Below are 142,522 nucleotides of genomic sequence, written 5' to 3' on the forward strand. Positions count from 1 at the left end.
CCAGTTCTTCCGAAACTGCCAGGGTTCCTCTCCATTCCTGGGAGCGTCCGAGGCACCCCTGAGCCCACTTCGAGCTACAGGTTTCCTGTGGGGCACATGGTTGAGAAGTTGTGTCAAACGGGGGAAAAAAAAAAACCCAAAACAACATAACAAAAACACAGCCCAGATAGAGGATTCAAGCTTGGGGGCCTGGATGTGCGTTTAGTGTGTCTGTTTCCCATTCACTCCTGGGACCCGCCTTACCTGGAAGGATCATCTTGCGAGTCCCCCCAATGAAATCACTCAGACGAGGAACTCCGCTGTTGTTAAAGAGGCGGTGATGTGGAAACTTGCCTTCATTTTTACAGTGAGCAGAGCAGCACGCCCATACGACTTACGAATACAGTGTGCTTAAGGTCCTGAGAGTCGAGGAGCTCTGAGGTGGAGACTGACACTCTTAACCTGACGCAGTGCCAAAGCCCAAGCCACGGGACGTTAAGGATAGTAGTTAACGGTAACTGTTTTCAAAAGGCGTTTTGTGCTCAAATATGTTTAGAAACTTCATGGTTAAAGTTTTCTCTACTGTAGAATGTTTCAGTCTTCAGTATGCTAATGATATTTACCTTGAACTTCCCACTGGAAGTAAACAGTATGGAGAGTTTCCCAGGTTTGAATGGAAAATACTGTTTTTCTTGGGCACTGCTTCTGTTTAACATATGAAACGGTTTGGGAAATGGAGTTCCAGCATCGGCAACTCAAGGTTTGGAAGGGTGTAGTGTAGGTCAGTGCTTTTTGAACTTTAGTGGCGCATGCATATGCCTGAGCTAGCCTGCTGGAAAATGAGAAAGCCTGGACACCCTGTCACTTAGCCAACCGGACAACATGTGGAAAGGCTGAGACCAAAGGGTCTGCCCAGCCCAGCTCAGCGTAAGCTGCTGACCCACAGACTCATGAGCTAAAAAGAGTTTATTATTAATTTTTGGTTGTTTTTTATGCAACATTCTCGTGGCACTAGATAAATGAAACAGTAGCAACCCCGAAAAAGACTGAATAGAGCAGAGCCATTACATCCACCAACGCCGTCGGGTTCCCAAAGCGATTAGGTTTTTCTGTGCTGTCACCGTGAGACTTCCAGGTTTGCACGTTACTGCAGCGGAGCCAGTCCTTCCTGACTGATCCACAGGAAGCAGATCACAGGCCCCCTGCCCGCCCCAGTGCCTCAGAGACCTGAGCAGAGGGGAGGCGGTAGGTAAACTGGATGCAAGGGAGAGCGACTAGCCTGTAGATCATGGAGAAGAAGAACTGGCCCGTCTTCTGGAAGCCCACGCGCTGGTAGAGGGCCAGGGCGGAGTACTGCAGCGCACTGGTGCTGAGGACCACTTCACGGTAGCCCTGGTCCCGTGCGAACTGCAGGACCGCCCTGACCAGTGCTTTCGCGATCCCCTGACCGCGGTGCTCCGAGGCCCCACAGGTGAAACAGCTCCAACTGCTCCTTTCGCACGGCGTGCTTCTTGACAGGCAGTGCTCCCACCATGCCCACCACCTGCCCCTCGGACTCCGCCACCCAGAAGCAGGAGCCACTCTCACTGAAGTAGGATTTGCTGATGTCAGACATGTCTGTGTGCAAAGACATGACTTTACACTGGATCCAAGGGTATTTGGCAAGGAACCTCAGGGCAGCTAGGAGGCCGAGGCTGGCCACGAGGGCCAGGACCCAGGCGCCAGAGACCAGGAATAGGGCGAAGGGCCCTCCAAGCAAGAGCACAAGGGTTCGGGGCAGCTTCAGGATGTGGCGGAAGGCAGTGGGGGTGTGCTCAGTCATCCCTTCGGAGAACAAGGCCACGACCCGTTTGCGGTCACTTTCCCTGTATTTGCGGATGTGGTAAGGAGCCATGGGAGGCTTCTGTGTCTGAATCTCGAAGTTCAGGAGGAGAGCCAGGCTTCCCTGTACACCTTCCCAGCAGCCTTGGGGGAGAGAGAGGAAGCCAGGTGAGTTGCCCCATCCTCCCACCTCCCAGGAGCGGGCAGCTCTGCTCAAGGATGTGTCTTTCTGCTTCTACCCAAGAGAATGTGGCCACAGCCACTGGCAGAAGGCGTCCGGTCAGAGAGACCTGCGTTTGATGCCGGCTCTGCGCGCAACCTTGGGTGTGTTACATAATCCCTCTGAGACCCACCTTCTGAAGTTGTGAGGATTTAATAAAATAACATGTATAAGCTCAAGGCCTCCTCCCCTCCCCTCTGTCCCTTTTTGCTCACTCTCCTCTCAGCTTCTCCACACATGGGGGTGCAGCATGCTGCAGCCAAGCCTGTCCCCCACCCTTTGGTCCCTCTCCCACGGACTGCACACTGCAAGACTCCTGTGTTTCCAAACACAAGTTTCAGCAAAGGCTCCTTCCCCCTCGATGGCAAATTTTTAGGCTGTTGAGGTGGCATAAGAGCCAAACACCAAACATGGCCCAGGCCGCACTCAGAGCACTGTCCTTCCACCCGCGTCCTCTCACCTGCACAAGAGCCTTGAGTGTCCAGGGCAGCCTCAGCCTCACCTCTGTCCTCAGCCTCTGACTGGCATCCAAGAGAGAGTGTGCAGAGCCCGCTCCACTTCTGGGGATCAGGGCCTGGAGGGCCACCCCACTGGCTGACTCTGCACGTTCGTTAATCATAAACCCCAGGATGAAGGAGCCAGGCTGTGATAGCCCAGGCAGCCAGTTCTCCATTCTCTGATCACTGGGGGATTAGCCTGGAGTGAGGGCCGCAGGGTCTGGGACCGCTCATGGGTCCTCACGCTTGTGGACGGCCGACACTCCCCCGCCATGGCAGCTCACCTGGCACCTTGGTGCGCTCTGCTGTCCACCTCGGCCCCTCCAAACCGCTGCTGTGGACCTAGGGAATGCTCCTCTCCCCCTGTGCTCTATCATCACAGGCCGGAGTCCAAGTCCGCTGGCTCAGCACACAAGGTCCTTCACAGCAGGGCGAGGATGGCAGGGGCCTGGCCATGCAGGGCCTATCATCAGGTTAAGGAGTTTGGAGTCTTTTCCAGGAGCAGCTGGAGGCCACTGCTGTGCTTTTAGCTGAGGAGAACCGTAACCAGAGACGGGGGTGCGTGTATGTGGTTCATGTGTGTTACTCTCCCTGCACGTGCAGACTGGTTTGGAGGAGGTGGAAATGGAAGCATATAGCCCCCGCCCCCCAGAGGCTAGTGCAGCAATCCAGGCAGAAGAAGGGCCTCTAGGTACAGGTATGCAGGTTGCTCACTGCGCAAGAACACCTTGGCAAGGAGGGCAAGTGGGGACTAGAATCAAGCCTGCTCTGCTCACCAGACCACGAGCTCTGGCACAGAGCTGAGTCTGGCCAAAGAAAAAGTCACCTTTTTCTTACTTGCTCAAAGGCATTGCTGCCCCCTGAACTGTGCGTCCGATAGGTTGTGTCTGTGTGAAGGAGGGTTGCCTTGTTCTGTGTTCACAAAGAGCCATGTAGGCCGGCAGGAGTTAGGAGAGAAGTCAGTGGCTTGGGTGTGACCTGGCCTGCTTGGAGGTACATTTTAGGGGCGGAAATGGCAGGAGTTAGTGACTCTCCAAGGATGGAGGACGGGTCAGCAATGGCAGCCAGGTTTCTGGCAGGAGCGTCTAGGAGGACACTGGGGAGAGACCAGGCTAGGAGAGAAAGATCATGACAGCCCCAGAGGTGTCATCCTGGCAGCTGGAATCCAGGGCTGGTGGCTGAAGGCTGCCGAAGCTCCAGATCTTTGGCACCCGGCAAGGCCACAAAGGTTTACCAGCCCGGGTGCTAAGCCATGGGTGCGTTACATCCTTTTCAGTACACTTTTAACATTTTCTTTAAATATTTCAATGATAAGCAAAATTTGAACTAGGACTCCAAAATGCAGTCGAGTATCCTTAATGAGTCTCTAATATTAACCAGTCAGAAACCAAATGGTCAAGCTGAGGGACCAGAGGTCTGTGATCTGTCCCTGCCCTCTCTTTCCTGTATTCTCACCTGGCTTCTGTGGCTCCCTCAACACCCATGGCCTGGGTTTACCTTCAGGCCTTTCAGCTTTGCTCATAGCTTTGAACAATGATGACCAGGATTTACTGACATGGAAAAACAATTGTCAAAAGAGAGCATCAAGCTGTGAAATGTTATGAAATAGTATGTTTTCATTCATTTTTTGGAAAAACATAACAAAAGTAATTTATACCCAGCAGTATGCAGAGAGAAGGTCTGAATGGTTAGACCAGACGTCAGCAGCGGTCTCTCCGGATGGAGGATCTGTGGGCGATTCTGTGTAAGAGGTGAAGTCTGGGAGTCTCAGCCCAGGCTCGTGGCGCTGCTTTCAGATGATGAACCTGAGGCTTGGGGGTCTACCTGCCTCTGCCTCTGCCAGCTCTTGAGTCTAAAGAGACCCCAGTAAGATTGGGCGCTCCTACAGCTAAGGCAGGTGTGTCATTTTATTCTATTATTTTATTTTTAATTAACTATTTGCATGTGTACAATTCAGTGGCATTTAGCACATTCACAATGTTGTGTAACCACCACTTCTATCTATATAAAGCATTTTCATCGCCCCTTAGGCAGCAGGCAGGCAGTCCCTATTTCCCCCTCCCCTGAGCCCCGGGCAACCTGCCTTCTGTCTCTGTGCACTGCCTGTTCTGGTTGTTTCGTTTAAATGGAGCCATGCAGCATGGGAGCTTTTACTTTCAGCTTCGTTCACTCCATTTTCAAGGTTCACCCATGTTCTGCCATGTGTCAGTACTGCGTTGCTGTTTCTTTGTAACACCTTTATTGTGGTATGATTCCTGCACAGTAAACCACACATATTTCAGAGGTACAGTTTGATGAAGTTTGATAGATGTGTACACCCATGAAGCCACCACCACAATCAAGACAGCTAACATTTTCATCACTCCTCAAGAGGTGCAGTTTTCAAACTCCTGATTTATCCCTTCCCACCCCCTTTATCCCCTGGTAGTCATAAGTTTGTTCTCTATGCTTCTAAGTCTGTTTCTGTTTTGCAGATAATTTCAGTAGTGTCCTTTTTTTTTTAGATTCCACATATAGGTGATATCATACGGTATTTTCCCTTCTGTTTCTGGCTTACTTCACTTAGAATGACAATCTCCAGGTCCACCCATGTTGCTGCAAATGGCATTATTTTATTCTTTTTTATGACTGAGTAGTATTCCAGTCTCTCTCTCCCTCTCTCTCTCTCTCTCTCTACATATATATATATATATATATATATATATATATACATACACCACATCTTCTTTATCCAGTTATCTGTCGATGGACATTTGGGTTGTTTCCCTGTCTTAGCTATTGTAAATAGTGCTGCTGTGAACACTGGGGTACATATGTCTTTTCACATTATATTTTTCTCCTGATATATGCCCAGGAGTGAGAATGATGGATCATATGGTAAGTTTATTTTTAGTTTTTTAGGGAGCCTCCATACTGTCCTCCATTGTGGCTGAACCAATTTTCATTCCCACCAGCAGTGTAGGAGGGTTCCCTTTTCTCCACACCGTCTCCAGCATTTATCTGTGAACTTTTGAATGATGGCCATTCTGACTGTTGTGAGGTGATACCTCAGTGTAGTTTTGATTTGCATTTCTATGATAATTAGTGATGTTGAGCATCTTTTCGTGTGCTTGTTGGCCAAGTATTTCATTGCTTTTTATGGCTGCATAATATTCTATTGTATGGATAGACCACATTTGTTTATCCGTTCATTCACTGGACGTTTGAGTTGTTTCCACCTTTCGGCTGTTGTGAATAGTGCTGCTATGAACATTCTGTACAAGTGTTTCAACACCTGTTTTCAGTTCTTTCAGCATAGACCTAGGAGTGGAATTGCTGGATCACGTGGTCACTCTAACAGTCTGAGGAACTGCCAAACTGTACTTTCGCACCAGCAGTGAGTCTTGTTTTATTATCTGCCTCAGCAGATACGGGTGTGACCTGAGCGCTATGCCTGGTGCACATGGAAGAAGAGACAGCTGTTAGTCACCGAGAAGTTAGGTGCCTGACACTGTGAGAAAGGGCTTTTCCTATGCTGTGCTATTTGATGTTCATAACAAGCTAAGCACTAAGGTTGATACTGATGTTTCTGTTTTACTGAGGCCCACAGACCTGAGCTAGCCCACCCAAGGCCCTATAGCACATGGCAGGGTGACCGAAGCCTTGGCAGCTCTGACTCCAAGGCTTCAACATTTTGCTTTTTCCGTGCCACACGCTGACCCCGACAAGCAGGTGTCTGAGAAGTGTGTGAGTTATGGATCCGTGTAAAGCACTGGATGCCAGGAGAACCAGCTTTCCCTGGTGGGAGGCAAGATTCACCTCCAAGCCTCATCACGCCCCTGTCGTTGGTGGTCAGTGATCAGAAGTTGGCCAAATTCCAATATGTGCCTAAGGCTCTGTTCTTTCTTCAAGATCCAACTGAATGCTACCTTCTCCATCAAGATCTCTGACCCCTCCCAACCAGATGGATCTTGTATCTGCTCCCTCTTTTGAAGCCTTTGCACTTCTCATTAAGCACTTATATTGCTATTAGTTACTTGCTTACCAACATATCATAGTTAATTATTAGCTAACTTATTAAAAAGTTAATTAGATTAGACATCAACAGTTACAAGCACCCTGGTAGATTTATTTTTCTGTTGCCCATAGGAACCTGTTGTAATAGGTAATTATACCATTGGCATCACTGTTATTCCCACAGTTGTGGACTTGAGAGCAGCATGTCAGTGAAACCCCAGGCTTCGGTTTATGAAGAACTTGTCTGGTGGACCAGCCCAGCCCAGAGAGGGGCCAGTGAGATGGAACGCAGTCAGGTGGCACTGTGGTTTGGAAATCTCAGAAAGAGGAGGAAAATGTCCTGGACAGAACATCTCCCCTGACCTCTCATCAGGGCTCCCTATAGCCAGCCTCAGGTCAGCGCCCTGGGCTTCCACGGAGAACTCATAACAAAGGAGATGAGTGAGGGGAAATAAGAAAATTATTTCAAGGGGAAGGAAAGCGGACTGACAGGTCATCCTTGGCAAGATGTTCAGAAATCCTAGGACAATGATTCCAGCTCTACAGAAATCTTTCTAGTCCAACTGAACCTTTTGACACATTCTCTGAGAAAGGGAGACGGTATCGGGTCCCAACTCTCAAATTAGGGTAACTCGAGCTGATTTTATAGATATAGCTCATTAAAGGGACTAATTAAGAAGGTGTGGGTGGATAGAGGGGAACCAGGCACGTTATTGCTCAGAGGGCTGAAGCGAGATGGGAGAGGTGACAGGAACCTGACCCAGGTGTTGAGCAGCGCAGACTGTCCTGGCAGGTCCAGGGCCAAAGCCAGCCTAGGGGACCTATCTTTTCAAGTTGGAGTTCCCTCAGGATATATGCCCAGGTGTGGGATTGCGGGATCATATGGTAAGTCTATTTTTAGTCTTTTGAGGAATCTCATACTTTTTATTTTTAATTGAAGTACCATCAGTTACAGTGTATCAATGTCTGGTGTACAGCACAATGTACCAGTCATGCACATACACACATATATTTGTTTTCATTTTTTTCACTAAAGTTTATTACAATATATTGAACGTAGTTCCCTGTGCTATACAGCAGAAAACATTTTTTAAAACCTATTTTTATATATAGCGGCTAACATTTGTAAACCTGAAACTCCCAAATTTATCCCTTCCCACCCTCCTTCCCTGGGAACCATAAGATTGTTTACTGTTTTCCATAACAGCTGCACCACCTACCTTCCCAGCAGTGCAGGAAGGCTCCCTTTTCTCCACATCCTCTCCAGCATTTATCGTTTGTGGACTTTTTTACTGATGGCCATTCTGACTGGTGTGAGGTGATACCTCATCGTAGTTTTGATCTGCATTTCTCTGTTAATTACTGATACTGAACGTTTTTTCATGTGCCCATTGGCCTTTTATATGTCTTCATTGGAGAACTGCTTGTTTAGGTCTCCTGCCCATTTTTTGATTGGGTTGTTTGTTTTTTTAAGTTGTATGAACTGTTTGTGTATTCTGGAAATTAAGCCCTTGTCGGTTGCATCATTTGTAAATGTTTTTTCCATTCCATAGGTTGTCTGTCTGTTTTTATGGTTTCCTTTGCTGTGCAAATCTTAAGTTTAATTAGGTCCCATTTATTTTTACTTTTTCTTTTGCCTTGGGTTTGGGAGACTGATCTATGAAAATATGAGTACAATTTATGTCTGAGAATGTTTTGCTTCTGTTCTCAAGATTCATGGTGTCCTGTACTGTTTAAGTCTTTAAGCCGTTTTGAGTTTATTTTTGTGTATGGAGTGAGGGACTGTTGTAACTTCATTGATGTACATGTGGCTGTCCAGTTCTCCCAACACCACTTGAAGAGACTGTCTTTCCTCCATTGCATGTTCTTGCTTCCTTTGTTGAAGACTAACCATAAGCCTGTGGTTTATTTGTGGGCTCTCTGTTCTGTTCCACTGATCCATGTCTGTTTTTGTGCCAGTATCACACTGTTCTGATTACTGTAGTTCTGTAGTTTGTCTGAAGTCTGGGAGGGTTCTACCTCCAGCTTTGTTCTTTTCCTCAGTATTGCTTTGGCAATTCTGGGTCTTCATGATTCCATATAAATTTTGGGATTATTTGTCCTAGTTCTGTGAAAAAATTCCTGGGTAATTCGACAGGAATCACATTAAATCTGTGAACTGTTTTGGGTAGTATGGCCATTTTAACAGTATTAATTCTTCTAATCCAAGAGCATGGGATCTTTCCATTTCTTTAAATAAATCATCTTTAATTCCCTTAATCAGTGTTTTGTAGGTGTCTGTATAATTCATCTCCTTGGTCAGGTTTATTCCTAAGCTTATTTTTTCTTAATATGATTTTAACAGGGATTTGTTTTTACTTTTCTGATATTTCACTGTTAGTGTAAAGAAATGCAACTGATTTCTGTATGTTACTCTCGTATCCTGCTACCTTGCTGAATTCTTTTATCAGCTCTAGTAGTTTTTGTGTGGAGCCTCTGTGGTTTTCTATATATAGTATCATGTCATCCCCATGTAGTGGCAATTTTACCTCTTCGTCTTAGTGACAGTTTGGATCCCTTTTCTTTCTTTTTCTTGTCTGATAGCTATGGCTAGGATTTCCAATACTATGTTGAACAGAAGTGGTGAGAGTGGGCATCCTTGTCTTGTTCCAGATTTTAGTGGGAAGGCTTTCAACTTTTCACCATTGAGTATTATGTTGGCTGTTAAGTTTGCCATAAATAGTTTTTATTATGTTGAGATATGTTCGAGTTTTTATCATAAATGGGTTGGGTGCTGAATTCTATCAAATGCCTTTTCTACACCTATTGAGATGATCATGTGATTTCTGTCCTATCTTTTGTCAGTGCGGTGTATCGCAACTTTGGGTTTAATCTAGTTAATAACAGTATCTGCTTCATATGATGCTGTGAGAATTAAATGAATTCCTGCACATAAAAACTTGGAACCAGGAGACTTGGTAGGGCAATGCTGGAGTAGCCAGAAATGCAGGAATATGAACAGGTGGATATAAAGTTATTAAGACAGGAACCTAGAATATTGTAGATACCCAATAGATCTTTATCTTTTTAAGTTGAATTTTATCTTTTTAGTTGAGTGTAGTGTAGTTTCTGGTGTGCAGCAGAGTGATTCAGCTATACATTTACATACATAGTCTTTTCCACTGTGGTTTATTACAGGATATTGAATATAGTTCCCTGTGTGATACAGTAGGACCTTGTTGTTTATTTGTTTTGTATATAGTAGTTTGTATTTGCTAATCCCAAACTTCTAATTTATCCACCTACTCCCTTAGTAATCGTAAATTTATTTTCTATGTCTATGAGTCTACTTCTGTTTTGTAAATAGTTCATTTGTGTCATATTTTAGATTCCACATATAAGAGATGTCATATGGTATCTATCTTTTTCTTTCTGACTTACTTCACTTAGTATGATAATCTCTTGGTCCACCCATGTTGCTGCAAATGGCATTATCTCATTCTTTTTTATGGCTGAGTAGTACTCCATCATGTACACACATACCACAAATTCTTTATCCAGTCATCTGGCGATGAATATTTAGGTTGCTTTCATGTCTTGGCTATTGTAAATAGTGCTGCTGTGAACACTAGGGTACATGGTGTCTTTCTGAATTGGAGTTTTCTCCAGATACGCACCCAGGAGTGGGATTGCTGGATCATATGGTAACTCTATTTTTAGTTTTTTAAGAAACCTCTGTACTATTCTCAATACTGGCTGCACCAATTTATATTTACACTAACACTGTCAAAGGGTTCCCTTTTTTTTCCCCACCCTCTCCAGCATTTGTTTTTTGTAGACTTTTAAATGATGGCCCTTCTGACTGGTATGAGGTGATACTTCACTGTAGTTTTGATTTCCATTTTGCTAGTAATTAGAGATGCTGAGCATATTTTGTGTCTGTTGCCCTTATGTGACATCCAGTAAATGTTTGCAGCCATTCCAATTAGATAAAAATAAAATATATTTGAACAGAAATTGAAGACTAGAAGACAGTGACAAATAATAGTAACAGTGGTTATCTTTAGAATATTAAGAGGCAGGAGTGGGAGTGGTTTTTTTCCTTTGTTACCATTCTATGATTTAAAATTTTCTACAACGTGGACTGCAGCATGTAAATCAATGAAATGAGAACACTCCCTCACACCATACACAAAAATAAACTCAAAATAGCTTAAAGATGTAAACATAAGACACTATAAACCTCTTAGAAAAAAACATAGGCAAAACAATATCTGATATCAATCTTAGCAGTGTTCTCCTAGGGCAGCCTACCCGGGCAACAGAAAATAAAAGCAAAAATAAACAAATGGGACCTAAGTAAACTTAAAAGCTTTTGGACAGCAAAGGAAACCATAAGGAAAACAAACAGACAGTCTACAGAATGGGAGAAACCATTTGCAGACAATGAGACTGACAAGGGCTTAATTTCCAGAATATACAAAGTTGTATTTCCAGCTCATACAACTCAGTAACAACAACAAAAAAGCAAGCAACCCAGTCTAAAAATGGGCAGAAGACCTAAACAACCACTTCTCCAGTGAAGACATACAAATGGCCAATAGGCACATGAAAAAATGCTCAGTATCGCTAATTATCAGAGAAACGCAAATCAAAACTACAGTGAGGTATCACCTCACACCAGTCAGAATGGCCATCATTCAAAAGTCCACAAATGATAAATGCTGGAGAGGCTGTGGAGAACAGGGAACCTTCCTACACTGTTGAGAATATAGTTTGGTGCAGCTGTTCTAGAAAACAGTATGGAGATTCCTTAAAAGACTAAACATAGACTTACCGTATGATCCAGCAATCCCAATCCTGGGCATATATCTAGAAGGAACTTTAATTTGAAAAGATACATGCACCCCAATGTTTCTGGCAGCATTATTGAAAATGGCCATACATGGAAACAACATAAATGTCCATTGACAGATGAGTGGATAAAGAAGTTGTGGTATATTTATACAGTGGAATACTACTCAGCCATAAAAAAGAATGCCATTTGCAACAACATGGATGGGCCTGGAGATTGTCATTCTAAGTGAAGTAAGCCAGAGAGAGAAGGAAAAATACCACATGATATAACTTACATGTGGAATCTTAAAAAAAGACAAATGAACTTATTTACAAAACAGAAACAGACCCACAAACATTGAAAATAAACTTATGATTATGGGGGGGGAGGGATAAATTGGGAGTTTGAGATTTGCAGATACTAACTACTATATATAAAATAGATCAACAGCAAGGTCCTACTGTATAGCACAGGGAACTATATTCAACATCTTGTAATAACCTGTAATAAAAATGAATATATATTTATATGTAACTGAATCACTATGCTGTACACCAGATATTAATACAATGTTGTAAACTGAATATACTTAAGTTAAAAAAAGATACATATAATAAATAAATAAAAATTTCTTCAACAAACATAATAAATGTAATAATCTGGAAAAAATAACCAATGTTTTTAATAAATGCTGAAAACTATTAATATTTTTCATTTCATAAAACGTCTTTTGTTGACATTCTACAAATGATACCATCCAGTAATGTCCCAATACTTTCTTCTTGTGAAGATAGTTTATATATCTGTAAAAATAAAAGACAGATAATGACACGCTGAAATATTCATGTACTACTAATTTTCATTATACAAACATGTATATGTGGAATATTTCTCAATTATTGGGATAATCATGTGAAATCACAATGTGATTAAAGTATGCAAAGTAGATGGCAATTGGTCACTTATGTCAAATGTTCCCTTTTAACTGCAGTTGCGGTGATAACTATAAACACAGAGGCAAATCTGTACCAATTTTAAAAGCATACGTTTAGTCATAAATTTCATACTGTATTTATTTTACATGTCAAACATAATGTAAGCTTGATATTTAACGTTATCTATTCTTTTTAAAAGAATGTGTTTATCAGCTAAGTTTCTAATTTATCTTACATAAAACCTGCATCTTCCAATTCTTTGCATCTATATTTTTCAAGTAATTTCAATTAATATTTCTTAAAAGCTAAGAAAAAAATAGAAGCATTGATGATCAATAAGCAAACAGTATTATTCCACATTAATCACGCTCTTTCTAAAAATGTGGATTCACAAACCTTTTTCACTTCTGTAATATTTGTTATTTCAGGGAGATTTTCCAGAGAAACTTGATGACCTTCCACCTGAGACACTAGGTCTTCTTGATTTATTTGTTTTTCTCCCTCTTCAATGTAAGTAATTAGAATTGAAGTGTCATTTGCCGAGATACCAAATGTCTTCAGAGCCTCTGAAATCTAACAGAAAAAGAAAAGAAGAAAATTAAACACCAATAGTTTCAACATGTGAAACATCTCTCCATTTGCACTCTTCCTGGTCAGATTCTTGTTTTTCATATCTTAACGGCCCTCTCCACCTGTAGTTTTTCTCAACTGTTCCTTCCCAACATCCGCCAGCTCTGCCTCCAGAGCGCCCCCTACTCACGGCAGCACCTCACTCCCGCGGGCCCTGCCGGGCTTCTCGCCGTGGAGCGCTAATACCGCCTCCCTTGGACCCAGGTGACCCCTGAGCTGCGTACTCCTGCCCTGCAGCCAGCCTGGGCTGTCTGGGGTCCTGTCATTTCATGCTTTTTGGCCTGTGCTCACACTTTGTCCTCTGCCTGGAGTGCCCTCATCTTTCAAGGTCCAGTTCAAATGTCACTCCCTTCCGCCTTCCTCCTTACAGAATGGACTGCTGCTTTGTCGCCACCATAGATCTGCATTATCATTCCCATTACGTCAGTTATCTCAGGGCATTTAAACTTCTGCCTTGTTCATCTGCCTTCCTCAGGAACATACTTGTTTCTTCTGCCCCTAAAACTGGGACAGGGACGAGCTCAGCAGATGCTTATGAATCACACGTTCTCTTGGATTACTTCCATGATCTCAAAGAAACAGTATATTATCTAGAAATTTTCCCCCAGGCACTGGGGTATTCTAGGACCATGCCTTTTACAAACATTTCAAACGTCTGTATTTTACACCATGCTACGGGTTTCCTAATTTTTCTCTTGATGATTTAGCAGTTGGTTATATTAATAGTAGTAGTAATATTAACACTTCATCAGCAAAATTACAGGTTTTGGTGTTTTATTTACATGCCCCAGGTGGAATGTTTTTAGCTCAGTAACTCTGATTACTAACAGTATCTCAGACCACAAACTCTTCCTACACACTGGCTGTGTGAGTGAGCCTGTGTTCAGGGGTGTTCCAGGCATGAGGCCTCTGGTATTTGGAAAAGACATGGATTCTACCTTTAAAGACTTTATCAGGAGAATGAAACATATACATGATAACAGGCAAATATCCATGCCTGACTTTTATCATTCAGATTTACATGCCACTTAGAGTGAGCTTCCTGACTATATGCTAAGAAGGACAAACAAAACTACCTACACCAAATTTAGCTCAACTTTTGTTTACTCATATGTGAAGTGACTCCAAAGCTTATTTGTCTAGTAAGAGGCAGTGCTAAGCCTCAACTCTCCATCCAGAGCTCTCTTCACTATTATTTTGGTTTGTTACTAAGAACAGGCTCCAACCCAATGCTGAGCAACACACAGGCGATCATGCCAAGGTCAACAGATAGGAAGTAAATTCCATATTAATTACATTGTTAGTTGGGGAAAGATTGAAAATAATTTCAGTAGACAGAGTTCTTGTCTTCATTTTTCCCAGTTTGTAGAGGTGAACTGCTTTGTTTGCTGCCACAAGTATCTGAAATGGATCCACAATCTACCAAAGAGAACAAAAAGAATTACACACAGACAGTCTGGAGTCCTCAAAAGACTTATGCCCTATCAAGGTAACTCCAGTGCCAGTCTGTTTCACTTCATTACAATTCCTGTGATATTTTCAAAATCTCAAGGGCCTGGGTGTTCAGAAAATCATAGAATTTTAAAGCTGCAAGCAACTTAGATAAATAGTAAAAACATTTTCAAAGTACACTTACTGAGAGCTATTATTATGGGAAAGGTCACATTCTAAACATTTTGCCTCCATTTTCTGTAGTTCTCAAAACCACCTAGGATATCCGTGTCATTACTCACGTGCCACAGGTGAGGGAACCAAGGCAAAGAAAGGGGCTGGATCCCAGCTCTGTCACTTACCACCCAGGGAACTTGGGCAAATTCCTTAGTGCTCTATCTGGTGGATGCAGATAATCACAGCACTTCCTTCATAGGGTTGTTGTGAAGATTAAGTGAATTAGCAGAGTCTGTACGGAACTTAGAACAATACTAGGAACCAAAGCAGCACTGGATAAAGGTTGGCTACCACTCGCTCAAAGTCCTAGTAAGTGGCATGTCTGGGACAAGTCCTGGTAAGTGGTTGTACAGCGTGTGCTCGTAACCATTATGCGATGCCTACTTTACATCCTAGCTCAGATGAGAAGACAGAGACCCAGCATCTGCCATCACACCAGCGCCAGACCGCCTCTCACATCTCCTAGGGCAGGGCCTCGCCCTTGAATCTCAGGCTATCAAGACAACCACCTTAGGCTAACCTGTAACATCATCACCCATAACAAAGTTATCATAGTCCTAATCTCTCCGTAGAGCTCACGCATCCCCACGAGTACTTACCACTGTAGGGTTTATTAATGAGCCATCAATGGCACCTTCCATGGCCTTTTTTCTCAAGTCTCCAGCATTTTTTACATCTTTAAATAACAGAAGGGTCACTCTGTGTTCAGGAAATAGGTCCAGCTGATGTGTTAGCTGCATTTCCTAGGTAAGCAGGATGCAACTGCACGAGACCAAAAGACAACATTGTAAATCATAATAAACAAATATCCTTACTAACGAGTAAGTTAAAATAACTTTAATAATAAGACGGAGAGCTCTTAAACTAGAAGAATCCATCCAACAGCACATTTGGCATCCTCATGAGATACTGTCTTCCTAACCCTGCTGAGCAGTTCCTAGCTTCCTTCCCATTCCTGGGAAAGGCTCAAGATTGCCGCCTGGCCCCCTGGTTGTGCAGACAAGGCAGGCTCTGGTGCAAGGATGAGGGGCTCCAAGAGACAGCGAGGAGCAGAACACTGACAGGTTTTTAGACCACGGGTTACTTACGGCAGTGATGAAACCTCACTCCAACTTAGCCTTTCCAGCTTCCTGATCTCACCATTCTGTTTAGACACTAGCAGCACCCAGACACAAATATAAAGGGAAAAAACAATCTTAATAGAATAAAGTACAACTTGACTCAAAGCTATTCATTTCACACATGGGAATTTAAGCAGAGAGGGTACAATTCTTAAACAATAATACTGGCCCTTTACAAACATAAATTTAACAAGAAAAGGACAGGGTGTATACAAAGACACAAAAGAAGCATAAAAGACAACTTAAATAACCAGAAAGACATAATCACATCCTCAAATGGAAAAATGAAGCACTGCAAAAATTTGATCTTAAAAACAATTTCAATCAAAGCCTTAATGAGAGACTTGGGTAAGACAATTTGATAGGTTCATTTTAATCTTTTTACCTAGCAGTTTCCATTTCTAGCATTTTTCTCAAGGAATAAATCGGCAACCTGGAGATTTATGTAATAAGATGTCCTCGTCATCCTAACAGTAAAAAGCTGAAAACAACTCACCTAACTAGTAGGTTTGGTTATTACTGAACAACCACTAAAAACTGGAGTCTTGAGGAGCAGTTAACGATGTGTAAAAATAGCAATTAATAACATTATTAAGGTAGAACATTTGATTGGAAAACAAAACACAAAATGTGGCATAAATTGTGGATTTTTAAAAAGGTACACAAAAAGAAAAAATATTGAAAGGAAATACAACAAAAAATTATCTTTGACTTGCTGGAATTACATCGGACCTTTTCTGTTACAATCAGGGGGAAAAAAAAAGAATATTTGTGAATAATGTCCTGGCTCACAGCAATTCAGTCTTTATTGTCACAATAATGCCCAATGGAAAAAAGATAACATACCCAATCACACAAAAAAGTATACATAATTTATTAAAAATTATACAGATATGTAAATAGATATTACATAAAATACATAAAAATTACAAAGATAGAATGTATACCCAATTATACAAACAGATGCACACACACACAAAAAAAATGAAGGAAGCACACCAAAATGTGGCCGTTTTGGGCAGTAAAATTGTAGGTAACTTTTATTGTCCTCTATAAAAAATATTGTTGTGTGTATGTTCTAAATTTTCTACAGTAAGCATATGGTGCCAACTGATGTCTGCCAAGGCCCTGAGACCCCCACTCTTGGGCTCTCAGATGTCCACCTGCAATCCCTCAGGAAAAAAAAAAACCAAAGTGCACCCTTTTCTGACATGTGTTTCCCGTAGCAGAATCAATAGTCCTGGGAAATGGCTAGCCTCATAATAGCGCAGGCTGACTTGTCTCTGCCCATGGTTCCTCCTTATTGGCTCTTCATGGACCCTCACCCATAACCAGTCAAAAACCTGTGCATGAGCTGATCCCGCAGCCCAGCCCTCTCTGTTCACCAACCCCATCCCATAAAAGACCTCAGCAGCCCACCCTGGGTGTTCACACAGGCACCTCTAGTCTGTGTGGCCCGCTGCTGCCTGTAGCAGTGTATCTATTAAACCTTTTCTTTCCTTCTTTCCTTCCTTCTTTCCTTCCACAATGTTTATTCCAGGAGAGCAACTCACTGAGATAAAACCATTTTAAAATCTACATATATGTACTGTTCATTCACATATAGGTACTAAGAACAGTTTAGAGCTTCAGCTTTTAAAACTTACATACTTTTAAACTTTTCCTATGTTTCTTAAACTTTCCTTTGTCTTTGGTAAATTCTTTTACCACTCACAATATCGGCCTGCTGCTCTCCCCAGCAGAGCACACACAAAAAAATGCATACATATAATCAGGGAGGAAAAAAATGTTTGTGGGTTTTACACTAAGGGAAAAAGGACCCCTAGCAAACGTCAAAATAGTTTGGTTTTGGTCTCTATTATCCACTCACTTAGGCCTGGAACTTAGTATCATCATTTGATACCTTTGACTGAAATCCCATATCTACTCCAAAAGTCTTGTCAATTTTTAAATATCTTTTTGACCAGTGCACTTCTCTCCCATACCCACTGCCACCACTGTAGGCCACCACCTCTCATCTACAGCTGTGACCTCTTAGAAGTGGTTGCCTCAAAAGGAAACAGAGGACTCTGGGGGTCCTCCCTGGTACAAATATTTTCTGTGCCCCCCTTTCCTTGTTTGTAGGAAATACGCTTCATTCAGCCTCCCTGACCTTCCCTGTGTTCCAAACGGCAGATTCAAACAGTTGCTAATCAGGGAAAGGAGAGAATGTACGGGCAGAAACCCTCGAGAAACAACAGTGCAGCCTTGGGGCAGGGTCCTGGTTTTTCCTCAAGGGATATACACAACAATGCCCATGAGTTCTTCTGCAGGAACTAAGACCCTGACCCAGGTGGAGGAAGGCAACTGAAGGCTGAACACCTGATTCCCGGAACGCTGCCACATTACCTCATCACCTGCCAATCAGAAGAAAGTCACACACCCTGCAGCCCTCATCCCAAATTTTGCCTTTAAAAACTTCTAAACTTCTTTACAAAAGCCACCAGGAAGTTCAGGTTTTTCAGGCATGAGCCACCCCTTCTTGCTTGGCCCTGCAATAAATCACTCTCTGCTCCAAACTCCTTTCCATTTATTTGGCCTCACTGTGCCTGGGGCACAGAACTTTTGTTCCGTAACAATTCCTGCCCTTCTATCATCCAGCCTCCACCTGGGGGTCACAGTAATCCCTTCAAAATGTAAACCAAAATTTCCCTTCTGCTGCTCTTACGATAAAGCCCCTTTAAGTCAAGGCGTTCCAAAGTAGGACCCGGGCCCTGCCTCCCTCTCCTGCTGCCTAGCGCACCCGCCCCCAGACCGCGCTCCTCCCGCCACCGCCGCAAAGGCCTGTTCAGCTTCCAGCCTCCCAACTTCCCCCTCGTCTCCACTCCGGGGGACAGCCAGTTCTCCCGACTCAATCTCCCCTCCCTCCGCTCGCCCCTAAGAGTCCATTTAGCAGCGCGCCCAGAGCCGCAGGACTAGCTCCCTGTTCTCCGAGCGCCTTCTCAGCCCTTGTCACCACTTTGGTGAGCGCGGGCTGATCGGGATGAGGAACCGCCGCTGGACTGTACACCCCCCCCCCCAAGAAGGGAGAGTCGGCCCCTGTCCGGCTGCGCTCCCGGGGCCGGGCCGAGGGCGCGCGGGAGAAACAAGGGCGCGGGGAGCCACAGGCAGGACTGGGAAATCAGGGCCACGGACGCCAGGCCCGGGGCTCCCGGCCCGGCCCGCCAGCGCGCCGGCGGGACTCACCGCCGCGTCCCCGGTCCGTCCCACGAAGCCGTCCCCTCGGAAGCAAGGGCTTCGACTTCCGGGGGTTCGGCCGGAGCCGCCGCGTCTTTCCGCGTCCCCTGCGGAGGAAGGGTCTCCGCCGCCGCCCTGCCCACCCTGCTCCCCCCGCGTGAGTCCCGTCAGCGGCTGGAAGGAGAGCCCGGCTCCGCCCGCCACTTCCGCCGGGGAGGCGGCCCGGCCCGAAGCTGCGAGTGCCCGCCCCGTCCTCAAGCCAGGCAGCCGTGGACGAGACGCCCCGTTTCTCCCCGGGAAGGTACTGGCCCGGGAGAGCTCTACGTACGTCTCCGCTGCCCGAGATTCGGCGTCATCCCGGAGCGTATCAGCCTCCAGAGGAGGAGGCAAGCCTCTGAACAGGATGAGAGGATTACGTAGAGAATTGTTTCCCACGTTCTTTATGGTCGGGGCTCGTCTTGGTCAGTACTTTTTCTCTTTACACAAAAACAGGTAAATAACAAACAGCTGTAGGATAGATATGTGCTACGGAGAAAAAAACAGAGGAAAGAAGGAATGCCAGGCCATGGGTATTACTGTTTTAAATAGGATGGTTAAGAAAGATCTCACCAAAAAGGGCCATTTGAACAGTGACTGGAGGTCTGGAAGCAAGTTCTGTGTATTTGGGAGAGCAGCAAAGAGTTCAAAGGCTCTGAGACAGATACGGCCCTAGCCTATTTAAGGAAGAGCAAAGAGAACCGTGTGGCTTGAGCACAGTGGGAATACATATATACAAAATAAATCGACTGTTGGATTTTCAGCTTTGACTGCCTTAATCTTAAGTACAAAAAGACAGGCAAAGGCCACCAGATATTTCAAGATCACATCTAACAGAAGAGAGGCATCAACAAACAGGAAAAGATAAAAATTAAAAACAAAAACAGCTGATAGAACAGAAGAAACTTAAAAACCGGTAACCTTAGAGAAGGAAAAGATAATACATTAACTAAAAAATACGTACAAGAATGCTGGAAAAAATGCCATTCAGGAAATAAGAGCTAACTCTTAGAAATTAAAAAATATATAGCAGAAAAACATGTATATAATATACAGCAGAAAACCTAAATAATTAACAGAGAGTAGAAAATAAAGCTGAGGCAATTCTGATTTAAAAAAAAAAAAAGGGAAAGAGATTAAAAGTGGAAAATAAAAAACACAATTAACTTGGAGGTACACTTCAGAAAATCCAATAGTCAACTTACTAGTTCCCCAAAAAGAAAACAGGGTAAGATGAAAAGAAAGTTTTCCAAAACCGATGCACATTCAGGCCAGACTGAAAGGCCTCACTTAGTATCTAGCACTATGAATTTTAAAAATACCCACACTAAAGTATATTATGAAATTTCAGGACACCTGAGATAAAATCCTAAAGCTTTCAGAAAGAAAAAATTACAGGTCACAAGTCAAAGTTCTGGAATCAGAATAGCTCAAGGTTTCAAACAGCAACTATGAGCAATGGAAAACAATGTATAAATGCATTTAAAAGTGTATAGCCTGTCAAACTATCAGTGCAGGAAAAGAATAAAATAAACCCCTTTCAGACATGCCAAAGCCTCAAAAGATTTACATCCCATTAATCCTTCTTGGAAAACTATGGGAGGATGTTCTCCACCAAACAGGGCAGTAAACTGGGAAAGCAGCAGCTATGGATCCAGGAAACAGCAGAGGGACGTAGTAATGCCCAGGGCGAGGGCAAGGAGAAGTCCCAGGGGAGAGCTATGCCGCAGGTGTGGAGAACCACCAGGGTGACTGCCATGGGTTGAGTTGTGTCCAGACAGAAGTCGTATGTTGAAGTCGTCCTAAGCACCAGGGCTTCAAAATGTGGCTGTGTTTGCAGATAGGGTCTTGAAAGAGGTTAAGTTTGAATGAGGTCATTAGGGTGGGCACTAGTGCAATATGACTGGTGAGCTTATAAGAGGAAACCTGGACACAGACACAGAGGGAAGACCATGTGGAGACCACGGGAGAAGGCAACCATCTAAACAGGTCAAGGAGAGAGGCCTCCAAAGAAACTAGCCCTGCCAGCACCTTAATCTCGGACTTCCGGCTTCCAGAACCGTGAGAAAATACTACCTGTCGTTTAGGCCGCCCAGCCTGTGGTCCTTTTTTAAGCAGCCCTGGCAAACTAATACAGTGCCCAGCCCGGAGTAGGTCAAGAGGCTTCCGGGAAAGATTTCAAGCAAAAAAGAATCTGATGTGTTTATCCTATCCATGTTAGGAGAAATGTTACAGAGGTGTTGGAGATTTGGAGGATGAATTAGTGATGGGTCCATAGGAAAAGATGCAAAAAAAAAAAAAAAAAAGGCAAAAACGAAGGGGACGAAAGTGGTTAAGAGAGGAAACATCATCATGGTACGCCATGGCTCAGAGGTGAATGACATTTACCTAGCAGATAACGTGAACTTAGAATACTGATTTAACTGAAAGTTGGGAAACAGCTATACTGAAAAGATGATGGGGGAAAGAGGATGTGAATGAGCTAAGTCCTCATCCTCCACAGCAGGAAGTCAACAGATAACATTAAAACCGGAAACATCAAGCAGTGGCAATATAAGCACAGTACTTAAATATGGAGGCAAATATTAGAAGCTAATGCAAAAAATACTTCAAGTGCTTGCATCTGGGGAGTGACAGTCAGGGGAGGGCAGGGTGCTGATGGGAAGACTACTCTCACAGCAATCTCAGTAGAAGTATTTGAATGTTAAGCTACCTGTATATGTTTTTTTTTTAATAAAAATAAACATTTTAAAAGATAAATAAACCACTGAAGACCTTTACAAAAGAGTGTTCCTGGTCCCTTTAGCCAGAGGACTTTCTATGGTGCGATGTGAGAAGCCAGAACCATAGTGTGTTGAAGAATAAATGAGACACGAAGTAGCGAAAGCAGACTGGTTTTCAACAAGCCATGCTGATAACTGACATGAGAAGGGACAGAGAGGACAAAAGGATCAAAGAAGGTTCTTGAAGGTGGCAGTGCTTTTGTGATGATGCTTCTACTGGCAGTGTCCTCCTCAGGGACTGCTTGCCAAGAAACTCCTTAAAACTATCAGATTAGCTAGATTCCCGTACTTGCCCCTGATTGTTCTTTTTTTGGCCTCACCCGTTGTCGGCTCCAACTTCTTTCCAAGTGAGCATTCATGATGTATCCTAGGGAACAATTCCACAAGAGCAGCCCTTTTAGCAAGAAGAACTCTTGTATCTCTGTTAAATGTGGCGGGCAGAAAAGAACTTTCTGAGCCATCTCTTAGGAGAAGGGTAACAAGTTGAGCTCATCAGATACAGAGCAGGGAGTGGCTGAGTTAGGGCACCTCCTTAGGGTCAGGTTCCACATGATGTTCACATACAAAAGAAAGCAGAGAAAATAACACATGTAGCATCTGACTTTCTACAATACAAACCTTCAAAATCAAGAGGCTTAAAAGAAAATGAAGCCAATTTGCCCAAGTACTCATCAAATACCTACCAAGGCTTATGATGTCATGATGGTCAGACACTTCCTTGAGCAAACAAAGGTTTCTGGCTTCCTCTGCAACTAAAACTAATGAACACCTCCCAAGTGATCCATCTGTGTGTTCCAGAGGTAAACCAGAAGAGACAACTTAGTGAAAGTCAAGGTCAAGGTGCCACTCCACCGTGACAGGCAAGTGGAGACAGATTTCAGCAGGTTGTGTTTGACACAGAAGGAGTAACACAAGGAGCCCTGCGAGTCTTCCCAGATATTCCAAGCTTTAAATGTTGCACCCTATTCTGTTCATCAAGCAACCTTTATAGCCTGTAAAAGTTTTCAGGTTGTCTGAATACTTCTACCAGCTGATAACAATTACCCTGTCCAGTAAATTACCCAGCATTTAGCATTTAGGTTTATCAATCAGTCTCTCTTGCTCAGTTGACAATCAATCCCTAAAAGTTGATCCATTCCTGTCTTAGATGGCATATCTGATAATTCAGTGAAAAGAAGTTGGTCAAATCCCACAACAGAAAGAAAGAAATTATCTAATCACAAAAACACTACAACTAATTACAAATAGTGATTAGGTTCTAAAGAGACTGTCTCCTAGGTAGATTTTAATAGAAATCTTGAACAGTTACAGGGAGAAAAAGGACACCCTTAATCACTGGATCAATAGAACATGACAAAAACCCCAAACATTTCTGCACACACACACCAATAGCACAACTCTAGTCAGAAGGAAATACATGGGAAAAAAAAGAAGGAAATACAAAGTAAAGGAAAACAGAATTTTAAAAAATAATTTATGAGGGAAGTTCTTTATTACTTTTATTAATTCTAAAATGTCATCTTCCTTTAAAAAAATTTAAAATTGGAACGACAGATTATTTTCTTCACTGTTGTAAATACTGCAAAGTTACCAGCAAAGAGGTGCGTATCACAATTTTCCCTTAAGCATGAATGCCTAAGGGAGCAATAAAATAGATTATAAACCTCGTTTGACCTGATCTTATAAAAAGTCCCTCCAGCTGTCTTCAGTCCTGTGTCTCCAGACAGATCTCCAGGGTAGGTCTGTGTCACTCCGTCCATCCACAGTAGGCCGGGTAGGGTAGTCTGCAGTAACTGCCAGGATACCGTAACCTTCTGTTCTGGGCTGCTGGACTGGCATTTGGCTTTACGTTCCAAGAGTACCGCCTTTGAAAATACTTCTCTCCAGGGGGACCAGGAGGAGGAATATGGCCTCTCTGGTAAATGTTCTGATTCTGTGAAAATCTGCTTAAACAAAACAAAAGTAATGGACTATTCTTAGCTTTAATAAAATATATAAGCTTTATAAAATAATACATAGACACTCTGGTTCTACTGTTTTCTACCTGTGTGATTTTAGCAGGCAAAATTGCTTAATCTTTGGATTTCTTAGTTCTTTATAAAATGGAGCTCATAACAATTCCCATCTTCCTGCGTTGTTCTGAAGGTAAATTTAAGATGATGTATTTAAATTACCCACCACAACACCCTGACACACTGTAGTTTCCCAGAAGTCTTTCCACCTTTCCCTATAGAGATAAATGCCTGCACTATTCTCATCAGATACTTTCCAAGTCTGGAAGGGATGATATGAAACAGAAGCTATTTATTTCTGAAAACAGAAATTTGCTTTCACTTTACAAATAAATACACAGATAAATCAATTATAAAATGTAGAGATTCTAGCCATGGCATGTACAACAAATTTGGAAAATTAAAATTTAATTGTTTCAAAAGCAAGATCAGGAAAATCTAATATGATCATACAAAAGCAAATCTGGAAATCTGACAAGTAAACACGCCCCCCTCCTCCATCCTACTTAATCTAATTAAACTGGTTCATGCCTCCTTTTGGTGTATTTCTCCCTAGTATCTTTTCTGACTGTTGAATCATAACCTGTTATTTTCACTTATCTTAAGTGAGCTATCAATTTCAATGGATTTATAAAATTATCACAGTATAGATATAATAATTTACTTGGCTATTTTTCACTGTTAGAAATACAAGCTGCTACCAATTTTTCCACTACTGTAAATCATGCTGGGATTAATGTCTCAGAACATATACCACTGTATCCTGAGCGCCTAGTCCAGTGTCTGATACATAGTAGGGAGTTTGAGAAATGTGCTGAATGATTTAAATGTAGCTTTTCCCATATTTTGAAGGATTTGCTTAGTCTCAACATAGTGTGAGCATGTGAGCTCATACCGTGTATGAGCATGTTTATGGCTCTGACAGTTATGTTTCAAAGGAGCTATATCAATTTCCAGTGCCACTGGCAACACAAGCACCATCTTTTTAAAATGTTTACAACTTCTAAAAATGCCAGGGGGAGGGTAGAGCTCAGCGGTAGAGCGCGTGATTAGCACGCTCAAGGTCCTGGGTTCAATCCCAGTAACTCTGTTAAAATGAATGAATGAATGAACAAACCTAATTACCTACCCTCCCCCCAAAACAATAAAAATGCCAACATCTTTTTGAAAGTTAAAAGTTTACAATGCAATTTACAACAACAATCCCAAGCTATATATTGATAAAATTTTTACATATAATGTTATTAAAGTTTCCATCTGACTGATGAGAAAATAGAAATTTAGAGATCTTACCCAGGATCACACAGAGGGTGAAGAGCAGAGCCAGGACGCAAATGCAGGTCCAACCTGACAGCCACTACCCTGGGCTGTCTTATCAGAAACAGTTGCTAAATTAACAGGCAAAGAATAGTACCTTGCTAGTTTAACTGTACTGAGCTTTATGTGATTTATGTGTTCAACTCCTTTACACATTTCTCTACTGAAATTTTACTGCTTTCCCTACAATTTGTGTTTACCCTTAAATAACAACCTTCCTTATTCTGAAAACTATACCATTACTATCGTAGCCTAAGAATACGAGCTCACTTCCGGTGAGCGCGTCAGATTGCTGGCTTAGACCAAGCTCAATAATCCATACAAATTTCTAAGTCCTTTTCCCAGTTGCCTCTGAAAAGTCCATATTCTCTGTCCTATACTTGATTTTCCAGCCCTAAATGCAAAATATGTAGCAAATGGTACCTCTTGGTTGACACTGATCAGCAAGGAAACACTAATTCTTCACTATTATCATAATGTATTTGTTTAGTTTATAATATTAATTTCTATTTCAATTCTAGAAACAAGGAAAGCAGAGATACCTTACTGACTGCTGAAAATCCTGGGTCTTGGTGTAGAAATGCCGAGAAGGTGGTGGGTAACCTTGGGTCCAGTGGAGGTTATTCGTAGGTCCTTGGTTAACAGACCTGTAAGTGGTGTGGACTGGTCCCATCATATGTGCTGAGTCTTCAAAACCACTTGATCTGGATATACTGGAATCTTGATTCCTCAAAGAGAGTGTTTCCACACAATATTACTGGTTTCCAAATTTAGCAGTCAATTTAGTGACTACATTTTGGCCCATGAAAGTAACAATCCTGTCCTCCCCCCATTCCTATTTGTTCAGGTTTCCCAGAGCAAGTGAACAAACTACAAGAAGAATGGTTACATGCAACTTAAATGATACAAAGCTACATCTCCCTGACCACAGCTACCATGCATAAAATGCAACTTACTTTCTCATGGGACCATTTCGAAGGTCTTCAATGTAGTTTTGTCTTTCTAAGCAATGTCCTCGGCACCTATTGAATACTGAGGAGTGGATGAACTGTTAGAAATAACTGTACAAAAAGCAAACCTCTCCCAGCGAAAGCAGATCAAAGCTGAAATCCACCAACTGATTAGTCAGGCTGTTATATCTCGCTATTTCCAGATACAGAGACTTTTGGTAAAAGGTCAGAACAAATGAATTACAAACTTTCTTTTTTTCCAAAATTTGAGAAATCCATCTACATTTCTACCTTCAAGTTTTATAAAAAGGGAATAATAGTGACACCCTCATACTTACATTCAATTGCATCATCTGGCCTCATGCCTTCTACATCAATCAAGTATCTAACAAAACAACATAATTTGAGTCATTTGTAAATAAAAAGAAAAAAATCAAATTTTTGCAAAAAAGGTCCAATTTTACTTTATATAGATATAAAAATTTTAAGAAAATATCAGCACATCTAATCAATGATTATTAAGGACTGATACACCATGACAACAAAAAGGCTTTATGCCAAGGATGCAAGAACGACTCAACTCTAGAAAGTCTATTAATATAACTATTTATATTCACACAACTTAATTAATAAATGAAAGAGAATAAAATACAGAACCAAACTGACAGATGTTAAAAAGGTATCTGATAACTGACAGCAGTCAGCTTTGATCAAAATGCTTTGTAAACTAAACACAAACAGACTCGCAGACTTAGTAAACAATCTTGTGGTTACAGGGGAAAGGGGGGGAACAGATAAATTAAGGAGTTTGAGATTTACAAATGTTAGCCACTATATATAAAAATAGATTTTTAAAAAAGTTTCTTCTGTATAGCATAGGGAACTATGTTCAATATCTTGTAATAACCTTTAATAAAAAAATGAAAACGAATATATGTGCATATATGCATGACTGGGACACTGTGCTGTACCCCAGAAATTGACACATTATAACTGACTCTACTTCAGTTAAAAAAAATGCTTTGTAAACTAAAAAAAAGGAGACAGTATGACAGAGTATGCACTGAGAACCAACAAATAAAAGACAAATTGGGAAAAATATCAACATCATATCTAAAAAACACCATCTAACCAACCACAGGAGAAGCTAGCGATCGCCATGACCAAGAGCTTCTTCCTCCTCACCCATCGCCAAGCCCTGACAATGTTGCCTAACTCTCTCTAGAATACATCCACATCCTTCCACCCAAGTGGCTGCCACACCCTGGTCCAAGCCACCTTACACCCGATTTCTACAAAAGTCTCCTAATTCGCTTCCTTGCTCTCCCATTTTTTTTTTTCTCCCTGCAGTGTATTCTCCACTCAGTAGCAAAATGATAGGTTGAAAATGCAAATTTGATTATGTTCCACAAGCTCATCCTCCACAATAAAAAGGTCAATGGTTTTCTTTAACTCTTAAGATACAGTCTAAAACCTGAAACATAAGCCTGCATGATCCAGCTCCTATCCTCACTTCCCGCTGCATTTTTAATGACACCCTCAATCCCCCAGAGCCCCGCCTTCCTGGCCAGTTCCATTTGCAGCGTGTGCTTCCTCTTACAGGGCCCCGTGCTGTTCCTTATGCCCAGAGATCTCTCTCCAATGTCCGTATCTGGTAAATACCGACTCCTCCTCCAGATGTCAGATGTCAAACATCCCCCCAAATACCTCTGACCTCTAGGATGAGGTCAAACCGTCCTGCTAATATGCATTTCTGACAGGTACCGCGTCCCTCTCCTGGGTTCTTGTCAGAGTCGTAATTCTGTGTGCATTTGTGTGATTCTTGAATATCTATTCCCGCTCTAGACTGTCAGAACTCACAAAGGGCAGGTCAAGTCTTTGCTCACAAAATTTCACAAGTCTTCTTGCCAGCACCCAGCACTGTGCTTAAACGTAACAGATGCTCAATACATATTTTCTGAATGAACAAACATAAATTGATACGGTGTACCAACAGCCACAAAAAGCATAAGGGTGTAAATTCTTTGATTCAAAAGTTCTATTCTGAGTGAAGTTATCTGAGACAATAGCATATATATTCAAAGATGCTCACATAGGAATGTTCATTACTTCAATGTTTTAAAATATTAAAAACTTTCAAACGTTATATTCATTGGTAAGCAAAGGAAACATGCAGCCTTTAAAAGAGAACAAGGCCTCCAAATATTTTTATAGAAAGATGTCCACCATGTATTAAATTATGAACCAGAATGTCTAAGTATTACACCATCAAATCACCGACTAGACTATACAATTTTACAGAAGGGATCTGAATGTCTGAGGACTTTAGCATCCATGAGGGGGAAGCAGGCATCCTGGAACCAATACCCTGCAGATTATATTTGTATTTTTTAAGTCTGAAAAAAGTATGTGCTAAATTGTTACTGGTGGTAATATATGAGTGGGGGCAGGATGACTTTTTTCTTCATATATTTCTATATTGATTGCATTTTTTGTATTCAGCTTACATTAGCTTACATTACTACTGTAAACAAGGCAATTTAAACATGATCTGCCTCTTGGGGTTGGCAACTCACCTGCAGATGAGGTAGCCAGTCCTGTTCAAACCATGGGTACAGTGGACACCAATAAGTCTGTCTACAAAACAGGCAATATGGAATTAAATGAGTGAAGTGCATACACTAAAAACAAGTTATATAATTTCCTGAAGAATAGCATTTATTAGTTACCACAACAATACCACTATCTTGAAAAGGACAAACTGAAAAAAAAATGTATTTCTGCAGGAACACACTATAAAGAATTAACGTAAAGCCAAAATTCATTGTCTCTGGGAAATTTTGCATAGCCTCCAATTAGATGCAATGGCATAAACTGGAGAAGGTCTGGTCAGGCACTAACTGAAACAAACCCATTTGTCTTAATATGGAATGCCCCACAGGAACTGACTTGGCCATAGAAATAAGGAAGTGGGGGGAAAAACAGGCTGCAAGAAGAATGACATTTGTTTTTGAGTGAAACAAATGGATTGCCTTCACTTAAAAATTTTTTCTTTCTTTTTTTTTTAAATTTTATTCCTTTATTGCTAAATTTTTTTTTGGAGGGGAGGAGAATTAATTAGGTTTATTTATTTATTTCTTAATGGAGGTGCTGGGGATTGAACCCAGGACTTCATGCATGCTACGCACACACTCTACCACTGAGCTCTACTCTCCCCTGCCTTCACTTTTAATACTTGATATTAAAAAAGAACAAACGGTTTCTGAAATATTCTTAAGTCCCCAAAGCGCTTCCACCCTTTCTCTCGTTTGCTGCCCCTCACACACCACAGGTCTACGTGCCTGTCCAGTTCTCGGGTGAACAGCCCTGTTCTTACTTGGCAATGGAAAGTAAGACATGGAGACTAAGCCCAAACTGCACCGCAGGCAAACAGAACAAAGACCAGAATCGAGTCTCAACTTTTCCCAACTACGTCATAGTATTCCTCAGTCCCTCATTTAAAAAAAAAATGAGGAAGTAAATAAAAAAGAACATGTAGTTGATTTCTGCAAAATTTATGTCTAGGACTAGATGGTGCCTGGCAGGAAGGCACTACTCATTACTACCTCCCTACTTCTAATCTCTTCTATTTCGACTGCTCCTCCATATGGAAGATGTCATCTTTCTAAAATATAAACTTGACTGGGCTGCTCCCTTCCTTAAGAATCTTCATTTAGCACAGAATGAAGCCCAAAGTTTTAGCACAGCATTTAGACCTCTTTATCAATCTGTCTCTCCAACTGAACTGTAAGTCCAAACTATGACTTAACAAGGACCTACATGAGCCACCTGCCTCCTGTCCCCTGCCAACCTCCCAGATCCCATTTTCTACTGCTCTGACCTCGCTCACTCTCCTGTCCAGCCATACTGGTCTCCTCACTATTCCTGAAACGTGCCAAGCACAGTCGTGCCTCAGGGACTTTGCACCTACTGTTCTCGCTGCTTTAGAACACTCCCTCCCACCTGCAGACCCTCGCAATCCCCTTCCCCCCAGATGCCCAATAGCTTGGTTTCTAACTTTCTTTAAGGCTCTGCTCAAATGACATCTTAATAGAGAAGCCTTCCCTGATCACCTACCACATTCCCTCACCTTTTCAAATTTCACTTATTATCCAAAGCACGTATCACCACTTGACACTCCGTGTATTTACTTATTAATTTCTCTCTCTCCCCAGCTAGAATGTAAAGTACGCAAGGGCAGAACTTTGTCCTGTTCCTACTTCCTAGCACAGTGCCTTCAACTCAGAAGGTGTCATATAAAAACGTGCTGAAAATGAACGTACGAATTCTTCGCCCTTTCCCACTCCCCTCTAGGCAGACCGGAGCTGCCCCTCCGCAGCACAAGCTCAAGCCCTGTGCCTTCTTCCCAAGACCTGGGATGTCCTGTCCTCATTCTGGCAAAATCCTCTTCCCCCAAGCCCAGCTCAACTGCTACCTCCTCGGTCAGGCCTTCCTCGGTCTCGCCTCCAATTTCCTGCTGCACTTAATCCTTTTATTATAATCAACCCACAGATAAACATGTAGTAACACACAGTGACACACAGTTACTACATGTTTATCTTCCTAGATAACTAAGCTTCTAATGAACAGACTACCATTCACCTCTGTCTCCCCGTGTCCTAGCAGCAAACCTCAGAGGCTCACGAGGTTTACTAACTCAGTTTATTTCCTGAGTCACTACCAGTGCTGGGGAGTGGACAGCGTAGCGTCCTCCTCTTCCTTCATCGGTGAGCCTGGCATCTGTGGGAGGGGCTCCAGCAGCGGTAGCCAAAATGGATCATAAGCCAGGTCCCGAGACTGCTATGGCAGGGAGCACAGTGAAGTCAGCCCAGCGCAGGCACAAGACCAACAGGGGGCCAGCCTCGGTACAACGTGGGAACAATCAAGACTTACAGGCGTGTTCTCACGCACTCATAAGGATCTCCTGGCCCTCCCGGAGCAGAGAGAACACTGAGTAACGGTTCCACACAAAGGAGCCTGGAAGAAGCGAGCAGCCTGCAGCTACACCCTAACATCTAAGAGGTAATGTTTCTGTGACTACAGTTAATACAAATCAGATCATCTACCTCCTCTGTAGACACCCTGCTATCCCAGGCCAGGCCAAGCCTCCCAAGTTTTAAAAGTACAGGGAAGACCTGTGAATAGGGCTTAAGATATTTAAGAGCTAGTGCCTGCATTAGGCCACCAGGTTACAGTTTGAAAATTTATCTTAAAATTCTAGTCCCTCTCTCACCTCCTATCCCGTATCTTCCCACCTCCACCTCTATCTGCCTCCCCTACTCGCTGTTTTGTGTATATGTATACCATTTTATGGACACACAGAATATGCACTATCTATCAGGTTTATTTAATAAAGTGTACACTCCTCAGGCTAAATTTAAAAAGAGGGCAAAATGACTACTTTGTCCTGTGGATCAGTGGCTTTCCAAAGACAAGATTCCTCCATCTTAAAATATGGCAAATATCACCTTCTTTCTGATAGTTAGATGCCAGAAAAAGGCAAGGGGATCTTTAAAATTCAGAAGCTATTCAGATCTACTTTCAACAGAGTAAGGTAGATCTTGAAGCAGAACAAGAAAACACCAGCCTTTTTAAGTTCTTCCTGCCTGAAGAATAAGAGTTTGTAGTGTCCTTCCTCACGGGCACCCAAAGTGGGGGAAAAAAAAAAAAAACCCAGCAGAACTATCTTAAACACATATGATGAAGATTACACTCCCCTGGTCCACTCTGTTTTGTTTTGCTTCTAGGGGTCTGTCTCACTCCACAATTTTGCTTTCTGTTTTCTCTTTTATATATGCTAAAAAGCAGAGATTCTTAAATTTTTTCTTCTACCTCTCAACTCTTAACCAATAAATAGGACAAAAGAACATTTTTATTTTATTATAAATTTCTCATTCCAATGTTTTAAAAAGAGGTAAGTAAACCAGTTCAGTACCTATTTCTCTTTCCAAACCAAATGGTTTGAAATCAAAAAAGGAAAAACACCTATTTCCATTAGCATCATATGACATTTCCACCTTAACGTTATCAAACACAACAGGCCTAATGTCAGAAATATCAAAAATATTAAAAATCCACAACCCCATTCAAAATGCACACCAAAGGTCAGATAAGGGAGAAAAAAAAACCTCACCATTATCTTTATTCTCTTTCAAAAACCCATTAACAGCACATTTGAATTTAAAAATAGTGCCATCATCAGGTATCTGATGCCCAACTGTATAAATTTTTAAATAAGGAACAGTTTCTGGTAAGTCCTAGAAGGCAAACCATGAAAATGTATATTATTTCATTTGTAGGGAAAGAATAAAAAATTAATTAGAGGAGGCAGAATAACAAACCAAGAGATTATATTAAACTTAATATGTCAGTCATTCTGATAAAAGAGTCATTTTTTTCAAAGCAGCTTTGCCCAGGAAGTATCACTTGATTTCCATTAAAATTACAGAATGGGAGGTGACTAGGCGCACAGAAGGAAAAGCCGAGTCCGTGTAAGTGAATGCATGTAAACAGTCCTGCCTAATATCTTACATGCCAAGGGCCATAAAGCAGCTGTGATCTAAGCAGAACACAGTCAGAAGAACTTAGATTTGAACTGGGAAACAGAGCTGGTTGAGAACTGGTATTCCTGGGGTGGGAGAACATAGATACCAGTAAAACACAGATGAGGTGAAGTGGAAAATCTGCAGTATCATTATGAACCTATGATGTATTTTACATTAAAAACAAACATATAAACACATTTCCTAGCTCTGACCACTGAAAAAGCCTAGAAGCAGCTGTCATGTCATGTCATGTCAAAAGGACTCAGGAGCCAAACTGAGAAGCTCCAACTGGCCAAAGACAGGGGACTCAGTTAGAAAACTGGCTGTAGTGGAGTTCACAGTGAAATGCAGAAAATTACTTAAGTAAATAGACAGACAAACATGTAAATAAACAAACAGGTCACCCCTGGAGGACATTTAAGAATCAACACATTATTCTGAAAGCCAACTCATCATTTTTATTCTAAGAAAAGGGGAGAATCATGCCTCCATATAACCGGGCAGCCAAACGGCTGATGAGGGGAACCTTCTCTTGATAGAAACACATTCTGCTAATAAGGGAAAAAGGAACAACAGGATTCACCAGTTTTTGAAGCCCCAAATGAGTTAGTGGATGCAGGTGTCAATCATCAGTGACTGCTGGTATCACAGAAAGAGACAATCAAGTCTCCATGGAAGAACACGTCCTCTCCTATGAAACTGTGTCCCTCCCCCCCAAAAAATTAAAAATAAAAATTCAAGCTTCATTCTGATCAAGTCTCCAGGTCCAACTACCCATCTACAGGAAATAAAAGCATTGAAGAATATGTTAACAATACATGCAATGCGATCATCGAAATCTAGATGAGGCAAATTACCTGGTTTCTTTTAAAAACATAATTCAAAGAGGGAAAAAAAGTGAGAGAGGCATGGAGGGCGAACATACCGATTAAGTAAGAGTTCAGAGACCTAGGCCCCGGGCCCTTCAGCACCCTCTACGGGCGGGTCCTGGCCCCGCTGCCCGGGCGGGCCGCGGGTGCGGCCTCCGGCGGAGGCGGGAGCAGCTGGGGCGTCCCGGGTTCCCGCGTGCGGCCGCTGGGACGCGCGCAGTTCGGGACTCGCGGCGGTGCTGGCAGCACCAGTACAAGCGGCGGGGACGCTAACAGCGTCTGCCCGACCCCCTCCACGATGTCCAAGGCAGAAGTGGCCAAGAAGCTGGAGGGGCGTGCGGCCGGGGAGAACCACGTGAGGAATAACCAAGTGCTGGGAACTGGAAGCGGTTCTACAATTGTCCACGCTGTGCAGCGAATAGCTGAAAGAGTGAAACAGGAGAATCTGAACCCCGTGTGTATTCCCCCTTCCTTCCAGGCCCGTCAGCTCGTCCTGCAGTACGGCTTAACTCAGTGACCTGGACGACACCCAGAGACTGTCCTCGCCGTCGACGGCGCTGATGAAGTAGATGCTGATCTCAGTCTCGTCAAGGGCGGTGGAGGCTGCCTGACCCAGGAGAAAATTGTGGCTGGCAATGCCAGTCGCTGCATTGTGATCGCCGATTTCAGGAAGGATTCAGAGAACCTCGGGGATCAGTGGCACAACGGAATCCCCATCGAGGTCATCCCCATGGCCCATGGCCCCGTGAGCCGAGCCGAACCGAGACCCAGAAGTTTGGGGGCGTGATTGAATTTCGAATGGCTGTGAACAAGGCAGGCCCCCTGGTGACGGATAATGGGAATTTTATCCTGGACTGGAACTTTGACCGGGTACACAAACTGAGTGAACACAGCTATCAAAATGATCCCAGGCGTGGTGGACACGGGCCTGTTCATCGACACGGCCGAGAGAGTCTACTTCGGGATGCAGGATGGCTCAGTGAATATGAGGCAGAAGCCTTTCTGACCCGACCCTTCGGGAGCGGCTTGTGTTCATCTCGAGTCCCCAGCCTGCAGCCGAGGCGGATACGCCTCTCCAGGAGCCTTTGCCTCAACGTATCTGTGCCAGGTGGACAGCTTGGCAGGGTGGGGGGTGAGAGGCTTAAATCCAGTCTTCTGAAGTATTGTTATTAAATGTCTTTTAAAAAAGAGAAATATAAACATATATTTTTACTATTAAAAATACTCAGTTTTTTATGAAATAGAACTTGATTTCATGTTTTATATGAAATATTTACCAAAAATAAAAAGAGAAGAGGACTGACTTTTAAACTTTTAACTGAGCCTGTGGTTAAGCTTCTGAATATTGGGTTTGCTGAGAAATGTAAGTCACAACTTTTCTTTAAACTAGTGAAATGAAGGGCCCAGCCAGCAGTAAGTCCCACATGCCTTACTGGAAAATTTGACGTTTGTTTACTTTTCTAACACACTGTTTTGGTTTAGTTTTTATTGTGATCACGCACAATATATATTTATGTGTTTTAAGATGTGATTTATAAGTCTGATGAGTGTAGCGACGTGGTATGTAGTGACTCCGAACGTGTAAATTATCAGGGGGGAAATGTGGGGGTTCTTTTACTGAGATAAGGGGTTCATTCAGACCCCTGTGGTTGGAAGCAATTGGCCAGAAATCCTTGCCAGTACTGCCAAAGCACTGCTGTGAAACACCTATAAATGATTGTCTTGTTTGTATTTTTGTTGTTGTTGTTCCTTTATTATTACCTGCATTGTTTGGCATCAGAAGTTGTTACCTCTTTATATTGTTTGAGGGTTGAAATAAAACAGTATGGTGCCATTTTGGGGAAAAAAAAAAAAGATTACAGACACCTAAGATCAGAAGCAAAGTTCTGCTGCCACAGGGGGACGTCGTGCATGGAGGGTTCACCGAGGCGGAGGCGGCGAAGCTGAGGGCTCGCGAGGAGGGTGAGGAGGTGGTGGGCGACATCCTGGAGGAGCTGGTGGACCCAGTGATGGATGCCGTCTGCAAATCCTACCTGGAACGGCAGGTGGGGCTGGATCCGCGTCCTCCAGACCCATCTCCTCTCTCCCTGACCCCTGCCTGCTGGACTGAGACCCTCTCTCCCCTCCGTAGTGCATTCCGTACGCAGTGAACGGGGCACGGGAGACCATACTCCATGTGGTCCAGATGAGATTTGTGCCCCAGGATGAGGGAGAACCCCACCTGGCAGAGGACCCCACGTGGGCGGAGGACGAGGAACCCTCACCTTGCCCAATTGACACCTGGGCTCTGGGGAGCCGTGTCCTCGCGGTGCGCGCCCTCCTCAGTGGAAAGGAAGAGGAGCCAAGGCAAAGTAAGCCCCGCCCCCAGCTCCTTCCCACCTCCCGCCCCCGCCGCGTCTCTGTTCTCTTCAGGGCTTCTCTGGGCTGCTCCTGCCTTAGTTCCTCTGTCTCCTGTGTCCGCATCTCGCCGTCAGTTTTCTTCCCTCTCCCGCCTGGGGTTCCCATCTGAGAGCTGGGTCCCAGCCCCAGCCTCCAATTCCCTACTTTAAACCTAGGCCTACCGTCGCCAGGCTTCTGTTCGAAGCCGCCCTTCCCCAGTCCCGGCCTCTGCTTTCTCGCCACGCACCTGTGCCCCACCCCCACCCCACCCCCCATCCCCCCGTGGCCCGCAGCCCCAGATCCAAACTATGGCCAGGTGCCAAGTGGCCCAGCGGCTGGGAGGGGGAGGCCGAGGTGCTGGGTGAGCTGTGGGCGGGCCGCACCCGCGTACTCCCGCAGGGCCTGGACCCCAAGGATCAGGAGAGCCAGGATCTTCAGAAGGGGCCTCACCATGCGCCTGGAGTCCTCAAGGCCAAGTCCCAGGTGGTGAGGAAGCCCACGTTGCTGCCGAAAGCGCCGAAGATGGCTCCTGGTGTGAGCACGTGGAACCCACCACCCAGGAGCTGCTTAGCTGTGCTGAAGCTCAACAGGAGGACAAAGAGGGCAGCACCTCTCGTCCCATCCACACAGGTGCCCCAGATCCCCAGGTGATGGTGGCACAGCTAACAGAAAAGTCAGGTCCTCAATATCATCACTCCCCTCCAAGCACCCGCCCCATCCTGGGCCCTGAACCTCAGGCAGTGGGAATCCGCCTGCCTTCTGTCTGCCTGCCAGAAATAAACACCTGAGTTGCTTTAAGAATTGGCCCCATGTCTGTCAGTTTCTTCCAAGTGTGTGTACTCATGGAACTGGAGAGGGGCAGTTGTCCTGCAGGCCTAGAAGAAGACAGAACACTGACTCCTGGGAATAATTGCATTACCACCCTTAGGAGACCCCGCTTTAGGCCCAAGGTGACTCCCCAGCAGAGGCAGTCTGGAGAGCCATCTGTGTGTCCACAAAGGAGCAGATGTAAGAGTTGCGAGTCGGGGTCTGCCTCAGTTTGGAGAATTCATCGAGACTCATTCCAGTAGGGGAGGAAGGGATGGCCCTGCTTAAGCACAGAGTGATTCAAGACATGAGGAATTTGATTTCCAGTCCCTGGGTCTCTGTCAGTTCACCTTAGAGCACAAATCCAAGTTTTATGTGGAGACAAATCTGAGCCTATGCAGGGCTCAGGGCAGTCCCAGCTCTCTTGATCTTTGACATGGGCCAGCATTGGAGTGAGGCAATCAGGTCACTAGGAAAAACAATTTAAGGAGGAACTCACTCTCAGGTTCAAACGGGGAGCTCCAACACATCCAAGAGGGAATGCCTCCTTAAATTCCGTGTCTGCTCCACACCAACCTCTTGGTTAGTCCCTATTTAGCTTTGGCTAGTCCGTCCCCACCTTCTTTGTGGGCAAAGCTTCCACTGACAGGCCACCATTCTCTGCTATGTCACTGTGGTTTCTACTCAGCACCCTAGTCTGGGGTCCCGGCTCCGTCCTCCTCACGGTGGTCCTCCTGCTTAGACTAAGTGTGTGTATCTGGCATAAGTGTTATCTCTGGGACCTCCAGCACTGCTCCACAGACCTGACCGGGAAGACGGCAGTGGTGACTGGGGCCAACAGCGGTGAGTGCTCATCCTGCCCTGTCACCTCACATGGGCCACAGCCTCCAACAGCCCCAACAGGGAGGGCAGAGAGGAGGATGAGCACCCATTCTCAGACCCTTGTCTCTCCCCTTCCTTCGTTGCCCTCTCCGCACTCCCCAGACCAGCCTTCTCTGAAGCTGCCCTCCCACAGGCATTGGGAAGAGCGTGTCCCAGGAGCTGGCCCGCCGCGGGGCGCGTGTGATCCTGGCCTGCCGCAGCCGTGAGCGTGGGCAGCAAGCCCTGGCCGAGATACGAGCAGCCTCAAAGAGCAACCAGCTCCTGCTTGGTGAGGTGGACGTGAGCTCGATGGCCTCCATCCGGAGCTTTGCTCAGTGGCTTCTGCGCGAGCATCCAGAGATACACCTACTGGTTAACAATGCTGCAGTCTGCGGTGTGTGTCTTGACTTACTTCCCCTAAACACATTTCAGGAGCCTCCTTTCTGGCTCAGGGACCCCAAAACAAGCAGCCCCAAGCCTAACCTGTATATCCTGTGGAAACACTCTTAATTCGGACACTGTCCTATTGGACACTTAAGCTACCTTAAGTTGTAGCTTCACACTTCACTGCCCCGATGTTGACACATACATGCTCCTGTGGCTTTTCTACTGAACCCTCATATATCCTCCCCAGACATCATCTCCCTCAGGACTATCATTTCATCACCCACCACCTATGTTTTCATCTCCTCCCAGGATTGCCCACAACACGTACCCCAGAGGGCCTTGATGTCACCTTTGCCACCAACTACACTGGACCCTTTCTGCTCACAAATCTGCTCCAAGGTAAGGAAGGATGGGTGCTTATTGTCTGTGCTGCCCCTGTGTCTTCATTCCTCTGGCATTTTCATGTCTTACTGCCTCCCATGGTCCCCAGATGCTTGCTGAATGATGCCCCAGTACACTTTTGCTGGACACAGCAGGGGAACCCACTTGGCAGAAGCCTGGATTAGGAGGCTGGTAATGGAATCAGTCAGCCCCAAATACAAGCAGCAAGAAGGTGTGGCAGAAGCCTGGATTAGGAGGCTGGTAATGGAATCAGTCAGCCCCAAATACAAGCAGCAAGAAGGTGTAAGATCTATACAGGCCACCTCCCCGTCCCGCAGGTCTGAGTACTAGCCTGACCAGGAGTCACTCATCTCAACAAAAGCTTTCTGAAGTCACTAGGCTGCTAGGATTAAGGACGTTCTTCCTGGGGAGGTGGGGCTGGGTGGCAGGCATATCCTCCCTAACAGTGTTTTCTAGATGGTCTAATGACCTCTTAAAAAGCAAATTAATTTTTGGCCAGGTAATACACTTCCAAAGTACAAAATCGAAAGTGTTGAAGTATACAGAAGGATATACAGAAAAAAAAGAAAAAAAGGAAGAAAAGGAAGTCTCCTCTCCTTGAAAAGCAGCTCCCCATCCCCCTCCTGGGGGGCAGCTGCCATTGCCAGGGTCTCATGTTCCCTTTAGCGGGCAATTAAAGTAACCCAACGGGAAAGTGCAGAAAGGTCAAACTCAATGCATCTGCAAGTATAAAAGTTTTTTCCCCCTTTCCAAAAAGAGTAATATGCTACAACAACCTATGTGTACTTTGCTTAATAATAGTTCCTTAAACTGTCTTCTCTCCTGTCTTCCCTCCTGCCACTAAATCACCGTTCATCATACCACTGTCTTGCTTCAGGTCCTTTGAAGGTAGTCTATGCTTTATAAATATAAAACCTAAGCTGCTTCTCTCCACTTACGAGTCCCTCTGCAGACTGAGAGCCTCACCGTTGCCTTTCCCAGACTTACACTCTTGTCACCAGCCAGCCAATCTGTATCTCTTGGACCACACTCTTTTTTAAATTCTGGCTGCGCTTTTGCACATCTGTTTCCCTGTATCTGGAATATCCCTTCCCATCCCTTTAAGGCAGAGTAGCTTTAGCTCAGCTGCCAGCACTCAGCACAGATCCCCCTTGTGCTGTGGACTCTGCCCTGACCCCTCTGCCTCCCCAGCTGCCCCCATTTCCAGGGCTCCCTTCGCCCCTGTGCCCGTCTCTGTTCCTGCACTGACGCTGCTGCATGAAGATCAGCCTCCAACTCGGCCGTGAGCCCCTGTCACTGTGTCTGCAAGTTTGGGGTTCATTGTCCTCTTTAAGAATAATTTTCTCTCCAACAACTTTTGGCTAGATACCTCCTGCTCAACTTTTCATTTGTGATTCTTCCTTTAAATGTAGGCTCAAGATCGTTTTAGCATTTTGAAAGAATAAGTAAACTCATACGTGACAGCTAGTATTTTTCATACTTTATATATTCCAGAGTTCTTTTTTTTTTATTAGAGTTAGATACTCTTTTTTTCTTTTCCTTTTTTTAAAATTTAACTTGTTCTCTTGAGAGTAATTATACTTTCCTTTTTTTTTAAGGTAGTTCAAAAAAAATTTTTAAAGCCCCACTTTTCCAAGTATCTCTGCATATATTTCTTTTCCCCTAAACTTAGCACCCATGTGTCCTTAGCAGGTAGCTTGTGTCTGCCATAGTCCAGGGGCCTAATGGATAGTTGTGCGATGAGTAAGTAAGTGACTGAATCTATGAATGTGTGAAAGACAGCTTTCACAGAGTTTCCTGTCTCTCCTTCCCCCTCTTAGCCCTCAGTGAGATAAAAATATGAAACAGGGTTAATTACATTACCTCCAGCTGGCAAGTGGAAGAAAAGCAAGGCAAAACCCCACTTTTATTTTAGGCAAAGAAACAACAAAAAACCAAAAACAAACAAAAAAACACAAAAAACAAAAAGCAAAACCCCCAAACAAAGCAAAAGACACACTGAACTACAACAAGAGGAAAAGCGTGAGGGAAGCAGCTGGAACGGAAACGCAGCCTCGGTCACACCCAGCTCCCCCGCGCCTCACCTGGGCGCCTGCGTGGGGGGCCGCGCTCCCCCGGGGGCTCATGGAGAAGCAGGCCGGGGGGCGGGCGTGGGCGCGAACTCCCGGCCTTGCCCTGAGAGTGTGTGGCCCTCTCTCCTCCCAGGGGCCCTACAACGGGCGGGGGCAGCCCGAGTGGTCAACGTGTCTTCCTTCAGGCAAGAGAAAGGGTACATTGACGAGGAGCACCTGACAGGGGCTGGTAGACCTTTGACCTTCAACCAGAACTATGACTGCAGCAAACTGCTTTTGGCCTCATTCACTGGGAAGCTTGCCCAGAGACTTCAAGGGACAGGTAATTGCCTCTGGCAGCCCCTGCTCCTCCACTCCCAGGGCTTCCTCCCAGTACTTCACATCTCATCGCATGTTCTGACCATGAAATATTCCCAGTGTCCCCCGAGCCAGCTGTTAACCTCCACCCTTTGTCATCTGTGCGCCCTCTATTTCAACCCCATCTTCATGTCTCCCCTTCAACCCTTTTTCCGACGCTCATCACCCACAACTCCCTCTCTCCCAGTATTTTCCAGTACCAACACCATCCATCGTGTTCCCCCTAAAGTTCACCCCGCACTTTCAAATACTTAAGTCCGCTTCCTGGCTTGGATATCGCCTTCATTTGAGTTACAGATCCCTGACTTCAGGCACCACCTCGAGTCTCTGGTCACTTCCACCGGGCAGGGATGGTAGGGCCCTCCCCTCTTTGCACATCCTAGAGCCATGTTTAACCCTTTCCTCCTCTCACTGTGCTTTCCACTACGGTTGTCTCTCCCTCTCTCAGGTGTGACTGTGAACTCCGTGGACCCTGGCGTTGTGTACACGGAGATCATGAAGAATTTCTCTTGGTTATATCGTTTCATCTTCTGGCTCCTCAGCTTCTTCTTCAAGGTGGGTGGGGAGGAGCTGGCTCTGCCTGAAGGGATTGGGGCAGGGGGTCTGCTGCTCAGTGTGTCCCTTCAGGCAACAACCTGCCTGGCTTTTTTTCCTCCTCCTCCTCCCCCACCCCCGTGTCTCCGCAGAACAGCAAACAGGGTGCAGTCCCAGTGCTCTACCTGAGCTTGGCAAAGGAGCTAGATGGCATTTCTGGAAAACATTTTAGCAGTTCCGGTATGATAACTCTTGCCCCTAAAGCTGCCCGAGATCCTCATGTGGCCCAAAGCCTCTGGGATACTTCAGCCCGACTAACAAATCTAGACAAGATGGACTGACCTCTGTGACCCCTGCCCTGACTCGCCGCCTTCCCCCTGACTCCCAGCCCTCACTCGGATTTTGCGTTCTGCTTGTCACTTCCAAGGAACAATCAGTCACCTTGTTGGGTGTAATGACCACTTCCTCTTCCTGTTGGCTCCACGCATGAGAGCTCAGCTTAGCCTGGGGACAGCTCCAGCTTCTACTTTATAGCCATTTCTCAGATGGAAGTGTTCATCTCTTGGGCACTAGGATCTCCAAACCTACCGAGCCCCGTGTTGTGGTGACGGGGGAGTAAAGGTCCTTCCGGTGGTCTATTAGGGTTCCTGGCTTTGGGGGAGGCAGCACCACATAGTGTCCTCTGGCCCAAGGCATATACCACACGGCTGCAGGACAGCACCCCAGCTGCACAGGGTGTTGTCTCCCAGCTGGTACAGTAACTGCCCAGGTAATGTATCAGACCAGCTGCTCCTGGATGCTGAGTCATGTGATAAGGCAGGTGAATTCTCAGAGTGAGAGCCCACTGCTTCTTTTCTGGGGTCTTTGTTCATCAACAGGTTTTCGTTTTGTTTTGTTTTGTTTTTTATGGTGGTGCTGGGGATTGAACCTAGGACCTCGTGCATGCTAAGCATGCTCTCTGCCACTGAGCTGTACCCTCCCCCTCATCAACATAAATTTTGGAATCAGTTTTTCAAATTTCACAGAAACAAATCCTTTAGGGATTTTGCTACATCTACTTGGCAGGATTGACGTTTTTATGATAATGTGTTGTCCTAAAAATGAACAAGGTGTACTTATATCTATTGAAATCTTATTAATACCTTCATAAAATTTCAAATAATTTTATCCATAAAGATCGTGCATACGTCTTACTATAATTCCTTGCTTTTTATGCTACTGCACATGGTATTTTAAAATTCATATATTAATCATATATCAAACAACTTTATTAAGGTTTCTAATTCTAATAAGTTATCTGTAGATTCTTTTGGTTTTTCCACATAGAACATCACACCATCTAGGGATAATAACAGATTTCTTTCTTCCCTTTCAACTATTATAAATCTTGTTTCTTTTCCCAGACCTTAATTGATTTTCTAGTATTAAACCAAACTTGCTTTTAAACCAACTTGGTCAGAGTATTACTTTCATATACATTGCTAAATTTAGTATGCTCGTGTTTTGGTTTGGAACTTTTTACTGTGTTCGTAAATGAGACCGGCCTATACTGCCCTTTCCCTTACTTGTATTGCCATTGTCTGGTTTTGCTGTCATGGATATGTTCATTTTATAAAATGAATTTGGGATTTGTGTTCATCCAGGGACATCATATGAGAAGCAAATGTCAATAAATTGATAGGGGACATAGCTATGAGGGAAAATGGGGAAGAAGCTGGGAGAAGCTGGGAAAAGCTGGGAGAAGCTGGGAGACCCAGCAGACTGTGAGACAAGTCTGACCCTGAGTGAAGGAGAGGAGGCTGGGAAGGAGCTTCTTAGGGTGTGGTGTGGTAATTTTTCCATTTTAAACCTCCCTCTCTTGTTTTGAAAGTAAACCATCTATTTCTGCTCTTTATTGGTTAGTCTAAAAATTTTAACCTGCATGTTTAGTTTAACAGTGTCTTGAATCAATATCTTTATTTTTCTTTTAAACAATACATAGATCTTAGAATTCTTCAACATTAATCATTCCCTTTGAAGCTGTATACTTTTGTAACCCGATAATTTAATTATATTATTTCATTAATTTCACAAATCAGGTATTTTGTTATTCTCAATAGCTGATATTTGCGTCGACTTACCCATGTGTTTCATATTTCCTCTGCTCGCTCTTCTTTTTTATGTCTCAGATCTTCTGTCTGGGATTATTTTCCTTCCATCTTGAAGTATATGTTTTAGAGGTTCCTTTGATGGGGATTCGTGGTAGACAGACTTCTAGGTGGCTCCCAAGGTCCCCGCCCCCTTGTGTGCACATTCTCCACAGTCTCCTCCTCCTGAGTGTGCGGAGACTCCTGAAAACGATGGCAGTGCACTCCTGCGATTATGTTATGTATCTGGTAAAGGGGTTTGCTGATGTAGTGAGAGCCAGAACCATTTGGCTGTGTGTGTGTGTGTGTGTGTGTGTGTGTGTGTGTGTGTGTGTGTGTGTGTGAATGAACAATATTTTTTCATGTCTACCATAATTATCTTCAACTCTTTCTGTTACATGTTTCTGTGTTTGAGTTCCTCAAAGCTTTCCAAGGTTTGTGTCATTCATTAATTTATTCATTAAATAAATAAGCCATTTGCAGCAACATGGATGGACCTGGAGATCATCATTCTAAGTGAAGTAAGCTAGAAAGAGAAAGAAAAATACTATATGATATCACTCGTATGTGGAATCTAAAAAAAGAAAAAAGGGTACACTAATGAACTCATCTACATAACAGAAACAGACTCTAAGAGATAGTAAACAATCTTAGGGTTACGGAAGTGGATGGAAGGGGGTTAGAAGCGATAAATTTGGGAGTCTGAGATTTGCAAATGATAGCCACTATATATAAAAATGGGTAAGAAACAGATTTCTTCTATATAGCACAGGGAACTATATTCAATATCTTGTAATAACCTTTAGTGAAAAAGAATATGAAAACAAATATATGTATATATATGCATGACTGGGACATTATGCTGTACGCCAGAAATTGATACAGTATAATTGACTATACTTCAATAATTTAAAAAAAGTATCAGCTGTAACAAAATGAAGATGAATCTGTGCTCTTGACCCACAATAAAATGCCCATCAATTCTTTTAATAAATAAATAAATAAATAAATAAATAAATAAATAAATAAATAAATAAATGTATGTGTTTGTGGCGTGTCAGCTGATCAAGACATCGTTCTATATGTTAGTGTCCTACAGTGATGGATAAAATAGACAAGCATCCACGAAGTCAAGTGGTCTGTATTCTAGCGGAGTGAGAGGCATAATAAACACAAATATGTTGTAAGATTCCATAGGCGTGAGTGCTGTGGACACAAAAGAAGCAAGAAAGGAAAGAGGGAGTGCCGTGATGAGGGGCTGGGGTTGAAATTTTAAATAGGTTGGCCAGGTAAAGACTCAAGAAACCAGTTGACTTTGAGTTAATAAAAAGAAAGGCGATTTTGGGTGGACCAGACCTAATCAGGTGAGCCCTTTAAAAGGGTTCAGGCTTCCTCAGAAGTCAGAGAGTCTCCTGTTCACCTTGAAGAAGCACACTGCCCCGTTGTGGAGCAGCCACGGGGCCTCTGGTAGTCGAGGCTTCAGTTCTGCGGTTGCAAGGAGCAGAATTTTGTCAATAACCGGTGAGCTTGGAAGAGGACTAGGAGCCCAGGTGAGACTGCAGCCCTGAACGACGCCTGGATTTCAGCCTGGTGAGATCCTGAGCAGAGGACCCAGCTAACCTACCCAGACTGCCAACCCATAGAAACCGTGAGACAGTGCATGTTTTCTTTTAAGCCACTGAGGTTGTAATCATTTCTTATCCAGAGACAGGTCACAAATACAGCATCTAGTAACAGTAAACTCCTTCAGTTTTATTTGTGTGAAAATGTCTTTATTTCACCCTCATTTTTTAAGAATCATTTTGCTGGAAAAGGTTGACAGTTATTGTCTCTTATTCTGTTGAAGATAGTATTTTTCACCTCTGGCTTTCATCATTGCTGTTGAGAAATCGGATACTAATCTAACAGTTACTTTGTGGGGAATCTGCTCTCTTGTTCCTTCTCTATACTTTAAATTCCCTTTTCTGTTGTTAAAAATAAATGAAACATATTCATTTTATATACTGTAACATTCCAATATCAGTAATCTTTGCAGGTTTGAATAGTTTATGGCAGCTTCTTTCTTTGTGTGTTTAGTGACTTTGTGCCCTCATGGTGCTTGGAGGTGTAGCTCTAGAAATGATTAGATTCCTAGGATTAAGCTACTTTCCCCAGAGGAGTTTATGTTTAGTTTGGCCAGGTTTCCAGGAGTGCTGTACTGACTTGGATCACCTTAACTTACATTTTTGTCTTGGAATTTTTGGGCCACTCACATGGTATACATTCTGCCCCCAAATCTGTGTGAGTACAGACTTATTATTTAGAATTATAAGTGAGGATTTTCCCCCCACTACACCCAGAAATAAGGATGAGGTGGGCTTATATCCTCACCGTTTCCCTCTGCAGGGCCCTTTTTCTGTCTGAAGTTCACTCTCTGGGGGGAGTTACTCTTTGAGTATCCAGGCTTTACTTTATGTGTATGGGGAATAGTTTTTCATGTCAACCTTCTCTGCTCAACCCCAGATTTTGTCTCCTGCCCCTGTTTATGGCCTTGTAAGCCCTGGTTTCAGGCCCCCAGGGGCTGGCTTCACAAATGCTGGTCTAGTTGTCACCTGTGTCTTGGGAATCATAATTTCATATCTTCTCTCGCTTCTGAGGATTTCCCTTCCTTTCCCACCAGTTCATCCAGACAACACAAATAAACAGGTGTGTGTGTGTGTGTGTGTGTGTGTGTGTGTGTGTGTGTGTGTGAGAAGCGTTGCATCCAGCGTTTATGGTTGCGCTGCATCAGGGGTGGTCTCTGTGATACTTAGTCCTCTGTGGTGCCAGGAATGGGAGCGTCCAATGTTTGCCTTACTTTCTCCTTCCTTCTCTCTTTCTTTCTTTTGCATTTGGATAATCAATTGTCCTGGCACTATTTGTTGAATAGTGTGTCCTTTCCACACTGATTAATAATGTAAATTTTGTCACACCAAAATTTAACGTGTATTCAATTGGAAACATAAAGAGGGAACCACAGCAGGACGGCAGGAGGGGCGTGCTCGCGGTATAATTGGGCCCCATTCCCCTGGGTGGGCGACCCACAAGCTGAAGAATAATTAAGTCGCAGAGGCCCTCCCACTCTCCCTTAGAGTGAGACCTCTAAGTCCCATGTCAGGCTCCCCAGCCTGGGGGTCTGGCACTGGGAGGAGTAGGAGACCCCGGGACATCTGGCTTTGAAGGCCAGTGGGGCTTAACCCCAGGAGCCCACAGAACTGGGGGAAAGAGTTCGTTCTCTTGGGAAGCATACACAGAATCTTGCATCCACTAGGTCCAAGGGCAGAGTCAGTGATTTTGAAGTGGGAGGAAAGGGGACAGGGCACAGCCATTGGAGGAATTACATAGCAATTGAGGACAGGACAAGATGGCAGAAGATTTGACTTCCAGTTGTCCTTGAGCCTCATGGTGCACCCACATGTGCTGTGACAGTTCCCAGGCTGACCATATAAGGTCAAAAAGTGGGTGGGGGCATTTCCTGAAAATCCTCGACCGTCCCCCAGAGTAGTTGGAATAATCCTCCTGCTCATTAGTATACGAAATAACCAAGCCCACAAAACCTAACAACTCCGCACCTCGTGGATGCTCACTCTCTCTCTCTCTCTTTCTCTCTTGCCTTCTGATGTGGCCCACACTCTGCCTATGGAGTGTGTATCTCCTAAGCTGTTTTCCCTTCTGAGTGAGATAGTCCACACCCAGCCTATGGAGTGTGTGTGTCTCTAAATAAACCTGCCTTCACTTTGCCATGCTTTGCTCTTGAATTCTGTCCTGCACGAGGCAAGAACCTATTCTCGCCCAACAATTTCATAGGAACCTGGGTCAGAACTGTTTGCTTGTTTTAGAAGTTCTCCTGAGGATGTAGGGGGTGGCTGTGGCTTATGCTGAGGACATAAAAGCTGGTGATGGACATTCCTGGAGTGTTCATCCACATGAGCTCTCCTGGTGGCTGACATCTTGATTGCATCATTGGCACCAAGACCTACCCCCACCCAACAGCCTGTAGGCTTAAGGGCTGGGAAGCCTCAGGCCAAACAACTTACTGGGTGGGAACACAGCCCCACCCATCAGCAGACCTCCCGTTCCACAAACACCTCTAGACAGCGCCCTACCCACCAGAGGTCCAGGACCAAGCTTCACCCAGCAGTGGGCAGGCACTGGCTCCTCCCGCCAGGAACCCTGCATAAGCCTCTAGTCCAGCCTCATCCACCAGGGGGAAGATATCAAAAGTAAGAAAATAACAACCCCAAAGCCTGTGGAAGGAATCCACAAACAGGCCAGACTACACTGGGACCAGCTGGACCCTGACCCTTGGGTGACAAGAGGGGAGTGTGCTGCTGGGACACATAGGACGTCTCCCAGAGGGCCACTTCTCCAAGGTCAAGAAATGTAACTAACCTACCTAAAAATACAAATAGAAAGACAGACAATATGAGGCAGCAGAGGAATATCTCCCAGGCAAAGGCACAAGATAAATTCCCAGAAGAAATAACTGATGAGGAGACAGGCAATTTATGCGAGAAAGAGTTTAAAGTAATGATGGCCAAGATGCTCAGAGAACTCAAGAGTACAGATGCACAGAGGGAAGTTCTTAGCAGAGTTGGAAAATATAAAGAACACCCAAACAGAGTTGAAGAATAAAATCACTGAATGTATAACACTCTAGAAGGAACCAAGAATAGACTAAATAAGGCAGAAGAATGGATCAGCGGGCTAGAAGACAGATTAGTGGAAATCACTACTGCAGAACAGAAAAAAGAATGAAAAGAAATGAGGCTAGTTTAAGAGAACTCTGGGACAGCATGAAGCACTCTAATATTTGCATTATAGGGGTCCCAGAAAGAGAAGAGAGAGAGAAAGGACCAGAGAAAAATTTTGGAGAGATAATAACCAAAAACTTCCCCAACCTTGGAAAGTAAACAGTCACCCAAGTCCAGGATGTGCAGAGAGTTCACACAGGATCAACCCAAAGAAGAACGCACCAAGGCACATAGTCATCAAACTGACAGAAATTCAAGATAAGGAGAAAATATCAAAATTATCATGAGAAAATCAACAAAGAACATACAAGGGAACTCTCATAAGGTTATCAGCTGAGTTTTTAGCAGACACTGTACTGGCCAGAAGGGAGTGGCACAATATATTTAAACTGATCAAAGGCAAAAACTTAACAACCAAGAATATTCTATCCAGCAAGGCTCTCATTCGAATTTGATGGAGAAATCACAGCATCACAGACAAACAAAAGCTAAAAGAATTCAGCACCACCAAAGCAGCTTGACAACAAATGTTAAAGGAACTTCTCTAGTCATCAAACCCTAAGAAAAGAGAACAAAAAGAAGAAAGAGAAAAAAATAGACCTATAAAAAAATTTCTTTGGCAGTTCATGGTTTTCTATGGTTCCATATAAATTTTGGAATTTTTTTTCTAGTTCTATGGAACATGTGAGTATTTTGACAAGGGTTGCATTGGATCTGTAGATTGCTTTGGGTAGTATGGCCATTTTGATTATGTTGATTCTTCCAATCCAAGAGCACAGGATATCTTTCCATTTCTTTGTATCATCTTCAATTTCCTTCACCAAAGTTTTACAGTTTTCAGAGTATAGGTTATGTTTATTTCTAGATATTTTGTTGTTTTTGATGCAATGGAAATGTTTATTTATGCAAGTTATAAAATTCTGGGTTTTAAAAAATTTTTATTTATTTTTTTGTAGGGGTAATTAGGTTTATTTATTTATTTTTGGAGGAGGTACTGGGGATTGAACCCAGGACCTCATGTATGCTAAGCATGCACTCTTCCACTTGAGCTATATCCTCCCCCCTAAAATTCTGGTTTTTGAAGTTAAAAAAAAAATGAATGAAGGGCTGCAAATGACAAAACACCCTTTTTTAATGGGTGAGCTGTATTCCATTACATATATACGCTACATCTTATTTATCCACTCATGTATTTATGTGCACTTAGGATGCTTCCATATCTTGGCGATTATAAATAATGTTGCTGTTAATAGTAGGGTGTATGTATCTTTTGAATTAATGTTTTTGTTTTTCTCGGACACATGCCCAGGAATGAAGTTGCTGGGCCATATGGTGGTTCTATTGTTACGTTTTTGAGAAACCTCCATATTGTTCTCCATGGTGGCTGCACCAATTTACATTCCCCCCAACAGTGTACAAAGGTTCCCTTGTCTCCACGTCCTTGCCGACATTTGTTATTGGTGCTCTTTTTGGTGATGGCCATTCTGACAGGTGTGAGATGATGTCTCACTGTGATTTTGATTTGCATTTCCCTGATATTAGTGATGCTGAACAATTTTTCATGTTCCTGTGGGCCATCTGCATTTCTTCTTTTGGAGAAATGTCTGTTCAGTTCTTCTGCTCATATTTTAAATGATTCGGTTGGTTCATTACTTACTTTTTAATTGAAGTGCAGTTGATTAAATATTTTGTATTAGTGTCTGGTGTGCAGCACGGATGGACTTGGAGGGCATTATGCTAAGTGAAATAAGTCAGACAGACAAAGACAAATACTGTAAAATATCACTTATATGTGGAATCTAAAAAATATACAACAAACTAGGGAATGTAACAGAAAAGAAAACAGACTCACAGATGTAGAGAAGGAACTAGTTCGTGGTTACCAGCGGGGAGAGGGGAGGGGGAGGGCCAGGATGGAGGTGGAGGATTAGGAGGTACAAAGTATCACGTACACAATGAGCCGCAAGGCCGTGTTGTACAGTGTAGGGAAAAGAGCCCATATTTTATAATCACTGTAAGTGGACTATAACCTTTAAAACATTGTGAATCTCTATATTGCATACCTGTAACATATCATACTGTACATCAACTATACTTCAATTAAAAATATATGACAAAATAAATACATAAACAAATTTTAAAAATGGTTAAAAATTTCACGTGTATGCATGTTTGTTTTAGGTTTAGATTTGTTCCTGTTCTAATGTCTGTTTCTCTGTCCCAACATCAACACCACATTGCCTTAATTACTGCAACTTTAGAATAAGCACAGCCACCCCTTCAACTATGTTTTTTTTTCTTCAGGAGTTCTTGAAACGTGGCTCATGTGACTGAGGAAATGAATTTTAAATTTTGTTTAATTTAAATTTAATTAAATTTAAGTAAAAGACATATACAATCCAGTTATTGGAAAACTTCTAAATATGTTTGAAATAAGTTGCACACATGAATCTAGTTTTTCAATTGTGAATTTTATGAAATCTAAATGAGACTGAATATTACCAATGAAAATTTACCATATGAATAGAAATAATGTGCCAAATACACACAGGATTTCAAATGACTTGGTACAAAAATGTAAAATAGTTAATTAATATATTTGTATTTATTATATTTTGAAATAACAATATTTTGAATATCTTGTTAAAATTAATTTTACTTGTTTCTTTTTACTTTTTAAAATTATGGCTGCCAGAAGATTTAAGATGATATTGTGCCTGGCTTATATGAAATTTAATGTTAATAATTATCTTCAAAAAATTTCTGAACAATTTAATAGCATATTTCTCAAAGACAATTTAAAAATTTACATTTCATTTCTTGGTCAGTCCTGGTATAGCTAATATAGATGCTTCCCTCCCTGAATCTGTCCTTCCCCACTCCTGGCTTTGTCACCTTTGATTTGCTTTCTGCCTTTATCCAATCCCCTCTGCAAGCCTCTCAGCCTGAAAACCATCTCCTTTCTCTGAGAAACAGTTTCCTTTCTTTACGGGGAGGTTTGCACCTCTTGGTTCCTGCCCATGTTCTAGAATGCCTAGCAGGTCCACTCAGATGAGCACAGACGTTCTCTTCTGCTCAGTATCACAGGTTGGGAGGATGGGCTCTCGTCATGCAAACTGGAGGTTTTGGGTCCTTGGGGTCTTGTTGCAGTTCCCCATCATAAAGGGCCTCAGGCTGGCACCTATGGAAAAACACATAAGACAAAGACGATATTAGTTTTCTTCGAAGACCATTCAGCCTAAACCATTTGTCTTCTATTTGCATGTCTAGTCCTTTAGACTCAGTGGGTCCATTTTCATGGTGCTGAAAAGGATTTGGGTCTTCCCTGTATCACTACCAAATTCTACTTGAGGCCTGGCATCTTCATATGAAAACTCAGCACATCTGTTAAAGGTTGTTAAAGCACTCAAGGATGCCCATTCTCAACATTTCTATTCAACATAGTACTGGAAGCCCCAGCCACAGCAATCGGAAAAGAAAAAGAAATAGAAGGGATCCAGACTGGAAGGGCAGAGGTAACACTGTCACTGTATGCAGATAACAGGATACCCTGTGTAGAAAACCCTAAAGACTCCACACAAAAACTGTTGGAACTAATAAACGAATTCAGCAAGGTAGCAGCATACAGGAGCAATACACAGAAGTCTGTTGCCTTTCTTTACACTAACAATGACATATCAGAAATAAAAAAAAATCCCATTTAAAATTGCATCTAAAAAAAAATACACAAAAAAACCCTAGGAATAAATCTAACCAAGGATGTGAAAGACCCATATGCTGAGAACTATAAAACACTGATAAAGGAAACTGAAGATGATACAAAGAATTGGAAAGATATCCCCTGCTTTTGGATTGGAAGAATTAATATTATTAAAATGATCATATTACACAAAGCTATCTACCGATTTAATGCAATCTTTATCAAGTTACCCATGACATTTTTCACAGAGCTAGAACAAATAATCCTAAAACTTATATGGAACCACAAAAGACCCAGAATTGCTAAAGCTGTACAAACATTGCTAAAAGAACAGAGCTGGAGACATAAACTTTCCTGACTTTAGACAATACTACAAAGCTACAGTAATCAAAACAGTATGTTTTGGCGTGCACACACACACACACACACACACACACACACACACACACACACAAAGACATATAGATGAATGGAACAGAATAGAGAGCCCAGAAATAAACCCACACACCTATGGTCACTTAATCTTCAACAAAGGGCGTGAGAATACACAATGGAGAAAAGACAGTCTCTTCAGCAAGTGGTGCTGGGAAAGCTGAACAGCCCCATGTAAACCAATGAAGTTAGAACACTCCCTCACACTATACAGAAAAATAAACTCAAAATGGCTTATAGACTTAAATATAAGACATGGCACTAAAAAAGCTCCTAGAAGAGAACATAGGCAAAGCATTCTTAGACACAAATTGTAGTGATAGTTTCACAGATCAGCCTCCCAAGGCAAAAGAAATCAAAGCCAAAATAAACAAATGGCACCTAATCAAACTTAAAAGCTTTTGCACTCAGAAGACAGCTCCAGCTCAAATTAAAAATATATACTTGAAAAAATTTCAAGGCAGATCAATAGGTACTGATATGGACAACCTCCAAGATGTATTGTCCATTGGAGATAAAAACAAGGTTCAGGACAATGTACACAGGAAGCTGTTTTTTGTATCTGGAATGCTTACATTTTCAGAGACTGACTCTGGAACCACAAACAAAAATACTGGCATCAGATTTCTTTGGGTAAGGGCCTTGGGGACGGGGTGAATGAGAAACGTACCTCTGTTTTTAAAAATGTGCTTATTCACAGTAATCAAAAGCTAGAAACCACCCAAAAGTCCATGAATGGTTGAATGGATAAACGAAATGTGGTCTATCCATACAATGGAATGTTGTTCAGCTTTGAACAGGAAATGATGACACCTGCTACAACGTGAATGAAGTTTTGAAGACATAAGCCAGACACAAAAGGACAAATAATGTATGATTCTATTCATATGAAGTACTTAGAATAAATAGTCAAATTCATACAGAAAGAAAGTGGAATGCTCGTTACCAGGGACTAGCATGGAGGAAGAAAAGGGAGTTAGCGTTTAGAGGTTGCAGAGTTTCAGGATGGACGGATGAGAACGTTCTGGAGATGGACAGTGATGATGGTTGTGCAATAATGTAAATGTACTAGGTGCCAATGAACTGTACACTTAAAAATGGTTCAAATGGTAAGTTTTATGTTCTGTATGTTTAATCACAATAAAAATATGTGTACACAGTGCCTTTAAATTTATTTTTTAAACCCTTTCTCTTTAATTGAAAGAGATGGAGGCCATTTCTACTTAAATTATAGATGCCTTTGATATGTGGCCCAGGTGAATCCTACAGATACACCTGCTCATACATGGAATGTCACATGTACATTGCAGCATTGTTTGCAATAGCAAAAGAGTAGAAATAAAGTATCCCACTTGAAAAGGCTGGTTAATTGTGTGTATCCATGCAGCAGAGTACCCCGCAGCTGAAAAACTGAATGAGGAAGATCTCTGTTTACTGATTTAGAAAGAGCTCCAGGATATATAGTTAAGTGAACGAATGTAAGATACAGCTGTACACAGTATGCTGCCTTTGGCATAAAAAATGGGAGGAGTCATAGGAAGAACACTCTTGGACATAAATCACAGCAATGTATTTTCTGAACTAGCTCCTAGAGTAATGGAAATAAAAGCCAAAATAAACAAATGGGATCTAATTGAAATTAAAAGCTTTTACACAGCTAAGGATACCATCAGCAAAACGAAAAGACAACCTACAGTATGGGAGAACATATTCGCAAATATTGTGCAAATGATGTGACCGACAAGGGCTAATTTCCAAAATATACAAACAGCTCATACACCTTAATATAAAAAAAAACCAAGTAACCCAATTAAAAAATGGTCAGATGACCTAAATAGACATTTCTCCAAAGAAAACACAGAGATGGCCAACAAGCACATGAAAAGATGCTGAACATCACTAATTGTTAGAGAAATGCAAATCAAAACTACAATGACATATCACCTCACACCAATCAGAATGGCCATAAGTCCACGAACGATAAATGCTGGAGAGGGTGTAGAGAAAAAGGAATCCTCCTACGCTGTTGGTGGGAATGTAAATTGGTGCAGCCACTATGGAGGACAGTATGGAGGTTCCTTAAAAACCTAAAAATAGACTTACCATATGATCCAGCAATCTCACTCCTGGGCATTTATCCAGAGTAAAATATAATTCAGAAAGACACATGCACCCCAGTGTTCACAACAGCACTATGTACAATAGCCAAGACATGGAACAGCCTAAATATCCATCAACAGATGACTAGATAAAGAAGATGTGGTGTATTTCTACAATGGAATACTACTCAGCCATAAAAACTGACAACATAATGCCATTTGCAGCAACATGGAAGTTCCTGGTTTCTGGAGAATGTCATTCTAAGTGAAGTAAGCCAGAAAGAGAAAGAAAAATACCATATGAGATCGCTCATATGTGGAATCTAAAAATAAAAAGCAAAGAAATTTTTTTTAAAAGAAAAAGAACAAAGAAGAAGAGATCTCAAACAACCCTACTTTAAAAAGAAAAAAGATTTTAAAAAAAGTAATCAGCTCAGTCTTTTGCTAGATTAGGAATTTGGAATTAACAGACACTATTATCTATTAAATATATAACCATACACTCCCAGGTCCTTGATAACCTAGTTCAACCTGAATCCTTTCTCTTTTTTCCTCTAAGCAACCCATGGAAGCCTCTGTAATTCTCATCTTATAAAATAATTCGTTTAAAGGCGGTTTGAAAGTTACTGGTTAAACCTGTCATTAGCCACCATGCCAGTTCTCTCTTCTTCTTTAATTTAAAAAGAAAATGATTATATGATTTGAAATCAAAGTTACATAAAATAACCACAATGCAAACAGTAACAAAATTTGAAAGCCAGTGCTTTACTCTAACATGAAAAGATCAAGAAATGTGCTTTCTAGATTACTTTCATCGCTCTCATTCACCAATAACCCTGTAAGACTAGAGAATGTAGCTGTGAGAGAGCTTCCAAAAGTCTCCCCAGCACCTCGGCAACTACCAGGGAATAACTCAGGCCTTCATGAGCCTTATTTGAAGTATCTAGACGCCATCTGTGCATCTTCCTTGCTCAGAAATTCTCCCATTTCTTGAACTCCAAGGTAAGATGTCTGATTCATGTGAGATCCCTGTCATTTTAACATCACCAGTCATTTCCCCTTAATGTTCAAAATTAACAATCAAATAGTACTTGTACTCATCGTTTCATCTACATTTTGAGACAAAAATCTTCAAAAGGCAGGTCATCAAAGGGCAATAATTGAAACTTGTCAAAACTACACTTTCCCTTAGAGCAAGTTTCGTCACTAGGGTCCCCTGCGTCCCCCACCTGGACAGGCAGAGTGTGGGAGTGGCCCACGACCGCAGGGCTCCCGTGCCTTCCTGCTTTGACGCGTACCCAGAGGGCTCTCTGCTAGGCTTCCACATTCAGGCGACACGTTTTCACACAGGCTAGATTTTCTTAACACACCAAACTACTGTGCCTTCTGCTGACCCACTTATTTTTCCAACAGAAATGATCATAATACAAAATACTGTAATCACTGTATTCTAAGTGTGAATCCTATTAAATTTCCAATCATCAGATCACATTAATCTTCATGTACTTCTAAGGTCATATTCTCTTCTCCCCCAAACTGAGTGACATAGAGACACCCAAGGACAAAGTATTAGGCAAACTCAAAAAAAAAGTGTATTTCTTAACACCCAGTAAGGGATCCTTGCTTTTATTTAGAGAATACATGGTTTCATGTATGTTCAAAACATCTAGTCCTAACACACAGTCCCCAGAGAGACTGTCGTCAGATCAAGACCAGCGTAATGAATAGTAACTGCCCCACTGGCTACTATCAGACAGCTTCAAGGGTCAGTTCTGCCTGGCAGGGGGCGTGGAGCAGCGCCCTTGGCCAGGCCTAGTAGCCGGTTCTTGGCAGGACCTGAGAAATGAGACAACTAGGGTACAGTGACATCGAATGTGAACACAATAATCGAATTCATGATCCTAGCCAAGTGAGTTTTAGACAGTAATGTCACTACTAGCACAAATACTGAGGAAGGGTACGTGCTGCACTTCACAGGACTAAGACCTACCGAAGAAAGTGTAACTTAATACACCTGCTCAGAAATCAGATTCGAGATCTTCATAAAGTTTTCAAGTTCGAAAGCTTCAGGAAACTTGTCGAAAGAAAACCTTTGCAAAATCACCAACTGCCATGTATTTCATTAAGATTTACACTGACGTCCTGAGTTAAGAACAAGTCTAATCGAGTGTGACGAGACCTGCAACGTCACAGCAATGAGCAGACTATGAAGAACTCTGCAGTAGGGTTCTTCATGCAGCAACGGCCAGCTAAGGCGATGAAAGAAGTTTCCAGACTGTCAGACGTATGACTGATACACACCTGTTTGGGTACAATTTATCTTTTCTGATTTGGAATTTTCTTTGCAATTAGTCTCTTCTTTAGGAGTCAAAGGTGCATTAATTTCTTCCTCATCTTCAAAATCAGAAAATGTAATTTTCTGAAGAAAATAGTTTTAAAAAATACAAGGACTGTCAAATAGTGTCAAGTCAAATTCCAGGAAAAGATTGTTGACATCCAAAATAAGTCTGCAGAAAAGTGATTTAGTTAAACATAAAGATACTTCTAAGAACATACTTTTGGGGGCAAAGATTTAATGAGAATACAATTCATAAGATTTAGGTTTATTTTGTGTCTGGTACTTTCAAATAGTTATGAGCTTTATATCTTTTAATATTTTGCATTAACCAACTACAAATTCCTAGTGTTATTTAAAAGATTTCATATCTTTAAAAGACACTTTAATTACTTGATTTTTAAAGACAAAAATCTCATACTGCTTACTTACAAAAGGCAGCACTTTGTGAAATCCAGACACTCAAACAAAAGGTTGGATTTTGCTTATTTTTTTAAGTTGATTTTTTGGGGTCTTTATAGGTGTCTCTACTGTAACCCGTGAGCAGTGCTCATGAAAAGTTGGTCTCTGACCCCTCTCTCAGGTGAATACGAGCCTTAAATGACCTCTACTGTTCCCCATTCCCAGGCACTTCTCAGCTCAAGTCCCAGCTTGCATCTCGATGGCTTTGCAGCAGAAGGAAAAGCTGTGTCTGTGTCAACATGATGCCATCAGACTACTTGTGGTGAGAGTGGGCAGGGACTATCCGGCCAGGACCTCTTCGTCCATTTTTAATTTGTTGTTTATAGCCCTTCAATCAAAGGATTGACTGAGACTGAAGTGGGCTGTGGGCTGTAGATGAGGAACGGCCTTTTCAGAGTGAAACTGATCATGCTAGAAATAAACATAATCTTACTTGTATCTCAAAAAGTAGATCACATTCAGAGACAGGATGGCCTGATGGGAGAAAGACTGCAGGAGGTACTAGAGAGTCTGCATCTGGAATGACTGTCCTTCAGTCTTCTCTTAGAATGGAGGGGACAACTTGAGTGTAATTAGCAAAGAAAGTCTGCAAATGAGTAAGTTAAATACAGATGCTTTCTGTGAGACCTACTTAACAGAACATCCCCACTTTAGTTCACAGGGAATACAAGGGCGGAACAGCACGGGCACTGTGACTTAGGCGGGTAAGCTAGGGTAGCTGGTTAAGTATGTCAATGTCTATATTCTGAGGCTGAGAAGCTCACCTCCTTTCTCTTCCATATGTGGAAGAACCCTGCCTGGGGTTTTCTGAGTATCAACAGACATAATTAAATTCAAAACAGTTACTGAGAAATTACTTTGCATTAGACAAATTCTAGGCTCTAGGACCAATGTCAAATGATTAAGATTCTAATAGTCCAGGTGAGACTCATTGAATTTTAAGAACCTCAGCGATTAGTTTTGCTTAAGTAAAGATGATAAACAAGGAGAGAGGAGACATGGGAGGGTATGACCATAAACTCAGACAACTACTTAGGGTTTGGGAACTAACTGAAGTCAATGGAAGGGGAGGTAGTGTTTGTGTCACTACAAAGAAGCAGTGTAAGAACAGCTCTGGTGGGACAGCAAAATGCTTAGGAGCCTAACCAGGGGCCAGAAGGCTTGGATTCAATTCCTGGTTCTATCACTGTCAGCTATAGAACCGTCAGCAGGTCACAAACCCTCTTTGCCTCGTTTTTCCCATCTGTAAAGTGGGGATGATTGTAGTATATGTTTCAGAGGGTTGCTGATTATGTTTAGTAATAATAATTATCTTTGTTAGTATTATTATTGCATGTGTTACACTTATTCTGAACCAAAAGTTAATAAAGCCAAATACTACTTCTGATTAAGAAAAGTGAAGTGTTAATCTAATATACACTTTTTAAAACTATATTTTGCTAGTTGCACTTAGTAACTGAACAGTCTACAGGCAAACACTGTATGTCCACTGTATGAACCCCCTCTGCAGGAATCTGTCATAAATAAGCTAGGTTTGAAGCAAGAAAATGTCATTGGTCGCCACACAGAGAAATGAGATAGACAAGAAACAGAAGGAAGGAAAGCAGCGGGTCAGAGAGTCAGAAAGGGATATGAAGGCAAGCTGTGTTCACATGAAAAGTGAAACAAAAAAATCCAGTTAAGAAACTGGTTCTCGTATGAGAAACAGAGATAATAATACCCAGCTCTTAACACTGGAAAATAGTAAGAGTGTTAATTTTTATTGTTCTGATCTTTTTGACAGGAAGCTGTCACCCATTCAAGGTACTATGTCTACTATTATATTCTATACCCTTGCAACTTTGAAAATGTTACTTGCATAAATAGTAAATAACTAAATAATACTCAATGTAAAAGATCTAAAAGATACACTTGGAAACATTTTCATTCTCTGTTGGAAAATCTGGCTGAAAGTTTTAACTATGATGTAATCCAGAGGACTTTCTCCTCTGCCATCTTGAATTTCAAGGACTTTGTAAATGATGAGTCGACGGGACAAAATATATGAAACAACTGTTCTCAGACACTGGACAACCAGCAGCACAAAAATGTGATTCCTAAGCAAAGATAAACCAGTGAGCTGAGTACCTGAAGGTATGCATACTCTGGAGCGCTGAGCAGGGAGGGGGAGATTAGGACAGCCTCACGTGTTAAGGAGACAGAGATAAGAGTACAGAAAAGATAAGGTGATGAGAATCCACAGGGCAGCAATAAAGAGAGGAGGCACCTATGTAGAAACAGAGCACTAGAAATCCGCTTGGGGTCCCCTTGAGTCTTTCCTGAAAACTAAGTCATTTATACGCAGGTTGAGCAAAGAACGTCTGAAAAGCTGCTGGCTGGACAATTCCCAGAGTTCACACGGGTAAGGAGACTCTGAAGCTCTAACCAACTTCAGTGGAAAAAAAATTCTTGTTGTTCAGCAGAGGCATTCAGTAGAAACCTCTGAGAAGCTATGCGTTGGAAGCAGTGTCAAGTTCTACTAGAATAAAAACTACTCTAGACTTCCCATAACAAAGCATAAGAAGAGCCTTGAAAGGATCAAGCCACCTGCCAGCACAAAGCTCAACACTCTTTAAAAGAAGGAAATAAAATCTAGACACTCAACAATGTAAAAATCTACAATACATACAACACACAATTTAAAAAATCACCAGAATTACAAGGAGGAAAAAGTGACCACAATTAGGAGAAGAAGCAGTCAATAGAAAGAGACCCAGAAATGAACGAATACTGGGATCAGCAGAATGTGCACAACGTTGAAGACCTGAAAAAAAAACAAACAAAAAAGAACATGAGCAAACATACTAAAGAGATGGGAAAAAACATCCAAAAGAACTTCCATAGAGAAAGAAAAAATAATCATTCAATGAATTAACAAAAAATTAAAGAAAAAAAATCAGTGAACTTGAAGACATAGCAATAAAAACTGAAGCAAAGAGGAAAAAATGCTTTAAAAAAATGAAAGTCTTAGTGACCTGAGGGACAAAATGTAACTTTCTAATATACTTGTAGTTAGGATCAGAAAGCAAATGATACTTGAAGAATTAATGGCAAAAACATTTTTCATTCTGATGGAAACTATAAATTCACAGATCAATTGATGCTCAACCACCTCCAAACAGGATAAATGCAAGAAAAGCACACCAAGATACATCATAATCAAACTGTCACAAAATTGGCATAAGGAGAAAATTTTCAAAACAGTGGGGTAAAAAGACGCAATATGTACAAAACCACAATAATAGGAATTACCACTGACTTCTCATGAGAAATAATGTTAGGGGACAAGAGAAGGAGATAATTAAGTTGCTCAAAGAAAAAAAAACTACCTAATATTTTAAATCAAGCAAAAATGTTCTTCAAAAACAGAGCCAAAATATGTTTTCAGACAAATGAACACTGAGAAAATTTATTCCTAGTAGACCCGCACTATAAGAAATCTTGTTAAAGGAGGTTCTTCATGCTGAAGAAAAATACTAGATAGAAACTTAAAGTAATACTAGATAGCCACTATTTTAAAGATGCTAAGAGAATAGATCTTAAAAGTTCTCATAACAAGAAAAAATAATTTTCTTGTAATTACGTAAGGTGACAGATGTTAACTAGACTTATTGGGGTGATCATTTCACAATGTATAGAGATATTAAATCACTATATTGTACACCTGAAACTAATACAATGCTATATAAACCAACTATATCTTATTTTAAAAAGTAAAACAAGAAAGAAATTCAAATCTACATGAAGGAATGCAAGTCATTGGGAATGGTAAATATGTGGATAAATATAAATTTTTATATAAGCATAAACTTTTAATCTTCCTTAAAAGTAAAAAAAAAAATGGTAACAGACTGTTAAAAACAACAACAACAACAACAACAATAATAATACATCATGGGGTTTCTAAGATATATAGAAAAATGTATGCCAAAAATAGCAAAAAGATTGGAGGTAGTTGATGGTTGTTAAGACTCATATAAAGTGGTATAGTGTTATTTGAAATTAGACTCTAACAAGATAAAGATGCATATTGTGAATCAAAGGACAACTAAGAGAAAACACAGCAGAGAAGTGCAACTGACAGGCCAAGACGAGGGCTAAGACGGAATGCTATAAATACAAATCCAAAAAAATACAGGACAAAAGGAATAACAAAAAAAGATGGAAAGATAAAAATTAATGGCAAAACAGGAAATAACCATACCAGTGAGTATATTTTTGCAAAGGGTACAAACATCTCAATGGAAAGTCAGAGATTGTCAGATTGGATATAAAAGCAAAACTCAGCTATATGCTATCTACAAGAAAACCAATTTAAATATAAAAACAGACACATTAAAAGTTGGAAGATGGAAAAAGATACCCCTCCCTAACCATGCTTTGGAGATAGTTGTCCTGGCTTTACAGATTCCCCTGGTCCAAGCATAAAAATCCCTTTTCTGTCTTCTCCATGGGTCTATTACCCACTCCCAATAAATGAGGCAGCAGTGCACTTACAATTCCTTAGTAGTTCAGCCTGTAACATAGGCAACTCACCCTACCTGTTCAAGCTCTTTCCAAAGTAATACAATTTTCCTTTTAAGTATTTTTCTCTTATCAATGTCCTTACTGAAAGCTATATTATCTTTTCAAATACTTTAAATTTTAAACCCAGTGAAATTACCTGCCAGTTCTTAGTGTTTTAATTCATTCTCTTGTTTATCTTCAGTTAGTTCCATGTTAGCTTGATTACTAAAACAAATTTACTTAACTGAGCATTGCATGTTAACAGTACATTTCCGTGCAATCCTTTGTGGAAATTTAAAAAACGTCTCTAACAATACAAATGTCCTCCCAAGCACTCCTGTCAAAAGCTAAATATTTGGAAGCTATGAGGAAACTGTTTTGAAAATAAAGCAGTAGATGCCCAGACTCAGTGACGCTCTCCTGTCAAGCAGCCCACCACACAGATGGACAGCCACCACGGACCTCGTGAACCTTGCGGGGGCATGGGAAACCCAGGCAAAAAACCGTGACATTCTGGTACTTCTTTTGTGGTAAGAAATAAAATCCTTTTGCTTCTGCCCCAGAAATCTTGCATCTACTGTCAGCAGCCACAAAACTGGCAGGCTGACTTGTTGGCTTGGAAGAAGAGTAAAAACCTCAGACCCCACACAGTTCATGACAGTCATTGCTTTGTCCACCGTGTAAAAAATCTACGCGTCGTGAGAACAGGCACTCTCATAACCGGAGGCTGTGAGTCTCCTGCCACTTTGTCTAATTATAGTTTGGTGTTCTTAAAGGTGTTCTTAAAATCTTAAACTGTAATCTGACTTCCATTTATATTTTAAAAAATTAAATGAAAAACTGAAACTGAGGAAATTAAAGAGATCAGGTTTCACCAAAGTCTTGAGAATGCCAAAGGTCTACGGCACTTTCAGAGCACCAGCTCAGTCAACCAGCAGGATTCCCAAGACAGATGAGGTCTCTTGATCAGCGTCAGGGCCGACCACACACAAAGGCAGGACACAAGCCCAGTCAGTCTTCACTGCCTGGTTCCTCCTTCCCTTTCTGGTCCGATCTCCCCTGAGTTTACAAGAGCTACCTGGGTTCTCTTATCTACCTTATATGTGGAAAATCACTTAATAAATTACTTTCCTAGTTAGGTCTTTTTGGCAAAGTGCTATTAGATTAAATAGTATCTCAGGCATGAAATTTCAGATATTTGGAGGCTCTCAAATACAAATACAAATCAACATGTTCCATATGTATATATGTATACGTATATATGTGTATGTATACACACACACACACACACGAAACTCCAACCAAAATAATGAACAGAGAGAGTTAAAAATAAGATTTAATTTTTGCCTGTTAAAATATCAACACATTTAAGTCCATGCACAGACCAGCCTTTGAAAAATACAGAAAGACACAAAAATCATTTAATGATTAGTGTATATTATACTTATATTACGCACGTATTCCTTATTTAATCTTGAATAATCCGTGGAAGATATTAAGCCTTTCTCAAAAAATTGCTCCTTTTCCTCTTGTTCTTCTACTGCATCCAATCCTAATCCAAGAACACCGTGATTGAGCTCAGAAACTACTATATCTAAACGAAAAGCACAAATATATTTTATTAACATACAGAATTTTGATAAAATTAATTTAACGATACATCTATTGACATTATATAAAAAAACTTGAAAAAATTTAAAACATATTTTACTCTTACCCACCAAGTATAGTTTTACATTCACAACATGTAAAGATATAAGGCTTCTCCAGAGGTGTAATTTTAAACCTTCTAGGAAGATATTAATTCTGTCTACATACCTCAGTAAAGGAGGCTCCACAATAGTTATAAATTAATTTTTCTAAAAATTCTAATTATAAGCATAGTAACCTGTCAACTCATGGCCCTCACATTTCTTACCAGTGGGTTCTAAGCTGTCAATCCTTAAGACAGAAGTTCCACTGCCCTTAAGAAACTGAATCCCTTCAGACTCCTCTTCTATTTCCATAATAGTCTTCTTTGTTTTCAAATAGCTCACATTTGTTCCAAGCAGTCCTAGGGATGGGATTTAATATAGTTGGATATTTATATTAAGAAAACTGTTTTGACTATTATGCATGGGCGGGGGCGGCGACACCGACAGTGGGAAATGGGAGCAAATCCCCGCTCTAGCATGGGGCAGCCCCAATCCTGCCGTCGCCTGAGCACACCCCGACTGCCTCCCAGGAGCAGGCTGACAGAGAGAAATTCTTTCCAGGAAGCTGGGGCAGCAGAGGCTGCCCCCAAGCCAGGCAGCGGGGGAGATGGGAGCAAGTCAACTGGCTCTCCCAGGGCAGCCCGCCGCCTGCTGTCCATCCCGGGGCGGGGCTGCCCCCTCCCTCCCGGCAGCACCATCAAGCACCCAAGGCCCACTGGCGAGAGGTTTGCAGCCCGGGACCACCCTGACCCATGGGCTCAGAAGAGGCACTGGGCACGGGGAGAGGGGTGGGGGCGTGGGGGTGGGGCCGGACACCCAGGCAGGAATTGGAACGGCCTGCAGCCCCCGCCCGCCCGGGCCGGGAACCTGGGACACAGGGCTGTGTGCCCCCACTCTGCCCAGTATCCCTGTCTGGCGGCTGTCGCCGAGGTGATCGGAACCCGGACCGCCCCGCTCCCGCGAGGTGAGGGGTGAGGGGGTCCGCTGGGGTATGGGTGCACTCCGGGTGTGGGGGATGCCGCGGTGAGGGGTCGCTGGGAATGGAAGTGACTGGGCTGAGGGTTGGGGGCTAATTCCTGGGTGAAGGGTGAGGGGACTACTTCTGGATGGTGGGGGGACCTGGGGTGACGCAGGAGAGGTCCGCTTGGTTTGTGGGGGCTGTAGCTTAGGACGTAGCAGGGCGCAGACGGGGGCGAGGACTTAGGGGTGAGGAGAAGGAGCCTTGTCTTGAGGGTCCGATCAGTCCGGGACCGGGCCTGGCAGGGGGTGGGGAGGCAGTGACTGCGTTAGGGTGGGCGAGCAGGGGGAGTGGGGCTGGGGAATGTGGCCTGGCCCGGGGCGGTGGTGGTTCTAGTTGGGTGCTGGGACCCTGTGGGGTGCGGGGTGGGGGCGTTGGGGTTGGGGACCTGGCCAGCCCTGGCCGCGGAGTGGGCCCGCCCCGCCGCCCCGCCGCCCCGCCGCCCCGCCGCCCCGCCGCCCCACTCGCAGGGACCCTGCCGCAGGAGCCGCAGCCTAGCGTCCGTGCTGAGGGTAGGAGGGGGAGGGGCGCGCACCGACACGCACGCCGGCGCGCGCGGACGCGGGAGCGCGCCCAGAGCGTGTGGAAGCTGGGCGGGAGCCGGGTGCCCCCGGACCAGCTTCCTGAGGAGGAAGGCGGCTCGGGTTCTGGGCCGCCCGCCGCCTGCTGTCGCCTGTGCTGCCGTCGCCGGGCAGGTAAGGGGGCGCTGGTGCGGGCGCGCAGGTCGGGAGTCGGCGGGTGAGGCCTGGGCTGTGCAGCTGGGGAGGCGCACAGGGAGGGCTGCGGAGGTGAGGCCCAGGCCTCGCGGCCCGTTAGGACCCTGAGGCGGGTCCCAGGCCCGCCGCCCTGGTTGGGGTCCCCCCCCCTCAACATTAGTATTCACTGAACCCCGCGTCTTTCTTGGCAGCCTCTCATATGCGGGTTTGGGAGAGTGGGAGCAGCCCCGGGAGGTGGGAGGGCGCTGGACGGCCCCGGAGCACCTCAGACTGGCCCTCAGGCCACGGCCTTCCCGCGCAGGTGGGCCCGCCTTGGGAGCGGAGGCCGCCCCGGACCCTGTGGGGCACCAGCGAGCTGCGGCAGAAGAAGGAGCGAGGCCCGGCCTTTGGGAGCTTGTTAGCCTGCCCCCGAGATCCAAAGCTTTTGACAAGTGTGTTTTTCGTCTTCTGAGGAATCTCCCTCCTGTTCTCTACAGTGGCTGCACAAAACTACATTCCCACCAACAGTGTGGGAGGGTTCCCTTTTCTCCACAGCCTCTCCAGCATTTATCCTTTGTGGACTTGAATGATGACCTTTCTGACTGGTGTGAGGTGATACCTCATAGTAGTTTTGATCTGCATTTCTCTATTAATTAGCGATGTTGAGCATCTTTTCCTGGGTCTGTTAGTCATTTACCTCCTCTCTTTTACAGCCTCGGATTTGATTCTTTCTTTCCCAGCCCACGTTCACTTCCCTGGCTCTCACGATAGTTCACTGCTGCTTGATCATTGCCTTCTAGCTCCCGTCTATCCTCCTTGTACCTGTGTCTCCCAGCAGGGCACTTTTGATCTTTGGACTGGGATAGTTCTTTTTTCTCCAGGATTCTTGCAAATAGCAGGATGCCTGCCATCTGTGACCTCCCCCTAGAACTGCAGCCATGTTCCCACAGTCCTGGTGACAGACACAAACGTCTGGGGAATGGTCGTGCTCCCAGTCTGCTCATACCTCCACACTGGGTTTTGCCAAGTACAGCTTCCGTTGTCCCTTTGCTTCCTCGTTTAAACATCTTCAGCGGATTTCCACTGACAGTGAAGAAGACAGAGCTGTCTGTTTATCCCCCAGTTTTACTTCCCATTTCTGCCTGCCTTGGAGGTTGTGCTCAGTACTTTCTGTGCTTCTCAGCCGCCTGTTTGCTTTTGCCACACCCTGCTCTTAGATGGCCTCTGTCTGTTTCTCTGACTCAAAGTCTCCTATGCCCTCCTAGATGTAGTTGAAATGTTAATTCTGCAGTGTAACCATCCCTGATCACACCCTGTCTCCCAGATAAGAAGGGATCTCTCCTTATTCGGAATCTCCCTTTTTGCCTTGTGGTGTGGAAACTGAAGGGAGACAGGGACAGTCTGATCCACGTTTGTGTTCCCTGCATCTCTGTTCTCGGTCCTGCCGTAAGGTCATGCTCAAGAAATACTCCTCGAAATAAACTGAATGGGAGGTCCAGTGAATCCTGCTATGCTGCCTCTGTTCATGATAATTGACTTCTCACCCACCTACTATAAAATTTTCAGAGAAGTGTCATGAGAGGTTTTATATATATAGTTCCAGAGTGAAGTTTTAATGCCAAATCTACTCCGTTCTGAAAGATACATTTGTTCTTTCGTTTTACATCATTAAACTCCTTTTAGTAGTAAGCTCACACATTTTCAACTCTTCATCACGAGTTTGATCTGTTTTTCCTGCAATCTCAATTTGAGAAGCTGAGTAGAAGGAATGAAACCTGCTTCTAAGGTGTCCTACTAAATGGCCAAGGGTAACTGAAGCACGTCTTTGAAATTAAGTGTGACACCCCCCCCAACCATTAATCCATCAAATTTTGCCAATGACACAGCAAAACATACTGGCGTTTTGGGCATCTCTAGTGATTACCTGTGAACACGTATCTTTACCATTTGGACTGTGCTTCTGGTTTTCCTCATCACGCTCCATGGGGTTTACACCTGGGTCTGGGTGGCTCCTGGTTTAGAGCTGGCAGGTGGCTGGAGCCTCTGATTTGGTCCTACCGTGGAACGGCTCCTGGCCCGTTTTCCTCTTCCGGGCTTCTCAGAACTTGCCAGGGCTTTTGCTGTATGGGTTCTGCTTGCTCTGCCCTTGTGATTTGACTGAGATGAGTGCCATGCTGATCGACCCGCGGTTTTCTGAAGGTTATACCCCCCCGGGGTCTGGGACATCCGGGAGTTCTCGTTTCTCTTGAAGCCCCCCATCCCGAACCCGTCACCAGCAGCTTCAACTCAGAGGCCCCACCTGGCGTGCCGCTGCTGGCCTGAGCTGGCTCCCTGCCCCGCCAGGCCCTGGAGTGCTCCCCGGTCAGCGGCCTGTGATGCAGCTGTGATGGTTATGGTGCGAACAGACTGTGGTCTGCCTCAGTGTGAGAGGGAGTATTTAACCCTACACCAGAGGGAAATACAAATGACACAGTGCTGTAACATTGGATCGCTTTTTAAAATATCTTCGTGGCAAACTTAAAAAGTATCCTTGTAGTAGGACTAATATGATCTTCCAGTGTTAATATGAAAATGGCTTTGTAGAAGCAACAGTCTATAGAAATCATAACTGACCTTCTGGGTTGAACATCCTTTTTGCCAGAAAGAGGCATTCAGTGTATAATACAGACTAAGTACAGTGATTTATAATTAACCACTTCTAAAGTTGGCGAGGTGCTAAGTAAGGATAACGTTCATTCTTCAGCTGGTTAGTATGTTTGGTAATCAGGCAAATGCAATGACAATCAGACGTCACAGTCTAGAGCCCAGTGAAATCAAATTCACTTCTCTTGGTGAAATAATTATGACAACACAAGTATAATGAAGTTTATGCTTTCTGTGATATTTTAGAAGTTCCGTTAATTTTTTTAATTTTATTTTTTATTGAAGTGTAGTTGATTTACCATGTTAGTTTCAGGTGTACAGCAAAGCTATTCATTTATGTATGTGTATATATATGTATGTGTGTGTGTGTATGTATATATATATATATATATATATAGTAGTTCCATTTTAAAAGGGAGACATCCACAATGAAGTATTTGTATTTACTGAAATCAGTTTTACAAAGTAGCTCTCAGTATTTGTTTACAAAGATGGTGCCTTCTCGTTATCAGTGATCTTGACAGAAGCTCAAGAATTGAGGTCTAGAGACTTGTTTTTTGCAAGCATGATTTGTGCTTTTAAAGAGTTTTGGGAGATTTGGAAGGCAAAGAACATTCAGTTAAACATTTGATTAAAAACATAATTTTGAGGGGGTGGGTATAGCTCAGTGGTAGAGTGCATGCTTAGCATGCATGAGATCATGGGTTTGATCCCCAATACGTCTGTTAAATTTAAGTAAGCAAACAAACAAATAAATAAACCTAATTACCTCCTCCAGAAAACAAAACAAAAATTTTTTTAAATCACGTAATTTTGATTGATTTCTCTATTCCTTGGATAGAACCTTAAATAAAACCTTGGGTAAACATAATAACTACCACGTCTGCAGTGCTTGCTATGAGCTGGACATTGTTCTAAGTGCATCATGTGACTACTTAATCCTCGAAAAAACCCATTTTACAGATGAAGAAACTAAGGCCCAGAGAGATTGAGTTGTGAGCCTGGAGTTCCCTGCTGCATAGCAGAGCCAGACTTCAGACCTGGCCACAGGGCTCTGGGTCCATGTCCTCCTCTCCACCCTCTGATGCCTCCATAAGTCAAGTCTCCACTGAATGTTTTTTATTTGAAGTTAGCTTGGCAAATTCTAACGGCACAAAATATCTTTCACAGATTTTACATGTCAGTATTTATGAAACTTTCACAACAAGCATTTAACAAAAGTCTAAGTGGAGCTGGTGAAGACACACCAACAGAACATCAGCCCCAACAAATCCCTGGGTCTTACCCCAGACCTGCTGAATCAGGATCAGGGCAAAGAGATGGGGTGTGGAGGGAGAGAGAGAGTGGAGGGGTGGAAGACACCAGTGAAATATATTTCTGAAAACTCCCCAGGGGATTTCAGTGCACAGCCAGAGTTGGGAATCACTGGTAGAGGGTCTGCATCTTTTTTAAAAAAAGCCTTGATCGGCTTCTGAAATAGGGATGAATTTTGGCAGATGTGTCTGAACATGTTGGGGATATACATGGTGACACAGAGCATCCAAGAGAAAAATAGAGCATTTCTTATGGTCTTCACATTTTTAATACGATTTTACCTTTTTTCCTGGTTCCTTCCAATTCTTTTGTTAAAGGTCAAAACTTTTGTCCTGGAATTTGTAAATATTAGCCACTGGGCAGGATCGCCACTTCCCCACCAGCCTCTGTTGCCCACATCTGAGAATATGGTTTCACCACAGCTATTGAAACATAGGAGATTTATCATTTATTTAGCACACTTGTGGTTACCAGTTTATGGTGAATTGCTCCTGGCAGGACGTATTTCATCAGATGTACGTTTTCAGAGATTACTATTTACGTCTTGATTCCTCATGCTCACCTTAGTTCCAGGTGGAATTCCAGAACTTAGAGAAAGAATATGCATGGTTTTAGAACATATAGAAATCATAAGATGGCCATCAGAAAAATCTTGTCCTAATACTCTTTTCGTAGCTATTTGACTATTGTTGTGAAAATAAGCATTCCCCTTTTTCACAGCGAGTTGATTTCTATAGAAATACTAGCCAAGGATTATAGGATGGAAGTGAAATAAAAATGAAGACCCACATGCTGTCTATGTGTGCAGTGACAGCAGAGTAAATGCCCATGACTTCACCGGTCTTTTCCCTGGTCCTGTGTGTGTCGCAGTGTCATGGCTGAAGAAGCTCAGCAGGGCAGGCTGTCTAAACTGGGTTCTGAGCCATTCGTAGGTGTTACCAAGGGCCTGCCAGGGATTGGGAAAGACTTCTGAACTGAATAGTAAGAGCTCATGAAAGATGGAGAAAATGAGATTCCAGCAGAGTAAATCTATGCCTTTGACTAGGAAGAAAATTAATCTCTCCCAAAGTGAATGAAAGGTTATAGAATCCTTTATTTTAATTTAGCCCTTTGGTTTGTGGAAGAGAAAAAAAACTGTATTAATCATCTTCATTTTGGATACGATGGCATAACAGTTCATTTGTTTAGAAATGAATACTTGAGGTTGTGCAAAGAACTTTCTTTCTTTTTTTGATTGGATTAATGACGTTTCCTGCCAAGGACTATTAATTGTTCTGTGGATTAAAGTCACATTAGCACAGTGACATTTAGGATTTCAGTCATGATGCAGTTCAGAAATTATTTGGAAATGCCAGCAGAGCAGATATACTGGAGAAACTCTGTCTTGAACTTTGAATTGCTGGGTCGAATTAATGCGGTGGAACCCAGTCTTTATGGGTAGAGACAGATTGAAGAATCTATCACCGAGGTTGGTTTCCATGTGACTGACATCTTCCCAGCATCCATCCTTGTCAGGCATGGCTTCTGGCTCCTAAGCTGCTCACAGGGTTAAGGACCAATGTCATCATCCAGGCTCACATATTAGGCAGAATGTGTATATAAAAGATTTTGAAAAGCATTCAAGAGCATCTTGTTTAAATCAGCTGTAAGTCATAAGAATCAGCTGCCATGAAATGACAGCTCATAGTGAGAGACTTATAACTTGACAAACACCTCTTAATCCTTTAGAGCAGTTGAAACTTTGGAAGGCTTATGGGTCTTGACATTTCCTTCTATTTATAGATAAATGACTAGCATATGGGTCAGGTCAGGATAATCTTATCAGAAGCATTTACAAATATTAAGCATTAATATGAAATTGTTATGTCCTTTAAAAGGAAAACAAACTCAAAAGACTACTTTCATAGTCTTTTGAAATGAAACGAGCTTTTATCAGCCTGCATAAAAGTGTATGAAGTTCTCAGGTTAAAAAATGGAAGAGTTCATGTGTTTCCTTTACTCAAAGGGCTTGGAGTTTCCAATAAAAAACTGAAATTGGCTCACAAAAGTGTCGCTTTTGGTATATCTTCATTATAAATTGTACTTTCCAAAATATGTTTAACCTTTTAAGGCATGTTTAGAACAAGCATGAATAGAATGAATCATTTTTTATTTCAGAAACTTGACACATTTCTACTCTCTGTGTCTTTTTGAAGTAGTAGTTTATAGGGAAACATCTCTGTCCTGTGCCTGTTTTTTCACTCTTTTGAGGTTCAAGATCATTTGTCAGGTATTGCTTTAAAGCCTACTGTAGACCTGAAATTTGCTCTGTGTTTTAGACATAAAAGTAGAATTCAAAGTTTTAATATGTCTATACCTCAGGAACACATAAGTCTAAACGAGAGGATAAAACATGTACACAAAATAACCATGATCTAAGTTAGGTTGTGATTTGGACGCTGGAAATTCCTGATTGCCATTTCCTGTAGAGGTATGGGATGTGACTTCTGTTGAAAGGTCTGTACCACAGTGTACAGCCCTCGAATATGTATGGAAGGATGAACACTGAGGGGGCTGCAGGCATTTTATATAAAGGTCTCTCCTTCGGTTGAAGATGGGGGAATACCTTGATGACTTTTATACTTAAACAAAAACCTAGGTCGAATGTTATTTTACTGATGCAGGGATTACACATGTGCATTTTGGTAGACTGTCCGGTTGACCATCGTGTTTGTGTTTTTCCAGGGCAGTCGAAGTGAAGTAGGGCCAGTCAGACCCTCAGGACCACCAGGTAAACTGGTAAGTAATATTTCTAGTCTCCAGCAGCTTATTTGCTTCCTATAAAATGCAATAAATTAAAAAAAAAATCCAGGAGAGAAAAACAAGTTACAGAGGGTGATTTCGTCACCCTTCCTTGATTTCTCTTCCTGGGTGAGTGTGTGAAAAGGTAAATGTGAGATTTCCAGTTAAATCTAGGAGACCCCCAGAGGGTATTTCAATCTACATGGCTGGTAGCATTTATTTTAAAACTGGGGGAGATGTGGAGGGCTCCGTGTGGCCTCTGGTTGCTCTTGGAATTGGAGAGGACTGTGCGTGAATGCTGCCTCGTCCCCAAGCAGGCTTGTTCACGCAGCGAGCGGGGCTGTGAAAGAGCCCACAGCTGGGGAGGCGCATAAAGCACGGGACCGAAGACCTCAGAGGTGGGGTGGAGGGAGGGGGGACGGGCTCTCTTCTCCTGAGAACGTGGCAGGTGGGAGGAGCAGGGTTAAACCGAGCCCAGCCCTCAGGAGTCAACACACCTGAGGCCGTGTCTGGCTTGTGTGTTTTCTGTGTTGCAGTAACTGTGCTTCTGGGGACTCTGTGCTTGTCCTTCAGGGTTCTTTCGGTAGCGCTGGCCTCCCCAGCGTTCCTGGCCCCCCTGGACTTCCAGGAATGAAAGGTGACAGGGTGAGCTCTCAAGCCGTCCAGAAGGTTCCTTGTTTGGAAGGCTGATTTCTGCTATGTTGAGAAACCAGGCTTGCTTTGGGCCCAGTGGAGAATTTTTCTAGAAATTATCATAGAGATCTATCCAGAAAGATATCTTAAAGTACTGAGAGTGGAGGTTAAGAAGCCAGACATCTACTAATGCAATAATTTTTTAGAAGGGAAAAAATAAAAGCCAAGTAAAGTGAAAATTTTAACTGTAGTCACACTTCCTATTTAGTTGTAAATTTACATTCCTACTCGCCACATTTTACATGAATGTGGTCAGAGATCACTTCAAGTGGCCAGTGAGGTTTTGGACAGTTGTTTGTTTCTCCAGGTCATTCGTGACACTTGCTAGGTGGTGAGAAGATGGCATTTCTCTTCTGACACATTATCCACACTTGTTCTTACCCATCAGCCCCAAAGGGGAGTTGGTTCACTTGAAATTATATAGTTAAAAATCTCAAAATACTAAAAAGAGTATTGTATTCATTGCAGGGTGTGGTTGGTGAAACTGGTCCAGAGGGTGAACAGGTAGGCTCCATCGTCCGAATAGTGTGAAATACAGGGTTTAATGTGCGTTGATGAGTTTCACCAGCACTGGCCGATTTGTGGGCAGTTTCTCTGAATGTGCTTTGTGAGTGACACCCAGGGTTTAATTTGGTCTGTAGCTTGATCTACTATTTTTACAAGCTGGAGCTAATGAAGGCTTTGCCTTCAAGACTACACATTGTCTTCCTTTGAAAAGGGTGGTCCTGCTCTCTTATTCACTGAATTGGTTTACGCCGGGCTGATCATGCCCTCCTGAGCCATATCATTTTTTTTTTCTTTACCCAAGACCTTAGCAAATAAACTATGCAGGTGAATTAGAGTTAGACCTCCCTCTGTTTCTTCCTTTCTGCTGTCAGAGCCCTTTCTAACCCTTCCCTAATTACAAAATTGCTGGTACAGTCAATAATCCTTAACTTTAGCAGAAACTCAGCCTCACCTCCTGGTTTTCTCTGGGCTGTTTTCTGGTTGGGACCAGCCCCTGACAGCTAGATTGGAAAGCCGCTGAGAGCACTGTGTATTTCTGCATGATCTAGGGGGTGCTTTGGGGGCTTAGGAATGCTTAGCAGTATTGGCTGGTGAAAATTGAGCCAAGGGACTAAGAATTTTAAACAATGTGACATTTAGTCTTACTTTTTAGGGTGTCTCTGGGGAAGAAGGTGAAGCAGGAGAAGGGTGAACTTGTAAGACATTTTTTTCTGGTTATTGATGGAGACTTACTGGTTGTTGATGGAGACTTCCTGATTTTAACTCTATTAGAGGCATACATGTTTTCTTTTCGCTGACACTGCTATCCTTGCTGACTTCTTTAAAGGCTAAGATGTTGCTTATATAGCTGGCAGATGACCCCGTAGAATTGTAGCCAAGATCAAGTAAAGCAGAGGGAAACACCCGCAGATCAATAGACCTAGCCTGAAGCACTTGGAGGGCAAAGTGTTCCCCTTAGGGGGCAAATTTTCAGACCACTTTCCATCTAGACATTCAAGGTGATTCTTACATGACTGTAGAAAGTCATGAACAGTGCTTATCATGGACACAAAAGGAAAGTTTTGTTACAGTTGGAAAGTTGTGGCTCACGAGTGTGACCCTGGTGGCCATTCTCTTGAGTCTAAAACCCTCCAAAGAAGTGACTTCCACCCCCAGAGGAGGCTGCAGCTGCATCTCCAGGAAGGTAGTGAGAATGAGACCAAGTTACCGCTGCCACCCGCTCTGCTAGGTCTGCGGGCTCAGCTGCCTGGTTTTGACACAATGTAACATGACCTAGTGTGGAAACTTACGCTGGGTGCTTTGGGGTGGGGAGGTGACAGAGTTCTCATAAAATCTTTTCAGAGAGCTTTTAGTACAGGAGAAAACTCTGGTAATGTTGTTTGATTCAGATTTTTAGAATTTAGAGTTACTGTAAATGTGACATCTGAATTAGGCTGAGCTTCCTAACAATTAAGTGAATGACAAAAGGATTATTCTAATTCTATTTTCTATTCAAACTGTTCATTTTATAAGCTAAGAGGATTTTAAAAAATATTTTTGAGGGGGAGGCAATTAGGTTTATTTGTCTATTTATTTAATTTATTTTTTTAATGGATGTACTGGGGATTGAACCCAGGGCCTCGTTCATGGTAAACATGTGCTCTACCACTGAGCTATACCCTCTCCACTAAGAGGATGTTTTAAATTATTCTCTTTTGTAGTGGAGATGCATTGATATGCTAAAACAAGCTTAATTCATACCTAGAACCAATGGTGGGAGATATTCAAGGTTGTTTTTTAGGCATAAAAGCATGCATATTTATTCGGATAGACTTGGGGACAAGTCTGAAAATATTGTTAGGGTTTCAAAACTGAAGCCACCTGGTTTAAATATCTATTGTGTTATATATAACAATATAGTAGTTTAATATTTTTTGACTTACACATTTAATTCTCGACACCTAGCATTTTAGATCTGGATGGAGCCTTGGAGAGCTCCTCTTCAACCCTGTTATTTAACAGACAAGGTCACCCACAGCTGGGAGGTTACAAAGCTCACACACGGTCATAAAGTTAAGTAGCAGAACTAGGACCAGAATCCAGATTTTGAATCTAATGTTTTTCTACGGGCCCAGAGTTCTTCTGTTTGTGGTGTTCTGTAGACTTCAGCAGCACAATCCCTCTGAAATATTTTTACTGAACTATCAGATGTGAATACACTGTTCTAATATAATTGGGTTTTATTGATTTAGGGAGATATAGGGTTACCTGGCCCAAAGAGATCTGTAAGTATAACAAACAGTTACGGTATAAAAATAAAAATATCAATAAAACTGTAGAAAATACAGTGTTCTGCTTTATGAAATCATTCTGTAAAATTCAATTCTAAAAGGACTTACGTTTAAGGAAATTAATGTCTAAATTTATTCTTTAAGTAATGAATTAGTCCAAAGGAAAAAAAAAAACAAACCTTATAACAGTGTAAATGGAACTGCATTTTGACCTAACCATGCCAAGGGAAGTTTTTTTTTTCCTAAGTGGCTCACTGAGTATATGTCGTAATTTCTTCCATAATAAGTCACTTTTACAAGAACTGAACTGTGCTTAGCAGTGAAGAGAGGATAACTGAATTTCCTTGTCAGTGATATCACTGCAAATATTTCAGTAATTTTCTTAATCTCCTGCGTATTCTAGTTGCAGAAGTAAGTCACAGGCACGGTGCTTAAGAAAATACAGATAATTATTAGAGGTAGCAAATGGTCACCTCATTCAATTGATCACTTTACAGAAACTCAGCTGATGTCCCTAGAGATGAGATGAGTTCAGAATTAGAGAATCAATCAGTAGCAGACCTCTGATGATTTGCTAAAAGTTGTGCAGATTTATTACAGTAAGAAATTTAGGGTAATAAAAGGAGAAAGGATGGAGCTTACTTCAGTCTCAAGTGTCACTACCACCAGGATCCATTAATTTCCAAGTCACTACTGTTCCTGGAATCCACCACCCCCTCCCCACCAGAGCCTCTCTGTCCCTGTCCAACACATTATCCTCACGGCAGCCAGTGTCATCTAGATAAAAAAAAAAGGGTAAAGCCCACAGTCTGTCCCTCATCTGCTCAAAACCCTTCAAGAATAACACTTCATAGAGTAAAATCACACCCTTAGCAAAGTGTACACAAAGGCTTCAGCAAAGCGGTCCCTGCCTCCCCAGGGTCATCTCCGACCTCTCTGGAACTTTATCTGCTTGCAGTTCAGCTGAACGTTTCTTCATGCCGTGTGCTGTTCTCCGAGCCTGGAGCGCTCTTCCTCTTTCCTTAGAACAGTGCCTCCTACTTAAGTGCTTAACACCGTCCTCAGCCCTACTTTCTCTGGAAGGACCCACCCAGGCTGGGTCCCAGTGCCCTGCCCTGGGCTGGTCACACAGCACTGAGACGGAAATGATCACATTGTGTCACTTCAGCTGTTTACATACTGCTTCTGAGCGCCCTGTGACAGTCTCAGGCTTCAAGTAACACCTCTGTGCCTAAGAATCTCTGACAGCAATGGCTGAGGACTGAGAACAGTGTAAAGAATAAACCTTGGTAGAATTTGGGAACGGAAATCCTCCTTTACTGTCTAGAAATAATCACTGATGTCCAACAGTGATAATTCAAGTTATAAGAGAAAAAAAGTGGGTGAGCAATGCAGATGTCAAATGAGTTCATTTCATTTAATTTTGGATATAATACTAGGAGTTAGTTCTTGATTTATCACCACCCTTCCTACCCTGTCTTTCCTGACCCTACCCGAGTAACACCGGTGAAACTGAAGTACAGCCCCAGAATCAGGGGAAATAGCTGCTAAGAGAAAGGCTTCCCCTTTCCTCAGTGACTTCAGCCCAGACAAACCTGGCAAGTGGGTGAGGTCTGTTCCCCGGTTTCTATTTCAGCAGCCCACTCCTCAACTGAGAAATTCTTTCCCAAAGACCTGGGACCCCTGTGATGTCCTGGCCATGTTGGCCCTTGACATCTTCATCGAAACTGCCTGCCCCTTGTTCTAGCAATATTGCAGACATTGCCAGCCAGGTATCACCCTCTGATTTGGTCTCCTTTGTTTTCTCCTAGTTCTAGTTCTTCCTCTCCCCCTTCTCCTTCGCCATCATCATCGTCGTTGTCGCCTTCTCCTCCTTCTTCTCCTTTTCCTCCTTCTTCTCCTCCTCCTCCTTTTCCTCCTCCTTTCTCTCCTTCTTCTCCTCTTCCTCTGTTCTTCTCTCTTCTCCTCCTCCCCCTCCTCCTTCCTTTCCTCCTCCCTCTTCTTCTTTCTTTTTAGCAGCCTAGAGCAAAGCCATTTACTAAATCTCAATTCTGCAGGTAAAAGTTGGGGTTGATTCAACTGGACTCTGCTTGGAATCTTGAAAAGCCAAAAACAGGATATTGGATGGCTAAGCTCTTATCTGGAGGCTCTGGGGAAGAACCCACTTCCGAGCTCATTCATATCCTAGTGGTTGTAGGACTGAAGTCTCTGTTTCCTGAGGCCACTGGCTGTCAACTGAAAGTCCCTCTCTTCTCCTAAAGACCATTCACATTCCTTCTTATGTGTCTGCCAGTTCTTAGTGCATTCTGAATTCATTTGGTTTCTTCTCTGGGTTTTATTTTATTTTTTTAGAAGTTGCTGTGGTTTTGCATCCTCGTCACCTGACAGTTCCCCAGCCTTCATTCCATCCTCAGCTCTCCCCACTAACCCTGACTTTCAGGAAGTCTCTTAAGCCATAATTTATTCAAAGAAGCAATTTTGACAGGTTGACTTGATGAATGTCAGGGTTTTTGTTTGTTTGTTTTGTTTTTTTGCATAAAGAGAGATTGGGAAAAAGCACACTCCCTGAGCTTTATTTCGATGTGTCTAGGGAAAGCATTGCTTCACCACCTTTTTTCCTTTAGTTTAAAACACTTGAATGTTGGAACGAGTAGGCTTTTTCTAGACAAATGTTGCATATGAAAAAGAAGCAGGATTGCGTTGTTTTATGAACATTCATGTCTTGAGCACTAGCATTCCCTTGATGCCTCCTGCCTTTTTATTTCTCATTCTTATTCTGTGAACAGTTGTACACCGGAACTAGTATGCCACAAATTCCACTAGAGGTGGTTTAACAACGAGTGAATAAATTTAGTCTCCTTTAAAGCAATCATTGTAGATGAGGACTTTAAAAATGCTTTTAGTGGTCTGCTTTCAGAAGAAAAATCTAATTGGTGTATGCTTTTGTGCTAAAGAAATAATTGGTTTATTTTTTTTTAACATCTTTAATATTTAGATTTTTAACTTCCTCAGCACTTAAATTATGGACTCTCACTTTTTGTTTGGGTATTTTAAATACATTGATTTAGTTCCTGCTAGTATTTGATAATTCCCAGACACATGCGACTTCTCCAAATGCTCCAGAGACTGTAACAAAGGCTAAATGACTTACGTTCTTGGAAATATATTTATTTGATGCTTTCTGTATTGCTGATCTACCACGTAACTTGCCTTGTGAACTCAGTGGCCTTTTGGTGGCCAGGAAAAGTGAACATGTTTCATTAAAAACTACCTTGCTGTTAGAAGTGGCTCAGAGTATGAAGAATGTGGTTTGAAAATGGATTGTTCCAATTAACATTTTGAAATAATAACCATACCAAAAAGACAGATCTTTAAAAAGTTTACTTGAACTGGAATTTTAAGAGATGGGAGCATTGTCGTGTGGCCTTGTGTGTCTTTACCTGGAGGGTTCGCAGCGTCTGAGCAAATACCTCTTAGGTAATGGGACGTAAGTCAACCCACAGCTTCATGTCAGTGCCTGTGTTGGTATTAAGCAGACACATTCCCTGTGCGTGGCCCAGTTTTACACTGTGCTGTTGTGTCCAGGCAGGTAACCCTGGGGAGCCTGGCTTGAGGGGGCCTGAAGGAAGCCGGGGGGCTTCCTGGAGAGGAAGGACCTCAAGGACCGCCTGGACCACGAGGCGTGCAGGGAGAACAGGGTGCCACCGGCCTGCCTGGTATCCAGGGCCCTCCAGTGAGTGATGGGCAGTCCCTGGGGTTCCCTTTGGAAACTCCATCCCACAGTACCGGGTGGGGGCAGAGGGGCAGTTGGGCAGGATGAGACCTCAGCTCCTCAGCAGCTGGGCCATTTCCCTTGTAAATCCAGACGATCTGGCTCCTTGCCAAGTCCGACACTTGCTCATCTGACAGTGTCCCCTTTATGGTTCCATGTACAACTGTCTGTTTTCTTTTCCGTCCCAGGGTAGAGCACCCACAGATCAGCACATTAAGCAGGTTTGCATGAGAGTCATGCAAGGTAAATACGTCAGAATGGCTTGACCTTTTGTATGCTTTAAAGGTGGGAAGTTTTTTTTTTTTATTGAAATGTAGTTGATTTACAATGTTTTTGTTAGTTTCTGGTGTACAGCATAGTGATTCAGTTACACATATATTCTGTTTCAGATTCTTTTTCATTGTAGGTTATTATAAGATATTGAATGTAGTTCCCTGTGCTATACAGTAGGACCTCGTTGTTTATCTGTTCTGTATATAGTAGTGTGTATTTGCTAATCCCAGACTCCCAATTTATCCCTCCCAACCCCTTCCCCTTTGGTAACCATAAGACTCACAGACATAAAGGTGGGAGATTTTGAATAACATTAATTTCAATTCTGTTTTATCCAGTTTGTTGCCATTTGCAATAGCTTATAGCCTCAAAGGAAAATATTACCTTTTGGGGTTAGCCTGGATTTTTTTTTTTTTTTTTTGCCAATGGGGTTGATTTACAAGAAAGTACACCCCATACACACACACACACACACACACACACACACAGTTTTTTCCCCTTTGGAACACAAATTCTCAGAACCTTTCTCCTGTTAACATCCTACCACCTTCTGTGTACCTGGCACTGACCTAGACTCTCTCTGTGGATTATGTGAGAAGTAATTGGCAGACTCTGTGCCTCTAGGAAGCATAAGGACATTGCTTCTACTCAGGTACCATGTATGTAGAAAATCAATAAGTAGAATTTTACTAAAGTAGTGATATATTTTTGCACGTTAGCCTTTTTTTCCAAATTCATCTGTAACTATGGCGATGCTGTTAATTATCGTGTTCTTTCGTACATTCACGAGGTAGTAAGTTTATCTAGTAGGTTCAGCAAGTTTTCCAGAATGGAATCATCACCTCTGTATTTGAAAACCAATACTGTAGACATTTTATCTTGACACGACATTTCGATTTTAAATATTTCACACTGAGAACATTATGACTTTATGCTAACTCTTACCTAAAGAAGGCCAGCTTAGGACACTCGTATTTGAACAACTTTAAAATCTTGGTTAAAAAATGGGTTTCCAATTTATATTCTCCTTCACACTCTAAAAGCTTCTAAAAAACATTGCCCTAGAATATTTCCCTGAGAGCATTTTAATGGGACCGTTTTCCTGTTCTCCGTGGTTACTGTGGATGGTTCTTAGTCTCTTTAATGATTCCTGGAAAAGCCTGCGCAGTTACTAATTTTTCAGACAGACTGACCATTCTTAGGGAGCGAGCTCTAATGTCTGGCGTCTGTTCCAAGCATGAAAAAACTTCTGAGAAGGATTATTAATAGGAAGTCATGAATTCTCTTGATATTTCATGTGACTTAAGTATCTTCAAGCTAAAAATGTAAGCCTGGGTCTCCAAGGGTGTCTTGGTACTAATTCTGGATGATGTCCTTGACTTTCAGAAAGCTCCTGGACATCCACTCCCTACCCGTGTTGAGAAACTCACTTTCCTCCTGGCTTTCAGATAAGCAGCAGGTTCAGGTGACACCCTCACCCCTGAGGAGCACCGCTTAGCCCAGAGCCCTGCAGTTTAAGGTCTTTTATTCCCTCCCCTGTGTCTCAGAGCAGCAGGACCAGGTTTATCCAGGGAGGGCTGAATAGAAAAGCATCCCCAGTGAAGCTTCCTGGCAGAAAGCTTGTGACCCCGCTTTACTTATTTCTCACCGCCGGTTTTGAAGCTCTGGTGACACCCTGAGAAAAAAACACTTGAAATATCTCTCTTTTCATTTGAATCACTTGCATGTGTCTGATGATTCTGGGCTCTTTTGTTTATTATCTTCTAGAGCATTTTGCTGAGATGGCTGCTAGCCTCAAGCGTCCCGACTCGGGAGCCTCTGGCCCCCCTGGGCCACCTGGACCCCCCGGTCCCCTAGGACCCGTGGAGAGAATGGTTTTCCCGGCCATAAGGGACATCGTGGCCTCCCAGGCATGAAGGGTCCCCTGGGGGCTCTCAGTTTGAGGGGACCTGAAGGTAAGGCATTTTGCCCCCGTGGAACCAGGGACGTACACTGGCCTTTTTCAGATGAATTCACGTGTCCTAGCAAGTGCCAGCTGTCTGCACAATAAGATGGATTGCTCTCTTTTCACAGTGGTGATGGTCAGGACTGGAAAACTGTTGTTTGATATTTTCTTGACCTTGGTGTATGACAACAGTAGACCAAACACCAGAATTAAGGTCCCTTGCCTTTTGGTGCCAGTGTTTTTCAGTTACAGTCTGCCTTAACTGTAGTTCAGAATAAACCTCATGGGATCTGGTAAAGGATCATTCAGGTTTTTATTTTTATCGAGACCCCTAGAATCATCATAGAGTTGTTCTGAGACGGCAACCAGCCCTTGAAGATTTGTGCGTGTTAGCTTAAACCAGCAGTTTGTTCGGACGTCAGAAAGGTCACATCAGGAGTTAACGCTGCCTCCCCCACCCCCCACTGTCTTGCCTCCCTCTTCTTTTAAAGAGTGACACTGGCTGTCAGATTTGAGGGACTTTTTTTGTTCAGCTCTGAAATTCAGTCTAACTTTACTCCTTATTTAAGGTGTGAGAGACTGTGAGAGAGTTTGTTTCTTCTCCATTTATTGAAAGCAAGCTAAGCCCCTGAGACCAGTTATTTTGCAGGGGAATAGGATTATGAATGGGTTAGGTATTCCGCAGAACTTGGAGGAGGGCTGGCTGCCCCCGGTGGTGTTTGCTACTTGAGCTGAGTAAGTCGGCTTGGGGTGGGAGTGTGCCCTGGGTAATTTACAGAGAGAACTGAGAGCGAGGAGTTTATGTGTCACGATGAGTGACTGACAGCTCTCCGGGGAACTTCAGAAAGACATGGCACCAAAATCAAGAGAGGATGTGTGTTTTTTAAACAGGGGTGCCCCAATTAGGGATAAATACTATGGTGTGAGTGGTCAGAAGTCAAGCCAGCTGTATTTTGGGATCTGTCTGTGAATTGCTGACACGTTCGGCTCACTGCACCCTCAGCTGGAACAGTATTGTTCATTATTTCCTATTTGGCATGCGCAGAGCTGCATGTTAAACAAAAAATGAGCCCTAATGGGGCCCCGGGTCAACCTGGCAGATTTCCAAGTTTTCAGAGGCTGAACACAATCAAATATGGAGAGAGCTCAGAGTGCATCTTAAAGAGAACCAGGTGTTTGAAAGAATCCCATGACCACTCATCTTGGTCCTGCTTTTACCTTCAGTTCAGGAATTCTGACCAGAGGTGCTCTCCCCATGGTCGGACCCTGTTTCCTGTGTCAACTCTTTGAGGAAACTCCACCGCCGCGGGCGGACTGCTGGCTTAGTTGTCTGTGTTGTGCTGGAGCCCATGCCTTCCTGAGATCACTGCTGAGCCGTGGTTCCCAAAGAGTGGCCCCCGCTGTGTCCGCATCATCAGAGACCTGTTAGGAAAGCAGGTTCTCCTGCTGGCCCAGACTCACTGAATCAGAAACCCTGGAGTGAGGGCAGCAGTGTCCGTGGGGGGCGTCACCCGTCTTCCCACTGAGGAGCATCTTGTAGGGCTGCCAGCCGTCTCTTCTCTGGCTAAAGCGAAGTCTCCATATTTGGGACAGAGCTTAACTTTGACTTAGTAAAGACCGCTCCTGAAGTCCCATCTTACTCCCTAAGAAAGGAAAGTGTCTGTCTACCTGCTTCCCTGGGAGTCTGCAGAGGGCTGCCTATCCAGCCTGGGCTACATCCATGTCTGGGTCCCCTTCCCAGAGATTCTGATTTACGTTGGGCTTTCACAGTATTCCCCAGGTGATTTCAGTGTGCAACCAGGGCTGAGAAGCACTGGAAATAAAGGGGACCTGTTCTGGAAACTTCCTGGGATGCTTGGAACTGGAGCATGGAGTTGTGTCTGGGTTGGGCTGGGTTGGCCCTAGCAGGTGAACCTTATTTTGAAAGGAAGAAAAATCTGTTTCTATATTTGGAACCTGGAAAGGATCTCTAGCAGTAAGTTCGTTTCAGTTTGATCATATAAGGGACTGTTTTTTCCTGCAGTATTTGTGACATAGCCTAGAATCTGAATGTGATAGAGTTTTTTTTCCCCTAAAGAACTTTCTCTCCCCACCCTCCTCCATACCTTTCTTGGCATTGGGTTCCTTTAAAACAGCATCTTCTCTCAGTTTTACTTCTTAAAATGTGGGGCGTGGACAGAAAGGAATAATCAGATTGACTCTTATCAGTCAATACTGTCACGATTTGGAAATGTAAGATTCTAGGTAAGTGGACTGAATCTTTCTTGTCCATCACATACACTAAAAGTCCTATTTAGTTGAAAACATGTAGTGTTCTACTACCCAAAGGTTACAGATCAAGTTTTTCTTGAGAATAAACACTCCACCATTTGAAACTTAACTGTTCTTCTGATCAGAGATGTGTTTCATTGTCCCTTGTTGCCTTTTTTTCCCCCCACTTAATAAAGAAGGAATGGTGTAGGTGCTGGTTTCCATGGAGACACTTTGAGAGCCTTTTTCCAGAGAAATTGCTACATAGATAAGTTTTACTAAAATAAGTTTTACTAATAGTTCTGGCTATGTCTTAATCAAATCACTGTTTTCTTTCTAAAAACTTACTCTGAAAAATACAGCAGAACACTTTTAATAGGAACTCGTAGAAACAGGCCTCAGATCATACTCAAAGCTTAAGTCGTGTTGATGTGTGTTTTGGCTTTCATCACCATGCTTTACACACTTATACACAAACGCGTTGGAGCCACAGCCTTGTTGTGTGACTGTTTCATGTGTGTTCATGTCATGTACGCTCGAGCAGAAACACGAGAGACCCCCGACTGGCCCAGTGTTCACCTTGCTTAGGATCACGTCAGTCTTTCATGTCATAAGTACTTTTTAAATGTTCATGGTTTGGGGTAGTTTTCAGTCTCTGAGTGAGGCTGTGTGTATGTTTAGAATTTTTTTAGTGTGAGTCAAGTAGATAAGTCACTATGCCTTGTCTCAAGCCTCTGACAAATGTTATTCTCTGTTCTGCAACTTTTTATCTCTATCTGAATGGAAGAGTGTTACATCCTTAAAGGTCAGAGCCTGGAGAATGGGCTCTCCTGTCTATTTCAGGCTCTAGGCAACATTCTTTTACAAAAGGTGCAGAACCAGCATGACTCAGCCCAGGACCCAGAGCAGAGGGGCTAGAGCTAAGGGAACAGATCTCATAGGGAGTCAGGTTTGTTCTTCCCTATTACACCATCCCTGTGAAAGCTGCATTTTAACTTATTCTGTTCATCTCATCTTTTCAGAAAATGAGGCACAGTCTACGGCCAGCCTTGAGAATTGCAGTGATATGACATTTAAATTGCTAAGTTAACTAGAGAGCTTAAGCTGTTAGTTTTAAAAATGCTAATTGTCCTAGCTTCCTAATGCAGTAAGGCCATATTGGTGATGAGTGTAAAAAATAACTAGTTTGTGTGAGTTCGAGCTGAGCTGTAAATCCTTAAACAATACTTATAAAACTTTGATTTGAAAAGGTGGTTGACTCATCATAAAAAATCTTCACACAAGGAAATTCACAGCTAAAAATTGAAGTATGGTTAACTATTTAAAGATTCATTTCATAATTTGAGATTTTTGACTGACAAATGTGCAGATGTTTGTACAGATACTCTATTTTTGTTGTGTACGTGACTTAGTTTTTAAAATTATAACGAACCTGATAACACTGGATGAGGTTGAGCTGATAAGAATACTGGGAAAAAATGATTATGTATAGAATTTGTTGCAAAATGCCATTGCATCGTCTAACAATGTAGTAAAATAACAATATAATACTATACTGGTGGGAAAACAGGTAATGCCTCCTACTAGGAGCAGTAGAAGTCATTGAGGACCAGTTAACTAAGGTATTGAGGCACTTTGTTAATGAGGCCAAGATTCTGGGTTTGGTCTCTGCAGGGGCCAGTTTAATTAAGACAACTTTGTTCTGTGGCTGCTGGATCCCCGAATTGTCAGCTGTCTTGCAAAGACACATGGTTGGTTGCAATCCAGATTTCCTTTATTCCCTGTAAATAATGAGGCAGAATTGAAATGTATTCCCTTGTGACAGCACCCTCTAAATTTCAAAAACTCATTAATTCATTCTTGGTAATACTAAATTTACATTGTTCACGAATTTTAAAGTGTATAAAAAGATACTCAGTGAAGCGTGTCTCTCCCAGCCCTGTCTCCCATCTGCCTCGATTCCTTTATCCTTTCTATTAGGTAATCACTATTATTAGCTTCCTAAATATCCATATCCGTGATGATCAATGAATGTATGTATTTTCTTACATCCTTTTAATAACAAATCGTATTGTCCTTTAGTAAGTGGTCTGGCCCTTGCTTTTTTCACTTAACAATGTCTTGGGGATCATGTCAAAGAGCTTCCTGGTTCTTCTTCACAGGTGCATAGTATTCTACTCTATAAAAAAAGTACCACCATATATTTAACCCTTCAATGGATATTTAGATTGTTTTTAATTTTCTGTTAAATTTTTTTCCAGGTTGGATTTGCATATTTCTGATTAAACTTACTCCTGGTTATTTAATAATTTAGTTGCTATTACAAATGGGATCTTTTTTCACTACATCTTATTACTGATTGTTTGTATATGTGAAAATTACTGATTTTCATATATTAATTTTGTACCTTGCTCCTTTACTGAATTCTCTTATTGTTCCTAGAAGATTTTGAGTTGATTTTCTAGGGTGTAAGATAAACAGTCATATCACCCGATGTTGCAGAAAAATGTGTTAGAGCTCAATGTTATAGCTCAGTGTTACAGCTCAGTTGTGACAGCAACCTGGATCCGGGGAAGAGACCAAGCAGCACTCGGAGAGTTGGAGAACTCAGGTTTATTACGCCAGCAGACCCAGAAGAGTTAACACTCCAAGCTCTGGACCCTGTCTGTAGGTTTACACAGGTCTTTATAGGCTGCCAGTTTTACACTTTGCAACATCATATGCAAATAAAGTATAACAGAAGTTGGCTAACCAGGAACAAGCTTTGTGGAAATAGACCAATCCGGAGTGAGAGAAATAACCAATCAGGAATGAGCTCCATGCAAATGAAGTACTACAAGTGGACCAATCAGAAGTTAGGGAAGTGAATCAATCAGAAGTGAGAGTAATAACCAATCAGGAGTGAAGGAAATAACCAATCAGAAGTGAGCTCAGGGAAGCAATAGAATTTTAGGGGTAAGTAAGCCGTTTCAGAGGCAAAAAGTGAGATAGAGCCTCTGGGCCAGGGGACGGGATGGTGTTGGCAGGAGAGTAGTGGCCCTGCCTGGGGGTCCTGCCGGTCTTTTTATGGGGCTTCCCGCCTCACCAAGAACAAGGGTAACTTATACCAAATAATAAATAATAGTAAGAAAGTAGACATCTTTGTAACATCCTGACTGGAGTGGAGCTGCTCCTTGTGTTTCGCATCAAGCATCACGCCAGCTAGGGTTTGAGACAGATATACTTTATCATGCTGAGGAAGTAGCTAGATTCCTATTTTATTGAATGTTGTATCAGGAATGCATGTTTAATTGTCAGGTGTCTTTTCAGCATCTAGGCATATAATCATTTGATTTTTTCCCCTTAGACCTCTTAAAATAATTAACTTGATTTTTGCCTTTCTACATACTTACTACAATCTAGTTTGTAGCAACATCGTAACTTTTTGATTTCTGAATGTAGGCTTTGCTTTAAGTTTAAAAATATGGAACTTTATTTTTATAGATACATAGAAAAATGACATTTCTCTAATGAAATCCAGGTGACATGGGAGAAAGGGGTGATCGTGGCCTTCCAGGAAGAGGTCCCAAAGATGGGCCCAGAGCTACAGGTCTCCCAAGTAAGTATGAGGTGGGGAAATTGGTAGCAAGTGGGTAGTCTGAATAGAACAATATTTCACAGAATTGCTCTTTGATTACTTGAGTTTATCACATAACAATAATGGCTAGCATCGATTTTTCAAGACCACCTTCAATGAAGAGTTAGATAATCTGTAAATCATGTCTGAATTCTTTGAGAATACATGTCAGGGCTTGAAACAGCACTTTATTTTTTAGGGGTAATTAGGCTTGCTTATTTACTTATTTATTTTATTTTATTTTAAAATGGAGTACTGGGGATTGAACCTAGGACCTCATGCATGCTAAGCACATGCTCTACCACTGAGCTATCTATACCCTCTGCCCACCTGACACATAACTTTCTTGAATAAATACTGAAAAAAATAGTGTCAAAGTCCAGCCACAAGGCACTTGTTAACAAAATTCTGAGTGAATTTCTACCCCAGCTGCTCATTTCCTCTTTGTTTAAAAAGAGCCACAGGAAAATGAAACCAAGTTTCAATTGTTTGTGTTGCCCAGGGAGTTAACTGAAATGTTATTTTAAAAGCTTCTCCTTCAAACATACAGAAGGTCCAGAAGTCCACATGCAAAAATAAATAAACCTGGACATTTCTAACCCTGGCCACCAAAAGCCACACACAGGTACATACCCAGCTGGGTCAACTGAGGTGACACAGTAGCCTCTGTGTGAAGGGCCCAGATTCTCACCTTGGGCGTCTGTTCTCTTTCCACACTGGTTGCTCTGTGGCCGTAGTCTCGATGGCCGCTTGCTCGTCCACTGGGGGATGACTTCCAGGTCCAACACAGAAGAAACCTAAGAGTGTGAATGGCATGCAGCCTCCCAGCAAACTCCCCGATCGCTGTGGGGCCATGCCTCAGGAAGGTCCCCGAAGCCCCGGGGAGGCAAATCAGGGGAGGGGGCTTGTGCTGAAGGAGGAAGGAGGGTGGTACACACTCCCACAATGGATTTGGAAAACTCGGTCAAAGAAAATCTAGAGAAAGAAAAGATGGTTCTCTAATTCTGCCGGTGGCTTGCATATTCAATCATGGGTTTAATTGCCACCCCAAACATCATTGCTTTCTGATTATCCATTTCATTGCACCTTGGGATTTTCTCATTTAAAAGATTTTTTTTTTTAATACAAATACATTTGGAGAGAGCTCAAACACTGCTTTTCTAAGACTGATTCATGGGCCTGTCGAGACGTTTTCACAAATCGATGATTGTGATTGGGAAGGGAGGCTTTTATGATTGGAAAAGGAAAGAAAATCTGGTTGGAGTTAAATGAGGCCAAGAGAAGATTTTAATATAGAGTCTGGATTCATTGATGGACGTTTCGAAGAGAGAAGAGGAAAAGAGACTTTACTGAGTGCTCCTCTCCTTTATCAATAGTAGGAATAGGAGGTTTTAAAGCTGATGCAATAGCATCACTGCAATTTACTTAATTATCTGTGGGTTATAAATCCCATAAGAGCCTTACAATTTCTCCTCCCGTTTTGTTAACAAATCATTTAACTGTTCTTGGACCAGCAACGTGCACGGTTGGCAAGGTTTTACTTTATCAAAAACATATGATTGTTTCTGGTGACCCTTACTTTAAAAAAACCTGTGGATGAGCCACATTATAAGTTTAAGAATGGGGAGATTAAAGAAGAGCCTCCCGCATGTGCGCAGTGCCCCTGGCCGCCACGAGGGGCGCTATTTCCCACCTGCGGTAACTCACCTGGGGTTTGTGCGGTGACGGGAGGGGGCTCCGCTGATGAGCCTTTTAGCACATCAGTCCATCCGTGTGTGGGCAGACGGTAAGGTAGGACAAGCTTGTCACTGGCAGCTCTTCCTGGCCCTAATCTTGTCTCCTTGATGAAAAAAAAAATTTTGTTATGGCCGCTCTTGGAGTTAATACTTAAATCTGATTTGTTAAAAAGTTCCATGGACTCCCCATCTCAGGACTCGTACACCTTCCCTTTTGGGTTTCCTTTCTGCCTTTTACCAGCCCGTGCCCCTCTCTTCCTGGTACCACTCGGAAATCTGGTCTTCCTTTTGGGGGCTTTGGTTACATTTTCATTGAGAGGATATTTGACATCACTTAGTGAAAAATCAGAGTAGCAGATTTTTTTTTTTGAAGGCACTGAAGATTGAACCCCACTAAGCATGCACTCTATCACTGAGTGTACCCTCCCCTGCTCCAGATTACAGATTATTACTATTATTTTTTTAAATTAAGGCTAGCTTTCCAAAGCATGCCACTTCCCCAGGGCTTTGGCACACTGGCTCACAGGGTATTTCTCACTTCTCCGGAGGCCCCAGCTGGGGCTTTGGCGTTCCGTCAGCTCACATCCCCTTGTCTGCACGTAAACATGCTCAGCTGTCAGTTTCCCAATCCATCAAGTCCCTGAGCAAGAGTTTTGGGGGCCATTTCTCCCCTAAAGCGAGTGCTCTGAAACGGGGCTGCTGGGAGCTTGGGCCCCACAGTCCAGACGCCTGGCTCACATCTTGACGGTCACTAACTGGCTTCATGACACCGGACAAGTTCTTAACTGCTCAGTGCCTCAGCTTCCCCACTTACCAAAGAGATGATAATCAACAGTCCCATCTCCCGGAGAGCGTAATTCTGAGAATGAAAGGGAAAGAAGCAGTCCACCTGACGTGCTTAGGGCGGTTTCTGGCCACCGTCCGTGCTCAGTCCGGGTTCATGCGTGGTACTGCTAGTAACATAGCAAACCCACTTCTGTGTGTGGAGGTGGGTGGGGGGCAGAGCTGGGCCCTGGTTCGGCCATGGTGGCCTCTTCCTGGCTGTCACTCAGCAGGAAGATGCTGCTACCCGACCCCTCAAACCTTCCCTCCGTGAAATCTCCAGCTCCGCACCACGAATGCACAGTGCTAGGTCACAGCAGATCGTATCACCAGCTCACTGTCCTCAGAGAGGCTGGGCCATTCTTAATTTCCTTGTTAGAGCTTGAAATGGGATTACAATGTGGTTTCTGGTCTCTCCCAAACCTAACAGGGGTGGGACTTCAGGACCTGAGGGAACCCTCAGCAGGGCCCTGTTCAGGACCTTGTCCAGAACATTTTAGATACATATACATCTCATGTAAAGGAAAGAGCCTGCAGAACAGAGTATTCTGCGACCTTTGTTGTCCCTGTTGTTAGATTTGGGACTCAGCCTGTTGAGTGAGAAGACCATTTGGTCCTTCTTGGTGCTAATACAGCTGATGGATTTGAAGAAACGGCACTGACACCTTTACTGTCTATCCAGTGGTCAGAATTCCTTCATCCTTTCTGGACAGTTTTAGTTCTCTGTCTCTCCTCCTTACCCCTTAGTTGGTTCAGTGTTAAAGATTACGTGCCCTTTGGGGTTGTGATGGTCCGTTGCCGAATACGGACCACAGGTCATTGTTATCACCATTTTGTGGACTGTCATTTTGGCCTTCGTGCTCTGCTGTGTTAAAGTCACAGAAACCATCAGTGAGTTCCTCGCGGCCAGAGGGAGGAGGGCAGACAGGTGAGAAGTGCGGGCTCGAGCCCGGCTGCCCGGGTGTACACACTGCCCTTTTACTTACTTTCAGCTGCGCTGCCTCTCGGTGCGCTAGCATCTTCTCTGCACGGGGGAGAGAATAACCACACCTACCGTCCGGCCTCATTCGGGAGGACCTGTGGATGTGTTCGTACCTGTAGAGCACTTAGAATGGTGCCTGGCTTGTAGCAGACGTTCTGCGAATTTAGCTCTTACCGCTATTGTCATTCCTCCTTTTATATTTGAAGAGAGACAGACGTAATGCAGGTCCCAGGCCCCGACAAAGAACTCGGGTGAGTGACAGAGGCAGATGTGCGTATGTCCAGGTTCACGTTGTGGATGAAAGGATGGGCAGGCTGGGCGGGTATATGATGAGCTGGTCTTGCCTCCGAGGCATCATCTGACTGGCGTGTCCCATAGCTTCTCAGTGTCTTGATTCCTCTTCTGTCTCTCACAGAGCTGTGCAGATCACACAGAGCGGGATCTGTGGGGCTTTAGACCCCGATCCCTGCCCCTACCTTCCATCTCTCACCAGAACCCTTCGTGGCGTCACTTGACCGAGCTGTCCCATCAAGAGTTACTCTTTGCCTGCTGCCCCAAACTTGTCCACTGGGGACCAGTTCCTTGGCACTCTGGGGATTTTAGGAAAACATATTTAAGGATGGGTCTTGACTTCTCTTTGTGCATTTAAACACACCGGGGAGAGGAGTCAGCTAAATGATAGTCGTGTGTGGACCACCAGGAACGTGGTGCTCACCACACCAGGCCACGAGACCAGATTTCTTGCGCAAAATCTGCAGATAGGTGAGCTTTGCTTGTGAATGTTGAGTGGGAAAAAAATCCCCCAATGCAAAGGGCACCTCTGAAGCTTAAGTCTAGCAGTAGTCATTTATCCTATTTCCACAGCTGTCCAATTTCCACTGTTTTATTCAGCCCTGGGGATCTTACGTTAGCAAACCACTAAATACACCAATTCCTTAAACATGTGTGCTTTGTCTAACACCACAAAAGGTAGCGCAGGACAAAGTGAGACATGTAAGAAATTCTCTAATTAATGCTGGAAATGTATCTATGTTCTTTTTAAGCCTGTATGCACAGTCCCTGTGATTCCGCAGCGTCATTAGAGCCCTCGGAAGGGTCCTGGCACGTTGAGCCTCCATCAGTGTAACGCGACTGCCCTCTAGTGTTAGTACAGAGAATGACACCGATGTTCACTTTAAGAAAAACGAAATGTTTGGCAATAACATTTTATAGGTCCTTGAAATTTTGGAAAACTGTAAAATCATCAGGCAGTTAGTGTAGCTAACACACCCATGAGGCCAGCAAGGCAGAATGAGGACACTCTGGATCTAGGCATTCTCTTCGCAAGAGTTGAAAAGCAGTTTTTAGATATTTGTTAATGGAGTTCTTGAGTAACTTGAATGTGACTTAGTGTCACCCCAAAATTAGGTTCCCACAGAATAGTCTCTGAGCACCTTGGAGCCCAGGTCAGGGCTCACCAGAAGCTGATAAGCTGTTATGGGAAGGCTAGTTTTTCCCTCTGGCCACTTTTACAGGGCAAAACCTCAGACAAATAGCTTTAAGGATCATCACCTTCATCATCATCTTTAGTCATCCTCTATCATTTACGAAAGTATTAAAAAAATTATTTTGGAGGGGAGGAGGTAATTAGGTTTCTTACTTATTTTTTGGAGGAGTTACCTGGGATTGAACCCAGGACCTTGTGCGTGCTAAGCACGTGCTCTACCACTTGAGCTATGCCCTGCCCCCTGCAAAAACATTTATTAAGGCCATTTGTACACGCTGCTGGACAGTGGGAGGTCCAGTGCTTCCTGCCAGTCTGCAGCCACGAGGGGTGTCCTGCTCACGTGTGCAACCTTTTGTGTGTTTCAGGTGACCCGGGTCCTGCCAGCTATGGGAGGAATGGCCGGGATGGTGAGCGAGGCCCCTCAGGGGTGGCGGGCATCCCTGGTGTGCGTGGCTCCCCAGGACCTCCTGGCCCTCCTGCTTTCTGCGAGCCAGCCTCCTGCACCATGCAGGCTGGTCAGCAGGCATTTAGCGAAGGTCCTGACTAGTGAAAGGCTTAGTGCTGCACCGCTGTCGGCGTAAACCACGCTTGGAGAGGAAGCTTGGGAGAGAAGCACTGCCAGAAGCGAGGGCAGGGGGACGGTGCCTCACCTTCAGGTTTATTCTGAAGACCCACCTGACAATCAGAAATCCTCTTGCCTTTCCTGTGGACGGGAGCCAGCAGAGCCATCAGTGGCACAAACAAAACCCCTCCCTTGTAGTAAATTTACAGTCCTGTCCCCAGGACCTTAGGCCTTAGCGTGCATACACGTTGTGGGCCACTGCGCCAGGAAGCAAGAACAACGGTTTGGATACCTCAACTGCGGTGGTTACTTTCCTTTTGTATTTGGATGTTGTTCCGGCGCTGTAGAGGATTACCGGACTAGGTACCAAGAGACCCCACTACGGATGATAGAATCGGTGCTCAAACTCCCCATCAGTGTGCGCGCTCGGGAGTTGCAGGGAAGGCTGGACCACATGGAGTGACTTCCTTACAGCTGTGGTGGTTTTCACAGTCAGCGTGGATTTTTTTGAACTGTACTGCATCTCCAACCTGTTAATATTTTGGGCTCTTCTATGTGAAAGCAAAGAAGGAATTTTAATATCCTACCATTCATAAGTTTTATTGATGAGGCTATTTATTTTAAAGGTTTGAGGTAGCATCTCTGGTTGTACCAAAGAAGCAATAAATACGATTTCTTAACCTTGCATGTTTTCTTAGTCGTATTCAATGAAAAGAAGTCTGAGCTGATTTAGAGACATTAGAATTTTTTCAATTACTGGTATTTCTGTAGGCATGCTTGTAATATTAATACTGTTTTTCTATGGAGAAATTAAAAAGCCCTTACTGTTCCTGGGAGGGTGTTATCATGACAGAAGTTCTTTATATGTGTGTGTGTGTGTGTGTGTGTGTGGTGGGGGTTGGAGAGTGGGGGCTCGGGGTGATGGGGAGGCCTGCATGGACTTTTTTGAAATCTAACAAACATGGGATATGAAATCTAACATATGGAATATGAACCCGTACCCCACAAAAATGCACAAGTGCATATGCATAAATATGTTTGCATGTGATGTCTGAGATCTCATGGACCCCCTCAGCCTAGCCTTGCTTGGTTTCTAGGTGAGAAACCACAGTCTTCATTTCAATGCTGTGTTAGTGCCCTCCTATTTAGAACTTCACTGCTGCGAAATGATTTATCTTCTGCCATTTTTCTTATAAAGGCAGCTCAGCTGGAGCGCTGCATTCTTACCAATAAGATGGGTATCGCCTGGCCACTCAAAGCCCTTCATTACCGTTTACACAGTCACGTCGGCTTGCTGTTTTATCAACATCTACATTAACTGTCGATCAGACTTAATAGATGAATTTTGTGTCGCGGTGCCTGTGACTTGTCCTGGGCCGGAGCGCGTTGCTCAGAGTAGTCGGCATCTTCCGTGAGTTCAGGGAACTCCGTTCTCTCAAGTCAAAGGGAGGGAGGGTTTTTGATGTTTTTTTTCCTCATGTGTACTTTCTACACATTTAAAATTTTTAGTCCCATTTGTTTGGTCAAATCAATCATTTCATAATATATATTTGGGTTTCTTTAAAACCGCTCCCGGCATCTGGGCCTGTGCTTCTGGCGTGGACTGTGTTTAAGGGGAACGCGCGCAGCCTGACCGCACAGATCAGCGCCATTCACCACCGGGAAGGGCGCTCTTCCTGCGCGTGGAAGAGATGATCCTTGAAATAGAGGTATCTGTTACAACTGCTTAAAAGGGTCTTTAGAGGAGGTGGCAGACCTTTCCAGGTCCTGTGACAGACAAACAGATGCAAAGAAACTGCCTTGTCATTTCACCAGGGTGGTTTTATTTTAACTGGAGTGACACAATCAAATACGACAGAAGAGAAATTATTCAATAACCAAATACATGTTTCTCGGTTCTGTAATATCCGACTCATAAGAAAATTTAAAAAAAATTAAATTTCAAAGAAAAAGTTCCTTTGTCTGTTTTACAAACTTGAGAGACAAAAGGAAGTACAATGGCTCCTACAGATACAGCAATCCTGGAAACGACCACTTACAAATGGATTGTGCAAAATGAGCAGATTCCAGACGGTGGGAACGATCTGTTATAAATCCAGTTAGCTGAAGTCGTTTATAGAAGCAGTAAATTCTGGACTGAGAAACTGCAAGGACAAGTAGCCCGCAAATCTCCAGGAAAGAGGGCTGGTGGATATTGAATGAGACCAAATAGCTCTCTTTAGCAAGACAGAAATCTCCAAAACCTCTGAGCTACTTCTCAAAGGTGGATGAAGGGCCACCTACAGAGGGGTGGGCGGGCAACCCCAGGTGGCGAGACACGTGCAGGTTACTTCCTCCAGGGCAAGGGAGTTCTGAGTTATTTCTAATCAGTGCTTCGATGGTATCATGATACGATTTTCATCCCGAATGTCTGACAGATTGGTTAAGAATTATGGAAATCACATCCCAGCATGACTGAGCACATAAATTCTCCATCATAGTTTGGCCTAATTGACTTTGTCTAGCAGAAGAGTACGAATGAGTCATCGTATCAGTGACATGACTGATTTGATCATTTGTGGACACTATATTTCAAGCTGACTAAACAAATACTGTTATTCTTCAACATCATACATAAAATCTGATTTATCTGCAACCTGAATCAAGCTTCGTGTAAATCCCTGCTTTGGAAGATCACCTCTGATTGTATTATTATTATTATTTTATTATTTTATTATTAGGCTATTACAGCATCTCTGATGTCTAACGTCTCTGAGTTTAAAAACAGACCAATACAGAGGGAAGATCACTAGAAATACATACAACATACCGAATATCCAGAAAATTGCTTTTTAACATTTTCTGATGGCCCTGGAAAAAGGCATGAAAAAGCAACAATAAGGAAAAAAATATTCCCAAACTAGTCATCTTGCTGTTTACAGACAGGGAATGGACATACATTATTGAAAATATCTTTTTAGAAAAAGCATTTGCATTTAGTAAATATAGGTGTCTCTTTCTTTTCATAGAGTAAAAGAAACACTTTTCAGTCGCATGCTTGGTCTTTTTTAGTGAGCATGTGACCCAGGACATGGCAGTATTAATGTATATGGCTCAGTAAGTTGTAAATCAAAATTGGTTAACTATAAGAATACAAGACTATAAATACGTGTGCTCAAATGCTCTTTAACTAAAGGGAGTATAATGTGCTTGTTAGACCTGGTTACCAGAAAGAGGATACTGACTGACCCTAGTTTCGATCTTGATAAACAGGCATCCGGGCCAACCTTCCCCTGCACGTGCCTTCACGTCTTGCTTTTCATTCCGAGAATCTAACTCTCTTTCTAAGACTTATTTGAATTTGTCTTTGGCCTCCAAGTTGAAAGTTTCTGTGTGAAAAGACTTCAGAATATTCCCTAGAGAGCACACAGCTCACTCGCTATGTCCTAAGGGGACCCCAGGATGAGAATAGTTAAGAACCACGTAAATCGTTTCCTGGTCTGAGCAGACATGTAAATCCACTGGCGTGTTTCGATGTGATTCATGTCAGTTAAGGAAAAAAGCGATGGATTTAATGACCCAATGCCTATTGCCTTATCGCTAGCGATGGAAGGGCTTATATTTGAGATAAGTTCCTTGTAATATTTCTTGCTCAGGCCACGTGGTTTAGTGAGAAGATCACTTTGTGGGACACAAGTCACAAAGGACTGGCTGCTCTCTGACTTTTGTTTCTGCTTTTAATTCTCATCCCCAATCATCAGACCAGGCTTTTTATAAGCTGCCACAGAGACGGGTTATAAACTTCAATATTTCGAGCTAAGCACTGGTTCATGTGATAAACAAAAGTATAAATGGCCAGCATGGTATAAACATAAACCCTGCAACAGGCCAAGCTGCATGTTCCTCAAACACGGGTGTGGCTCACACGTGGTGTGCCTGGTGTGTGAGTGTGTTTGGAGCCTCCCTGTGGTTGGGACCCACCGCAATGGACCGCAGTGTGGCGCTTCCAAAGAAGAAAGGCTGTTAACAGCTGCACCTCAGAATTCCCTGATTTAGGGTCAAATCCTTTACTGCTGAGATATGTGACAAGCTCATTATGCATCAAAAACATAGGAATCAAGGCCTCAGAGCATTATATCCACATGCGATTTTGAATAAAACCAGTGCCACTCCACTTAGCATGAATATGCTGAATTCAATCTTAAGTAGCTCGATGAGGCCAGAGAACAAACAGAATGGGCCGAAAAATGCATCCTAAATGCTATTTTTAAAATAAATAGTTATAAAATATGCCATAAAATAATCTGAATTTAAATACATCCATGCACTGAAAAATATTTAACCCTAAAATGTATTTTAAATAATGCAGCAAAATCAAACGTTGTAACGTGTTAGCATCTTTACACCCATATGCTTATTATGCTTGGACAATGCACACCCTTCCGAGAATCTTCAATCTTACTGAACCTCCCCCTACATGTAGTGACTCCTACTTCATTAATATTCACTTTTGACAAATTCAGGAAGCAAGTCACTAACTCCTGGGGTTGTAACCCACATCACTCACTGTTGGATCTGAACACGACAGTTTTTCCATTCAGATTTTCTTAGGCTTGGCTCGGTTTTATGAGCCTGCCTGATCCTGGAGGTGAATGTTTGCTCTTCTGGGTCTGCTTCTCTGGATGAGTTTTGTCTGGGTCCATCTGGTTCTCCATTCAGTCTGACTAAACAGACCCATTCCTCTGGCGTGATTTTGTTGAGTGAAATGTTTGAGTTACAGCTCCAGCTACACCACATGAAGAAACTGAAGTCATCCATATGTCTTGGTTCCTGAGATTCCCAGAAGTTAAACAAATTTAATGTCATGACTGCTGCCTTTACCAGCCAACTAATGAGTGAGTGCAGCTCAACAGGCTAAGTTGCTTTGAGCTAACAGGCATCCAAGACACAAGTTCAATTTCTGTCTGCATCTCCCTCCTAGACGGCTGTGTAATCTGTGTGAGAGACAGTGGGATAAAAGGGGGTCCAGTCGTCCACACCAGAGTATTAAGAAAGAACACTGGGAAACAGTGACAATAAACCTTTGTATGTCTTAAGAAGGTGGACATGGACAAATGTGAAAAATAACTTAAAAACAAGAGCAATGAACAAATCTGCAAAGCTATTCTGTGAATTCATTGCAAAAAGTTAAGCATCAAACTTAACCTAGAAATTCTCAGTATCAGGATATTGTTACCAATGTTAAGAAAATTTAAATGGTATTTTGAATACTGACACATTTCTAGAAAGATATAAATTATACAAATCTAATTGTAAAATTTTAAGTACTTTGAACAATATGGGGATTTGGACATTGTCTAATTCTATAAATGATCTACTTGTGGGAAGCTAAATTCTTTTTATTTGTCAAAAGAGACTTTGCTATCCTGTTTAGAAGGTAGGAAGATTGCTCAAGGGTTTCCATGTTAGCCCCTAAAATACGAGGGTAGCACAAAGTTACAAACAGTAAATTCGCAAGTTAACGAGGCATGCAGATCCACTGAAGAAATAAAATCGAAACAGCCAACAGATCAAAGGTTATTGTGCCGGCTTCATAAAGATACTTAAAATGAGGAAAAGTGTAAATTAACGAAACAGAACAACAAAACATAAATTAGCAAGAAATTATTTACCAAAGTAAAAAAGAGTAAGTGTAAAAGCAAAGAGTCTGACTTAGTTGTTGTCCACTCAACTGTCTCCAGCCTTGTGTTTCTGCAAGTCTGTTCATGTCTTCTGATACAAATTGCTTTAGACACCATCCTGCGGACAAAAGGAGGTAGATCCCAGGTTCTCAAGAGATGAGGAACACTGCAGAAAAGCTAAATCTTACTTCACTCCTAAAACATATTCATAAAAAAATTATTTTATCATCCAAACATCAAATGACATCTTTTACAGACAACATATCTCAAGATAAATAGTGAAGCTCTATAATAAAAGTGACTAAAAATGTATAGTTTCAACAATGTCACAAAACATAGCAATAAGCATATGGGATTGCTTTAAGATCATTAATTAAATTACTTTGATCACAAGGTGAAAAATTTCAAAGGTTAAGACTGGCTGTGTTTTTGTTATGATTTTAGGGAAAAAATGGGTAATGTCTTCAGTAGGAAAGAACCATTAATAAACTCACGAATTATTCTTCCTTTTTTCTTTAGATTCCAAAGGCCATAGATATTAGTTGAAGTCATATTTTGCTATTTGCACAGAAAGATTTATATCTGACAGTGTTAACTGATCTTGGTATAAAATGTTAGACTGGAATTCAAACATGCTTATATAGGGCAAACACAGTTTTAATTATTGTCATCATGGCCTATAATTATTTTGTATTTAAACACACTTGTCTGGAGTCCAAACAAGGGATAATTCAGGAAATTTGATCATTCTTCTTCCCTGCTGTGGGCATTACTGCCACCTGTGTGAAAATAAACAAATGTTTTGGATTGGAATGGAACAGAATGATACAAGAGAATTGCCGGCCACCAAGTTACAGGAAAATGTCACACCCTCCTTTGGGGCCTTAATTATCTACTTACTTTTTGTTAAAAGAATTAGGCAACTGCCATAGCTCCGCTTTACCTGGCGTGGTATCAGCTGTGCCCAGGCTTTCCTGGTGCTCTTTGCTGCATGTCATGTGTACAGAGGCGGGGCTGGTGAATATACAGGAGGCTGAGCGGAGATGCTCCCAGTGACACAGCTCCATTCCTCTGGTTACGCCCAAGGGAGAGGGAGTCACACGTGTCAGTTGTAAGAAAACGAGCTTCAGTCACTGTGACAGCTCTACTTTGAAATGCACCATATAGCAGTCTACTCCCCTGCTCCTCCAATCACCAGAATATATTCAGGTTCTTGAAACCAGAATAAACCGGCCCAGCATGAGTGGAATTTAGAAAAAGAAAAGTTCATAAATATGCAATTTGTAAGAAAGGATATAGGCCATATCCTCTGGAAGTAAAATGAGCAGAATTTATAAAACAAGAAACTGAATTAAGTCTTCTTATGTATGTGAAGGGATCGACTCAAAGAAAACAAAAATACACCGATCACCATTAGCAATAATAGTTCATGAAAACATTAAAATGCTAAAATAAATACTTCTGGATTAGCAAAAAGGTGAAAGGATCAACAAACTATTAATTAATATAAAAAAACCTTTCAAAACATGAAATGTTTAGCTTTATGTCAAATTCAAGTAAATTAATGAGTGGCAGATGTGTTGTAAGCTTTCAGAAAATTCAACAAATTAAAGTTCAACAAATGAAAAGATATTCACATAGCACCAGATTTTAGATCTCTGTACATTTTTGGGGGGTAAATGATCATTTTAACTAAGAAAATGCGTATTTATATTCTGATTGTGTAAGTCTGAAACAGCACCATTGTAGGTATTGCACAGGAAATAAAATTAAGAAGAAAATAAATTTAAAGTTAAAAACACTTGAAATAAATGAAATGACCTTGGAAAAGAGAGTGAATAAACTTGGAATTGAAATACACAGCATCGTTCAACACGAAATGAGGATAAGGTTGTATTATACAACACAGCCGTGTAGGAAGTCCCTGACCTGCAGTTCGTCCATCTACAATGAAAATCAGCTCAAACCAAGGGCTTGCCTTTTAAACTCACGTTTCAATTAAGAGATAAAAGCAACCAACCCCGGGTGGCTTCAGCCACCTTGGCATCATTGCTGCTTCCAGGAGGCCAGTGTGGGCCCCGGGGGATGCGGCAGGAGGGCGCTCAGCGTCCGTGGGACCCACCGCTTAGATTTCAGCAACATCCTCAGGCCCAGTGTTCAGGAAATCAGTTGTTCTCAACAGCTTCTCAAAATAATGTCCAGCCAGGCAGTATGGGTACCGTTTAGCCGTTTGGTTGGCGATCACCCGTTTCCGGTCTTGGGATGTGCTCTGTGTAGCGCCTGCTTCCCCTGCAGGGCGCGGGGACGCTCTGGGCTCGGTGCTGGCTGCACATTCGGTCCCCTGGCTCTCCTTCCTGCCCTGCACCTCCTGCTGCAGCTTGTGGATGCGCATGTGCGACACCAGCCCCTAGAACAAGGGCGTTTCTTTTCCAATCGCTGCAAGTCCCATCTTTTGTTCTGATGGCTGGTTCTTAAACTCTGGGAGTGATGAGGTCAGAATAAGGACACAAGGCCCAAAGACTCGTTGGACTTTTTAAGCTTCACAAGGACCAAAGGCGGCTTGGTGCCCTCGCCACCGAACACCTCTTGGGGAAGGCAGGTTTCTGTTTCCCGGGTGAGAAGCTCGGTGCGGGCACCGCAGGGCTGGGCTTTGACTCTTCCCTCCTTTCTTACGCAGAATGTGTTCCTGCCGGTGGGATTGCTTCGCACTGACCTCGTTACACAGTTAACAAAACCATTTCAGTACTTGGCTATGGTAGGATTTGGGGCTCCCTGGTAAAACAGTCACATGGGTTTCCCCCCCCAAAATATAAGTTATGAAGTGAAGTTCTTACTGCCTATCTATTTCTCTATATAAGTCGAATGGATATAGGATGGTATAAGAATTCTTAAGCTATAAAGAAGTAGTCCAAAAAATTCAGCAGGAGCAATGGACTATATCAAAAAAAGTTGATGAAATTTTTAGCAATGATAGTAAATATAAACACCAAGAAAACATTAAGCCTGAAACTTTAAAATTCAGAAATCAAAGGCCAAATACAAGTCGATGAGGCTATGAAACGTACATCACCATCCGTCTCCTAAACCACAAGCTGTCATTTCCTCCTGAAGAAGACCTAAGGATCAAGATCTGCTTGCATATTTCATAGAACACCCTGAATAAAAATCATAATGAAGGCGAAGCAAAACATACAGAATGAATTTGGAAAAATTCTAAAAATGCTGATATCACAATTACTATAGGAATAAGATTTCAATTTTTGCTGTTAATGTCTGGCTTATACCAAAAAACAAAACAAAAAAAGTCACCCCCACATCACATGGGTTTGATAGTATTAAGAAAGGGCCAGCGGCAAGGAGAGACGAGCAGGAATCCAGCCGTCTGCAGGTGCGTCTCCTTCCCACCTGTCTGCTGACGGGCATGAGAGGACAGGGGCAGTCCTCGGGGTTACATCGTCCACTGGGGCCCGGGAGCACCTGGTGAGCCTGGCAGGCCCGGAGCTAATGAAATAAAAGACCCCATCAGAATGCAGGTCAACATTCGGCCTTTCCTCCCTCACTCCATCCAACATGGGTCACTCAGCGTCACCTGTAGCAATACATAAGGGCCACAGGGGAGAAGGCATGGGTCCCACTTTTGGAGCCAGCTCGTGTTGTGAAGACAGTATCACTATTACCTGAAGTCCCAGGAAGACCCGGGCTCCCTGGAAGCCCAGTTCCTAGTTCCCCTCTTTCTCCCCTCTGTCCTCAGTGGCCTCAGTAAGAGATGCACAAAACGAGAGACAGAGAAGTGAGTGTCCTCTACGCCAACACAGCCCATGCAAGAACCATGATCTTAGTCTGCAATCTTTACGCAAGTCCTTCATTTAACATAACAGTGTATTAGCTGTTCTGCATTAACCACATACTAAAATGTCAAACAGATTTTGTGCAACAGGCAATGCAGACCTTGGAAATACACAATTACTATAAAATGTTCCGACTAATCGAACTCTTGACAGTGAGACTGGGCACTGAAAATGATGCTTAGACACACCAATCATGTATATCTCCTTTCAAATAGCTAACGACGAGGTGTGTGAGCCCTCTTCAGCCGGAGTTCTGCCTGGAGAGTAGATGCAGCTAAATGTGAGTAGCGGAAAGAGTGCTGCTTAATGCGGAGACCAGATAATGTGACAGCAAGAATCCACAGCCTCGCCCAAGGTTTAAAGGGAATGAAAGGAACAAAAACTCATGATTTTAATAAGTGACGCTAAAAGTCTAAATATATGCGAATCCACCCAACTCGGGAGTTAGGTCTTTGTTCAGATTACCGACTATAACTGTTGTTACGGTCCTTTCCAATGCTTTATGTCCTTTCCAAGGAGAGTTAAGACAGCAACCCCTTGTTTCAGCATGGTCCCGACAGACTAGGAGCTTCGAAAATGCTGGAAAGCAAGAGGAGATTGGAGGCTTCATCTAAATTCACTTCATCCACTTAAGTTGGTTTAACCAAAATGAATTAGATCTAAGATCTGTATACATTTAAAAATGAAATCATTCTTCTTCTTGAATATGCTTGTTGTCAGCTGAACTAAAATAGTACAGAGTGATTTTTGTCTTTGGAGGCCTTTAGCCCTGTTTTTAAAAAAGCATAGAACACCTTTTTTTCTCTGTATTTTATATATTGGCATCCATGTAAGACTTTATTGAAGACAATGTTCTTGGTTATGAGAGCTTCCGTGATGATAAATGGGGTTTTCATTCTCAACTCTTTCATACTTCAACAGCAGCTTAAAAATTGCTCCTACTCCCAGATGCACAGAGCAGTCATGTGGAGTCATGCAGACACACAGCCAGGGTAATCACTGGGAGAGCATCTCAGTAGGAGCCAGCAGGCCGTGACTCAGCTGTGCCTTTCCTTAAAGGTGTTATTTTAGCACAATGTGACTGGAGGAGAAATGTTACTGTTCTCTATGAATGTATACAAGGCAAATTATTTCCTATTATTGCTGGGAATTAGGCATTTTGGGAGTTACCATCCTGTTTTGATCTGACCGTATATAGTCGCATAGTATACACATTATTATTTAAATAATATTAGCAATGTAATTACCACACCGTTATTTTTTCGGCTTTGGAGGTGTGAGCAGACCATAAATGTGAAAATAGTCAAAAAAAGTGTATACATTCAGGAAATATTTTGAGATGCATATTGAAAATACACCCAGTGGAATATCTTCACCCATTTCTGTCTGGAAACTATGTTAAAGATATTCAGTACAATCCTAGATCCCAGAGAGAACAGTGGCTGAGCATGTGGGCAATATCCTAAATCGATACATACTAACATTTAAAATATTACCAGGATTTCTTCTATACAAGTGACTTTGACTTAACATATGTGAACAATAAGGGAAAATGTTTGCACTCTGGGCCATGTGGAAGCACCCTTCCAAATCTATGATTTAAGCCTGTGTGCAGTAAAATAACATTTACTACCTGAAGTAGATCTAATAGTTCAACCCAGGTCACACTATTTACAGAGACGTGGTTAAATTGACCTTCACGTCGTCTCAGTGAGTGCTTAAGATCATAGGCTGAAAAATGAGGAGGAAAGAAAAATAACTGAAGATATATGAACTTTGGATTAACAAGAGGATTAACAACACGGTGGCACAATTCCAAATGAAGAACATTTCTGCCGAAAGCTACATGTTTAAATTCAGTTCTCAGATTTTAATATCATGTAAAATATATAATTCATTCCATGTGGATTTCAGTGCATATGATATCATAAAACAAGAAACAATAATTTGTGTATTTGTACAACAAGGTACCATTTACACTTCTTGTATCAAATGTAATAATTTATTTGTACAAATCTCTCAGCTCATTAGGTTAATAATGACCTACTATGAATAGATAAAGATGTTGAATTGCACAAAGCACATGAGAGCTTTCTGCTCATACATTTCCTAATAAGGTCCCAAGCTCATTCCTTATGGAGGCTGCCAAAAAGCCACAAGGTCCCATTTTATAATTGCTTCACAACACAACTTCAGATAGGAATGCTAATAATGCTAATACGGTCAATAACAGCTTTCCCATTTTCTAGAGTTAAGATTTTCATCGCTTTAGGGTAGGTCACTCTTAAAATTTGTAAAGGACGAAAAGGCTAGTCTACCTGCAAACAGACTTGTATTCTCATGATGACAGTTTGATACCAGTGTAGCTTACGTAGGAAAACAGAAATAAAATCGCAGCAGTGTCCTAATCCAGAACATTTAGAAGTGCTGGTCATTGAAGAAATGTGGTGCTTGCTGTGGTTTTTCAGCTGGGAGGCTTTATTTCTGGTAAGATTTCCATTTCAACTACAGGGATTCACTTCTAAAGTTGTAAATCTGTGCATCTATATGCATACCGGAAAAATGAAGACAGAAAAAGAGTGTCACTGGCATTTTGGGAGGGACAATTCTTCATGCGGGGGGGGGGGGGGGGGGCGTACAAACTATCTTCAAGGCTTATAAGTTGTTTGGCCTCCCTGGTTCCAGACCACTAACTGACCACACTGTCCTTCATCATTTTGACACCCACAATGTGTTCCATTTCTTAAGGTCCCTGCTGCTAACAAATTTGAAAGATCAAATCTGCATCAGTCACGTGAACTACCCCGTGGGCCACTGGATTACAAATAAGAGAAAGGTTGCCCTCATTATAAACCAGTAACAGCTCAACTCGGGAAGTTCGAAAGTGAGAATGATTATTCCCAACACCGTCCCTCCGAAACCGAAGGAGGACAAGTGTCTGGCTCTGTTTCCTCCTGGCGACTCCATGTTCTCTCAGCGTGCAGGGCTCTTTCTCGGGTGGATGCGGCTTTCAGGCGCGCGATCTGTGCTTGAGGGTCTTCAGAGAGGCGGAAAGTCAGCTGTGTTTGGAGAGAGTTGAAGTCGAGTTCTTGCAGGGCTCCTGATCAAGAGGGCGGACCAGACAATCTGCGCCCAAACCACAGCTACATATAAAACAGGCATCTGTGGGAATGACCTGAGGACTAGCAGAAGAGAGCTTCTACAGCTGAGGGGTCAAGATGGGGAGGAGGGACAGAAGTGGCCCAGTCATATCCCACCCCCTGGCGTGGTGACCCACAAGCAGGACGGACATCACAACTGTGACAGCCCCCTGGGGAGTCGGGGGTCCAGCCCCCTGTCGGGCTCCCCAGCCCAGGGAAACTGCATCGGGGAGACGAGCCCCCATAATGTCTGGCTTTGAAAACCAGCAGAGCTCCTGTCCGGGAGAGCCTGGGGGCGGAAGGAAACCAAGACCCCCCTCTTAAGGGGCTCGCACACAAACTCACTTGCTCCGAGTCCCGGCATAGAGGTGGCAGTTTGAAAAGCACCTGGGTCATATGAAAAAGAGAATCATTGACTAGTTTCAGGGCATGTGCCAGAAAGGCAGGGATCCAACAGAAACTTCTCCAAGGATGGAAGTTCTGGCGAGCGCCATTTTTCTCTCTCCTACCACCTACTTGGGCCAGTGCTGGTGGGCGGGCAGCATTCAGTCACTCTCCATCTTTGTAGCTAACCCTGTGTGCCCCACCCCAGCATCCTCCTGAGGAACCACCCTGCCCACCCTGCCTGCCCCCGCCAGCCACTGGCGGGCAGCCCTGGGTGGCACTGGTGCCCTTCCAAAGTGGCGACCACTCTGGGGAGGCTGCCCTGCACACCAGTGTGTCTTGCAGCCAGCCAGCTGGGGGCCAGTTCTGCCCACCAGCACGCCCACAGCAATCACGACCCAACCACAACGGGAGGGTGTTTGAAACCTACAATCTTCCAGGACTGAATCAGGAAGAAATAGACCATCTGAACAGACCAGTTGCTAGCAATGAAACTGAATCAGTAACAATAAGAAAAAAAAACTCCCAACAAAGTCCAGGGCTTCACAGGTAAATTCTATCAAACATTTAATGACGAGGTACTACCTCTCCTTCTCAAACTATTCCAAAAAATTGAAGAGGAAGGAACACTTCCAAACTCATTCTATGAGGCATTACCCCGATCCCAAAACAAGACAAGGGCACCACAAGAAAAGGAAATTACAGGCCAATATCCCTGAGGAACTTAGATGCAAAAAATTCTCAACAAAATATTAGCAAACTGAATATAACAAGCGTTAAAAGGATGCTACACCATGCTCAAGTGGGGTTCATCTCAGCGTGGGTCAATGTCCACAAATCCATCAATGCGATACATCACATTGACAAATCGGAGTGCAAAAATCACATGATCCTTTCAATAGATGCAGAAAAAGCTTTTGACAAAATTCAACATCCATTTATAATAAAAATTCCCCAGAAAGTGGGACTAGAGGGAACATAACCCAATATAATAAAGGCCATACATGACAAACCCACAGCCAACATCATACTCAACGGTGCAAAGCTGAATGCACTTCCTCTAAGATCAGTAACAAGGATGTCAACTCTCTCCACTTTTACTCAACACAGTACTGGAAGTCCTAGTCACAGCAGTCAGACATGAAATAAAAGTAAATAAAAGGAATTCAAATTGGAAGAGTGTCACTGCAGATGACACGATGCTATGTATAGAAAAGTCTAGAGATGACGTAAGCGCTCTGCGCGGGCCCTGCATGCTGACTAGGCCGGCTGGCGGCCCCACGGCTGGCCTCTCGCCCGCTGAGGCCTGGCAGCTCTCAGATCTGCAGGGGGCTGGTCATTAGGTGCCAGCATCTCCAGGAAGGGCCGGACACCCCACGAGGGGTCAGGGGTCCACCCTGCCCCGTTCCTGGATGTGTCTTGGGGCAGGAGTTATAGATGGGGGACCCCAGAACTACAAGCCACCTCGCTTTTCAGTGCACACAGGCCTCCCCCTGCTACCTTACAGATGGAGGAACCAGGGCCAAGCGAGACGTGACCTGCTCTGGCCTGTCACAGACAGCTAGCAGTTGGGCTGGAGCTGTCCCTCCTAGGATGGCATCCTGGTTCTCTCCCCCACTTCCCTTCCAGGAGGATAGATGTGTTTTCTCCCTTCTTTCAGTCTGGCTGCGGTCCCTCCTGCTGCATCGTTGCCTTTGTCCTGTTCTAATCGGGATGAAGGGTTGACAGGTGAGGTTTCTTGTCCCTGCCGGGAGGCGAAATGCAAACCCAGCCCTATGCCCACGGAACCCCCTCTCCTCCTGGCACCAGTCATGCTTGGCTTGGTCAAGGGAAGGGCTCCCTCGGGCATCCTGCCAGCCGGCTGCGTACTCAGGCAAGCGTGGCAGTGAACGAACAAAACAAACGGCACCCCCTTCTCCCCTGACCGAGGCCATCCACTCAGCCGTGCTTGTCACAGCTGCTCTGGGGTGGTGGCGGGGAGGGGAGGGACCAGGCTGATGCCACAGCTCAAGGCTAGGGCAGGCTTGGCAACAAGACATTCCCAGTGCCAGGAGGAACCAGGTCTTAGGATTGGCCTGGAAAGTGGAAGAAAGCTCTTAGGTTGCCCCCGAGAAGGCAGCCCGACCCTACTTCCCCCTGCCCAACTACGCTGACAAAGAGCTGTATTGGGTGCACAGGGAGGGAGTCAGGTTAGACAGCGGGAGAAGACTGCCCATCACAAGGAGGTTTTGCCCCTCCCTGGGAGCAACAGAAAACTGACCGCAGTCACAGGAAGCTCTGGTTGGAGGCTTGAGCTCATCCCGCAGAAATGGGGACGCTGGTCTCGGTGTCATTGCTCCAATCAGATTGTCAGGACTTGGCTTCTGTTCGGTCTCTGTGCTCCGTGATCTTGCGTTTCTCAGGTTGCAGAATGGAGACATGGGACCACCTGTCACCTACAGGCATCATCTGGGAGGAGAGTTGAGAAGGGATTTGGGAAGAAAAGGATGGCTTTGGACCAGATCCAAAGACATCTTGTAATAAGGACTGAGGCACGCAGTGGGAGTGAGACTCTCTTTCATTCATTCATTCATTCACTCATTCAACAAACAGAGCACCTGAGAAGGTCCCTGTCCTCAAGGGTGCTCATGCTCTGGATCTGGAAGGTAATCATGAAACAGGAAACCACATAAAATGACCTGAGCTAGGGTGACTGCTACACAGGGACAAGGTAGAGCTGGGGGAGCTGGGGACAACTAGAGATCGGGGGGCTCTCTGCCCTGTGCAGAGGTGACTGGAGGGATGGGAAGGTCTCCCTTCCCCTACTAGCTATGGCCCCTCAGCCCTCTACAGTGGCAACAGGGAAGGATTCTCCACCCCTTGCCACCAGGGGTCAGCAGACAGGTCCCAAACAGACATGGTGATGGGCAGGCAGGTGCCTGGACTCAAGGGAGCCTGGGCCACCAGTGAAGAGGCTGCAAGAACCCAGGTGGGCACCGCTTGAGGGAGAGACGAGGGGGCGGACCCTGGGGCTGAGCTCTGACAACAGAGTGACAGCACATGACACTTACTAGGTAAATTAAACCCATTAGTCACTGTAATTAGCAGAACTGCTTGGCCTGGCTGTTAATACGTCGGCACGGGCTGCCCCTGTGGATGAGTGGCCTCCCCACGGCTGACTGGCGCAGGGGGGCTTGGGGGCTGGCTGCCAGGCTTGGCAGGAGGGGGATGGAGAACGGGGGCCAGGGGACTCTGAGCAGGGGAGAGGCGACTGTCCCTTCCACATGTCTCCCTGTGTCATCGAGATTTCTTTGGATTAAGTGAATGGCCACGTCCCATTAGCATGAAAGTGCCACGAGGCAGGGGTACTGTTTGCTTGGCTCACTGCTGCAGCCAGCCCCAGCGTCTGAAAGCCGGCTGGGCACATAGCAGATGCTGGGAGACTGCTTGTTAACTGAATGGATGAATCAATCAATCAATGCCCTCTCACTTATGGGCATTTGTGCAGACCAGTCACTCTGCTGGAACACTTTTCATTTTACCGAGGTAGCTCCTCAGATCCTTCAGGTCTCAGCTGAGATGTCCTCCCGCCCCTGAGAAGACTCCCAGGTAGGAGTGACGTACCTCCCTTTGCACCCGGATTCTCCTGCACTTACCCCTGGGGTGGAACTTAACCCCCAGCCTGACAGTTGCTTGCTTACGCATCGCTCTCTCCCCACAAGACTGAACACTCCAGGACAGCGGGGGCGTCATGGTGTCTCCAAGACTGGGCCCAGAGCTTGTACATAGTACGTACTCACTAAACAGTTGTTGAACGAAGGAGGCGGTGAATCAATGAACGAGGAATGGAAAACCATCTGGTGCACTGCTCTGAGTCACACCCACTCTTCTCTGCTTTTGAGCGGGTGTGAGCGGCAGGCATGGACGGGGGTGGGAAGGCAGAGCCTGGATGCTGGGGCTCCTCTTCCAGCCACTGGCATCTCCCCAGACCCGCACTTTAATAATAGAGATGCTCAGCCATTAAAAAAAAAAAAAGAATGAAATCATGCCATTTGCAGCAACATGGATGGACCTAGAGGTTATCAGCTAAGTGAAGTCAGTCAGGCAGAGACAGACAAACATCATATGGTATCAGTTATATGTGAAATCTAAAAAAAAAAATGACACAAACGAACTGACTTACAAAACAGAGGCAGACTCACAGACATGGAAAACAAACTTCTGGTTACCAGTGGCAGGTGAGGGATAAATCAGGAGCATAGGATTGACAGAGACACACTACCACGTATGAGATGGATAGACAACAAGGATTTGCCGTGCAGCACAGAGGACTATGTTCGGTATCTTGTAATAACCTAAAATGAAAAGGAATCAGAAAAAAAGTGTATGTGTGTATATATGTATATGTATACCTGTATATATATAAAAAACCAAATCACTTTGCTGTACACCTGAAGCTAGCACAATATTGTAGGAGAGCTATATTTCAATAAAAATAATAAGTAAATAAAATAATAATGGAGATGCTGATCTCACAGACCAGAGCTTCCCGGTCTCCGGGTGGGGTCATCCTGTGAGGACATCCTTGTCTCCAGAAGACGCTTGGCAAGGCATCCCCAGGGCGGTCAGCTCTACCCGGGCCCCGTCCCTCAGCACCCTAAGGCAGAAGGCCACGCTGGGAGCTTCCTCCTAGTGGCAGACAGGCCCCTTGGCTCAGCTGGAGCTTAACCTTCCTCCTGGGTTGGGCAGGCAGGTGTCCTGGGACGACGAGGTGGCCTCGGGGACCAGATTCATCCTTTGATGGTGAGAACATAGGAAAGTGCTCAGGAACCCAGAAGATGCCACCACGATGTGAGTGGGAGTCGGGGAAATGGTGCGAGGTGAGGCTGCAGGAGGGTTTGCTGGGTCTCTAGGGGTGGGTGGGCTGGCGAAAGGGGCAGGGCGGGATGGGGAGAGGAAATCGGGTCCACACGAGCTTCCTCACTGAGCACGGGAGAGGTGGCTTAGGGAGGGCACTCTCTGCTTGGCGCATGCCTCTGTGGCCCCAGGGCCCCGTGGGCTGGATGGGGCGGGGCGGCCTTTGGAGCCAGCACACCTGAGCGAGCATATTTCTCTTACTGACTCCCTCTGAGGAGGATGACACCTACCTGGCAGGGGTGCAGCTTAAATAAGACAAGGCAGGTGAAGCTCCTGGCACCCAGTACTCAGTGTTTGTGACCCGCAATGAGCCTCCCCACCATCAGAGGGACCAGGAGCCCCACTCAGTAACCACTCCCCGACATGGGCCCCTGGCACCCCACTACGCCCCAACACTTCCTTCATCCTCAAACTGAAAGTCACAACTGTGCTGACATTGGGTATACAGTCCTGACTCCTGACCTCTCCGGACAGGACCAGAGGGAGTTTTCACTTGTGATGAGCCAGTGGCTGAGCACTCAGGGACTCCCTGACCCACTCCTCTCAGAGTACTGCTACAGATGGGAAGGCTAATGACCAAGGAAGAGAAGGACTATGATTTTCCCAGGATCCCACAGTTTGGGAGGCACTTATTTCTGCAGCCTAGTCCTCCTACTTCCTCTGAGAAACCACCCCTATTGCAGGTGGTCCTGGTGAGCCTGTCAGTCGAGTGCCTGCCTCCTCAAAGGGATGGGCGTCTGGCCAATCACAGAATAGACTCATTCCCCTAGGCAACGGTGATTGGGCCAAGCGTGGCCACATGACCCAAGCTAAGCCAATTGGAACCCTTACCAGAATGTCAGCTGCAGGAAGGGCAGGGCAGTTCCTGTCCTGTGGTTGGGTTTCACTAAATATTCACCGAGTAGGGGGGAGGGTACAGCTCAGTGGTAGAGTGTGTGCTTAGCATGCACAAGGTCCTGGGTTCAATCGTAAGTACCTCTATTAAAATAAACCTAATTAACTCCTCCCCACAAAAAATAAAAATAAATATTCACCGAGTGGGTGAATCTGATGGAGTTGCGAAGTTTGGGGAAGAGGGTGCTGGTATGAGGCTGACCTCGGGCACCAGGAGGAGGGGTCGGGGTGACCTGTAGCCTATAGAGCATCTTACATGTATTAGAATAGGTGAGTCTTCCTGGCAGGTGAATCAGGAAACTTGCCCCTCTGGGCCAACACTGCCTTTACCAGGGCACAGAGCTTGGCGAGCAGAGCTTTGGATGGGTTTCAGCTCCCACCGGGCCCCTTAGCTGGTGTCTCTGAGCAGTGCCTAGCCTGCCAACGGATGTAGCCCCACCCTCCCTCGCCCTGAGGACGGAGGAGAGAACTTCTGGTGAATGAGGTCAAGAGAGAGTCAGTGAGCCCTGACCACATCATTTGATCCCTAGAGCCACCCTTGGGCTCCCCTTTCACTAGAGCCAATAGACCCCCCTTTTTTTTAGCTACTTAAGTTGGATTTCCATAGCTTGCTACTGAAATGTCCTGTTCACTACACACAGCCACGTGTGGGCCTTACAGCTCCTGGGATCCTTAAATACCTGGGACCCCACCCCTCCAAACCCCATCCCTCCCATGGGCGTGAAGGGCATCAAGGCAAGAATAACTGTGGCTTTTATGAATTGGGTGTGAACCGAAGAACTGGACCTCATTTCTAGCTCTGCCACGTGGTCCCAGGTACCAGCTGGCCTGGATTTGGACCCCAGCTCCGTTACCTTCAACCCCTGTAACCTGGGGCAGTCACTTAACCTCACTGGGCCTCAGTTTCCTCAGCTGCAAAATGGGCATAATAGCAGTATCTACTTCATAGGGTTGTTGGGAGAATTCAGTGAGTTAATACAGGTAGAGTTCATTGAGTAGACATGATCCATGGCCAGTAAATGCAGTAAGGAAATGTCAGCTGGTAGTGTTACTAGTGATGATGGACTCAACTTCCCCATCTGTAGAATGGGAATAAGAATCCCCAAATGGGAAGGTTGTAGGAAGGCTAAATGGGATGGAGCGGGCAGAGCTATGGGCCCAGGGATTCCCACTCAGTAGGTGCTCAGCCAGCGCTTGATGAATCTGAATCTTCAGTGGCTTCGCTGAAATCTGTGAGCTGAGTTCTCCTCCTGCCAGACCCAGCGGAAACAAGCCAGCGCTTCAGCAAGGAGGAAATAAATCCTCATGCAGATTATTCCCGAGTAAACGTTCTCCTGGGACACTGCTTGCTGGGAGCCTTCTCATTCCAGAGCCAGACGCACCAAACACTGCAGCAGCTCACCTCGGGCTCGGCGCTCACTGGCTCGGCCTCCAGCGGCAAGACAAGGCGAGAGGGAAGGAAATTCAAAGTCTTTTGATTCGTTGGAGCCTGCCAGCACCGGACGAACATCACTGGGTCCCGAGGCCCAGTCCCCAAATCACTGGTTCTCTGCCAGTGCATCTCTGCTGTTTCTTGTAATTAGTCTGTCTGAGCATTCAGGGCAGCCCAGGGGTGGGAAGTGGAGGTGGGGGCGCCTGAGGCTGGAGCTACAGAGCAAAGCAGAAGGGAAGCAGCTGAGAGGACCCCTGCCCAGAAAACAGACAAAGCAGCAGGGACCCATGCCCTGACATCCTGACTGGAGACACAGCCTTCCAGAGAGTCCGTCTGTGCTGGCTAAGCTGTCTGCTGGCCTGTGGCACCACGGTAGGAGCCAGGACCTGCCTGCAGGCTGTCTAGGCATTTACGGGCTGTGAGATTGGACCTGGAGGGTACGGGGGAGGGAGGGATAGGGCAGGGCTGAAATTCCTCATCTGTCAAATGGGAATAAGCATCATGAGCCACGTCTCCCTGAGACAGCAGGAAGAGCCCATGAGATCAAAGGTGTGGACAGCTTCCTGAAAGGGACAGCTTCCCTGCCTCGTGAGGAAGTTTCGTCTTCCCCCAGGGCTCCGGGCTTCGTGCTCCCAGGCTGGCTCGCCTCCCACTTCCTGTCTAGGGCACAGGCCAGGCAGAAGTTGGTTCTCTATTTTAGAGAGGAAGAGACTGTGACTGAGAGAGGGGAAGGCGACCTTGTCAAAGTCAAGCCCAAGAGAGGCTGTCCCCTCCACTCCAGGGACAAGGAGCCGCCGTGTAGGGTAGGGTCAGGCCCCAGCCCTGCCACTTGAAGCTGCATCATCTGTGGCGAGTCACTTAACCTCTCTAGGACTCGATTTTCTTATCTGTAAATTGGGAGGGTGGCAATAGTAAATCATTGATAAAGTGCCTAGCATGGAAGAAATGTCCAAAATAATAGCTAACACACACTGAGGATTGTCTCCGCCACAGGCACTGTTCTAAGCGCTGTTGTGATCATGACTGTCCTCGTTAGCAAGCCAAAGGGTCCATCTTCTTTTCTCATTTCTGGTGAGAGCTAGATTTTAAAGCTCCTCTCTGCTCTGCTGCTGCTGCTTCGGGTTCTTCAGAGAGCTGTTTCCCTGAGCCCTCTGCAGGCACCTACACAGCCCAAACACAAGACTTACAGCCTGCAGGCTTGGCGGCACCCCAGGAAAGGGGAGAGCCTTCTGGTGCCCTTTCTAATCCCTTCTCGGAGCCTCGGACTGTGTCTTCCATCCAAGGACACGTGGCCAGAATCCAACATCAGGTCAGAAAGGAAGCAAGAAAGCAAACCCCCCCCAGCGAGCTGCTGGGAAATCCTATAAAAGGCTCCCTCCATTGCCCTAGTCCTGAGATGGTGATTTATGGAGACATCGTCCTCCAGCCTAAATCTACTTCCTAGGACTTGAGCCGTCATTGATGTAAAACTAATGAAAGCTTTATGAGTTCCCGAGCTCCAGGTATGACTGATAAGCGCCCTTTCTGCCGTTGTTACAGCTCGTCATCCGCACAGCCGCTCTGGGCCCTTGAAGCAGAGAGCAAAGCTCAAAGGTGGATCACTTAATACCCTCTCTGAAGAGGAAAGCCTGTTTGCACTGCTGCTTCCCCACCACCAGCGGGAGGGAGGGGTCCAGGCTGGCAGGAGGACGGGGAGCTGGCAGAGACCTCAAGACGACATGAAAAAGTTCTCGATGTGGCTGGTGAGGACGGTCACACAACTTGTGAATGTCTTGAATGCCACTAACTGTGCTCTTAAAAATGGCCACAAGTTGTGGCCTGGAGAGCCTTCCATCTTTCTTGCAGGGCTGTGAACCCCTTTCTGTCTGATGAGCTGGGGCTCCCTCATAGAAAGGGAATGTTGCCTCACATCATGGAGACAATAAATATACAGTTAGCAGAATGGGCTCTGGAGACAGCGCCTAGCTCTGCCACTTAAGGGCTGTGTGGCTTCAGGCAAGGTCCTTACCCTCTCTGTGCCTCAGTTTCCTCATCTATAAAATAGAGTCGAGGGTACCTACTCCATCGAAAGGCTGTAAGAAGTTAGCACTTTTACCATGCTTGGTACAAACCTCACACATAATAAGTACTCCATAAAGGTGGGCTGTTATTGTCCCCAGCTTCCCCTATGCTCCAATCACGGCTGAGAGTGTCTTCTTCGGACATGAAAGGTGTAGCAATTTGGGGTGGGGGGGTGCAGCAAGCAAGTTGGGAGAGGCTGTACAACAAGGGTCTGCCTTCCCAGATGGCAGCTGCTCACGTCAGGGTTTCTAAAAAGGAGCCATGAGTACACTGATGTCACAGCATTTAGCGATGGCCACTCTGGAGGCAGACACAGCCGCCCAGGGACCCCCGGCAGCCGTGCTCTCAGCGGCCATTGTCTGGAACGTTGGGGAAGCTGGAAAAGGTAACTGCCAGCCTTTAGGACTGTTTGTGACGTCTGAGATCGGTTCATAAAAAAACCACAACAGCTCCTGCCTTGTCCTCTCTCGTATCACTCACTCTGAGGAAGCCACCACCACGTGGGGAGGAACCGAGGCCTCCCGCCAACAGCCAGCAGCCCGGGAGTGAACCATCTTGGAAGTAGGTCCTTCCGCCCCAGCCAAGCCTTCAGATGACCGCAACCCTGGTCGACATCTTGACTGCAACCTCAAGACAGACCTAGAGCAAGCTTGCTCCCAAATTCCTGACCCATAGAGACTGGGAGAGAGAATGGATATAGATGTTTATTATTGCTTTAAGCTCTTACATTTTGAGGTCATGTGTTACGCATCGATGGGCAACTGACACAGATGGGGAGGGAGATGGGCGGGCAGGGCCAGGGGTGTCATCTCACGCGGGCTGCGGAGCTGATGGCAGACCTTCCCGGGTCTCTTCCCTTCACGTCCGCCCTGATTTTCACGCAGGTGAAATCTACTTCTGTGTCTTGCTGCTTCCCAAACACGCCCTGCCTTCCCCACCCCTGCGCCTGAATGTGCTGCTTTCTCTGCCGAGAATCCCCTTCCTTCTCCCCCTCCTGCTTCTTCCTCTTTTTCTTTCTCCTCCTGAAATGCCCTCCTACTCAGCGTCCAAGACACAGCTCAAATGTGCTCTCCTCTGGAAAGGCCCTCCCAGTCTCTCCTGGGCAATTTTTGTCACCTTCCTTGGCACCCCCGTGATACTCTGTTTTTTTAATGGATACCTGAGGGGGTGGAGCTGCAGTGACTGGTTCCATGAGCTCTGGCTGGAGTTCAGAATCTGAATTTCATTCATCACCTCTGCCCTCCCTCTCTGCTCACTGGGAACCAGGGGATGCTCAACGTAAGGATGTTGAATGAATACATGAATGAATGAGCAAGCATCAGGGGTGCTGTGGGGAGGAAGGAAGGATCCACATGCAACCGCACGGCGGGGAGGAGGGCAGAGCTTGAGCTGTGTGAGTGGAAGGGGTGCGGGGCTGGCTATTGGTCTGTGTCTGTAAGTTTCGGGTCTGCTCATCCCAACACCGGTGACCTCCTAACACAAGCCCTTCTCTCCTGCCGCCCCCAGAGCTTCCCGGGCATCACTTGGGAGGCCCCTGTCTTTACGTTTCCACATCACACCCGTTTCCTGATCTCTGACCTTCCTCGCTCACGTTTTCCCTGCCCAACGGGCAGCCCTCCAGAGTCCCTTCCCTTCATCCAAACCTGGAGGGCAGGTGAGTGGCGGCCAGACAAATCTGATTTCTAAAACAGGTTTAAAGGTCTTTTCCCAGAGCCCCCGAGCTCATTTCTCCGTCCTCTGTCTCTGAGGTGCCAAGGCAGGAATTTGGATCTCAAACACCCAAGCAGGGGTGCGGCCAAGTTCTCTACTGCATGGAATTAATTTGTTATGTGGAGAGTCTTTGGCCTGAAGGATTGCTTAATGTCCTTATGTCACACAGTGTCCCAGCCCGGCTGGTGCTCAGAGGCAGGAGAACTGCCTCGCTTGCCGGTTGACTGAGAGGAGGGCTGGTGGGGCTGAGGCTGGGGAGGGGTCACCAGCGGACTCTAATCCTATTGCTGGCCACTCCTGCTATTGAGTGCCCAGCAAAATCAAGTCCCAGAGAAAGAAGTCCTTTGTCAGAAGTCCCAAGGCAGGATGTGAAGAGCCGAGATTTGCCCCCAGGCACTTCGAAGACCCCTGCTCCAGACCGCTAGCCGCACTGCCTCGGCCGCTCCAGGGGGCACTCGGCACCCCCGCGTCCCCCGCTCCCAGCCCATCCAGGGGCCCCTCCAGCTCGCAGAAGGCAACCGGAGGTTCTGCGGTCTCCTGCTCGGCTGAACTTTATCCCTGCTGGAGCAGAGGGGGGCAGTTCGCCATGTCTGGTTGTGGGGCTTATCTTTCGATACTGCAGTGCATGTGGAAACCTGTGAACCAAAGAAGGCAGGAGGAGGATTAAAGAGGGGAAGGATTGACATCTGCAGGGTTCCCCACGCTCTGCAGAGCCTCTCCCGCGGGCAGCGCTGAGATCTCTCTATTACAAAGCCCGCCGGCTGCCAGCTCTGCTGGTGGGGAGGGCTGAGCCCCCGACCCCAGCCTTAAGTCATCGAGAAAGCAGCACATTCAGGCGCAGGGGTGGGGAAGGCAGGGCGTGTTTGGGAAGCAGCAAGACACAGAAGTAGATTTCACCTGCGTGAAAATCAGGGCGGACGTGAAGGGAAGAGACCGGGAAGGTCTGCCATCAGCTCCACAGCCCGCGTGAGATGACACCCCTGGCCCTGCCCGCCCATCTCCCTCCCCATCTGTGTTAGTTGCCCATCGATGCATAACACATGACCTCAAAATGTAAGAGCTTAAAGCAATAATAAACATCTATATCCATTCTGTCTCCCAGTTTCTATGGGTCAGGAATTTGGGAGCAAGCTTGCTCTAGGTCTGTCTTGAGGTTGCAGTCAAGATGTCGACCAGGGCTGCGGTCATCTGAAGGCCTGGCTGGGGCGGAAGGACCTACTCCCAAGATGGTTCACTCCCAGGCTGCTGGTTGTTGGCGGGAGGCCTCAGTTCCTCCCCACGTGGTGGTGGCTTCCCCAGAGTGAGCATACGAGAGAGGACAAGACAGGAGCTGCCTTTTTATATGCATATGAACTGGCCTCAGAAGTCACCGTAATCACTGTAATATCTTATTGGACCCTCAGATCAGCCCTTTTCAGTATGAAAGACCATGCAAGGGTGTGAACACCAGGGGCTGGGGGTTCTCAGGGGCGCCTCGCTGGTAGCCATAGTCAGGACAAGCCCTGGTCTACAGACTTTCAGGGAAGGAAGCACTCAGACCCCGAGGCAGGCGCTTCCGTCAGTTCCCACGGGGCTTCCCAAGGCACCTTCCAATGGCGACTAGTCAGAGTGTGTGGTCCCGGGCGGGCTGGTGCTGACCTTCCCTGGGGGAAGGGGCCCGCGGGTCAAGAGGACCATCTGTGTCTTTCAAATCATGCCAACACGTAAGACTGACCCTGTCCCTGGCCACTGCCCAACTGCCCGTGTGGCTTCTGGAGCGGTCATCCTTGAAGCAGGCCCATAATTGTGCCCTCCAGCACATCCCTGAGGCACTGCCAGTTGGACGGCCCACGCTGGGCCGGGGCCAGCGATGCCAGTGAGACCCACGTCGGGGCCTGGGACCTATCCAGAGGTTAGTGTGCTAGGTGGGGGATCTCAGTAAGTCTCCTGAAGCCCGGCCCAGGTCCTGGACAGCTCAGACCCACCGGCCCCTGAGGCGGTGCATGCCTTATATGATGGGAATGCCACGCAGCACCTGAGGACAATTTTATCACACTCTGTATAACATGTAAATATCATTAAGTTAGACAGATTTTCTCATTAATTCTCGGTCCCAGCGACAGACCAGGAATTAACACAATTGATTTTCCAGTCCTTACTCATTACCAGTCATCCCCCAGAACTTAGTCACCTGTCATCTGCTCCACTTGGGCCCCGGCATCTATGGAGGCTTCAACATACATTAAACTAATAAAGAGCAATGGGCACCACCGTGTCTGCCCTGGGAGCTGGTGGGGCTGCGTGAAGAAACAAATCTTGGGCAAAAAGTTGCTTCTGGGGCTTATGGAAGCGCATTTGAGGGCACAGTGCTGTCCCCGGGGAGGCTGGCATTGGCCGGTGGGTGCTGGGGCCAGCATCTGTTATGAATTGCTGTGTGACAAACCACCTGAAAACGTAGCGGCCTAGAGCAACAGCTAAGGCGTTTGCTCGTGATTCTGTGGGTGGACAACCTGAGCCAGTCTTTCCTGGGTCATTTGTGAGCCATCAGCTGCTGGCTGGGATGTCCAGAGGGTCTAAAACTGGCCTCAGGAACACGTCCGGTGGTGGGTGCTGGCTGTCGGCGAGGTGGTCTGGGGATCCCAGCTGGGATGGCTCATCTCTGCTTCATGGGGCTTCCCGCCCATCCGGAGGCTGGACCGGACTCCTTCACCTGGCGGTCTTAGGACCATCCCAAGTGGAGGAGAGCAGCGGCCAGGCCCATCAAGGAAGGCCTGGGCTGAGAAGTCGCACAGCATGGCTTCCATCGTATGCTATTGGTCAAAGTAAGTCGAAGACCAACCCAGATTCAAAGGGTTGGGAAGGAGACTCTGCCTCTTGACAAGAAGAGTGGGGCGAAGGCACAATGCAAAGCAGACGTGTCACGGGGAGGCGGGTGCTTGTTGCAAACACCATCCAACCAGTCACCGAGCTGGGATGGGGCTCTCAGGCCTTCCTCCAATGGGCAGTTTTTTCTGATCCTTCATACCAAGACCTGAATTTGGTACCCATCCAAGCAGGAGAGCAATGTGTATTGCAGTGACCTGAACAGTGACCACACCCACCACTGAGGGAAGGGCCCCCAGGTGCAGGGAGGAGACCACCATGTCAAGGTCTAAATCCCACCTCCATCTGACTTCGCTGCCACCCGGAAGGTTTCTGGACCGTCTCACCCCCAAGGCTGAGTAGTATGTGATCAGAAATTGCCAATAAAATTTAATACCAGCAAGAGCACGCACACTTACAGAAGTAAGTCCTTTGCAAACAAGTGCATTTTGTGTGTAACGCACTCATTCTAAGTCCAAGTCAAAAACAACTGTGGGTTATCCGCTGCTTTCTATTACCTGTTCCCCCCCACCCTAGCAGAGGTTATTTCATTTCAGTGATATAATTATGGATGTGTTAACAACCTCTACTTGACAAAGGGCTTTTGATGGTACACATTTTATTGAAGTGTAACATACATTCAGAAGAAGTCACAAATTATAAGGGTATGTATCATTCAATGAATCTTCCCAAAGTGAACGCACCCATGGAATCTGGGCCATGAAGCCCCCCTCTAACCCACCCCCCTCCCAATAAGGGGCAACCACTCTCCTGACTTGTGACACCATAGATTAGTTTTGAAACGTTGTATATTCATCGAGAACATGCTTTAAGAAGATCCATCTGCCCAGCCTAGGTCCCAGACCTGGGAGATGACAGGCGTCATCACTGCCTTCGGGGCTGGTGGATCAGGAGTCCCTGCTTGGGGCAAGGAGATGCTTTTCCTACTTCTCAGGGGTCCTCTCCATCCTAAGTCCTTGAGTGCCATCCTTAGGGCAAAACCCTTTGCTCTAGAGAGCACTGCTTTTGCAAAACCAGATCCGAGCATGGGAGCAGGGGTGGTGAGAGTAGGGGTGTGGGCAGAAGAGAGAGTGGAAGGAGGAAGGGGTGACCAGAGGTAAGCACACCTTTGAGGGCTCCGGCCAGTTTCCTTCCATTTTCTCCTGGACAGAGTTCCTCCTCCGACCCCTTGTCACTGGGGAGCGCAGGGCAAGCTGTCAGACGGTGTATTCATGCTGATGTAGCAGGCAGGTTGCTGGCAGGGACGGAGTGAGGAGGGGAGAGCAGGAGGGCTTTAGGGAACATTCAGCAGACCCTTCCTGAGTGCCTCCTAGAGCAGGACAACGTGGTGGGGGCTGGGGGGGAGCCCTCCCTCAGCTCTGGTACTCAGGAAGCCTGTGTGCTCACCTAGAATCATCACCAGGCAATAACAACTGTCTTTATGGAAACCATTTCAGACGAATTCTAATGTACTTTATTATGTGACTTTTTCAGAAGTTCTGCTACAGGGAGGTGAGACAGGTTCTGAATATTAAGCAGTAAGAGGCTACAAAGGGCATCTCTGCCTGGTGGGCACCTCCCCGGTTACTTAGCTCCCTAACACCACCAGGTAGAGGCGGGAATGGCAGACAGGGAACCCCCCTACCTCCACTCAAGGATTAGGTTCCCTCTTCTTTCATCAAAGTTGTCCGGGTGCCCCTGGGTCGCCCCTGGCTGGGAGCCTGAGCTCCCCTGTAATGAGCCCCTTGGCCCCCGCTAGGGGAGGAGACAGGCACAGAGCAGGGTGTGGTCGAGGTAAGACGGCAGGGGTGCAGGCGATGGATGAGATGCTGGGGCCTCCATCCACCGCGTCTCCGCCCCTTTTACCCCACTGAGACACGGGGGAGGCACATGGGGACAGAGGCAGCCCTGTCTCCAAGCCTCCAGAGTTTGAGGGTCAGCAGAGCATTAAGTTTTCCCTCTACTCCAGACGGGGGCAGAAGGGCTGGGACAGTCCTTTCATCTCACACTGTCCGTCTCAAGCAGAGTGGGGCATCCAGTGATGCCTGGAACCCGGTCCGTCTCAGAACTGCCCCCCCCCCCCCCCCGCCACCACATCGCTGACTCTCTCATCCAGCCGCTCAGGCCCTCCCTCCCAGGGCAGCAGCCCGTGGCTGGACATTTCTCACCTCTCTCCCATCAAAACTTATCCGTCTTGAAGGGGAGGTCACAGCAGAGTGAAGAAGCACTTAGCGAGAAGTGCAGGCAAGCGAAGGAAGCAGTGCTGGTGGTCAGGCTTTAATAATTTAATCAACATTCAATAAACATTTACCCAGTGCTGGAAAAAAAAAAAAAGACTTATCCATCTTGCATAGCACTCCTTTTGGGCTCCATCTTCTGTCTGCAATGGTGACGGGCAGATTTTTCCCCTCTGCAAGCCCTCCTGTTATGCACCTGTATTTCAGCAAGGGCCTGTGAGAAACACAATGCCTTCATTCACAGGACTGACTGCTGATGGAACCTGAGGCACCAGGCAGGTAGCTGCAGGGCTATTCAGGTGCAGGAGAGCCTCTGAGCTCCCGTTAACTCACGGCCGCGGGGACCTGATGTAAGAGGATGTACCGTTCTTCCCATGAAAAGTTTTCACCTGCAAACCAGCATGAGGCTGTCAAGTGCGGAGTTCAGCCTTTCAGAATGTGCTCAGCAGCAGATCACTGAATGAATGAGTGAATGAATGAATGAATTCCAAACAAAAATGGAACCTAAGACTTTGATCTCATTAGCCCTTGACCTCAGTCAAACTCCCAAATTCCGGGAGTCAAGGCAGAAGGCCAGAGGTCCCCATCATCCCTTCTAATATCAGCTTGGGGTCTAGTCCAGGGGGTGGACCTAGGAGAGAAGGAAGCCACCTGCTCCCAGAACCAGTCCTCAGCACCCACTGGCCTGGACGAGGGTCCGCCAGGGCAGGTCTTCCCCAAGGCTGGCCCAGGAACACGTGGGCCAAGGGAGGAGGTCCTTCCCTGCACCTGTTCTATCCCAAACCCCAAGTCCCACAGAAGAGCAACCTTCCGGAAAGAGACTGAAATAGACACACTATTCTGTCTTGGTTTCTCCGTTCCCCCCACCCCTACCCGCACTTAAGTGCTTATTAGGGACAAAAGGACGGGAACAGAGGACAATAACCTCTGTTTTTCCAACAACCGGTGACAATGTGGATCCGGAGGCGGAGCTCATGTCAGCACCAGGTCCCAGATGCAGCCCCACAGCTGCAGAAGCAACCAGCACTCCATCACCTCTCAGAGGTTATCTCCCAGTCGGCGGGTCCTGCTCGTTTGCTTTATCCTCACCCATGGAGGTATCACTGCTCTCCGCAGGGTCCGACCTGCCTCTCTGCTGGCGTTTTACCTCTGTCGTGGGCTGGGCCCTGGTTCAGGAGGAAGCGGGAAGCCACAAGTCCTCCAGTCTCCGTGCTGCCTTCTCATGGCTGAGACCAAGGTGGAGGTGCTGGCCCACACCATAGAGCCTGGTGGGGAGGAGTCAAAGGACCTGGCTTCTATTCCCAGCTTGGCCCCTGGCTCTGTGACCGTGGGAGGCTGAATGTGTCTGGGCACACTGAGAGCCAAGTGCTTAAACTTGCTGCAGGAGCCTCAGTTTCCTCATCTATAAAATGGGCACTCTCGTAACTCCATCCTTGAATTGCTACGAATCTCAAGGGTGATAAACCTGTATGTGAACCTAATGCAGGTCAGACAGCAGAACTGAGGACAAGGGTGGTGAGACACTGCAGGGTGGGTTTCTGTAGGCAGTTTTGTCTGGGGCTGTTCACACCTAAAGATAATACCCACTAGGGGGTGGGGAGGGTATAGCTCAGCAGTGGAGTGTGTGCTTAGCATGCATGAGGTCCTGGGTTCAATCCCCAGTGCCTCCATTTAAAAATAAATAAATAAACCTAATTACCCCCCCATCAAAAAATAAAGTGCATTTAAAAAAAAAAAAAAAGATGGTGTCTACCAAATTTGCAGGAGCCACGCTTCTGCTGCAGTTGGGAAGGATGGCTGAGATGACCCCCGAGGTCAGACTGCACAAAGCAAACAGAATCATCCATCCCCCTTTCACACAGTGGGAACCCCAAGACCCTTTCTCTGATGGGCTCCTCAATTCCTCCCACATCGGGACAACCAGCAGGAGAAGGCCCCACGTGCAGGGGGAGCTGGGGGAGCGGGGAGAAGGGTTAGAGAGGGAAGGGAGAGGAGAGGCAGGAAAGAGAACCGGAGAGGGAGACAACGACGAGAGAGGCAGCTGAGGTTCTTTCAATATTTTTAATGAGATTTCAATTGAAAATGAGATTTATATATAAAAAAAAAAAACCCCACCACCACAAACTCATCACCCTTTTCGCCCCTCCAAAAGAAAGGAGAAGCATTGAAAATGAAAAAGATTTTTAACCAAGTGAGTGCTGGGTTTAGAGTCAGAGAAAAGTGGATGGGGGCTGAGCATCTGCCATCCTGTGGCCGAGGGACCTCGAGCAGAAGCAAGGAGCGAGGGCCCCTCTCGGGGCGGAGGGGGGGCGAGGCTGGGCGGAGATGCACGAGGAGGGGGCGTGAGGAGCCCTGAGGATGGAGACTCTCACTGGGAGCCTGGGGGGGCGGTGAGGTCGGACTGTGTGTGCCCTTTCCCTGGCTTAGACCCCAGGGGTCAAAGTGAGGATGCCCTCCTACTAGCCCAGTTCACCTCCGGGAGCGGCTACTCGGGCCAGGTCACCAGCCCCTCCAGGAGGGACTAGAGAACCAGCACCACGGTTCTCCAGGGGGTGGGGGGGCGGGGCCCCGGGGCACGGCCTGGCCTCCCCCAGGAGCCCGGGCCCCACCTGGAGAAGAAGCAGGTCTTCTCCCCGCTGTCAGGGGAGGATCAGCTGCCGCCACCCGATGGCCCGGGCACGGATTACGCAGCACTCTTCCCCACCTGACTAACTCGGGCATCTTCGCTTGTCACCGTCCCCTCGCTGTCCCTTCTTGGAAAAGGGATGGCTCCTCTCCGGCCGGCAGCCCGCCCGCATGCCCCCCCGTCTGTTCTGAGCTGGCAGGATGAGGAACAGCTCCATCTCGCCGCCTCTGCCCGAGCGGCTCCGGGCTATCATTTGCTCACAGCCCCCCTGGTTTCCTTTCATCCTCTCTGGAACTGCACGGAGATTGGTTGTCTGGTCATTGAGATTGTTTTACAAGGTGTCGCTCATCGCATTGAATTCCATTAATTTTCGGCTCTCCCTGAATACCCAGAGCAATAACTGCCTGCTGGTGAGGGAGCAGGGGAGCCAGGGCCCCCGCACGTACACAGGTGCACACACACGTGCACACAGGCACGTGGGCAAATTTTTTTTTAAATAGAATGACAACCTCAGAAAAACAGACTTCAGACGTTTTCTGGATGTCCTTCCCTGGGTGAACTTTGACAGGAACCCAAGAAGATGGTGTTTCCTCTCCCCATGGCGCATATGGGAAATTGGATCCCCGAAAATTCCTTTAACCTGAAGATTCTTGAAGCCTCTCTGAATTACAAGCCATTCACAACCATATGTAAGACCATCTGTCTCCCCATCCAACACTCTCTTAGCACCTGCTCAACTCTCAGGCTCCCAGGTCTGTAGGACATTCAGATAGGAAGCCACCTTGACAGTCTCTGGCCCCAAGGCCAGAACCTCAGGGGTCCCGGGCTCTGGTAGGCAGAGGGGCAACCTTCTGGGAGTCCAGTCTCCCTGACAGAAAGGCTCAAATGGGTCATCCCTTGGTTTCCTCATAGAACCTTGTGTGGGTGCCAGAGCAGAGCTCCCCAGGAAAGCACCAAAGGGACACCCCCCACACACACACACACATAGAGTTTCACAAGAATTGTTTATCTTTTCTGCCTCCCTTACTGTTTTATAAGCTCCATAAGGGCAGGGACTGGTCTTGTTCCCCTTCTATTTTTAGTTTTTATCACAGTGCCTGATACTTATCAGGTGCTCAATGAATGTTTGTTGAGTGAATGAATGACCGTACCAGGCATTGTGCTGACTCTTGAAGAACACCATCATGTCAGCCCTGGGTCCTCTGCCCCTTAGCAGAGAATTACGAGATTATACAGAAACAACCACATTCTAAAATATTCATCAATAAGGAAGGAAAGGGGACCCGCTTTCTGAGGTGCCTGCTACATCCCAGGCACCATGCTAAGTAAGTACTCTCTGAGCAATGTTTCATTTAAACTCAGAACTACCCCACAAGGCAAATACTGTCATCCTCCTTTGGAGAGAAGGAACTGGAAGCTCACAGAGGTTACATAGCTTGGCTGAGCAGTTCCACAGGGCGAGTGATACAGCCTGGACTTAATTAAACCCAGTGCTGTCAGACTCCGTGTTTAACCAGTCAAGCTCCATGAGTGACGTAAGGGGTGCCTGTCTCTCTTTCCTCTGAGACTGTAAGATTCCTGAGGGTAGGGACCGAGTCGCACCTGCTCGACCCCAGAGCCTGGCCAAGTGCGGTACGGTTAATACTTGCTCAGTTAACTGGGAGTGACTGCCTGGCCTCAGAGTCGCCAGCAGATGGCGCCAGAAAGGCTCAGAGGTGAGAAAGAGGGCTGTGTCATAGGGAGTGAATTGACCAGGGTCTGCAACAGTCGGGAGCAGGGAAATTAATCTCTGCTGCCCTCCTTCTCCTACAGCCCTCTGTGCCTCTGTTAATGACACTTGGCATCAGAGTAACGTACGCATGTGAACTCTCCCACCAGCTCACTTCCAGCCCTTAAAAGGCAAGGGCATGCCTCATTTATCTTGAGTCCTGGGACAGAGCTGGCCCAGAGCGGGCTCTCAGTGGTCTCTGGCCAGGAGAAGTGTTAGCTAGAAGGCCCATGTTGGTGACAGTGACAGTGGTGGCCTCTGACCTCCTCTGCATCTTCCCTGAATCTGGCTCCTCATCACCTGGCATTTGCTGGCCTCCGTGCAGCCAGAGCGAGGCAGTCTTCCCACTTTCCCAGCTCGATGCCTTCCCTGGGCCTGGGCCTCGTCTCTCAAGGCCATTCATCTTGATTAGATATCGGCAGCCTTGGCTGGTTAAAACCCCACCATCCGCTCCTGTTTGTTTCTCAGCGAGGAGGTGTCAGGGCATTTCATTCTGCAGGCTTTGACCTTGGCAATGGTACGATGGCCCTTTAGCACACCCACCTCAATGCTGCAGCCATCTGGCTGTGCTGCCAAAGAGGCTGATTAAGGGGAACTTCGCCCACACTCTCAGGCAGCAACCAAGGGACTTTCTCCAACCCGGCGAATTGGGGCAGCTGTCCTTCAGCACCTCAGCTTCCCAGGAAACCACCACCCTCATGGCCACCTCTTCCTGGAAGCCTTGATCATGAATCATCATCGCCTCCTCCTGGAAGCCTTCCTGATTAGCTCCGTCCAGCATCCTCCATCTCTACCCTCAATGCATTGGGGTCATCAGGGTTTATTCGATAGTTGACATGCATCTGCCTCCTCTCACTGAACCCAAAGAGTAAGTCTTCTGGGTCCCAAACACATGTCACTCTCAGCTCCCCGTGCTGCTCACCCAGAAGGTAGCAGGGGGCTCTTTCCGTCTCCCTCAGCCACATTCTCAGGAGCAGAGCCCCCCACATTCCTGATGCGGACACTGATTCAGTGGCTGGGTGAGGACTGCAGGAAGGAGAGAAAATGAAGACAGGCAGATGAGGGAACAGGAGTCTCACTTTAACCCGAGAACGGACCTTCCTGCGTCGTCGTGAGTGGGCATCATCCAAGGATGGGCAGATCTGACCCAAAACCTTAGTCCAACGAGCCAGAGCATGTTAGGCAAGTGGGCTTACTTATTATCTCCTTCACGCTGGCCTCCGGAGGGTGCTGGACGGCACAGGGCAGAGGGTATGAGGGGGCCTCACCTGGAAGAGCAGAGGGCAGCAGGCCAGTGCCAAGGCCAAGGGCAGTGCCCAGCCCATGGCACCTCCACTATCTCCAGCTGCTTGTCTCTTGTGCCGGGTCTCAAGTTCTCTGCTTCCCGGGTTAGAGCTCCTCCAGCAAGAAGGCAGCTACCCCGTTGGGACGGGAACCGCCTCCCCCAGCCCTGAGCCACTCAGTCACTCACATACTCTTGGGAGCAACCCCAGGAGCCCCTGCCTAAGGGCACTGGTGGGGCCAGGGAAATTGTGAAGGCTGTGGTGACCCTTGATGCTCCTGAAGCCCGCTTCTCTGGCACCCACCACCACCAGCCTGGTTTCCCCTCCCTCACCCCCCTCTCACTCCCAAGGGCAGACCAGCTGACTGAGTCCCAGCGTACAAGGTGCTGCAGGGCCCACAAAGACAGCGAAGAGGAGCAGACCTTGCACTGAAATAGTTCAAGGGCAGAACCACGGCTCCATCACTTACTAGGGGAGACCCTGGGCAAAGGTAATCATCTCCTTGCACCTCAGTTTCCTCTCTCACAAAAAAAAAGACCTTAATACCCCTCTCATGAGGTTGTTACGAGGCTTAAAAGAATGTATTTAAGCTTTAAGCGCCACGCCTGGCACACAGCGGTAGCTTTCATTCACTCAGTCATTCAGCGAACATTTATTCATTTAGAGGCTTCCATGTGGCAGGCGGATGAGCCGGATCTTAAAGGATCCTAAGCGTCACCGCCCTGTCCCCCACCCCACCCCCTTCCTGCCCAGGGGCAGCACGTGTGACGCAGCGGCCCGAACCCTCACCTGCCGGTCAGCCCTACCAGCAGCCTCCCGGGCGCGACCCAGCCCTTCAGCGCCGGTGACCGGTGACCGGGCAGCCGCTCTGAGTCCCAGGCCCCGCGCACGAGCCGCGCGAGGACGGCAAGCAAAGCTCTTCAGTCCTCGCGCCTGCCGGGGGCGGTTCGCAGCAGACACGCTGACAAACTAACAGGCGTGTGACGCCGTGTTGTCGCCTTCCCTGTTAAACCCACTGTGACCCTAGGGGGTCAGTTCTAAGGGAGGCTGGGGGAGAGGGGGACGAGGATATGGCAGGAGTGCGAAGTGTGGGCTTGGGGGCCCCGAGAGCCACAGCAGGCAGAGGGCTGCCTCTCTGGATGTATCGGCATCATAGAAGGGCCCCAGGTCCACCTCCTTTCACCCCCAAAGTCCGGCTGAGAGCAGGGGAGCAATGCCTTCACTGTCCCTCTCGAGATGCCCAGGAGCCTCCCAGAGCTCCCGCATCTTGAGGAGGGTCAGGAGCACTGAAGGGGGCTTTGCCCTGCAATTATAGCCCTTCCCCCACCCCAGGAACCTGCCTGCAGGTGCACCTGAAGAGCCCAGACTTGGCCCTTGTTACTCCTTCAGGCAGGGGACCCGACCTGGCTGATGCCGCTGCTTGGCATCCTGGCTTAGTCACTCACGGTGGGAGGCCTGTCCCGATTTGAAAAGGGGCAAATCACAAATGTCAGCTGGCTGAGAGCCAAGTGCCAGGTTCTTGCCAGAGGCACCACCTCTACACGACACCAGCCTGCAGTCTGGAGCCCCTCGTGAAAGAGGCTGACAGTCCACTGGCAGCAGAGTGGTCCAGGGGCTCAGAGGAGAGGAGCTGTCATCCGCCTCACGCCAAGGGCTTTCAGGGGGGAATCAGCTCGCGTGTGTACGTGTGTGTATTTGTGTGTGCACGCATGTGTGTATAATCTTATAAAAAAAAAGCAGTATCAATCACAGCCGCACCTGTTAACATGGGCAGACAACCATCTGACATCACGGAGAATTGTCAACATCTTTCTTGTGCTCTGTCCTCCCAAACCTTGGGGGCAGGTCTGAGAGATGATCCCATAATAACAGAACCGCCACGTCACAGGAGGAGAAGACACTTAAGGTCCTCTTGCACACCCCCTCGCTGACGTCCGACTCTGCTTCAGTGTTCCTGACGAGGAACCATCCTTTCACTTGAATGCCTCTAGTCACAGGGAGCTCACTGCCCACTGGGCGCTTCAAATATCTCACTTGTGGATTCCTCCAACAGCTAGAAAGTTCTTCCTGACCAGAGAGCGCAAACTTGGGGCCATATAATGTCTACCCATGAGTCCTGGCTTTGCCTTTGAGGTCACATGCACACACACACACACAGCCCAATCCCTTTCCCCCAGGACAGCCCTCTCGAGTCTCCTTTCCATGCTGACATGGTGTTACGTGCCTAGTCTGCCTACTGCTTTCTGGACAAGACCCAGTTTGTTAATAACATCTTCAGAATGTGGTTCCCACGCTGAGAGACAAAAAGCCTCGGCCGCAGCTGTTACCGGTGCGAAAACACACACGCGTGTGCGGGTGGAAGTGAAGTTCCTCTAGCTGTATTTTCACGCCTTCCACAATTCATCTCGTTTGTCAAATGCTTTGCTGAAGCCCAAGTGCATTACGTCCCTGGCATGCTCTTCAACTACCACCGCAACTGCTCCATCAGGAAACAAGGAGCTGGGGTGGCGGAGGGGATAGCTCAAGAGGTGGAGCGCATGCTTGGCATGCACGAGGTCCTGGGTTCAGCCCCAGCACCTTCATTTTAAAAATAGAAAGAAAGAAACTAGAAACTAAGAAAGAAGGGAAGATGCCCAGGAACGGGCCGGCCCACCACGTGTGGTCTCAACAACACAGGGTGGGCAGGACCCACGCCTTCCTTGTTCTGGACACTGTTAATTCCACCTCAGATCATATTAACCATCACGGAAGCCAAAACTCCTCACTGACTCAAACTGAGCTTTGGGCCAGGTTACAGGCTTAGATTTTGGTTTTAATAAAGGAGTAACAGATGAGTTGGTAGGATAACATATGATGTTCTCCAGAAAAGGCCAGCACTGAGCTTCTAAAGGCCCCCTGGGTGGGCTTTTGTGCAGAGGTCCTACAAGGGGTGGGCAAGGAGGGAGATGCTTTGGGTGGGGGAGGAGGATGAGGTTGTTCATGGAGGAATTGGGAGCCTCCCCAAGACTGGGCAGAAATGGGGATGGGGTGGCAGGGACGAGTGGCCTCCAGGCCCACAGAACTCAGCAAGGAGGGCCACTGTCAGGGCACTTTGAACACTTCTAGAGCAGAGTTATCTACGAAACAAGGGTGGATTCCCAGGCCGGGCCCCAGCATGAAGGAGCTGGGACACAACCTCACAGACAGTGAGCAGATGGAGCAAGGACCCAGCCAGCAGCCCCGGCTTCCAGCCCCACGGAGGCCCAGGGGTCCTGGGTGGTCCTAGGGAGATGGAAGCAGGCCCAAGAGGTGGCTGTGGCTTAATTTCCAGCCACCCCCACTGGGGAGCAGAATAAATCTGACTCACAGAAATCAAGGCCCGTGAAGCTGGACCTCAGGGTCATCGATAAAATTCACACCCACATCTACTGCCATCGCTCCATGGACCTTCCTTCTGATGTTACTGGGTTGGCTTTGGAGACCCGAGAATGGTGCTCTTTTCATGCTAAATTTTCCCTTTGACACATCAAAGCAGCCTTTTGATTTCCTTTATAAGCTCTTCCTCCGTGGTTTACAAAACCTGCGATTTGGGCTGCCCGATTCCAGTCATTAACAACAAGGGTTCAGCGGGCAGGCTCACGCACGCCGCTAAAGGCTTGCTCCCCGGCTGCCATCGACACGCCGGCCGGCCAGCCCGCCCCCGCAGCTTGCGGGGTCTTCCGAAATTCACCTGACTGGACTGCTGTCCACTCTGCATGTCTCTGCTTCGTTCCTAAGGATGTATCATCAGACGCCTAGCAGAAAAGCAGACGCACGCTGTCTGCTGAATGCTCTTAATCTAGGAGCACAGTGACTCCATCAGGAAAAATGAAAGTAGGAAAGGACCAAAGGAAGCAAGGCTCATCTGGCCTGACTGGCTCTTGGCAAAGCCATACTGACTCGGAGGGGTCCCTACTGCCCCTTCCAAGAGCTCATCAAATCTGGGCACACTCTTCACCCAAGATCAGGAACCCCGCCCCCTACTCCCACCAGAAGTCTCTGCGCTGGTCTCCTGAGGTTCATGAGTCAGAATTCACAATCAGACAACAGGACAAGAACTAGGAGGAAAGCAAAGAAAAACTGGAAGCCAGACCACTGATAAAAATATCCTTTTTTAAATTTTTAATTTTCTTTTAATTAACCAGTCTAAAGAAAACCTTCACTGAATCAGGGAATGTATTACAAATTATAGTGACCTGAATCTAAAACCTGGCACCAAATCTGGCCTTTTAGAAAGATCTATATATGAAAATAAGCATTAAAACCTGCACTGGAACACAGCACAGAGGGAGAACACAGCACTCCCTAGGGGAGTGCTCCCCAAGGCGGCCTGGCCTGTGGACGAAGGGCGCTCCTGGTCCTACGCCCTCAGGGGTGGGCTTTAAGTGACAATGGCCTGCCCTGAAGAGGAGCCCAAAATGCTTGTCTTTGAAGACAGGACTCCTGTGAGCACCAAATGCCACCAGCCTGGCATGAAACAAAAGCGGTGCTGGGGACAACGGCAGGAGAGGGGCTGTCCTCCTTTCCCTTACGGGCTCGACCACGATTCGAGGATTCTGGAACTCTGCAGACAAACCACCTTTAACTTAGGAGGAACTTTTGCAATTTCCAAATACGTTTTTCCCAAGCAAGCTGCCCAACTCTAACTCAAGGAGCCAAATCATAACTGGCCTGATTTTAAGGATTAAGAGCTAGCTCTCATGTCATTTGCTGCAGGCCAAGACCCCGGAATACCCCTCAAAATGGCCATCACAGCAGAAAGCGTAGCGACAGTGCCCCCAGCCTGTTCAGACTTCAACTCAATGCAACTACAGGATGCTAGCGCAGAAGCCATACTGCCCAGGCAATGAAGTGTAAAGCAGCTTCGATCAACGCTGGAATCCCGCCCCCAGGTGCAAACTACCTCTGCACAAGGCAGCTGAAGCCTTCGGGGGGAGGAGGGTCAAAATTGCGCATCTGCCTTCAAGGAAGAAGATGCAGCTCCTGCACTGGCAGGCCCGTCACGGTGGCCGGACAGGGTCAGCGCCTCCTCACGGAGGAGCTGGTGTCCCTGGTCCGCTGGTCCTGTGGTTCTGCTGAGAGAGGCCGCCGTCCCTGACTCGGTTGCTAAGCAGCTGCCCCGCCCGCAGGGCCCCGCGGGTGGGAGGCAGGCACACAGGTGGGAACCCGGGAGAAGGGCAGGCGGAGGGGAGCGCGAGGAGAGGCGGAGGGGCAGCCCTGAAGCAGCCCTGCGGGCTGGAAGCAGCCCTCTGAGAAGCCGGGCCTCTGCAACCTGAGCTCTGCGCGTTACTGAAAGGGCCGGAGTCTTCGACAAAGGCAAGACAGCTGCCCGACCGGATTCTGTCCAAAAGCAGAGCGGGTTTTCTCAGCTGCCTCCAGGGCGGGTTTCCCCCCTTCCCAGGCCCCGGCCTGGCGGTCTTGCTGCGGGGGGACCTGGCGCTTTTCCTCAACTGTGGCAACAAGTGAAGTGAAGGGCAAACGTGTCTGAATCACAATTGAGGCAAAAAGCCGCGAGCCAAGCCGGGCTATTAATGAGGGACTCTCTCTCCCTAGCGGGGTATTTCAGGACCGCAGTGCTCCGCGCCGGACAGCTGCTCCTTGCCACGGGGACCACTGCCACATCCTGCCAAACCAAGGCAAGAGGGGGCGCTTCGCTCCATTGCTACGGAGGAACTTTTGCAATTCTGTTCTTTCAGGACAGAAGCCCAAGCCCAGCGGCTCCTTCACAGCCTTAGGGCAGCGGAGCCCACTGAAACGTGACCCGACAGCACCCTCTAGTGGAAATTATAAATACAACAAGGGTCATGCATCCAGTTTACCTTCATCTGATAGCAGAGTAGTTTCAAGAGTCCCCATAAAACAACAAAAACAAAACATTCTCTAAGAACGTGATAATTAAAAAGTAAGAGTTCACAAGCTGTCCATAGGCCCCTCACTCCCAAATCACTTCCCTCCTCAAATGCTCTGCCTTCAACACATTCTAAGAAAGGGGGGCATGTTGTCGGGGGAGCTACCGGTCCCCCTAGAGTTTGGGCAGACTGCCTGCTGGTGCCAGAATGATGCCAAGACGTAGAAGAGTCCCAGCAGAAGGCTGAGTTTGGCAGTCCTCTGGGGCAGTTTGTTGAAAGTCTGGCTTCAGAACTGTCTCTTGAGGGAGAAGGCCATGGGAATGGTGAGCGGGGGAGCGCCAGGCTGATGCCGCAGCGCGTGGCCAGGACGCTGAGGACCAGGCAGGGCAGGAAGAGGTTGTAGAGCATGCAGGAGAGAGCGGGGCCGATGAGGATGGCGAGCGGGACGATGCCAGCCTCCCGGTCGGACTCCATGTCCCTGCTGTTGTTGGAATGGAGGATGGCCTCGGTGCTGGGGGCAAGGGGGATGGCGTAGACCAGTGGGAAGACCGCCAGGGACCCCACCTGGACAGCGCAGGCGAACGTCACAGCCAGCCGGCCAGAAGTGAGGAGGGTGACGAGGTCTCCCAGGGCCACGTGCTTCAATCCAATTCCTACAGCCAGAAACCCAGAGAGCCGGTGTGAGATCAAGGGCTGGAAACTGAGGGACTGTCCTTCAGTCAAAAGGCAGGCCCCCTGGGCTGGGAAGGGTGCATTCTGAGGCTGTGAGGCTGGGCAGCGATTGAGTTCCCTCCCCTTTCCAGAACAAAATCTGATTTCTTCTCCAATGACCCAGGGGGACAGAAAACACTGATTGTTCAGCACCCAGTCCAGCATCAGCATCATCCCCGAGTCCTTCCTGCTGACCCCCAACAAAGAGCAGGGTGTTCCCAGTCACACACAGTTCAACGGGGGAGACGGGAAGGGTCTCACAGGCCTTACGATCCAGAGCTTGGGTTCCTCCCACCCTTCACCGCCCCCTGCAGGACGCCGCCTCTGTCGGTGCCACCGTTAGATCAGTCCCCTGCAGAAGACCCAGCCCAGCCTCTCACTTCTCTGTCTCCTTCCTCCACAACCTCTGGAAGCATCTTCTGGTTTTGAAAAACCCCAGTTAATCTCAGCGAAATTTCAGGGATTCCAAACTCCACATAGAGAAGCTAACCCACATAATGAGTAAAACAGCCAAGACAGGGACAGCTCAACACTGCTTCCCTCTCTGGTTCCCGTCAAGTTAAAACACTAAATTATCCCTCATTTTCCCTCCTGTGCTGCTAACCTACTTCAAATCTTGTCTAATCCACGTCTTTCAAACCTGCCCAGTTTCTCTGTCCCCAGGGCCACGCTCCAACCCGCCTCCCTCCACCCCCAAACCCAGGTCATGGTCGTCTCACACCTGGATGCTGCGACACCCTCCCAGCTGGTCTCTTCCGTTCTCATAACCAGCCCCCTCCCCTCTCCCTAATCTAACCTCCACACTGCCGCCAGAGTGATCCCCCCAAAATACTAAGATGGCCATGCCCCTCCCCAACATACACCTGAAAACCCATATCAACAAGCTGTCTTCAGGATAAAAGCCACAGATCTTTCACCTGGCCCGGCCCTGCCTCCCTCCTGCCCCACTTTGAGCTTTCCTCCCCTCCCCACACATACTTCCTTCAGTTCCTTAGGACCTTCAGAAACCCCTCACCCAGCCCCTTGCCTGGCTAACCCCTACTCATCCTTTAAGTCTTTAAACACCGCTCCTCAAGGCAGCCTCCCTCAGCCCTAGGCCACATTCGGTCCCCTTGCAGTATGCTTCCCAGCACCCTGACTTCCACTTCCCTAAGCTCCATCACACTCTGATTACTTAATCTCCGTCCTTCCTACTCAACTGTAAGTTTCACGAGGGCAGAGCCTTGTGCCTGGCTTGTTCACAGCTGGCTCCCCAGTGCTTGGCACTGAGGCTGAACTGAACACAGAGCTACAGTAACAAGCACCTGGAATTTGGGACCGAGGTCAGGAAAAATGTCTCACTTGGACAGAAACAGCAAAGCAGCAATGGGAAAGGTCAGAGGCATGCTCTCAAAGAGGTGGTCCACCCACTTACTGCTAGAGAAGCGTGGGAAACCTCTGATCTAACCAAGCTACTGAGGCATGGCCTCAAGATCAGAAAATTAAAGAACAAAACAAAACAAAAATAACTATAAGGTCATCAGTTGCACTTGAACAGCCTAAAATGATACGGGACAATGGTCTGCAGAGGATCTAAAGGCACGGCGGTCAAAGAAGGAGACTCAGCCAAGTTCACCTCCGCCCGAGTGGCTGAGATTTCTCTGGGGCTAAATGACCACCCTTGGTTCTTTGGAATGAAGTGTCCCCAGGAAAGGATATAACGAGCATGGTCCCTGACACCCACTAACACACGGCAAACTAATCCTGTACTCCCCAAGCCGTGTTTCGATAAATACTCTGGTTGTCTGAGGACACGCCCTCTAGGGGAAAGGTCTCTGAAGCAGCACGTAGCCAGGCTCCAGTTCCAAGTTAGGAAATCGGTGTCCTCGCAACCGCTCACACATTCGGGCGCCGCCCCCGCCCGGGGGAGACGCCGGGCAGGAACGCTCCCAGCACAGATCTAGCGGGTTTCCCGCCAGCGCCTGCTCGTCTCCTGCTTATTTTCTCAGCTGCCCAGGCAGGCTTCAGGGCTCCGGCTACGGAAGGAAACGCAACAGCTCTACAGCCTTGACCTCTGCCCAGAGTGCCCGAGAACACCTCCTTAGGGCGCCCGCCCATAAACAGTGTGCGCAAAGTGGATCAGACACCTGCGCCTGCAAGGACAAGCCCCGCCCCTCCTTCAAAGGACCCGGCGCGGAAATCAGCCACAAACCTGCTCTAGGGGTGAGAGAGCTCTGGCAACCTTCCTGAGGTTATCTGAGGCCAGAAAACGACAACGCCCTTGAGGAGAAAGCCCCGATTCCGAGTGTCCAACACGTGGCCCAAGGCTCCTGTGCTCCCCCTGATTCAGAGATGTGTCTCACCTGGGAGCCTCCTTTTAGGCACACCCCCCTCTCCCAACACCGTCTTGCAAAGGAGCCAGCACAGCGAGACACTGGGCCGGTTCTCCACGCAGCAGCCAGGATGAATTCGTTAAAACGTAAATCAAAATGTTGGCAAGGATGGGAAGTAACTGGAGCTCTCAGGCCTTGCTGGTGGGAACGCAAAAACCACTTTAGAAAACGCTTTGGCAGCTTCTCATAAAGTTAAACATCAGTTACCCTGTAACCCAGTAATTTGATCCCTAGGCATTTACCCAAGAAAAATGAAAACAAATACCCACAAAAATACTTGAACATGAATGTTCAGTCATAATAAGCAAAATATGGAAATAATCCAAAAGTCGCTGAACAGGAGAATGGAGACACAAATTGTGGTCCATACAGTGGCAACTGCTCAGCAATACAAAGGAACTCCTGATACACATCACAACACAATGAATCTCGAAAACCATTTACATGATCTAGGCCAGGCAAAATGAACCTATGTGAAGGAAATCAGAATAGTTGTCGCCTCTAGACAGGGTTGGGGACAGTGGGGGTGAAGGAGAAACAGCACAAGGAAGCTCCTGGGGGTGGCAGAAATGTTCTGTACTAGGAGAGGGGTATGGTTAGACAGCCACATGCATTTGTCAAAATTCATCAAACCATAACTCATAAGATCCACGCACTTCACCATATGTCAATTAAATATCAATAAAAGTCAACGTTTAAAAAATCATAAATCAGTACGTCATTACTCTGCTCAGTGCATTTCAGTGTCTCCCCATTTGTTCATTCAATAAATACTAAGTACTGACTCCATGCCAGGCACTATTCTGGTCACCATGGGTTAAGGAGAGAACAAAGAAACTAAATTCCCCAGTGCCGGGGGGTTTACAGTCCAAGGGGAAGATAATTAAGTACTTTACATAGTTAGAATGTGTGCTATGAAGAAAAATCAGAGATGGGCAATAGGGAAGATACTGCAGGGGAAACACAGGGCCGGCGGGGGGGGGGGTGGTGGTGGTGGTGAAATGGGATCAAAACACTCCCTTCTGAGGAACGCTGTGAGAATCCCCGAGCTTGCATGGATGGAGCCTGGGACGCAGTGGGCATTTCGGAACAGCTGGCTCTCACTGATAATAACCCCTGGCCTCTGAGGGAAGGAAAGAGACGCAGGGGCTCAGGGAACCTTGTAGATGACAGGGGTCCCTCTTCTCTGGGCTCTCTTTGCACCCGCTGCCCCTCCTTGGCCCGCCGAGGGCCTGTACATCCTCGCAGAGCTCAGGCTAACTGCTGTGCCCGAGCCAATGAAGGCATCTCATTAACGCTCGGCAAAAGCTCATGAAGACCGCGAGCTGTGCATCAGCAGCAGAGGAAGGTCAAGGTTCTTCTCATGGGAGTTAGTGCCTCTGGGACCCTGTGGCACCAATATTCACAAACAGGTTGAAGAGGGACTTATTTGCAGGTGAGTAGGCAGCCAAGGGTGTGTCCAAAGTTCCTCGGAGCTCCATATTCCTTTCCCCAGCCCTGGCCCGGCCCCTGCCCCTGGGAGGGAGAGCAGTGCTGGCCCAGAGCTAGACAGAGCAGTCCCCATGCTGAGGGACCAGGACAGGTCAGTTTTGAAGAGGAGATAAAGATCTGAAGCTAAGAATACCATCCACAGAGGCGAGTCCGGCAGGAAAGCGGAGCGGGGCAGGGACCCGAGCCAGGAGAAGCAGCCCAGCCGCGTGCTGAGTTCTGTGCCCTCCCCTCTCTGCGCTCCGAGGGCTCGCCTGTAAGATGGGAACCCAGCTGGAAGGAGAGCTATGAGGGTCACGAGAGAGTTGTACTGATACAGGGGAGCCCCAGTCACCTGGTGGGGGAGGTGACAGTGACACCGGGGTCTGGCCTCCTCCACCCTTGACCTGCCTGCTCCCCACCCCCACACTTTGAAAAGATAAGAGGCCAGTGGGAAGGAAGAGGAGCTGTTTCAAAGCCAGGAAGTGGGTGGAGAGAGGGTTTCTTCACAAGTGGGGACTATCTGGACTGCGCGCAAATGGGATGCAGATGATGCCGCCTCCGTGTTAAAACTAGGTCATTGGGAAGGTCTCAGGACAAGGACTTGGAGATGGCAGTCCTTCTTCTGAGCACCTACTGGGATGTCTTGCCAACTTGGCAGCTCCCTCCCCTATCCCACCCCCTCCCACCCGGCCTTCTCCTGTAATCGTGCCCATCTCTCCCAAAGTTGGGGGCGGTCCCTGGAAGAGGTGCAACCTTGCAGCCGTGGCCCCTCCCCACCTACAGGGGCTGCCAGAGCCTGGGTTGACCTGCCTGAATCCCTGATCAGCCTTTCAGGGCTGTGGTCCAGAGCACAACACTGCCCCTAAGACACAGCACCCTCTGCTGGGCCTCTGAGGGCTCAGACTTCATACAAGGCTGACAGGGAAACATTTAAGGGTGAAGCATTGAACAAATGCAAGGGTTTCCATCCCCGATTCTCTAAGAACAGGCCTCTTGATTGAACATCCCTGTAACGTTATCACCCTTTGTTACAATTCCCCGAGAGGCTGTTCACCCGCATAGGGGAGCCCACACACCGGGACAGCCTGGCTGGGGTTGAACTGGCTCCACCACCACTGGCTGCGTGACCCAGGCAAGTCCATTCCTCGGAGCCTTGCTATCCCCATGTGTAAAATGGGTCTGAGCACCCCCTCCCTAAGGTTAACAAATGAGCTGATGAGTGCTGAGCCCTGTCATGGGTTGAACTGTGTCCCCCAGAAGACACACTGAAGCTAACCTGGTACCTGTACATGGGAGCTTATCTGGAAATAGGGTCTTTGCAGGTGACCAAGTTAAGATGAAGTCATTAGGATCCAACATGAGAGGGGAGGCAATGGGACCCTCACAGATACGACGGGCAGCTGAAGACAGAGGCAAAGACTGGGGTGATGCATCCACGAGCCAACGAACACCAAGGATTGCCAGCAACCAGCAGAGCCAGGAGAGAGGCACGGGACAGAGTCCCTCTCAGCATCTCCAGAAGGACCCACCCTGCCAAAACCCTGCTGTGGACTTGCGGCCTCCAGCACTCTGACAGAATAAATTCCTGCTCTTACGAGCCACCCGGCTTGCAGCACTTTGCTAGGGCAGCACAAGCTGACTAAGACAGACCCTTGAAGAGGGTCTGCAGCAGTAAGTGCTGTGTGTCAACTCGTGCCATTAATTGCTTGTTTGATGCCTGTCTTCACCATAGACAGTGGGTCCGAAGATCTGATGTTCCCTCAGCAAATACTGAGCACCTGTTGGGTGCCAGGCATGTACCGGGCGGGGACACATGTTGCCCGTCTGTCATGCATGCCCCGCCCCCTAGTTTATGTTTACAGATGAGCAGGTGAGCTGACCTGGAGACCACCCTTGGGGATGTCTTTCCTACCGTATAAGGCTCAGTCTGTGTCCAGCTTCTTAAAGCCCAGTGTCAATGTCTGTCCCAAGGAGGAAGGTCAGTGCCCAGCATAATACCAGGCCCCCCGAAGGTGCTAATGAATGTCCTGGTGGGGAGCCTGGGGAGCCCCGCTCCCAAAGTGTGCCCCCACCCTCACCCTGGACCCACAGAGCACTCTGCGACCTGCTCCCTGGAGGGTCTGGCGCTTCCAGCCCCACCTCCTTCCCCCTCCAGGGCCAGGTTCCAGGCAGCATGTGAGCACTTAGTTGTTTCAGTTTGAAGAACATGATGGAGCCAGCGATGCTTAAGATGCTTGTGTTAGTGGCGGTGGTCTGCAGTTTCATTTCGCTTTAGTAAGAACCATCTGCTGTGAGCAGGCAGCAGGCACAGCCAGCTCCCCATCCCAGGGGCTGTCCCCCCCCCCCGCCCCAGATTCCACCCCCAGAGGAAGGCTGTGCTGGGGCCCCCGGGCCAGGAGAGGAGCCCCTTGAGGCTGGGGCCGGGGGTAGGACATGCAGAACCCCAGGCTGGTCTCTCCGTCCTTCCCGGCCAGGACCAAGGGGCCTGAGGAGGACCCCAGGACCACCCAGCCCCGGCCACTGTAAAGCATGTGGGGGTCGGAGGGGGTGGAGGTGCAAGGACCGACCCTCAAACCCACTGTGCTCTTCCTGCAAAGTCCCGGAGGGAGGCAGCTCTGACTGTGCCACTGACCCAGCTACACGTCAGTCACTTTGCCTCCTGCTGCCTCGGTTTTCGCATCTTTAGAATGGGGGCCCCGTAACACCCACATCAGAGAGTTGCTGTGAGCACCGAGGCCGCATGGGGGGGAACCCCTGCAAAAACCACCTGACCAGGCACAGGAGGAGGGCTGGCCTCTTTCACTGCCAGCGAGAGCCCAGGGCGGCTGCCAGCAGCCCCGCAGGGTGGGGTGGGGGCCGGCTTCTCCACCCAGCTCTGGCTGGCACTGTGACAAAGGCAGTGTGAATCACACAGCTGGGAGCATAGCTGGTTGTAGCCGAGTTGGGAACAAAGTGCCTCTGGGGCCAGAGAATGAGCATCTTGTCCCCCACCCGCTGGACCAAAGGTGTGCCAGTCCGGACGTAGTGCCAGGGCTACAGGGAGGTCCCGCTGGGAAGGGGGATCTTATAGCCGCTCTGGAGAAGCAGGAGGCAGGCACCCAGCCCCAGGGCCCCCGCCAGGAGCGCGGCGCCCAGGGCTCTGAGGAAGGAAGTCCTGGTCCGGGTGTAGGAGCCGGGCGCCACGATGCCCAGCAGCGCCGTGCTGACCGTGAGCGGGTAGAGGATGGAGACGCCCGTGTTGAGGGCAACGATCTCGCGAACTTGGCAAACGGGGCGATGACGCAGAAGCAGCGGGGCACCGTGGCGATGACCGTGGCGAGGGCGCTGGGGACGATGGCCACGCCCACGTGCCGCGCGGCCTCCGGCGTCCGCCCCTGGCGCTGCGCGTGGGCACCCTGGGTGTGGGCGAGACAGAGCTGCGGCCCCAAACGCCGGAGGGGATCCCACCCTGCCTGGGACTTGGGATGGGGGCTTGGACCCGGGTAAACACACGCGCTGTGCAAGGCCAGCCTTGCCCTCGCAGGCCCGGTTCCACCCCCGCGAGGGAGGATGACCGCGCCTGCTCCACGGGGTTGGAGGGAAGACGGGGCGGCTCCCCTGCAGCAGCGCCCAGCGCACAGCACGCGGTGGGGGCGCGTTCAGCGTTGCTCTGACCAGAACACTGATGCTCTGCATAGCAGGTCCTCAAAAATGGGAGCCCTGCTTGGAGCTGACTTCCTTCTTTTGACCAAAAGCAGCTAAATCTATAAACAACTGAATTTACATATTTATGAATACTTCACACCAATTCCAAACCAGGAAAAAAACAAAAGCTTTATGAGACCCAGAGCTGGGTTTGGCCCTGAGTACATGGGTATGTCCTCACTAAGCCACGAGGGCCAGAGATGGGGCTGGTGACCTCACAGTCACAACCAGAAGGGCTCAGATCTGTTCCCCCGGCCAGAGAATGAGACGGACTCAGGGAACGTAGAAGCAGGCAGGGCCCTTGGACGTTGCCTGGTCCGACCCCTCGTGCTGGCTTAGGGAGACAGGCTGGGGGGAGTGGACCTGCCCAAGGCCCACAGCGATGCTTGGTGGAGCTGCCTCCGAACTTGAGCTTGAGTCCCCTAGGCGTGGAGAGGCTCCTAGAACACAGCCCGGTTGGGCACTGGGCTTGGGGGTATGCGGCTACCCTCGAGGGTCCTCAGCAGCACTGGGGGGTGGGAGAATGTTCGTTGGGGAGGGGAAGGGCAGGCAGGCTGCTCACCTCGGCCTAGTGTGGGGACAGGTTCTCTCCAGCCAGCAGGCAGCCCTAGACCAGACGGACACAGTAATCCATGGAGGAGCCGATGAGGATGGACAGGGAGATGGCTTCCACGGTGCCCATCTCCCAGCCACTCAAGTACATGATGGTCACCACCAGGCAGACGATGCCTGCAGAGGGCAGTGGACGGCGGGGGGCAGCTTGGACCAGCCCCACTCATCCGGTCCTGGAGGGGCGGTGGGCGAGTTCAGAGGGCCCTTGGAGAATGCGCTGAAGTCTACAGTGGAGCACCCCCAGCTC

The 142,522-nt window shown here is 46.0% G+C and overlaps 5 protein-coding genes, 2 long non-coding RNA genes and 2 pseudogenes across 8 annotated transcripts; 4 read left to right on the forward strand and 5 right to left on the reverse strand.

Annotated features, from left to right (window-relative positions):
• Positions 1-927: 927 nt before the first annotated feature.
• Positions 928-1,873, reverse strand: LOC135323040 (putative N-acetyltransferase 8B). Its single transcript, XM_064494358.1, is given in 2 exon segments — positions 928-1,444; positions 1,446-1,873. Coding segments are annotated over 2 exon segments (702 nt in total). The 3' UTR covers positions 928-1,170.
• Positions 1,874-11,975: 10,102 nt separating this feature from the next.
• LOC116157533 (EKC/KEOPS complex subunit TPRKB-like) lies at positions 11,976-19,137 on the reverse strand. 2 transcript variants are annotated; one of them, XM_064494361.1, is made up of 5 exons: positions 18,909-19,137; positions 15,162-15,324; positions 14,191-14,313; positions 12,661-12,837; positions 11,976-12,132 (listed from the first exon to the last, which is right to left on the reverse strand). In XM_064494361.1, the coding sequence occupies exons 2-5, from the start codon at positions 15,300-15,302 to the stop codon at positions 12,046-12,048; spliced, it is 528 nt and encodes a 175-aa protein (XP_064350431.1). In that variant the 5' UTR covers positions 15,303-15,324; positions 18,909-19,137; the 3' UTR covers positions 11,976-12,045. The 2 variants fall into 2 exon arrangements, with proteins under 2 accessions (XP_064350431.1, XP_064350432.1); XM_064494362.1 differs by lacking the exon at positions 18,909-19,137 and adding an exon at positions 15,651-18,727.
• Positions 19,138-23,178: 4,041 nt separating this feature from the next.
• LOC135323042 (uncharacterized) lies at positions 23,179-28,645 on the reverse strand. The gene is made up of 5 exons (XR_010384141.1): positions 28,574-28,645; positions 26,336-26,382; positions 26,004-26,079; positions 25,590-25,775; positions 23,179-23,661 (listed from the first exon to the last, which is right to left on the reverse strand). It is a non-coding gene; the product is annotated as an uncharacterized LOC135323042 (long non-coding RNA).
• Positions 28,646-33,685: 5,040 nt separating this feature from the next.
• Positions 33,686-35,280, forward strand: LOC105106311 (ribose-5-phosphate isomerase-like; annotated as a pseudogene).
• An 85-nt stretch (positions 35,281-35,365) lies between these two features.
• Positions 35,366-36,630, forward strand: LOC135323041 (uncharacterized protein C2orf81 homolog). Its single transcript, XM_064494359.1, has 3 exons — positions 35,366-35,495; positions 35,582-35,801; positions 36,229-36,630. The coding sequence occupies exons 1-3, from the start codon at positions 35,460-35,462 to the stop codon at positions 36,615-36,617; spliced, it is 645 nt and encodes a 214-aa protein (XP_064350429.1). The 5' UTR covers positions 35,366-35,459; the 3' UTR covers positions 36,618-36,630.
• A 642-nt stretch (positions 36,631-37,272) lies between these two features.
• On the forward strand, positions 37,273-42,722 carry LOC105091832 (retinol dehydrogenase 12). Its single transcript, XM_064494346.1, has 6 exons — positions 37,273-37,479; positions 37,652-37,891; positions 38,194-38,283; positions 40,492-40,680; positions 41,164-41,270; positions 41,402-42,722. Exons 1-6 carry the CDS (start codon positions 37,302-37,304, stop codon positions 41,588-41,590), a joined length of 993 nt encoding a protein of 330 aa, XP_064350416.1. The 5' UTR covers positions 37,273-37,301; the 3' UTR covers positions 41,591-42,722.
• Positions 42,723-50,839: 8,117 nt separating this feature from the next.
• Positions 50,840-63,774, reverse strand: LOC116157524 (uncharacterized). The gene is made up of 3 exons (XR_004141654.2): positions 63,639-63,774; positions 63,178-63,314; positions 50,840-51,328 (listed from the first exon to the last, which is right to left on the reverse strand). It is a non-coding gene; the product is annotated as an uncharacterized LOC116157524 (long non-coding RNA).
• Positions 63,775-64,998: 1,224 nt separating this feature from the next.
• LOC105096779 (uncharacterized) lies at positions 64,999-93,464 on the forward strand. Its single transcript, XM_031466476.2, has 4 exons — positions 64,999-65,127; positions 71,809-71,862; positions 87,096-87,173; positions 92,583-93,464. The coding sequence occupies exons 3-4, from the start codon at positions 87,147-87,149 to the stop codon at positions 92,796-92,798; spliced, it is 243 nt and encodes an 80-aa protein (XP_031322336.2). The 5' UTR covers positions 64,999-65,127; positions 71,809-71,862; positions 87,096-87,146; the 3' UTR covers positions 92,799-93,464.
• Positions 93,465-141,012: 47,548 nt separating this feature from the next.
• Positions 141,013-142,522, reverse strand: part of LOC135323002 (protein dispatched homolog 3-like) — a 22,508-nt pseudogene continuing 20,998 nt past the window's right edge.

The sequence above is a fragment of the Camelus dromedarius genome, chromosome 15 (genome assembly GCF_036321535.1).
Source record: "Camelus dromedarius isolate mCamDro1 chromosome 15, mCamDro1.pat, whole genome shotgun sequence".
NCBI classification, from domain to species: domain Eukaryota; kingdom Metazoa; phylum Chordata; class Mammalia; order Artiodactyla; family Camelidae; genus Camelus; species Camelus dromedarius.

Excerpts from the sequence above, each read along its gene's own strand:
- LOC105096779 (XM_031466476.2), top strand. The coding sequence starts at position 87,147 with ATGGGCCCAGAGCTACAGGTCTCCCAA. Across the intron at positions 87,174-92,582 it reads CAGAGCTACAGGTCTCCCAA|GTGACCCGGGTCCTGCCAGC; the intron begins GTAAGTATGAGG and ends TGTGTGTTTCAG.
- LOC116157533 (XM_064494361.1), bottom strand. The coding sequence starts at position 15,302 with ATGCAGCTAACACATCAGCTGGACCTATTTCCTGAACACAGAGTGACC. Across the intron at positions 14,314-15,161 it reads CATTAATAAACCCTACAGTG|ATTGTGGATCCATTTCAGAT; the intron begins GTAAGTACTCGT and ends TCTCTTTGGTAG. Across the intron at positions 12,838-14,190 it reads ATCTTTCCCCAACTAACAAT|ATTTCAGAGGCTCTGAAGAC; the intron begins GTAATTAATATG and ends TTTTTCTGTTAG.
- LOC105091832 (XM_064494346.1), top strand. The coding sequence starts at position 37,302 with ATGTCACTGTGGTTTCTACTCAGCACCCTAGTCTGGGGTCCCGGCTCC. Across the intron at positions 37,480-37,651 it reads GGTGACTGGGGCCAACAGCG|GCATTGGGAAGAGCGTGTCC; the intron begins GTGAGTGCTCAT and ends GCCCTCCCACAG. Across the intron at positions 38,284-40,491 it reads GCTCACAAATCTGCTCCAAG|GGGCCCTACAACGGGCGGGG; the intron begins GTAAGGAAGGAT and ends CTCTCCTCCCAG.
- LOC135323041 (XM_064494359.1), top strand. The coding sequence starts at position 35,460 with ATGGATGCCGTCTGCAAATCCTACCTGGAACGGCAG. Across the intron at positions 35,496-35,581 it reads AATCCTACCTGGAACGGCAG|TGCATTCCGTACGCAGTGAA; the intron begins GTGGGGCTGGAT and ends TCCCCTCCGTAG. Across the intron at positions 35,802-36,228 it reads GGAAGAGGAGCCAAGGCAAA|GGCCTGGACCCCAAGGATCA; the intron begins GTAAGCCCCGCC and ends GTACTCCCGCAG.